At 39.0% G+C, this 144,179-nt stretch overlaps 1 protein-coding gene and 1 non-coding gene across 2 annotated transcripts; both read left to right on the plus strand.

The window, feature by feature from the left end:
- The first annotated feature begins 15,613 nt into the window (after positions 1–15,613).
- On the plus strand, positions 15,614–103,870 carry MOXD1 (monooxygenase DBH like 1). Its single transcript, XM_044248732.1, has 12 exons — positions 15,614–15,880; positions 37,684–37,830; positions 39,459–39,626; positions 39,751–39,834; positions 82,768–82,947; positions 83,233–83,335; positions 84,993–85,159; positions 86,242–86,433; positions 87,608–87,667; positions 92,755–92,897; positions 101,987–102,155; positions 102,605–103,870. Exons 1-12 carry the CDS (start codon positions 15,614–15,616, stop codon positions 102,803–102,805), a joined length of 1,881 nt encoding a protein of 626 aa, XP_044104667.1. The 3' UTR covers positions 102,806–103,870.
- LOC122897930 lies at positions 71,600–71,702 on the plus strand. The gene has a single exon (XR_006382731.1). It is a non-coding gene; the product is annotated as a U6 spliceosomal RNA (small nuclear RNA).
- Positions 103,871–144,179: the final 40,309 nt, after the last annotated feature.

The raw sequence follows: 144,179 nt of genomic DNA on the forward strand, positions 1-144,179 counted from the left end.
CAGTTTTATTAGGGGGTCCTAATAATATCTTTAGGCTGAGTAGATTCTCCAATGAATAACCTTCCGCCTAGAGGGTGTAAGTCAGCACTGAGGGTTCTAGAAGTAGCAGAGAAAGAAAGACTGAAATCTGACATTCCGTGCTTCACTTATTCTCTCTTTCCTTCCAGAACTCCTGCCCTCAGTGATTCCTAATCCCCTCACCCCCTTCTGCATTTAGAGCTACTCTGTTACACTTTCTAGAGAGTAAATCTTCAGTGTGGAGCTGGAGGAGAAGAGGGGTCAAGAGGCACAGTTGAGTGGAAGAGAGGGGAAATGCTTGCCTCAAGATTCCTAAATTTCCAAACATCCTGTCTTCCCCACCCATCAGCTCTACTTGCAGGGGTATCTGGAATCTGCAGGGCTGGGCTGTTTTGGAGATTCTGGGATTTAAGTCACCTTTATCAGGACTTTCTCTATTGCCAAGTTAGGCTTTAGTTTTCTCAGATTTGCTAAGTCATTTACCATTGATCCAGGTGCTTTTTGGCTTTCAGAATTTGCTGCTCTTTTCCCCCTTTACATTTTTTTTCTCTTTGTGGATGTAGGGTTTTGAAAACTCGTGGTAGTGGGCTTCAGGATGAAGGGAGTACAGACAAATAAAGTGTTCAGTTGACCATCTTTATTTGAAAATGTGTTCAATTTTTCTTTTCTTTTTAAAAGATATTTATTTATTTATTTATTTGTCAGAGAGAGAGAGCACAAGCACAGGCAGAGGTGGCAACAGGCAGAGGGAGAAACAGACTGTCAGCTGAGCAAGGAACCCATCCCTGGGATTGATCCCAGGACTTCGGGATCACGCCCTGAGCCCAAAGCAGACACTTAACTGAATAAGCCACCCAGGCGTCCCATGTTCTACTATTCTTTATGCCATTCTGTGTGCCAGAAAGTTTTTTTTTTTTTTTTCAGAAAGTTTTTGTAATTTAAACTAATTCATTGGAAAGAGTTCACACTCAGAAAAAGGGACATTCAGGGCAAGACCTGTGGTGGGTCATAAGTAAGGGGATTTATGTATCTCAACATGACATGCTATCGTCAGAGCCCGCATTCTCTGCCACACAGAGAAATTACATTTCTCCTGATCTCAAAGAAAATCCCTCTCCTTTTCCTGATAAAAGTATAAATAATAAGTAAAAAACACTTTTGGACTTTTTTTCTTGCCACACACTTTACTCCATTTTTTGGGGGGGGGTGTCAATATTGAATAGTGATTTAGTAAATTAGGAATTAAGAAGCAATGACAAATAATCCAAACATTCACATTTTAAATTTCCAGAATTAATGATTAGTTCAAAATGATTTTCTAGGTCCATAGACTTGTGTTTTAATTTTCTTATAAATGAATAGCTATTTCAGTACTCTCTCAGGAACTAGATCTTTCCATTAGGTCAGAGGGCAACATCATGCAGCTCGGAGGAAAACGAGTATTTTGCAAGTGATGTCAAAAGCCTTGGAGAGAGTCTGCAAGTCTGAGAGGGGCTTTATTCATACAAGGGTCTCAAGCAGTCACTACTCAAGAGACAAAAGAGGGAAGGTCCGTCTCTGATTTCAGCGTGCGCCTCCATCCCTATAACAGCCCATAACTCCCCCTGCAGCCTCCTCTTCCAGGTTGGTGAAAATTCACACTTTGGGTCCAAGCTGCTGGTTTGGTTAGTCCTCTGGCAACTTATGTGAAGCCCAGTTCATCCAGGGAGGTTGGGTGGGGCGCCTCCACCTTCTCATCCTTTCCCTTTGATGTTCTTTTTTTCCTGGAAGTCTTCACCTCTGTATTTACTGTTAACGGCATGCTGGAGTAGACCTCTTCTCTTGTAACTGTGTTACTGGAGTCAGCTGAGGTCAACTGAACTCTTTGCGTGCTTTTAATTATAGGGGTTTTAAATGTTTTTTCCAGCTTTCCTGTATTTTGCTTTCTGTCACTTCTGCCGTACTTTTCTCCCTCTCCATGCTCCTTCTCCACTCATGTCTAATTCAGAAGGAAGCCTCCCTTTCATTAACGACCAATAGGATGGAAACAACAGATAACTTCTGGAGTTCTTATTTACAAGTGTGGGCTAACTGGACAAAAGGAATCCATTTTAATTTCTTGAAATGGAATATATTTGCCATGTAAGAGCAGGTGCACCATCAGATGTAAACAAAAAAACCTGGGTGGCTAGATTATTATTCCATGGTTTTGTTCTAGAGAAATTATTTCTAGGAGTCAATAACAGTTTTTTCTTTAGGCCTATTTATTTATTCTATTTAACATGTACTTACACAGTACTTCCTAGTGTCAGTCTTCAAGGACTTTGTAAGTATGAGCTCAGTCCTATGAGATAACTAGTAATATCTACATTTCATAAGTGATAAAAAATGAGGCACAGAGAAGTTCACTAACTTCCCTAAGGTTGCACAGCTGGCAAGTGGCAGGGCTGAGATTCAAATCCAGTGGTCTCCTACTCCAAAGTCCATGCTCTTTATTTTCTAAAAAAATGAATCCATACCTTATCGATAGGTATACTCTGCTTGTAGAAAGAGAAGGAAGAGAGACACAGAGAAAGAGAGAGAAAAAAAAAACAAGGAAGGAGGGAAGGGAGAGAAAGAGGAAGAAGGACTGGGTGAGAAAGAGAATCATAAATGACAATGATGAGTCACCATCGTCCCTACCATCACAAGCTGGGTTTCTTCAATTCAATACCATACATTTAGAGAATGTACCACTTGAAAATGCTTCCAGTATATTCCTATTTATGCTGCAAAGCAAACTGTACCTGTATTTGCGAGCGGTGAAATAATGCCTTCAAATGTGAATCTGCTTTAAACCGAACATTTGAATTTGCTGAGTAGACCAAGATTGTGGGGGAGTATTTTCCAGGATATGCAGAAGTTTCCCAATAACTGGCTGAGGAAAAAAACCAAAAAACAAAAAACGTGTCTCTGAAGAAAGGATTCCATTTCTGCCGGGTTCCTAAAAACTATAATCTGTTTCCAAGTGTAGCCTGGATAGCTGAGTTTTAACTTTTGCAAACATGTGTTAAATAGATACAGGAAGATGTTGTATATGCAGGTGTGTTTTCTAGGCACAGAGAGCTATCCCATAATATGTACATATTCTTAAACGTGTGGTTATGAAATGCGTTGTGAAATTAGAGACACATTTTAACTGTGTGTGTGTGTGTGTGTGTGTGTGTGTTGGAGGCAGGGGGTCTGGACGGTGAGGTCCGGATGCAGAAGAAATCAGACTGCGGAAGTGAAGCTGGAACCCTGGGATCCAAAGAATAATTGTGTGTGAAGCGATCTGAGTAAATAGAAGGCAGGAAGAGATGACAATATTTACGTAACAAAGCTAATCATTCAAAATGTCAGATGCAAACATTCACTTGGTTGACTGAATTTATTTCCTAATAAATTAATTTGATAATTTAGACAGCTTTGCTTCGTAACAAAATGCATTAGCATTTCAGACCCCTGTGAAATTTATACTCCAGTCTTGCTCAAAACGGCACACCCCCTTTTGTTTCCTTAGATTTTGGATGTGTTATTTCTTTACAGTGGTTTAATCTTTGTGTCTTGGCTCCAGTAAGAACTGATGCACTTCTCTCTTATATAAATACTCTTCCCCCAAATTTTTGCTTTGTTTTAGTTAGTCTCCATGTTCCGGTAATTCTTACCACATGGAGCAAAACATTTCAACACTTTATTTATTTAGGAAAATGGAGGCCATTATTTTGTTCTTTCTTTTGATAGAGCTCAAAATAAGAAAGTGAGCATACTTCAAAAATGGTTTTATATTAAAGAAAAATGCGTTCCGTAACCATGTCAAAAGGGGAGAAAAAAAAAAAACCCGTCAGGTTTTGACTACCTAGAATTTGGTTCATCTTCTAATGCTTCTGAGTTCATTAAATCACTAGAATGAAAGCTCCATGAGGGGACAGATTTTTTGGTTTTTGAGATATTGTCAGTATCTAGATTTACAGGCACAGATGTTCTCAAAAATATTTCTGAATAAATAAACAAAATAATACCCTGGGATGCAGTCTAAATTTAAAAGTTCACAAATTTCAAATAAAAAATATTTCAAGGGATTAATCCTGATGAATTGAGGAAGTGTTCTTTTTTTATAGAGCTGTGTAAACATGATGGTTTCTTAGAAAGGTTTGGCTTCACAATACATGTGAATTTTCTTTTTATGTTTGCTTATTTAGAAGTTCCCATAAAAATCAGCAGATCTAGTAATTTTTAAGCATTGGTAAAAATACAAAAGCTTTTAAATCCTGGTAGCTATTTACAGAAAGCTGAATAAACGAGCTTCTTCATTATAGAATGTATACTGTGAACATTTCTTTCTAGCAATTTGAGTCATATTTTTTACTTTTTAAACAGTTCTTTCTGAGGCACCTGGGTGGCTCAGTCATTAAGTCTGCATTCAGGATCCTGGGATCAAGCCCCGCATAGGGCTCCCTGCTCAGTGGGAAGTCTGCTTCTCCCTCTCCCACTCCCCCTGCTTATGTTCCCTCTCTTGCTGTGTCCCTCTCTGTCAAATAAATAAGCAAAATCTTAAAAATAACACAGAAACCCAAAACTGTTCTTTCTATAAAAATTACAATTTGCTTAGACATTCTGATTTTAAAGATGTGGTACTCCCCAATATAATACTGTCCTGTACATGGAGATCATCCTACTAACCAAACTGCCTCAAAGACAGCTCATAAATCTGACCTCGTATCTCATATATACTTTCAATTTTTATTTTAATCCTTAAGTTTCTTTTAGATAAGCTCTACTCCTACTATCTTCCCTTTGCACCAACTCGTTTTCCCCTCCTATCAATATGGTAGTTAGCTGGGCAGAGCTGTCTTGAATAATCTAGTTAAGTTTCTGCTTTCTGTTAGAACATCCCAAGCATCTACTCCCTGGGTTTAGAAGGAGAGCTTTCTTTTTTTCTTTCTTTAAAGATTTATTCATTTGAATGAGAGAGAGCATGTGCACACATACATGAGTGAGGGGGAGGGGCAGAGGGAGAAGGATAAGCCCAGTCCCTACTGAGCAGGGAATCTGATGCAGGGCTGGATCCAGGGACTGCCCTCTCCCCACTCATGACCTGAGCCTAAGGCAGATGCTTAACTGACTGAGTCACTGAGGACCCAGGGCCCGTAGGAGGACAGCTTTCTATTTTTATTGAGAAAAACCACAAACAAGCCAAATCAGGGCAAAGGCCATAATTGATGGAGAGTGACCTTGAAATGGGATATGGAAGATGGACACTGAGGCCATGTGACTAATGTTGACAGGACTCTGGTATTCCTCTTGACCCTGTCCCTTCCTTCTCCCTTTTCTGACTCATTCAGTGGGATTCAATCTGCTGCCTTTTCCTAGTTCTTTTTCTACTCTTCATCACCAAAAAACCATATGGAATTCATACCCCCTTAGATAAACACTTTCCAGGTTATTTCTCCATATCAAAGGGGTCATTTGCTTCACTAGGTAATTCAGAACTGATGACAAGTGTGTTTTAAGAAGTTACTGTCATCGGGTTTATTAGTTTGCCTAACTTTGCCACTCTCGAATAATGTGCTTTTTATTACGTGGTGTTCGCTTTTGTTCCCAGTGAATCAGAGAATTCAAATTAATGTTCTTTACTTGGTATTCCTTATTATTTCCTTGGGAAATGAATTGACCCAGGAATTTCTGTAAGACCGAATTAAGGCATCACTTTCAAAGAGAGAGGAAGAGTGGAGCAGGGAATGGTCTGTTGTGGCCGATCCTGTGGTTTCTTCTGTGTAGCAGGCAGGTCAGAGTGATTCCCTAGGTCAGGTCAATTCCCTTTCCTGGAATACTTAGACCTCTTAAATATTTTTTACATAGACAAACCTACTCTCCAAGGGAAGACTTTTTTAGAAATATTTTCACCTCAAAACATTGGTTATGATAGCGAAAAAAGCTTTTCAGCAATATGAGAGATACAGATATAATATTTTGATTTCTCTGGCTTATATCCCAAATCATTATATTTTTGACTTCCTTAGATTTTTTTTTCTGACTTTACAGACCTGCAATATAAGTAACAATAATAAAATCTTGTCAGTTTTTTTAAAAGACAAGTTTTTAAAATATGTCATACATGTTAACTGGTTAATGCTTTTAGTCAAGGTCATAATTATTTAAAATGCCTTCACTGTACTGTCACTAGAAGTCACAATATAAATCCACAATTTGAAAAAAAAAAGCATGATAAGGGCAATTTTCTCTATAACTTTTTTGCTGCTGTGAATTCTAAGCACTAGCTACATACTTGAGAAGGAGAGCTAGGTTATTTATTTATTTTTTTCCTAAGTTGTTCCTTTAAAGACATTAACTCTCATTTTATGTTGTGTCAAGTTTGAGTTTCAACACCTCTAGTTGTCCTTTTCCTAACATCTGAGAAAGGAGAAAAATGGATTGATCATTTCCATTCCCTCTAGCAAAAATAATTGAATTACTTTAAAGTGTGTGTGTGTATAGGGAGGAGACAGAGAAATAAAATATAAAAAAATGACTCACTTCCTTCAACTTCAACCTACTTCTCCCCTTCACATATTGTTCCTCACCATTAAATTTTCATATGTTCCATTGCCATATGATCAATCTCAGCATATAGCCATTCTGCTGGGAACTCAGTAACCACATAAAGTTTTAGAGATTTGTGTTAAGGAAAGATCCAAACATCTGTAGCAAATTGGTTTTCTGTTTTATTTTATTTTATTTTATTTTACTTTAATTCAATAAAAATATTACCAATAGAGTGGGTTTGATAAGAGACATAGAAAATTTTAGAATGCATGACAGTTTATGGTAGTTAAAAAAATAAATAAATAAAAGGAATTTTGTCCTTCACAATTGAGAGAAGATCCTGTTGTCTTTGCTGCTTATAAATCGAAAAGCAATTTTCTTCCTCAATTTCTTCCAAATAGACAACACTACTGACTTCATAAAAGTTACTCTGAAACTTAAATGAGACAGTTCATGTAACATATTTGCAGTACTCAATAAATGTATTATTATTATTGTGATGATCATTATCCTTATTATGGTTTTACTCCCAAGAGTTACAACACCTGGCTCTGTCCATAACCTCCTCTTAATAGTTGCTCTTTATTCTTTAAATGTCTCTAGCTCATGGCTGTAATTTGTTTTTACCAAATATTAATTTCCCTAAACATGATGGAAGGAGAAAAAGTAAAGAAGAAGAAGGCATTGTGAATACAGTGATATTCTCCCCAAAGATAGGGCTCTTTAGAAATTAACTTTCTGGTCATGCTCCTGTTTCTCATTATTACTGATAGTTTTACTCTTAAAGCTAAATTTTTGATGGCCTGGGGTTTTGACAGACAGTTTTGGTAAGCTCTGCTATAGGTGAGGTGACAGTAATTATCTGGTCAATTACAACATTAAAAACTATAGCTTTTTAAAAAATTAAGTGAGGTAAAAGATGACTTTTTTTTTTTTTAAAAGATTTTATTTATTTATTTGGCAGGCAGAGATCACAAGTAGGCAAAGAGGCAGGCAGAGAGAGAGGGGGGAAACAGGCTCCCTGCCGAGCAGAGAGCCCGGTGCAGGGCTTGATCCCAGGACCCTGAGATCATGACCTGAGCTGAAGGTAGAGGCTTAACCCACTGAGCCACCCAGGTGCCCTGGTAAAAGATGACTTTTAAGACCAAATTGCATTTATGTGAGGCTAAGTTATCTTTAGTTTCAAAGATAATTCATCTTTAATTTCTTTAACTTCTAATATGGACCTTTAAATGCAGAAATTTCCAAAAGATTAGGATTAGAATTTCAAGGGACTGGGTGGCTCAATCGGTTAAGTGCCTGCGTTCGGCTCAGGTCATGATCCCAGGGTCCTGAAATCGAGTCCCTTATTGGGTTCCTTGCTCAGCAAGGAGCCTTCTTCTCCCTCTGCCTGTCACTTCTCCTGCTAGAGCTTGCTCACTTGCTCTCTCTGACAAATAAGTAAATAAAATGTTTTTTAAAAAGACTAGAGCTTCAACTTACAAATGACAGTAAATAAAAGCTTGCAGCATAGGAAACAAATACCTTTTTCTTCCTTTTTTTTTTTTACATACATACATATATATACATACATACATATACATATACATATGTGTATTTTTTCTTTTTTTTTGCTAAGAAAACGGTCTGGTTCATAATAAATACTTAGTGTCAGTTACACTGCTGTAATGATTTTTATTAATCCTTTTGAGTTGCAGTCTCTCTGAGAGCAGGTACACAGTCCCTTCTTGTTATGCGGCTGATAAGGAATCCTCCTCCTAGCTTCTCACAGGCCCTCTTCTTTCCGCCCCTCACCCCAGGTATAATCTCTTCAATGAGTTTAGTTTTCAAAAGCTGAGAAGAGCTGTAGACTTGAAGCTTTTGGTTCTTGGTCTTTGAGGGCCAGGCTAAAATCTGGGTAAAAAGAATTACAATATTTCCAGGGGTGGGGTGGTTGGAGGTAGAACACGGAAAGGGCAGAAGGGGATTTCAATGACTTGGCCTGCCTCAAGCGCCATGAAGAAAAGGTACAGGGCGCCATGAGAAGCTATCACACATTTTCCTCCCAACAACTCCAGAAGAAGGTATTGATGCAGGTGACAGACCCAGGCGGACCTAAACTAGGCTTTTGCGGGTGGGGTAGGATAGATTGAGACACAGAGACTCTTTAGAATAACAAATTAACTGTAAAGTATGAATTTGAATGTGACAAAAACAGCTCCTTCAAGCAAACACACAAGTCTGTTCACCTTCACCTTCTCTCAGTCCCTACACATGGTCATATTTTGACATGATTGTTATCATGACATACGGACTACTTTGCATGGGGCTTTTTCTTACTCAACATATTTTGATGGGCCTTGCCCTATGTTTCCATCCTTATAATTAGCATTTTCAACTATTGCAAGAGATTCCTTATAAAGTGGGCCGTGATTGGCTTAGCTTGTCTTCTGTGGTTGGACTTTGGTGCTTTCCAGCTCTTCAGGATTTTAACTAAAGCCTCACAGCTGCCTTCTCCAAAGAACTCTTGACCTCTGCTGGTTCTAGAAGATAAATTCTCAGGGGCCAGAAGTTTTGTGTTGAGAGGCAATGTAGTAGGGAGGCCATGGGGCTGTGGGTCACACAGAACTGGGCTGAGATTCCAGCTCTGTTTTCCTGTGGGGCTTGGTTCTCAATTCAGTGTTTTCAACCTCTAGCTCCAGTCAGCCCCTTGAGGTTAGGCCTTTGTACTTGCTGTTGCTTCTGGAACACCTTTCCTATGGTCTTCCTGAGCATCTCCCAGGCAACATTCAGACCTCAGCTCAGAAATCATCTCCTTAGAGGTGCCCTCCGGTGCTGCCCAACACTCCTGTTCCCACACTTTGGCCCATTATCCTTTTTAAATTTCCTTTCTCGGTTCCTGTCACTCTCTGGAAGGGTGTTGGCCCGTTTCACATGGCCTGTTCACTGCCTCTGACAGAGCTGGGGGTGCAGGAGGACCTGGATGCATCCTGTCCATTCCCACTGCAGCCTCGATTCTCCCAGGGACACTGGTACCCCGATGCCTCCTTGCTGGGGTCGCACACCTGCCCCAGTCCCGCTGCTGCATTCTTCTTTATCTAAGTATTGCTTAGAAAGCAATTGCTTAGAAAGCTTCAGAACCTTATCTAACACTCATCCCACACTGGGTCTTATATTTGCCAGTTTCCACATGGAAAAATAATTGCTAATTAGTCCACTACTTTACTTAATGGAACCTCTTTTTGTTAGTTATTATGCCTAGTAATGACTGTCATGACTTAATGAACTTTATGGATAATTACATTTTTGTATTTATATATCTGGTCTTTATGGTTTTTTTTTCTCCCCCATTAGAGTACAGATTGCTTTAAATTTTTCCGAAACCGCATGTGGGATTTTGGGATCAAGTGGTACTGAATCATCTCATATCCAGTGTGCAGCCAGCTTCGCATTCAGTTTTGAACAGATACTGGTTGCTCATTTCATCTGATCGCCCAGGCTTTCCTTTTAATCGATGGCCATGGAAGTATAAGCGCACAAAATCACAAGTACTTACTTAATCTACTGCATAACCAGGAGGATAATATCTGGAGGGGCCTAAACTTTGGGAGAATAGCACCGTGTTCACATTGACTTCTTTCTCTTTCTTCTTTCTCCAAATAGGTTTATGGAGGTTAGAACTTGGTAAAATCAATACTAAGGTTGAGCATGAGACATTGAAAAGAATTAACTGTTAAGAGAAGGATGGGGAAAGAACCCAACATTGTTATTCATTGTGTGGGAAACCTAACCATCCTGTTTGTATCTACTAAAACACTGTAGCTCTGAACAGTTTGCTTCTCTCTAGAAACTTACCTTCTCCAGCTGCAGGAAGAGAATACTGACCAGGTTCCTTCCAAAACTGGCATTCCTAGGATTAACTCAGCACATGTTATCACCCCTCATTTCTCCTCCCACAATCACTGACAGCTAATGTTGCTTCATCTCCACAGAAGGGCACTTTCCTAAAATGTGAGGACATGGTTATTTTCAATAAGCTCTAGATCATTCTAATGGATGGCAAAATTCCAGGCCTATTGGTCTCATCAATACACAAACAACTTTTAAAGTATGGCTTTACAGTCTTATAGGCTAAATACTAGTATCAATCAGTTTCTTCTCTACCATGTTATTGCTAGACATCATGGTTCCCCATAAAGGGACATTTTAACAGACGGTCATGAGTGATAAAAAAGAATATTACTTTTTTTTTCTTCCACAGACTGTTCTTAGTTGAAACAATCTTATTTCAGAACATAGTTTACAGATAATGCCAAAGTGTAGGTTTTGCAACAGAGAAATGGTTTGCCTGCTGTTATTTTTATTTTCATATGTAGGAACCTAAGAATGATTTCCAATGCCAACTGGCCCTCCATTGCAAAGTAACCTCAAGAAGTCAGTTAAGCCCACCTCAGCGTCCTGATGATAAAAGTAAATGTACTATAGCCTCATCTTCTCTATTCACCCACAGTCATCATTACTTTCTCCCATTATTACAATAAGGAATAGATTGTTTGGCTAATAGTGGGTCAAACATCTTGCTTATATGAAAAATATCAGCTCTGCTGGAAGGAAGTGTCCCAGTGATGACCTGGTGGTTTTAAAAATTATTATTTGGGGGGGTGGGGGGGCACCTGTGCCGCTTAGTCAGTTAAACATCCAGCTCACGTCAGGGACGGAATGTGGAGTCCAGCTCCCCCGTGGGCCTGGACCCTGCTTGAGATTCTCTCCATCTCCCTCTGCCCCCTGCCCCACTCGCTTGCACACTCTCTCAAATAAATAAATGAATCTTAGACAAAAAAAATTATTATTTATTGAAGGTGATGTAATAAATATTTTATACTAATATTTATTAAGCTCCGACTGCATGCTGGTCCATACTCTAGACAGTGCATTTATAACCAGGATAGAGGGAGATAGAGAGGAAGGAAGGAAAAAAGGAAGGAAGGAAGGAAGGAATAAAAAAGGAAGGAAGGAAAGAAGAAAGGAAGAAGGAAGGGAGGGAGAAAAGAGAGGGGAAGGGAGGATGAGGGTAGGGAAGAGAAGGGAAGGGAAGGGAGGAAGGAAGGACAAAACCCAAGTTCTATTTCTGGCTTTTCTGCCACTGACTCAATATTAACTTGAACCAGTGACCAATTTTGGTCTGCTAACTAAGCCTATCCACAGAACAGTGAGAAAATGCTTCAGCTTCCTTATTTGAATGCTGGACAACTGCTGAGATCACTTACATAAATATTTTTCTTTGAGCTCCCTAGAAGACAGGAACTTTATAAATATTTAGTATTATTGTTGCACCTTAGGTCCAAGTAGACAGGAAAATTATGATAGTCCTCTATTTGTGTAAGAAACAACCTATTTCAGACAATTCCAGTTCATGCCAAGCAACTTTGCATTGGTTTGTTAGGGTCCCTTGGGCTTTCCTTTTTCCTTTCTCCTCCCCCCATTGCAGCTGATGAATGTGGAAATATAAATAAACCCTCAGAGCAGAGGGTAGGAAGGTGAGGAAGCTCAGCGTGGGGGTAGTCACACTGGCCAGCTCCAGTGGTGTGTCGGAATGGGTGAGGATTCAAAATAAACATTACATTTAAAATTCCTGATTGAAAAGTGTGAGAAAATGATTCATTTTAAGAATGAGTAATTTGGTTGAATGTTCTGTCCTTGAGTAAGACCTTGATGAATCTTCAGTTTTGCCTGTTCTGTTTCTTTTTTGGATACATGTGGTTAGAAGAACCCAGAACAATTGGATTGTAACTGGCATGTTTAGAGTCTGTTTGTTTCAAGTGGAGTCTTCCAAAATTAATTCACCTGTTTCTTTGCAAATTCTTGTCCCACAGGATATTTCTCCAAGATTTTAATGGGACTCAGTTCTGGAACGATGTTCTCAGAATGCATACAAGGGTTATTTTTGGATGGTGGAATTTCAGGTGATCTTTTTAGTTTACTTTCTTATTCAAACTTCCCTGCACTTCCCGACTTTTTTTTTTTCTTTGAATAAGGAGCAAGTATCATTTTTACAAAAACAATAGTTTGAAAAATAATAAAATTGAAACCCCGTGCTACTGATTTCATTCTCCTCTCTGCCATATAGCCCAAGTTTCTTTCTTTCTTTTTTTTTTTTTTAAAGATTTTATTTATTTATTTGACAGAGATCACAAGTAGGCTGAGAGGCAGGCAGAGAGAGAGGAGGAAGCAGGCTCCCTGCTGAGTAGACAGCCCGATGTGGGGCTCGATCCCAGGACCTTGGGATCATGACCGGAGCCGAAGGCAGAGGCTTTAACCCACTGAGCCACCCCGGTGCCTCTAGCCCAAGTTTCTAATGTACCTACACTTTCTTCTTGCATTCCTTACAAATTTAAGACAAGCAGTTATACAGTAATTGCACAGAAAGTGAGCCCTCTGTGCAAATGAGTAGGCAGTTGGTATTGGTCTAGGGAACTCAGGCACTTATGAACCACACTTACATAAAATTTTCTCTTTTGTCTTTATTTACGGGAATAATTCAAACCAAAGTAGAGTGGGTCTCTTGCCAATGAATTATGCTGATAATGTTCTGTTTGTTGACCTGATGTCAAGATGATTTTATTAGTTTTACTATTTCTTGAGCACTCAGGGTGTTTTAGATACAATGTCAGTTACAGACAAACAAAAGACATTAACTTCACATTCAATGGTTTTACTTAATGAAATAATAAAAACCATTTAAGACTTTCTCTTTTGTGTGTCCATGTGTGGTCTCCTTTTCTATTTCTACTCCAATACTAATGCAGGGCAGAACCTTCAACATATCTGGGGGCCAAACTTTCTCCCCACTGTTCAACTTCGTAAAGAAGATGCTTCCAGGAGGATCTGCAAATGCACCTATACACTTTTTCTATAAGTATTTATTAAGCACTTATAGCATGCTTGTCCATACTTTAGGCAATGCATTTACGATTGGGAACCAGAGTGGTCCCTGATCTAGAGAGGCTAATGGAGGAAAACAAGCATATCAACAGACACTGAAGTGTTAGCACTGCAATCATGAGGTCTGGATAGGACATTTAATGAACTCCGCTATGGAAGGGCCAATGTCATCTTGGCAGAAATATAGGAGAAAGGTTCAGAAAATACTTCGGCGGGGAGAAAAGGCAAATGTGGCAGAGTGAGCAGTCTGAAAAGGCACAGTCATGTGAAACAGCAGGGCTCTCTTTTGAAAATTCTAGAGGCAGTTTTCATGTGTCTAGAGGGCATGGGGTGAGTGAGTTGAGAGTGATGGAAGGTGAAGCTAAAACATTAAATGGGGGGCAGTTTCTAGATATGAATTTAGGACTCATAGAACCAATCTCAGGAAGCAGATAGAGCTATGTGTTCCAGGCTCTTTCATGCTGGGAATAAAGTAGGGTCACAAAGCAGGAACTTGATCTTTGATTGCTCTGGAATAACGGAGCAGGATTTTAATCCTGCCCAATGTGGTGAGTGTGCCTCACATGGTTCCCAGACCCAGTCCTCTTGGCCTCCATGTCCACCATTTTGTTCCTCTCTTTCCACATTCCTCTTCTCTTCAGGGCTGGAGCCAGAAGCAATAGCCACAGCCATGGGGCTTGTAGAAACTCAGCTCTTTCTTACCTTGTCCCACAGTTTCAACAGCCCTCTTCTCTGATGCCAGCCTCTTGTCATCGGCTAAACCTATAGACTTCCATCCCTTCTCTCTTTGGAATGGGTCCCTTCTCAGGCCACTCCTGGAGCTCCCTGGTCAGCGGATCCACTTGCAGTTCACTTTCCAGACATGGTGACGTATGCCTGAATCTCTGGGAGAAAAAAGTTTTGATGCAGGCTAGTAAGTTTGGGAAAGTTCTGGGAAAAGAAATGGAAAGAGAAAATAGGAGAAAGGAGAAGCAGGCTGAACTAAGACTTAGAAAAAACAGGGTGTATAAGTGGCTTGTACAGAGCTTCCAAATCCAAAGTAAGTGGTACATATTTGTAGTATTATTCCTAACCTCTTATCTTTGAAACTAATATCCTCTCTTATTTTTCTATTTCGCATTGTTTGTATGTTTGTAAGCCGCTCTAGAACTTTTTAGAAACATGGCAGAATACAAATACATGAGCACATAAATAGAGAAGGTATTTACAGTCGCCACATTGAATAATGAGCGTTCTGAAAACAGGAGTGATGTGGTAAAAAAAAACCCAAAAACCAAAAAACACTTCTTGCTAAAACACTTTTTGCTAAACGTGACTGTGGTCAGAACTTGACATAGCGGGAAAAGAGGATTTCAAATTATAATCTAACTTCCAAAGCATGCTTTAATCCTGACCTACAATGGTGAAGGAGTTTGGCCATATTTGTTCCCTCAAAACCAATCTAAACCAAACCCAGCAGGAAGGAAAGCACCAGGGCGCTGACTTTCTGCCATCACTAGCGAGACTTTGCCAGCCTCGGGACTCCCACAACGTGGGAGAAATGACTCGGAGGAGATGATGGTGTCCCTCCGTGGGCTAGGGAGCCCTGACCGGGACTTTCTCTCACTGTCCCTCCTCCCAAACCCAGGATTTATCCCTTTTGATAACTCAACTCCTCCCCTTCTCGGCTAGGCTAAACTTGTCTTCTCTCCTCAATTCCGCCTTCCCCCAGGGATTCACTCCCAGGCCAGCGCCCCGGCCAGCGCCCCGTCCCGCGCCCCAACCAGCGCCCACGTTCTCCCAGGACTAGCGTGCTCACTCCTTTCCCCTCGGCCCCAGCCCCTTTTCTCGGCTTCTGCCTCTTCCAGCGGGGACGCCCCCTCTTGCTTCCCCACGGAGCCCAGACCTCGGGGACCAAGACCGGGACGCCGGGCCGCAGGTGGCTGGGCGGGAAGCCCGACCGGCCGAGGGTCGCCCGCGGCGGGCAGGGGAGCGGGAGCGGGGCGGGGGGGGGGGGCTCTCCGCAGGCGGGCGCGCGGCGGGCCGAGGGGGCGGGCCCAGGCCTCCCGCGCGCCGCCGCCGCCCCTCCAGCCGCCTCTTCGCTCCGCCAGTCGGCGCGACCCAGGTGCCGGCGGGCAGGAGGCGCCTGAGGATGTGCGGCTGGCCGCTGCTCCTGCTTTGGGGGCTGCTCCCCGGCGCAGCGGCGGCGGGGGGCTTGGGCCGGGCCCTCCCGCACCGCACCCTTCTCGACTCCGAGGGCAAGTACTGGCTGAGCTGGGGCCCCCGGGGCGGCCGGCTCGCCTTCCGCCTCGAGGTGCGCACCGCCGGCTACGTGGGCTTCGGCTTCTCGCCCACCGGGGCCATGGCCGGGGCGGACATCGTCGTGGGCGGCGTGGCCCACGGGCGGCCCTACCTGCAGGTAAGCGCGTCCCCTCCGGGAGCCAGCCCCGCCGAGCCTCGTCCCGTCTCCTCCCGCCCTCGGGGCAGGCGCGAGTGCAGGCGCCCCCGGGGCCGCCCGGTGCCCTCCGCGGCGGAGGCTGGAAGCCTCCCGCAGCCCTACAGCCCGAACCCCGCACGCGCTCCTCTTGGAGGTCGGCTCCCGCGCCCCCCGAGCCAAAGGCGTCCGCGGCTGGACTCCCCGCCTCCGCCGCCCGGCCCCGAGTTTGTCCCGGGGGAAGCTGAGCACGGGTGACTCCGGGCAGCTTTCCGTCTCGGAACACTTTCCTTTCTCCAGCGCCGCACTGACTAGAGCACCCACATACACACCTGCCACGCATCCCGGTCCATCCGTCCTGGAAAGGGAGAACGACACTTTGGGGACCCAAGGAGAGGGCTATTAGGGTTGGAGGGAACTGGGGGCTTTAGCACTTTGCTATCTTGCTGTCTAGAACCAGGATCCCAGAACTTAACAAATCCCAGCCATTCTGGAGCCCCCAGGCATGGAGCTGAGGTCCCCTGCCTCATCTGAGAGATGAATGAAAGGTCCCCAAGAACCGTTTAGGAACTTTGCTATTCTGGGAGCCCGTTAGGATGCCCATTCAGAGACCTGCAAAACTTACAGTTCCCCAGGCAAAATCCTCTATGAAGTGGGGAAACTTTTCACTTCTTTTAATGGCCAACCAAGTTAATTTGACAGCTGCCGATTTGCTTTGAAAGAGTCGGAGTAGGCACGTTGCCTGTTCATATATATCTTTATGAATGGGGGAGTGGGGGAGGATGGTGAGAAAACCAGAATGATTAGGTGTTAGGTTTTCTGGACATCTTTGTTAATTTGATCTTCACAACTTTTGGGCGCTTTTCCATGGTTACATAATATCATGGTGAATATACTCTGTTACTTATAAATGTTCATCCCGAAATACTGCCCTTTGCTAAAAAGTCTTTTCTTCAAAATGAAAACTCCTTACTGTTCTGGCTTTGGGTTAAGGTTTTGATGATATTAAAATCAGTGCACTAGTTGGATACCAAAGCACCTTTCTCAGTAATTTTATTTCCGACTTCTAAGTTTGATTTCCACAACTTTCTGACTGAGATGCCATCAGATTTTAACCCTAATTCTGGGTTAATAAAAACTTCAAAACCATCCTGTTGTCTGATTTTTTTTATATAAATTAACCCTTTCTCCCAAAATAAATTTACTACACCCCCAATAAATGAACTTTTAGGAGGACTATGGTTTGTTGAAGTCATTGATGTATAAATTTCCTCCAGCAACATTTCAGACATCAAATTTGTAAACCAAGAATTTGATCGCAGGACAACAGGCCTCACTAGCTGAATAACTAATTCTCTTCTGATAATGAAGAAGAAAATATCTTCTTTAAATACCTAATTGAGCCAAGTCCTTTTGTTTGTTTGTTCAGGGTGGGAAAAGTATGTCCCTTAACTATCTTTGCACGTTTTGTTGAGAAGGACTTGGAAAATCTTTCTATAGTAATATCATAAAACAGGGTATACTTTAAAAGATAACTTGATATTGTCCCCCCCACCCCCGAAAAAGAGCAGCATTTCTAGAAAATCCATCCAATTTGATATCTAATGAAAGACCAAAAGTAGAGTCTTGTTTCAACATGCCGTAATTGGCCCACGGCAAAAACAGACTTTGTTAGCCACAGAGTGTTCTCACACTGCTGGTGATTCTTCATAAAGACTGCATAAAAATTAACTAAATGCTCTTTGGATTAACTTGGAGCCATATGAATTTTCTCAAAATAATCAGTGAATACCTATCACTATGAGATTAACCTTAGAAATGGTCTCTTTCCCAATATATTTCATGAGCGTGAAATAAGATTTTCCCCTCCATTTTTATTCCCAAGGAAATAAAATCATTATTTTCATCTATGTATGATAATTGTTCTCTTAGTGGACTGACAAGCTTACTGTTCCCTTTCCTTCATCCTACTCATTCTAGGATGTATAAAATACACTCAGTTATTTTATATGGAAATAACTCATCAGTTATATGGAAAGTAAACTGATCAAAAACCTCTTTAATAGGGCGCCTGGGTGGCTCAGTGTGTTAAGCTGCTGCCTTCGGCTCAGGTCATGATCGCAGGGTCCTGGGATCGAGTCCCGCATCGGGCTCTCTGCTCAGCGGGGAGCCTGCTTCCCTTCCTCTCTCTCTGCCTGCCTCTCTGCCTACTTGTGATCTCTCTCTGTCAAATAAATAAATAAAATCTTTAAAAAAAAAAAAAAGACAAACCTCTTTAATAAAATGAAAGACACCAAACACTAAAAATAAAAAATATATCAGTTCCTTCTGGGTCATCCAGGGTAGGTGATTTTCTAAAACTTGAAATTGAATCTTTCTTCTAGAAACTATTAATTTGAGAGTCTTCATACAGTGGTATGTTAAGGAGCAACTACACCAAAAAGGTAAACAGGGTCCTTAAACAGTATATGTAATTCAATTAGTGGACTTCAGATTTCATGTCATTTTACTCCCAGTGAGAACAAACTTTGCAAGACAAAGCATTAGCTTCTGGGGCATCCAAGCATGTGCAGCAGCTGCTAATGGTTGGAGATGGCATCAGGCCACTGATAATACCCTACATTGACATCTGGGTCACCTCCCCTTGCAGCTTTCTTTTTTTCTATATATTTTATATCCTCCTTTCTTATTTAATTTTTAAAAACTTGACCTTCAGATATTTTTTTCTCTCATGATTCTGACTTCTATTTTTCTAGTTATCTTAAACTTTCTTTTCAGTTGGATATTAACTCCTAGATGACTGTGTAAGAATAAATTCCAGCCAACCGGTAAAGAATTGTTGGTTAAAATAGATGCCAGAATCCCAAATGCTTATAGAAGTTAGACAGCAAGTATAAAAGAGTGGTGGGCTTGATGCAATGCAACAGACAGTAGAGAGGATTGAGGGGAAAAGAGTTTTTGTGACTGAGTTACTGTTTTGTGGGAATGCAAATCAGGTATTGGCAGATCTTTTGTTTTTGCTTTTGGTTTTTTTGAGAGAAGATGGAAATTTAGATGTGTGTAAATAAAATCTGATTATGAAATACTGGCCACAATCCAAGTTTGTACAAAGCACCATGTAGAGCACATACATACACAAAATTTTCGTGGAGATAAGAGCCCATGGATAACTTAGTGTGGGGCCAAGAGGGAAAAAACCAAGGTTAGTAACGAATCGACCCAAATTATGAAAAGCCATGAAAGGCAGAGAGGCAGATCCCATTTCTCTTCAGGCATGGCTTATTCTGTGGCAAGAAATGTCCAGTGCCAGAAGAGGCCTTGTCCATTTTTTTTTTTTTTTTGGTAATCTGTTGTATAACACAACACCCCAAAACATGTTTGCTTAATACAGTGACAGTTTGCTCTCAGCTCTGCAATTCAAGGAGGGGCTACTTGATGTCAACTCCAAGGTGAGCGATTAGAATCATCGGAAGTCTCCCTTAATCACTTGCCTGACTGGCGGCTGCTGTTGTCTCTTGGCTGGGAAACTTAGCTGGTCCTGTGGTGGGAGTGTGGCCACTCCATATTGCCACTCAGCTTCCCCACAGCTCAGTGGCCCGGTCCCCGTGGTGAATACCCTGAAAGGCCCAGGTAGAAACTAGATAGCAGCCTTTTATAACTTAGCCTTTGATTGATCTTCGTTGTAGTCGTATCTCACTGGATTCAAGAGGGAACATGAGGTGGCACCTCAGGAACATGTCATAAGGACGTCTCAGGGGAATAAGATATATGAGTGTGGCCGTCTTTGCAAAATACTTGCTTCCACACCCATCCCCACTGACTTGTCACAGTCTCCTTCCCACCACCACCTTTGAGCACCTGTCTACATGCATCTATTCTCTCTTGACACTACTGAGATTGGGAGACAATATTTACTTATTCACCTTCTTTCCTTTTACTCACACCACTCAGAAGGAGTTAGTGAACAGTTATCCCACACTATTCCACACTCCCCTGCCAATAAAGACTACAGAAGTCTACAGCTCCCATGTTTTTCAGTGGTTGTCGATCCCTAATTCAGAGTCGGAGCCAGTGAGAATACCTCCAGAGGGCAGTGTGACATTTGCTAGTAGGTTGTGCGTGAAAAATCAAGTTCTGGTTTCCTTGCCTCAAGGCAATAGGCCTGGCCACCCTTAAAACTCTACCCAGAGATGAGGCTTTATGGAAATTTGCCCCTGCCCATTTTTTAATCCACTGACCCAAATGGGTATATAACCAGGTCTGATCAAAGGGGAAAGAAAAGAGAAACATGGTTGGGAAGTGAAGGTCTCAGCATCATCTATCAGATACCCTGTTGTGGAGGGTCTCACACTTGGGGTAATGTGACCCTTGGGATGCTGCTGAGGTCATTTCTGCACTGGCTTTCACAGGATTGCCTGGGGTGGGGGTGGGAAGCAGCCTTTCCTCTCGCCTTGGCTTTTGAAAACCTCACTATTTTGTCTCAATGAATTAACTCTCACTTCCCTGATGGATTCCTGTCCTTTCCTTGTACTTTGCCCCTTTTTGACACAGTGCAATCCCACCCCACCCCAGCCACTTAGCAACTGTGAGTCCCCATTTGAGGAAAGTAATCCGGGTTGATGAATGCCTAGTTTGTGTGAGTTAGAGAAGAGGGCAGCATTGTTGGATGTGCCCGTTGAATTTGCACAAAAATTGATTCACTCTTCCTTTGGGGGTAGAAATCGCCAGTGAATGGAGGCTGAAACATATGTCATCATTTGTTACAGCCTTGCTCCCGGGCTGCCTCTATGAAACATTTCTGTGGAGGAGAAGCAAGTCTTCAGCAGCAGGGTAATTGCTGCTGGGCTGTTCGCTGAGGAAGTGCTCGGAAATTGTGCTGTGATTTGAAATCACAGAAAACAGTGAGCATTCTTTGTGGTTAACGATGTGCTGCTTTTAAGCGCGTCCCAGCCAATGGCAACAAAGAAATGTTTGGAAAGCAAATTGAAAAGCTGTAAGGGAAAGATGAAGAGAGCGTACAACCCTGACACAGCTCAGCTGGGGCTTTGTTAAGAGATATTTATAAGTCTTCAGATTATGCTCCCCCACCCCGATTTCCAGATGACGAAGGGACCTCTCCAAGCGTCGTGCTTTGTGCATTAGTAATAAGGACACATGAGCCAGTGTAATGCTCCACACACGATACTCTACAGCTATGTGGTTCTCCCTGGCAGAGCAGATGATTTCATAATGCCAGCCTGAGGAAACAGGGCAGACCTAAGAGCCATGGGAATAATGCACCTGAACTGCCCAACAAGTTCAGAGCTTCAAACTACCAATGGCGTATTTCTGGGTTCTTGTAAGGGAAGGCAGAGTCCACTTCAAAGAAAATGAATGGTGGCTTACTGATTCACTTTTTTTATAATAGAGCCCTATTACAATAAAGTTGCTGGCAAAAGGAATGAATTCATTATACATCAACATGTTTCTGAAAAATGGTCCGTATGAAAGAAAAAGACAAAACTTTGAGTATGGATGCCTTATGATGCTGTTTACTATAACATTTTAAAAAATAACCAGTACAGAACTTTTAAATAGCCAGCTGGTTCCCCAGGAAACTTCTTCCCAATCTATGTCTTTTAAACTTGTTACAATCTAGAGTAGACCCCCCCAAAAAACAAACAAAACCCCCAAAAAACCCTGCTCATAAGGATAGCATATAGTACATAGCAGAGAATTCCTCAAAAATAACTACAAATGCATACTTTTTGTTAACTGTAAAGTTGAAATTATATATCTAGTGCTATACAAATAATGTATAGACCACATTTAATTTGCTATCCAGGCCTTTCCTCTTCATCTTGTGTAACCAAAAATTATGAGAAGACTTTAAACAGTTACTGCTTTTACAGGTTAGTGTTGCTGCTCTGTGTATTTACTTACTGCTCTTAGGAGCTCAGGGTTCAGGGATGCCCGGGCTGGCTCAGTCTGCAGAGCATGTGACTCTTGATCTCAGGGTCAGGTGTTTGAGCCCCACATTGGGTATAGAGATTGCTAAAAAATAAACAAACTTAAAAAAAAAAAAAGAGCTCAGAGTTCAGTTGATTCCCCTCAGGGCTCCTAAGTTTCCCCACACCTCCAATTTTACAGGTGAGAACCTGAGTCTTCTACACCTATTCAGTGGTGTGGTGGCCATACAGATCAGCAGCCGGGATTCATTTCCTCTGAGTCCTGGTTTTTTATTCTTTCTTCTCCTGCAAGTAAGCAGTAGTTTACATAAAAACATTCCAATTTTCTTCCTTAATAGTGAAAGAACATGTATAATAAATAGGTTTTAAAAGTGATCAGTAAAATAAAATCATAGTATTTCTCTTACTACTTCTGTTCCCCCATAAATGTCATAGACATACATTTCTATGGTATGATTTTTCATTCACTGAGTTCTTAGTAAATGCCATACACTATGACAAGTCCTTAAAGTATGTACTCTCGTATAATGCTCACAATAGTCCTCTGAGGTCAACGTCTTATTCCTCCCATTTTGTGGATGTCCAAACTTGAGGCTGCAGGTTACAAAGCAGGACAATAATTTGTGACTCTCACATGACTGAATAAAACACTTACCTATGGGCAGTGAATGTAGGAATGGTCATTCAGTCATTTAACCAATATTGATTGAACTTTTATTGTTCAAGTTTCAAATCCTAGGGACACAGCATTGAGTGAGATGAAGCCAGTGGTATCATGGAGCTCAGATTTTGGTGGGGGATAAACAAATAAATACATAAACAAGAAAAATACCAGGAAGTGCTGAGAATTAAAATAGCATGATGTGATAAGGGGAAACCACGTGGCTATTTCAGATTAGGGTGCTTATGATCAAGACCCGGAGGAACACAAATGTCCCAAGTCTTAAAGGTTGTCTTTGGAGATTAATCACAGTGTTTACAACTCAAAACATTATATACTGTGAAGAAGGTTATCTGGCATGTGCATCAAAGTAGTTAGTAGACCTTGAATATAGGAAACTGCTTACCTGGAAGAAATATAATTAATGTTTTAACCAATGTGTCTGAACCACATGAGCTCTCTTTTCTGTTTCTGTGGTATTTCTACACAGATGTTTAGTAAGCTCCACTAGAGTCTTTCACGCTTTGATCTAGAGACTTGGTGATTTTATAGAAGTTTCTTTTTTAATTCTAGGTGTCAATGTTTTTCTCTTATACTCTGTTCTTTCTCATTTGCAACAATATTAGAAAATTAAAGAACTTGGAGAAGCTAGATCAACAAAACACATGTGCCTGCAGAAGAGTTCCATCTTTCAGGCAATTTTTAAACGAAAACTCGGAAATCTCAGTTTGTTAGGTAAAACTAAATTGCTACCCTTTTCTCCTGTGCAAAGTTCATGCCCTGAAATTTGTTCATACAAGGGAACTCATGGTAGATGAAACAAGGTAGAAGCTAGGCCTCCTGGCACTTTGCACATCCAGATCCCTTTGGGCAGAGCCAAGATGGATTCATGCTGTGGCAGATGACGGTCTAGTGATGAACAGCGTGGCTAATAGAGAACTGAGAACTGAGAAGATACTTCCCATTCCAGAAGTTCTCTGCACATTAACATCACTTGGGGGGGGCGTCTTTAAAAAATTCCAAAGTCCAGGTAACTGCCCTCCCTCCCCCATACCAGTTAAATTTCATATAGTCTCAGGGGGTGGACATAGGCATTAATAAATTTTAGTTTCCCAGGTGATTCTGATCGGCGGACATGCTCAGGAACTACTGACCTAATGTGTTCAGGCTCTTTGATAGGAATCAGGTAGTCAACTCCTTTATGGACAACCTACAGAAAGCCTGGAAGATTCCAGGCATCTGGCATGGGGATGCAAAGGAGACTTCCATACAAAACCATTCAGAGTGTATTTGAAGTCTGATGTTGAAGCAAGGCCGGCAGTATGTCTGGATACGGGAAAATGTTTTATAAAATAGAAGAACAAACTGGATTTCCCTAAAATGGAAATGCTTCTAAGATGAATTTGACATGTTATTGATAATTCCCAAGTACTTTCTTTCAGATTTACATGCTGAAACTAGAGTAGCAATGGAAGGAATGTGGGTAGTGGTGTATTTCAACATATCTCTCCTCTCCTAGCTTTCTATCATTTCTGTACACCTTTTGTCAGTTGGTCCTAGCCGTTGTATTTCTAGGCAACAGGAATATCTGCCCACACAGATTCTAAAATTCGTAAGTTATATATGGTTACAAGGCATCAAAGGAACATTAATAAACAAAAGTTTCAGATAATTCTCAGCCCGCATTTAAGCCAAGAAAAATGTTCTACTTTAAAATCTTTTATTAGAATTAACAGTAACAAAAGGGACTCCCTGTGTATTTGGAAAAATTCTCAAGTGTCTTTCCAGTTACGTAAATAGACATCCTCTCCCTTCCTTCCTCTGTTCTCCGAGGTTACTAGTAAGCAGTGAAATGCCCTGAAGTTATCACTGCAGAAGGGAGAGGAGGAATGGTAGTGGAGTGGTAGATAATTAGTATTTTACGAGGGTATGGATGGAACATTTACAAGTTGGTGACTGTCAACATTGCCACATCTTCCCGAGGTACCAGGGACAACAATTCCATGTGCATGACAGGTTATCAAGAAGTGCTTGTAGAGTAACTGAGGAACACTTAAAAGCAGGAATTCTTAAATCCGGCACTGCTTGCTGCTTATTGGATGCTGGGTCTCTGCAAACTCCTTAGCCTCTCTAAGTGAGTTTCCTTTATGAAGAAGGGACTCCTGATATCTAAAGCATGGGGTTTTGATGAGAATTAAATGGAATAGGTGTGCAAAGCTCTTAAGCAAACTATGTGGCACATTGAAAGTACTTAAATACAAGATACTATTATAATTGGTCAAGCATTCAGTGAAATGTCAGAATTAGCGGGAGATGACATGGAGACAAATATGGCAGCTTTTCAACGTGGGGAAAAGGTTTATGTGCTCAATATAGAGATGGGGGATATTGATAGCAGTTTTTAAGAAAATTAGAGGAAAAACTATAAGCAATTGGTTTGTGAATACTTTGCTGTCATTAATGACCAGAGCCCAGCATAGTTTCAGTAAACACAGGTTACACTAACAAGACTGCATTTTCTTTTGCATTTAGTTTGCTGGACTTGTGGTTGGAGTATTAAATACATGGCACATCGGAATGATAATAAGGCAATTGGCAGGGTTTCTCATTTCTTGCATGAGATGGACTAAAAAAATTGAATTAGGCATAATCATGGATATTTAAACATTCATATCGAAAATACGTTGATAACAGACTGGTTACATTGGACTACAGATGAGGACTCAAAGATGGTAATGTAGTAAAAGAATGAAAAGAAACTAAAAGTTAAAAATTCACTGACAATACACATAGAGTTAAACACCTGGTTAAAAAATTAATTATGTATATATAAAATGTGTAAAATTGAACTTAATTAGAATTCATATGGAAAAGTTCTAAATATTAGGTCATGTTAAACTCAGAATATGTGCTGGCTAAGCACATAGATGCAATATTAGCCTATAAACTCTACTGTTTACATGAAGGGAGGTAATATTGTCAGAGTACTCTGTACTAGGCTAATCACATCAGAAGGTAACTTTTAGAATAACATTTTTAAGAGATCTAAAAGAGGATTATAAACATGATTGAAATCTCTGGAAGCTGGGATTCCCTGGGTTATGGGAAAGAACTGTCAATGTTTTGCCTGGAGAAAGTGATTAAAAAGATGTGATCAGGGCACCTGGGTGGCTCAGTGGGTTAAGCTGCTGCCTTCGGCTCAGGTCATGATCTCAGGGTCCTGGGATCGAGTCCCGCTTCGGGCTCTCTGCTCAGCAGGGAGCCTGCTTCCTCCTCTCTCTCTCTGCCGGCCTCTATGCCTACTTGTAATCTCTCTCTGTCAAATAAATAAATAAAATCTTTTTTTTTTAAAAAAAAAGATGTGATCATTTTTTTGTGTGTTTTTTTTTGTTTGTTTGTTTGTTTGTTTTGAGTAGTGGACAGTATTCCTCAAAAAATATGGATTCGATGCTCTCTGTTAGGCTCCAGAAGGAAGAAAAAAGACCCAATTAATACATTAAAGAGTAGAAGATTTTATTTAGTTCAGTATAACATACATTTCTGACAATGAGAGGTCTTGAAATTGAATGAGTTGCTTTGTGAAGTTGTAAATTCATGAGCTTTTCAATAGAGGTATTAAATACTGTGTAATCATCTCTTTAAAAATATTTCTGAGAGAGGAGCACCTGAGTGGCACAGTTGGTTGAGCGTCTGACTCTTGGTTTTGGCTCAGGTCATGAGACAGAGCCCTGCATTGAGCTCCAGGTGCAGCGGGGAATCTGCAAGAGATTCTCTCTCCCTCTTCCTCTGCCCCTCCCACATTTATGTTCTCTCTCTCAAAGAAATAAATCAGTCTTCAAAAAAATTTTTTTTGGAGAGAATTCCTCCTTTGGTAGGAGCTGAGATCAGGTGACTTTCAGGTTGTCTTCCAGCTTTAGTAAGATATTAAAAATAACTTTATTCCACATTCATGCTTTTAGATTATTCAAGAACTCAATAGAAAAGAAGATATTAGTAACTATATTGGAAACCGTCTATGTTGTTTTTAACTCTGCCTCAGAAGTTGTCCTGTCTCTGTGTGTACTGTCCCATTACAGTGGGTGTGAGAGCATTTCATCCTCCTACTGTGTGTTTCAGTATATTTGAATTATGTGTCGTGAATGTGTAATTGAAATCTGAAATTTAAAATCTGAATTTAAAAAAATGTTTTCTGACTTGTATATATGCAGAAGAATTTGGAGGGCTTCAAGAGGGAAGATGATTGTGAAGTTGGTGAGTTTCTGAAACTTGATGGTGACGTTATTTTGATTTATCTCCTCCCAGTCTGCATATTCTCTGTCTCCTGACCTTCCCACCCAGAATGATGTCTAGGTAGGCACTTCAAGTTTAACCTCATTACCCTCAACATCTTTCTTTCCCAGCCTTCCCAGTCTTAGTAAATGGCACCTCCTGGTAGCTCCAGTCAAAGCTTAGGAGTCTTTGTTTCACCTTCTCTTTCCTTCACCCCACATATGAAATACATCTTCAGGTTCTGTTGACTTTTCCTCTAAGCTAAGTAAAAAATCTGCCTCCTTCCCTTCAGTTTTACTATGACCAATCATTCACAGACCACCCGGACACTGCATGACTCCTATCTCTCTCTTTTTTTTTTTTTTCCCTTTAAGATTTGGGAGGAGAGAGAGAGAGCGTGCACACATGTGTGCACTACTGGGGGCAGGGGCAGAGGAAGAACTTCTTAAAACAGATTCCCCTGAGCTTGACCTGGGCTCAGTCTCATGACCCTGAGATCCATGACCTGAGCTGAAACCAAGGATTGGTCACTTAACTGACTGAGCCACCCAGGTGCCTCATGACTCCTGTCTTCTGACCACCACTCTTATTCCTTATTCCTTCTTGTCATCCTCTACATCCATTGTTACATCCTCAGTAACCACAGTAACACACACACACACACACACACACACTTTTTTTGTGTCAATCAGAATATGTCACTTGCTGCTTAAAGCTCAAATGACTTTTATATAAGCTTCGTATTAAATTTGAACTCCCTACACAACCTATAAGGAATCATAAGTTCAGGGACCTCCATTGATCTCTGTTGATCTCTCTTGGGTGCCATATAGTTCAGCCACCTGGCTATTATTTGCTTCCTCAAACCGGATGCCCATCCCTGTTCAGGTCTTTTCCCATTGCTGCTCTCTCTTCCCGGAATCTGCTTCCTCCATAACCTCTTGTGTTTGGCTCATAATCGTAGTTTATTTCTCAGAGTATCATTTTCTCAGTAGTGACTTTTCTGGTCATTCAGCCTGAAGGCTTTCCAGTCACTCTCTATAATCTGTTTTGTTCTCCTTTAAGTATTCATTATCTAAACATTTTGGTTATATATATATATTTTTAATTTTTATTTATTTTTTAAATTTCTTTTCAGTGTTCCAGAATTCATTGTTTATGCACCACACCCAGTGCTCCATGCAATACATGCCCTCCATAATACCTACCACCAGGCTCATCCAACCTCCCACTCCCCGCCCCTCCAAAACCCTCAGATTGTTTTTCAGAGTCCACAGTCTCTCATGGTTCATCTCCCCTCCAATTTCCCCCAACTCACTTCTCCTCTCCATCTCCCCATGTCCTCTGTGTTATTCCATATGCTCCACAAATAAGTGAAACCATATGATAATTGACTCTCTGCTTAACTTATTTCACTCAGCATAATCTCTTCCAGTTCCATCCAAGTTGATACAAAAGTTGGGTATTCATCCTTTCTGATGGAGGCATAATACTCCATAGTATATATGGACCACATCTTCTTTACCCATTTGTCCATTGAAGGGCATCTTGGTTCTTTCCACATTTTGGTGACTGTGGCCATTGCTGCTATAAACATTGGGGTACGGATGGCCCTTCTTTTCACTACATCTATATCTTTGGGGTAAATACCCCATAGTGCAACTGCAGGGTCATAGGGAAACTCTATTTTTAATTTCTTAAGGAATCTCCACACTGTTTTCCAAAGTGGCTGCACCAACTTGTATTCCCACCAACAGTGTAAGAGGGTTCTCCTTTCTCCATATCCTCTCCAACACATGTTGTTTACTCTCTTGTTAATTTTGACCATTCTAACTGGTGTAAGGTGATATCTCAATGTGGTTTTAATTTGAATCTCCCTGTTGGCTAACGATGATGAACATTTTCTCATGTGTCTGTTAGCCATTTGTATGTCTTCTTTGGAGAAGGGTCTGTTCATGTCTTCTGCCCATTTCTTGACATGATTATCTGTTTTGTGTGTGTTGAGTTTGAGTTCTTTATAGATCTTGGATATCAGCCCTTTGTCTGTACTGTCATTTGCAAATATCTTCTCCCATTCCGTGAGTTGCCTCTTTGTTTTGTTGACTGTTTCCTTTGCTGTGCAGAAGCTTTTGATCTTGATGAAGTCCCAAAAGTTCATTTTTGCTTTTGTTTCCTTTGCCTTTGGAGACATATCTTGAAAGAAGTAGCTGTGGCTGATGTCTAAACATTTTGGTTATATTATTATTAAAAATAAACTTTAAATTGTCAGCTTCCTCCTCCCTGCAACTAAACTATAAGTTTGATCAGAGTATGGACTTTGCATTCTATTCTGTATAGTTATGTGCCTTTAGCCCTACAATAGGGGCTGAGGAATACTAGTTGCTCAATGAAATTTGTGTTGGAAGAAAGGAGAAGGAAGGGAAGAAGGGAGGAAGGAAGGAAAGAAAGGAGGGAGGGAGGGAAAGAGGAGGGAAGGAAGGAAGGAAGAAAGGAAGAAAAGAAAGAAGGGAGGGAGAGAAGGAGGAAGGAAGGAACCAGTTTTCTTCTCAAAATTTACTTCTTGTGTACAGTGGTCATGGGTAGTTAAGAGAAGTCCTCTAAAATTTTAAAAAACTAAGATGGGGGATTAAGATGAAGGTAAAATAATATCTTATTTCTGTGATAAAACCTGATATTGCTTGTTTCCCCCATTGGTATTTATTGTTAACCTAAAGAGTCAAAATGTTAATTTTACATTCTCTGATAATTCTATAATTATAGCAAAGTATTAAATTACTGTATGTGAAAACTGAACTGAGATGATCGGCTGTAGGGGAAAATGCAGGATGTGTATTTTCAGAAGGTGGCACTTAAAGAACAAACAGATTGCTCAGGTGGGCCCCTTATTGGAACGCAAGCCAACAGGGTTCCTATTTTGGTATTCCAGTAGCTATTTAACAGATCCCTTATTAGACCTAAAGAGTTTCAGTTTTATCTGAAATGGTTTCTAGAAGGCAAGCTCCTTGTGTTTTGACATTCTGCCCTGATTTCTAAGATTAGTGAAGAAATATCTTATTAAAACCAGCTTACCCTGAAATCTGAAGGTTATGTTTATATAGTTTGTTTATACAGCTTATGAATTTTGGGGATCAAAGATTCTCTTTAACACAAAAATATTTATTATTACACTACCAATATTATTAAATCACTGTAACACTTATAGAAATTGATATCACAAACAGAAATGTTTGAAGTCACAAGGCTTTTGAGATTCAGAAAAAGAAGGAAAAACGACAAGCACCTGTTGAAGAAAGTGATGGCAGATGGTAACATTTTTCTCAAGGTTCCCCTGCAGCTGTGCTTACATTCAGTTTTCCAGGCTGAACTGGGTTTATTCATATCTTTTATTACACCCAGAAGAGTTTTTACTTCATCCTGCTTACCACAGTATCAGTCAAAGCTCTTTTCTGTTGCAGAGATTTTATTCAAGAGAGAGAAAAAAGACTGACAATGAGAAAGAACCAATTGAACATCTGTGTAATCATGTTTTTTAACAAGAGATCGTAGCAATCATGCCGATTTCCAAAGCCAGCTTTTGGATGTTAGTTTTAAAGTGGCAGTCAGGACAGTCAGGATTCGTGCTTAATCATGCCAGGTGATAAAAGCCAACGGAGGTGAGGGCTGACTTACTTTTCTCTTGCCTCTCGGTATTTTGAAATCTCAATGATATATTTCGTCTTTTTTTTTTTCAAAGCCTAGTGTTCAAAAGACAAAACATCCTGTGAGAACATGTTTCATTTTTATGACACAACTGCAGATTAACTTTACTGCTGAAGTCTAATTATCAACTCAGATTTTCAAGGGTAACAGGTAATATTTTATCTTTAAAAGGTAAAACAATGAAGCACCTGATTAAAATAATAATCCACAATAAAAGCAGAAAATGATACCTTCATGGCAATTCCTACTAAAGTTAATCTTTTTTTGTTTTTAAGGTTATTTATTTATTTATTTGAGAGAGAGAGAGAGAGTACAAGCAAGGGACAGAGGCAGAGGGAGAGGGAGAAGCAGACTCACTGCTGAGCAGGGAGCATGATGTGGGGCTTGATCCCAGAACCCTGGGATCATGACCTGAGCTGAAGGCAGATGCTTAAAGGACTGAGCCGCCCAGGCATCTTGAAGTTGATTTTTTTTTTTTAAAGATTTAATTTATTTATTTGACAGACAGAGATCACAAGTAGGCAGAGAGGCAGGCAGAGAGAGAGGAGGAAGCAGGCGCCCTGCTGAGCAGAGAGCCTGATGTGGGGCTTGATCCCAAGACCCTGGGATCATGACCTGAGCTGAAGGCAGCAGCTTTAACCCACTGAGCCACCCAGGCGCCCCCTATGAAGTTGATCTTAACGTAGATATTTAAGTTAATATATGATTGAAATCCAAGTAAAGGGGCGCCTCAGCATCCGGCTCCTTACTCAGCACGGAGCAAGGTTTTCCCTCTCCCTCTGTTATTACCCCTGCTTGTGTGCTCTCTCTGCCAAATAAATGAAGAAAATTAAAAAAAAAAATTCACATAAAGCCATTTAGCTAGAGTAACATAAGTTCACATTTCACTTTACAACATTAAAACTGAATAAACGTAAAGAAGAATGACTTCTGCACATTGACATAATTAAAAGATCTTCAAATTTTATTTTTAAACTTTTACAAAATCTATACAGAATCATGAATCTCTGAATACTCCTCAACGCTCTTGTCCTCATAAAACCAATTTTTAATGACACTGAATTGGAGCCCATTTTTTAAAATTTATCAGTATTTTATGTTAATTTATACTATATGCAGTATGTGTCATACAATTTGATATTTATAATGGCTGCGGCATCTGACCCTCACTGTGAGAGTGCACTGTGATCAGTATTCCCATTTTTATTGTAAAAGTGCTAGAATATTCAGCACTATAGGAAGATGGCTGAGAAATGGCCTTTACCACGGATACTCAGTAGAGATGTATCTGATTGTATTTGCCAAATGGGACCTGGAATGGGGGCAAAGAGGTGTCATCCTGTACTAACTGCAAAGGTCAAAATCAGATTGTCCAAGTGATCTGGGGGAATTTCATAAACTAAGTACTATACAGTCTGGCTTTGTGACTATACATTTCTAGATTATATTATTGGTTTTCAGGCTCTTAACTGGTTGATGTTTTAATGTCAATTTCATTCTGCAGGGTTTTTCTGTTTTTTTTTTTCCTCCAAGAAGATAATAGTACAAAATAGTGATTCCATGTAATTATCCAGTCAGATGACATGCAGCCCTTTATCAAACTGTCAGGAAACTGCTAAACTCACTGAGCAATACTTTTTTGGATTTAGCCAATCTGCATGAAGGATTTTCAAGATTGACTATTCTTTGGGTGACTTGCTTTCTTTTCATCTCTTCTTTCCTCCCTCCCTTCCTTCTTTTCTTCCTCCTGGCAAGAACAGTTGAATGATAGGGAATTTGGGACTCAGATTTTTTTTTTCTTTAACCTCTTTCTCTTTCTGGCATACTTCATTGCACTTTTAAGGTTTGCTGTATACCATTTTCTTTATTTTAAAATATTGACCCCATTAAGACTGTGTTGGGTTCATTCATGTATTTTCTTAATACAGGTTGAAGGAAGAAAGAAGGTGTTGCGAGGGAATAATTTTATTCCCCTGAGTGAAACTATTTCCATACCTCTAAGATGTTAATATAGGATGATGGCTCCTGAATTAGCATTAGAGGAAAAATTTATAATTTAGAATTTATTAATTATATAATAATTTATATAATTAATTAAAATAATGATTTAAAAATAATAATAATTTAGAATTAGCAAGAGGAAAAGAAGGATGCTCCTTTGAAAATTACACATATTTAATAAGCATCTGCAGTATGCAAGTAACTCAGGATATAAATTCACATGAGAAAACATTCTGAAACATGGTTTCTCTCTCTTAGATCTGGGTTTTTTTTGTGTTTTTTTTTGCATTTTTTTTGTTATTGTTTTTGCCTTATTTCTTTAAAATAGGTATGAAATACCCTTTAAGTGTAAAAAGATTTCAAAGAGCTGTTGCATGCATCAACTTTTTTTTTTTTTTTTCTGAATGCTGATGTCAGTTTCATAAGATTCATGTCCATTTAGGGGCTAAAAGGTCACAACAACGGTCCCAGATTTCAGGGCCAGATGTGTCTGCGTGGCAGATCATGCCAGCTCAAACTCCTGCTAGCATCTGGTTAAACACATTCCACACCGATTTTAACCATATGTAAATGTAATTGAGAACAATTGAGAAAATAATCCATCTCCCTCTTTTTGTTCCATTCACAGCACAAACAACTATATTAAAGGTACAAATTTATAGCTGGATTGATAAGATTAGCTTTCTATTTCCAGGCAATTACCGCATGGTTGAGAAGATAATTTTTATCTAGAATATATTGCAGACTCCATGAGAATGCAAAAGAGGAGTAAGGATTCTAAGAGGGAATGATCACTTCCAGTTGGAATGATCAAAGAAAACTTCATAGAGGAGCTAGAGTCATGAGTCTTGAAGAGAAGGAAGTGTTTCAATGGAGTTAAGTTTCAGTGAGTGGATTTAGTGGGGAGGATTTCTCAGTGGAATAAAGAGAGTAGGGGGATAGAGAAGAGTGTGAATAAAAGCTAGGAGATAGAAAAAGGCAGAATTTGAGGGGAATAATAAATAGATAATAGAGACCATGAGGCAGGGTTAATGGTGACACTCTGAAAAACCAGTTTAGGCTGAACTGTAGAAAAACTTGAATCTAAATTATAGAACTTTGTACTATAGACCATTGAATAAAATACAGTGACACACTGAGAGTGATTTTGACATAAATAATATAGGTGATACTCTGAAGTGAGGTAGAAGAAGTTGTAATAGAGTAGAAGTAAAAGATGGGATATTTTTTCCAAGAAGGAACTGATAGGATTGTGGAAGTGTGAGTAACAGAGGAGGAAGTTAAAGAAGACTGCCATTTTGAATTTGGATAGTAGGAGAATGGCAGGATACTGAAAGAAATTCAGGAAAACAAGTCTTAGAGACAAAGGGTGGATACAATTTTGGTTATATTGCACTCTGAAATGATACTAAGACTTCCAAGTGGAGTTATCCAGTAGACTTTTAGATATGTGATACTGAAGGAAGGCAGTGATTGGAAATGCCTAGAGTAGATGAGATTCCCAAAGAATGAAATATGAAGACAGGAGATAATGTCAGGGACAGAATTTGATGTTTATGCTTAGAGAATGGGAATAGTAGAGATAAACTGTCAGAAGTAGTCAGTAGTGGGGCTGTCCAGAAGTGAGAAATGTGGACATTCTTGCCTTTTCCTCAAGACTTATTTGTCCCCAAACCTAGGGGAAGAATTTAGACTTTCATCATTAACTATGATGTTTTCTGTAGGATTTTTTAATGGATGCTTTTTATAAGGTTAAGAACGTGCCCTTCTGCTGTTTGCTGAGAGATTTTACCTTGAATGAATGTTTTAAATGGTTTTTCTGTATGTATTAAGATGATTCTATGATTTCCTTTTTTAGACTTCAATGTAATGAATTACATTGATTGATTTTATAATGTTGAACCAGCTCTGCATGATAATGGTATAGTATCCTTTTTAAAAAAAAAATCACTAAATTCTATTTGTATTTTTGTAATGTCTTTGATTTTGGTATCAGGGTAAGGCAAGCATCAAGCAATGATTTGGGCAGTGCTCTGTGGTCTTCATCTTCTGGAAGACTTTGTGAAGGGTTGATATTACCTCTTCCTTAAATATTTGGTAAAGTTCCAAGTGAAAGAAACTTGGCTTAGAATTTTCTTTGTAGGAAGGTTTTTACCCTTGAGTACACTCTAGGGCTGTTCAGAGTATCTGTTTTCCTTAATGAATTTTGCTGGTTTATGTCTTTCAAACTTTTCCTGTTTCACATCCAAATTATCCAAGTTTCTTATGTCTAGGAGTACATAGTATTATTAACTTTTTAATGCCTATAGAATCTAATGTAATATTTCCCTTTCATTTCATTTGCATCTCTTTGGTTTCTACTTGTCTCCTCTGTACTTTATTTTATATATCTCTCTACTGCTTTTCTTTTAGATTAGTATTTTTTTTATGATTCCAAAAAGTGAATATTATTTGGGATAGAAAGAAGGCAAGATATGAGCTGTCCTGTATCATAACTGAAATTCTCTTAAAGTGAGATGCATGATCATAAGCTGAGGGTGGGGAAATACTGGCATCTGAAAGAGAGAGGGTTTTAATATTTATCTCAGGAGGCCTCCTGAGAATACAATAAGAGATTCACATGTGCATTTCTAAGCATTAGGAAGGGCCTAGCTCAAGAAAACATGTAACTGATAATACTATCTTGATAGCTAAGCTATGGTAGCTTAGACATGTATCAAAATAGGCCTTAAGAACTGGAGAATGTGGAGAAAATAAAATGGAATTACAGGGGTGCTTCACATTTCAGTTATAATAAAATCCATTCATGTTTCCCTCAATAAGTTTGAAGATAACCAGCATCTTTCAGACAATCACATGTTGCCAGAAGCCTAGATCTTTCACTTAACCGTCACCTGTCTTTTCACAATATTGACCCCTCAGCAGTTGATGTAGCATAGATGTGCTTGCAGTGGATCTTCAGGGAGACCTGAGTGAAGTTTCTCCCATTTTCTCACAGCTAAGTTATCTGAAATGTCAGAAAAAGGTTGAATAGCTGAAGGAATTGTTATTGGTGAGTGAGAATAGAAGGAATGGAAAGTTGGCGAGCCAGCTGGATATTCTGTGGGATTAATGGGTTTGGAAACATATTTGCAAGACTGGGATAATTATTCTACTCTTCATTGCATTTTGTTTCATGTTCTTTTTGTTTGCAAAAACTGTGACTGCTTGAGTCGTGACATGAAATGTGAACTCAGTATCAAGGCTCCGTTTATCCAAACCCCTCTCTGTCTCTGGACATTGGCATTTCACCCACATATTGGAAATCTGTGTGATCAAAAGTGGAAAGATCACAATATGACAGGAATACTTCATTTGAATTGTTTTCACAGTTACAACCGGTTCTCAGAATAAATATTTTGACAGCCCCCAACTTTAGCAGCAGCAAAGTAACGTTTCATGTAAAAACAAACAATCAAAAAAACCTTAATGTAGATATTTTCCGTAGTCTTCCCAGCAGCGGCCACTACAGCGTGTAACAGTGGAGAAGGATACAGACTTGAGTCAGACAGTCTGGCTTTGAATACTGGCTTTTCAGTGTCCCAACTGTGTGATCCTGAGCAAGATGCTTGACCTTCTTACGGTTTCGCGTCTTTGTCTGTGAAAGAGGAAACTGGTTTTATCTCATAGACCTGATGTGAAGGTGGAAATGAGTTAATGCGTGTGCACGTAATAATACACGCTTAAACTGAGCCTTGTGTGTGGGTTGTGCTCAGTGAGTTGTAGTTGCCGCGAGGGTGAAAAAGGGTTAGTTAGGCTCTGTGCATCACTGATAATGGGTTTGAGAAAATTTCGGGATGTCAAATTTACACATACTCGATAGTTACCTCAAAAAGGTACTAGGAATAAAAATGCCAGATATCATCCATTTGAGTGTGACATTTACCATTTAAGGTTTTTTTCCTGGTGTACTTTATTTATTTATTTATCTAAACGTAGTGACCATTTCTTCAAATGCAATTTTAATGTTAGGAAAAAAATAATTGTAATTATGTTTCAGCATGCATTTTTGAAATCAGCCTTTTATGGCTCGTTAAAAATAAAATATTCTCATGCACAGAAAGGCCAGGACAATTAAGGCCAACTTGGTGTCTTCTAGAAGTGATGAGAATTAGCACCATGAGTTTTATAATACAGTAATATATTAGTAAGGGCCAAGTGGTAAGATAGTAAGCAAATGGTAAAATACGGTTAGTAAATGGTATATGGTCTAGGGAAATATTTTAGATAAAAACCAAACTGCATTGGAAAAGGGGAAAGGAAATTAGCATTAAATGGGCAGTAATCCATTGTAGGCAATTTCCCCTCATTTCTTTATCTTTCAAAATACGTAAATAGGTATGTAATATCCCCCGTTTCACTAATGTTAGAACAAAAGCTCACAGAGTTTGACTTCAACAATTCTCCGAGGCTATTTAGGGTAGAGCCAGGGGTCAGGTTCTTGCCATTTGATTTCAAAGCCCACGACCTCTCTGTTGCATTTGTCTGCCTCCCAAAAGTTACCACTGATTAAGTTTAGTACAAAAATCATCGCTAATCCATATAAACAAAATTTCCCCAGTTTTTCAATATCTTGTAATTCGATGAGTTTAATTTCTTTCCATTCTTTTCCACTGCATTTCATTTTAATGAGCATTGGGTATTACAGCACATACTGAAATGACCTATATCCTCAGCTGGGGCCTCTTTGCTTTTAGGAGCGGTGATGGGAAGCCCCAACTGGGATAACAGTGGAAAAGGGCTTTCCTTGGGTTGGTTCTACATGGGTTGGTTCTATCTTTGTCCCAATCTAGTCAGTTCACTTTGGAGCAAGCTGTTTCACAGTGTGGAAGTTCCTCTTTTCATTTGTATAATGATGGAAAAGTACTAGGTGATCTTTGATGTCTGTTTACTCCATCTCTTTCAATGCTCTATGATACCATAAATCCATATCACATTTTCCCAGAGTGCTTGAGGTCCAAATACGACTCAGTTTCATAGGGAACTGATTTCCTAGTTGGGATACTCCAGCTCCTTGAAAATTCCCAGGACTTTAGAAATGACTGTAGATATAGGACTTTGTAATAAGCAAGCCCCAAATCACTTTTTAAGGTCCTATAAATATTCCTAATCTAAATTCTTTTCACTCTGAATCTGGGATGTCCTAATTTTCTTTTCCATATTTTCCACAGGATTATTTTACAAATGCAAATAGAGAGTTGAAAAAAGATGCTCAACAAGATTACCACCTGGAATATGCCATGGAAAATAGCACCCACACAGTAATTGAATTTACCAGAGAGCCGCATACATGTGACATCAATGACAAGAGTATAACGGTACGGAGCCTATGTGAGAATGCATGCATGAAGATACTGTGCATTTATGGTTGTGAAACACTGCAGAACAAAAGGAAAAATATTTAAAAATAACCTTTGCAAACAAAGTCACACAATCTGTTTTAAAGTACCTTTGAAATCTTTTTAGAAACCACAGAAAATTTAAGACTATACATTTGAAGAAAGGCAATTTTTGTTTTGAATCTCACACTTTGAAGGGCCATTTAAAGTGAGTGTGATTTTATCTGTAAGAGTTCTAGCTTTTTCTATATCAAGTTGGAGAATCCACAATAGAAAAAGGTTGGAAAAAAATATATTACACAAGAGGGGATGATGATACTGAATATCAGGGTATAATTCACCTGATTTGTGACTGGTTCATTTTTGTAAATTTCTAAAGTCGAGATGAATAGCAGATTGATTAAAATTGCTACCAACATGTTATACAAGATTTTTTATTGTCAGACTTCATGCAAACATTAATATCTTTATGCATATGCAAATTGAATATTTAGACAGTATATAATTCATGTGGTACTTAGGAAGTTTCTTGAATTTCTTGGATCGATTTCATTCTGTATAGATCAATCAAATTATCTTTTTTATTTGATAAAGCTTCAAAAATGGGAATGTAAAAATCTGAAACAGTTTTGATTAACATTTAGCATAAAGAGTCAAAGAGGAAGAAAAAGAACACATGCAAAGACAGACATGGATCACTTTTTATGTAATATACAGTACAATTATACTTTAATTGGAAAAATAATTATAGTCATTTGACATATTAAGAAAGAATATAGCTTTTAAAATAAATAGCTTTTGCTTTATTATTTATTTTCAAAGTTCTTATTACAAAGATCTGGCAAAGACACCTTTATCTGTGGGAGGACTGAACATTTCTTCACACCTCAGCAAGCCCTCCCCCTCCCTACCCCAGCTCCCCTTGGGCAATCTCTTGTTTGCTAAATGGAAACCAATTTCACCTGACAGTACTTTCCCTCATTGGGACACCCTAGTCCCTTGGAAATTCCCAGATTCATAAATGACTAAAGCTAGATTCTAGGATAATAAACCCCAAATCAGAAATTCTTCCTGTGTTTGCGCTTTCTGTCAATTCATACACATGACCGGGCTAGTGCCTAGGAAAAATACATTATGAATGTAAAGGTACTGATCTGGAAAGTCGTTTTAATTTTCATTCTGTTTATTTTCCCTAAAATGTTGCATGGCATAAAAACAGGTTTTAATTTTATAGAATCTTGCATATGAACAGGAGTATTTGCATGGTAACTACGAGTTGCTAGTTTGCAGACCTAGTGTGAAGATTATTTACTGTTGTCATGTGTGTGAAAGGATAACCACGGAGTTCGTCGTTCTTTGCTCTCTCAGAAGACATAATCTTGCGTGCTGAGAGAGTCTGTTTCTTCCAAAAAGAAAGTTGTCTATTTGGAAACTTAATGACTTAATCAAATTGACAATTAATCCTAGAGACCATACTGAGGACTCCAAATGTCATTACTTTCTTTTCTTCACGTCTCTATCTGGCTTCCAATAGAGTTCTTGACACTCAGCTTAGTGGTTAGGGCAGGGCTCTCAGGAGACGTAATGATGCCCTGTGTGATCCCTAGGAGAGCACTGTGAGAGTGATCTGGGCGTACCACCATGAAGATGTGGGAGAAGCCGGCCCCAAGTACCATGACTCTAATCGTGGCACCAAGAGTCTACGGCTGTTGAATCCTGAGAAAACCAACGTGTTATCTACAGCCTTAGGATACTTTGACCTGGTGAATCAGGACGTAAGTTTTTTCAGGTTTTATGGCTGGAAGGGTGGGTTTATTGAAATCGTGTAAGAGTTTTTAACTTACAGTGCTGTGTTTAATAGCGTGACTTTGTGTTCCCTTCCCCTTTTTATTAAGACAGGTCCCCATCCCAAACAAAGGTACAACCTATTGGTGCCAAATGTTTAAGATTCCTGTGTTCCAAGAAAAGCATCATGTGATAAAGGTATGTGACTCAATCACAGGCTAAATTTAATATGCATGAATGGAGGAGAAATTGTTGTCAAAATGAAAATGACTAAAAAAATTGAAATGATTTTCAAGTATGTGAAAGTTATTTTAAGAACAAAGAACTGACTTATCTGACTCACACCCTGTCTTGGGAGTCACTGAATTTAGAGAGAAATCTTGGATTGTAGCCGGGATTTTGGTTTTTGTCTCCTAATTTTACATTTTAAGGTAAAAGTTGGGGGATGCGTTTGAACACTGCTAGTTATTTCTCTTTTCTTTTTTAAAAAAGATTTTATTTATTTATTTATTTTAGAGAGAGAGCGCATTGACATGGGCACATAGGGTAGGGCTGGGAGGAGTAGAGGGGGAGGGAAAGGATTAAGGGGGAAGAATCTCAAGCAGAACTCCATGCTCGGTGCGGAGCCTGACAGGGGTGGGGGGGCTCAGTCTCTCAACCCAGAGATCATGACCTGGGTCAAAATGAAGAGTCGGGCACTTAACCGACTGAGCCACCCAAGCACCCCAACACTGGTTATTTCTTAGGCAACATTGTACAGTTGGAATTGCTGGAGTTTCCATTTAAATAATACATTTGAGGAAGATTACATTCCCCACCAATATTGTTTGAAAATGTCTGCTTCATTGTAAATATTGGATATTGTCAAAAAAATGTTTTTTATAGTGATTTTTTTTTGAAAACAGGAAAATGAGTGGATTCCCACAACATTAAAAAATTCAGAATTGGGTAAGAAAGAAGCCCACTTTGCCTGTGGCCTATAATTTCCTCCCACCTCTACCAGAAATAGTCTCCCAAAATTTTGCATGTAGTTAGTGAATGAACAAGTATTTTTGAGGGATTACACGTCCTTGGCTCTGTGCTAGAAAGTGTTTGGTATTCCACAGAGGCTGAAAATATAACCCATGCATTCGAAGAACTGGGAGAAGTGTCCTAGACACAGGAAAGAAGAACAAAGAATTCAGTTGTGCATACAAATGCTCTACACATTCAGAAAGCCGACGTCATCCGTTTTTCGCCAGCCCCCAGACCATGTAACAAAGCAGTGAGGATGTGAGAAAGGAGAAAACCTATAGATTCTAGAATCCAGAAGGAAGTATATGGGCTCGACTCACAGGTTGTTTCTTGAACTAATTTTGTGCTCTCAGGAAAGTAGTCCTGGGGTAATGCCCTGGCTTCTTCGTCTGTAAAGGGTGGTCCATTGTAACACTGCCCTGCTAACCTCAAAACATTTTGGCAGAAATGGAAACACTGAGTGCATTCTATAAAGTGTCTTAAATTTGTTAATTACTAATATATTTGTCCAGATGCACAGAGCTGCCTTTTGTTTGTACATATGATTCATAACTACTTAGAGAGACAAGAGGGGCAGGTTGAGGGAATGTTTATTGAATTACTAAGTAGTCCTAAATATTTGTGGAGTATTTTTGCAATTAGAAGACTTCAAATGAGACACTTATTTCTGTGCAATGTTATTTTCTGTTTCCTCCATGTGCCTTAATACTGTGCCTAAGGCCAGTATTATGCCAGTGAAAAGCCTTTCTCAAGAAAGGGAATGGTATATTTATATATACTTTGTGTCATATTGTACTGTGTGTCATTTGCAGTAAATTTAATGGGAACTCAGCCTAAGGGACAAATGTAAAAAACTATAGGGTCAGAAATGAAAGCAAATGTTTCATAAAATGGGTCCCTGATTCATTTTTCAGCAAATGTTAATTGATAGGATATGAAGCCCTTAACTACTTACATCAACGCATTTTTTTAAAAGATTTTATTTATTTATTTGACAGAAAAAGAGAGCACAAGCAGGAGGGAGAGCAGGGAGCCCGATGTGGGGCTTGATTCCAGGACTCTGGGATCATGACCTGACCTGAAGGCAGGCACTTACCCACTGAGCCACCCAGGTGCCCCCATCAATGCATTTTTATTTTCAGTTGTTATTTTTTTAAAAAGATTTTATTTATTTATTTGGCAGAGAGAGAAATCACAAGTAGGCAAAGAGGCAGGCAGGGGGTGGGGTGGGAAGCAGGCTCCCTGCTGAGCAGAGAGCCCGATATAGGGCTCGATCCCAGGACCCTGAGATCATGACCTGAGCTGAAGGCAGAGGCTTAACCTGCTGAACCACCCAGGCGCCCCTCTTAGTTGTTATTAATGTTAATAATTAAGTTGAATGAAAAATGAATTTGCTCTTAAGGGGAGTCAGTATATCTTCCAACTCTCTAAGTAGGACACTTACTCGGTTTCCCATCAAAGAGATGATAACCATCTCATGGTTATCATAGTAATGCTCAGATATGTGGGCATGTATTAAGTATCTGGAGTTCTATAAGATGATGAAAGTTCTTTATTCCTAGCAAGAGGGGATTTGAGGGAGAGAGGAGTCGTTATACAAAATTTGGGTGCTGCAGGGGCAGAGGGTTGGTGGCTGGAACTTAAAATTCTATTATTACTTAAGAATACCATTTATAGAATAGGTTCCCGAGCTTGTTAAACCCTGAAACACTTTAAACGTTGTTAAGTATTATGAAACATTTTACTTAGAAATGAACTTAAGTAAGGTCTACAAAAAGAGAAGGGGTGCCTGGCTGGCTCAGTCGGAGGAGAATGTGACTTCTGACCTCTAGGTTGTGAGTTCGAGCTCCATGTTGGGTGAACAGATTACTTAAAAATAAAGTCTTGGGGGGGACGCCTGGGTGGCTCAGTTGGTTAAGCAGCTGCCTTCAGCTCAGGTCATGATCCAAGTTCCTGGGATCGAGTCCCACATCGGGCTCCTTGCTCAGCAAGGAGCCTGCTTCTCCCTCTGCCTCTGCCTGCCATTCTGTCTGCTTGTGCTTGCTCTCTCCCCCTCTCTCTCTCTGATAAATAAATAAAATCTTAAAAAAAAAAAAATACAGTCTTGGGGCACCTGGGTGGCTCAGTGGGTTAAGGCCTCTGCCTTCAGCTCGGGTCACGATCCCAAGGTCCTGGGATGGAGCCAGCCCCACATCCGGCTCTCTGCTCCGCAGGGAGCCTGCTTCCTCCCCCTCTCTTTCTGCCTGCCTCTCTACCTACTTGTGATTTCTCTCTCTCTGTCAAATAAATAAAATCTTAAAATAAATAAATAAATAAAGTCTTAAAAAGGAAAAAAACCCAAAAAGAGAAAAGAAAGCTCTAGTTAGAAAATAAATCCAAAATATTTAAATTGTAAAAATAGGGACACCTGGGTGGTTCACTTGGTCAAGTGACTGATTTTGGCTCAGATCCTGATCTCAGGTTCCTGGAATGAGCCCTGCCTCAGGGTCCCAGCTCAGGGGGCAGGGCAGTTGGTTTGAGGCTTCTTTCTCTCCCTCTGCCCCTCCCCCAACTGGCTCTCTCTCTCCTTTTCTCTCTCTCTCTCTCTCTCTCTCTCGCTCAAATAAATAAACAAATCTTGAAAAATAAAGATGATAAAAATAATTCAGGTTCTACATGTTTGGAGACAGTCTTAAAAAAGTTTTAATTTGTGGCGTATGCCAGTTTACAATAAAATTTTAATACATTTCTGCAGCAGAATTCATAGATTTAATACTTACCTTGAGAAATTACCTAACTTCCATTGTCTTTCCCTTAGCAGAGATGATTTCTAGTAATTTAAGAAAATTGTATCTTCTTTTCACAGACTCAAAGACTCCTATGTTTTGAAAAGCCATGAGCTAGGTGCTTGTCCTTATTCCTTATTTTATGTCCCACAAATCACTGGATCAAAAAGTCTCAGTTCTCTGATACAAAAAACAAAATGTACTTTCTCAGAAAAAAAAATGCCTTTTATATTGTGTTATATTATGTGTCATTTGCAGTGAGTTTTAAGAACATATTGATAATAGTAATACTGCAAGAAATCAACTTTGTTGTCTGGACTCTCATTTCAAACAAAGAAAAGTGTATAATTGCAGTTTGATTGTTAATACTACTGCCCAATATACATTTTGTAGTTGTAATAACTATAAAATTAAGCTGATAAATAAAATATATCAGTGGCTTTTTGTGAATATATTTAATGTAAATGACTAAAATAAAAAATATTGATTACATTTTAATTCAAGTTTTAATCATGTAATGATAACAATCATTTGCTACCAAAAATATGAAATAAGGTAAATATTTTCTAAAATTATAAACTAACAAAGGTAAATAATTTCTAAAAGTATAAACAAAAAAGGTCAATAATTCCATCTGCAGGAGAAATGGGATTGTGATAAAAATTGTTGGTGGCTTTAATTCACTTGTGATTCCAATTTATTGATTTGTATTTTGATTTTTGTGGAAAATATTTAAATTGGGATTTGAAAATATTTGTATTATCACATGACAGCATCTCACACTAGAAGATAGATATGGAGATTATAAAAAAAACCTCTTAACAATTTATACTAAAATCATACCTCTCATGTGAGACCACTTCTGTGACTCTCATGGGACCCACTGTCCAGCCCATATCTCCCTATCTGAATATGACCCTATTTAAGCTTTGCCAAATAAGTAACTTCACCTTAAATTTAAAGTTTAGGGAGAAAGTGATTTTTTTCTACTCTTTTTAGCCAATAGTGATTTCATTATCACATGATAGTAACAACTGGAGATGATCTGCTAGAAGCTGGGGTTATCAGTTGGTTTAGCACACTGTTTTGTGTGTGTGTTTGTGTGTGTAGCCTTTATTGCCAGAGAATTCTCCATAGATGAACTGAACTCTGAACTCCTCCATTTAAACTTGATCTATCTTATTTGATTTAATAAATAATTTTTGATGGCCTATCATGTTACAGAGGAGGAAAAGAACAGCCAGCTGACTCCTCATCCTGTAGCCATCTCACCTTAAAGGCGCACCTTTCTCATAGGGCAGCAGTAAGCCCTTTGGTCTCGTAGGTGAGTTCTGTGCTCTGATGGGCCAGATGCAGACGCCTTCGTGCCATTATTAGACATTTATCCATGGGAAAGTTATTTGTCACCAACATTTTATGATTTAAATTCTAATGGTAACTTCCTATGGGATTATTTGGACTGAAGGTTATGTAGTAATTAAAAAACTTTTATTACCACTTGGCACTGTATCTGACACATAGAAAACTCTTAACAAACTCAGCTATTATTATCAGGCTTTCTTTTTTTTTTTTCCCCCCCAGTGTTGCTGTCTGAATTACATTTCACTGAAAACTGCTATTTAGTGAGGAGATCCAAAAAAGGAAAGAGCGTCATGCTAAAAGATTGACTATGGCTGAGTGTTAAGGGAGAATTACCTTTACTTTTTGTGTGACCACTGGCAAATTATTTACTTCCTTGTGCCTCAGTTTTTTCACCTGAAAAATGGGTGTAATAGTTCTCACCTAATAGGGTTGTTATGACTTTTAAGTGAATGAAAGGAATTTAACATATGTATTTAGAACAATGCCTGGCATACAGTGTTTGTTAAATAAGTAAATAAAATTAAGCAGATCACTAGCAATACTCAGTCGCTAATTTGTCAATCATCTTGGTTTCTGGGTTGCTGAGGGATCCCAAACCAGTCAATCCTTTCTAAACAGTCAGAATTCCAAATGAAATCCAGATTGTCCCTCGTTTCACTTAGGGAGGCCACCTTGAAAACTTTCCGTTGTAGAGAAATGTGAAGTTGAGATAAACAAAACACTCTCATCATTCTTTTCATCAATAGACGCAGTAAGAGAAATGCTCTGCTGTATACTTGCTACTGAACAGAACGCTTTTCTTGACATGATATTAGATGCTGCTGTTCTTTTCCATTGGTGCCATTCATAAATCTGAATGATTTAATTTGGGGGAATGTTTCCTAGGACAAGAAAATCTAAGAATAATTGACTCTGAATGACCATGAAATGTTCTTGAAGCCAGAGTACTGTATAGCCATGAAATAGTCATTCAAAAATTGACTTTCCTGGGGCGCCTGGGTGGCTCAGTGGGTTAAGCCGCTGCCTTCGGCTCAGGTCATGATCTCGGGGTCCTGGGATCGAGTCCCGCATCGGGCTCTCTGCTTGGCAGGGAGCCTGCTTCCCTCTCTCTCTCTCTCTGCCTGCCTCTCCATCTACTTGTGATTTCTCTCTGTCAAATAAATAAATAAAATCTTTAAAAAAGAAAAAAAAAAAATTGACTTTCCTGTCCTAGACACATGGCATGAGTATATGGGTTTATGTACCATGTTAAATAAACATAGCCGGTCAGGGTCAGTTTCCCTATTATGTTTATTTCTCTTCCTCCTCCTCTCCTTCCACTTCCCCATCCTCCTCCCCCTCCTCGACCTCCTCTTCCTCTTTCTCCCTCCTCTTCCTCTCCTCCTCCTTTTTTTCTAAATTAAAGGACACCATCACATAGAAAGCTTCAGCATTAACATATTCAGAAATGTCAAATGTGATAGAGGATTTCTATTTCTGAAAATGTGTAAGACTTCTAGGTTAAATTTAGTAAATTGTAAGAATTTTCAGTGTCAAACTACAGGACTTGACGACTATTAGAATGATCTCTTGTCAGTTTATCTTCTTCCTTTTTTCCCCTGAAATGATATTTCAAAATATATTTTCATTGATGTTTTTCTTCTCTGATGGAAATAACATTTTGGTTTGTCTTCAGGATGAATTTCCACAGACCCTATGCTTTAGTTCTCATTCTTTTTTCATGTGTTCACCTTTCAGTTTCTCGTCATTAGGTGGGAGACTAGCAGATGTTTGCTGTTGACTGTTGACTGAATGGTTGTAGTTTCACCCATTTACATCCAACTCTTTTAAACTTTTTTTTAGCTTATCACTGTTTCCCTTTGTCTTTTTACCAACTTAACCATATCTTCTAAAGGCAAGTCTTTGGATATTTAGCTAGATCTATTTAGTATGTTGAAAGAAATTAACTTTCAAAGTATGCCTTCTGTGAAAATACTTTCTATTCCTTTTAAGTACTTGGCAACACTATATTTGATTATTAAATTCTTAATACTGATGATTATCCCAGCGCCTGTGCATTTTGTCACCCATTGACAAAATGGAAAACTTTTTATCTTCTAGAGAAATTATACTGTAAAATCATAAGAATCTTCTTCTTTAGGAATTTGTCATCAAAATTTATAAATACCAAAATAATTTTATATATATGTATATTTCAGTGTATTTGTAGATTCATATATCTCTTATGCACTAGAAGAGATGAAAATACTTGGCCATTTACTGTGGCTGAAATTATAACTCTGTACAGAAAAAAAGTGGGTAGAACTCCGCTCCTAACAATAAAGAGTTGACTCAAATTAGCACATTTGAAAGATTGCTGTCTTAGATTGTTCAGTGTTGCAAAGTTCCTTTCCAGATCTTCTTGAGTTACATCTACTTGACAGAAACATTGGAGATTGTCTAGCTACTTGGGTGTTCTTAATAGCCACTTGAGAATACAAGGTAATTGAATTCACTTTGAAAGCATGTCTTTTCATGGAAGTGATTTATTGCTAACTCTGTCACTAATTAGCTTTCCGACCTTAGAGAAAGTACTTAACCTCTCCCTGGTCCTCAAATTCCTTGTCTGTAAGATAAAGGGATTGGATCCAATGATTTCAAATGGCTCATTTTACTTCTAACTATCTATGACTTGCTAAACCTGAAAGTGAACTACGTGCTGGGGTTCAGATGCTGTGGTCTGAATTGCAGATTCTCCTGCTTCTCACCATCCCTAGGCTTGTTGGGTGAGAATGCTTAGGACCCTACTGCTTCCCTTGAAGTTTAAAGGCCTCTTTCTTTAGTCCCTTGGGCCTGGGTTCTCCTAGCATGTATTTTGAGACTTAGATTCTCATCTGTAAATGGAGATAATAGTTCTTGTCTCAAGTGATAACTACCATTCTCAAATGAAATAATATTCATGGAGTTCTTTTATTTTGGGCCTATGTTAGATAGCTCATAAATACTAACTACATTTCCAATTTACATTGGATTTCAGAGACCTCTAAATCTTGGAAATAACCTAAGTGAAATAAATCTAAGTAAATAAATAAATCTAAATCTTGGACATAATGCCAGTTTTAAATAAGGGTAGAAATTAAGAATGCCACTGTGAGCAAAGCTTATAGATTGGTGCAGTGCATAGTAGAGGCTCTGAAGATAGGGACAAGTTGTATTCTAACTCTGTGTTTCATTAGCTTGATGACCTTGGACAAACTTAACTTTCAGAATTTACATCTCTACTTGTAAAGTAGGAAAAATAATTTCCAGTGAAGATGAAATAAATACAAGTGAAAACACCTGTTGCATAAAAGGCTCATAATTGCTCATTTTCTTCTCTTGATGGGGATTATAGAGACGGACGACTCAAACTTCATCTAGTACTTTCTCATACTTATCAGGGCTGCACTGAAATCATGATAGGAAGTCAGTTTCTGTTTTATTTTGAAGAAAAGATTCCCTGGGAATTAGATTTCATAGTTTTGCTCCCATTATTCTAACCCAAATGAAATTTAAGCTCATTTCCTCCTGTTCCTGTCTAAGTAAGGATAAAATCCAGCTGGTGACTATCCTCTGGGAAATATTCTTTCACATTCTTAGGTCACCCATTACCCTCCCATTTTGCGGCCTTAAATAGTCCCATTTTCACAGATAGAAAAAGATATTTTTTCTTCTTTGTTGTTCTTCTACCACCCAACTCTACTCCCAATCTAGTACATTTTTAAAAAGTAGTCTAAAAGGTTGGACAAAAATATTGAAAAGCATTAGCACATTTATTGATAATTATTGGCTATAAAATTTAAAATAAGTTAACAAACAGCACTTTTACCGAAAGCACTAAATCTGTACTAAGATATTTATGTAGGATTCTAGGTGTTGATGGCAAAATAGGTGTAAGAAGAAGCATGGTAATATGTAGATAGGAGTGACTTTTATTTAAATGCAGGGAGGTATTTTTTTTTTTTTACTTAAATGTAAAAATAATTTTACTTAAAAGTAAAAAAAAATTTTTTTTACTTTTATTTAAAGGCAAAAAAATTTTTTTTTACTTTTACTTAAAGGCAGGGAGGTATTATTTAAAGTATTACTTTAAATACATTTTCTTGTTAGATTTTCACAGCCTCCTACAAGGCAAGTTGAATTAGCACCACTTTCCAGATGAGCACGCTGAGGCATAGCTGCCTAAGTAACTTGCTTAACACTATCATACAAATTCTGTGAGGCAGAGTCAAGACCAAGCACAGATCTTCCTAGCAAAATTACTGGACCTTTCTCTCTACAATTCTACTAATCCAAGCCTTCTAGCTGATATACGCTGCAATGAAAAGTAATTTGGGTGAGAGGTATCTAATAGCTTGTATCCAGTCACAGGTCCTTTAACTCAGTTTCTCAGAGCCAAGGCCTCTTTTGAATCTGATAAGATCAGGGCAGAGACCGAAGGATTCTTGAGCAAATGCCATCAGAACCTTCCCAGAGATACCAGTTCAAAGGTCCTGGGATCCGACGTAGACCTAGTTGGGTGACGTTTGAGCAGACAGAACTTTTCACGCTTGAGGTTTGGAAAGACTCATTAACAGGAAATGACACATAAACTATCATTTGTGATTTAAGAAGTCACTTAAATGAGACTAGAGTTGAAATGATTAGGTGAAAGATTATCCATATGGCTATAAAAAGACACAAAATATTAAATATCAGAGATGATGGTAGGGAGAAAAGAATTGGAAAAAAATTTCAGTGAAAAGAGAGTAGTCTGCTAATCTTAGGGGACACATCTTGTAGCACAAGAATCATGGGGAACAAGACCATAATCTTCTGTTTTAAGCTGAGTTACAGTCCTCTTTGGAGAGAAGTGAAAGTAATGGTGATGATCTATTTTATTCCCCTTCACTCTGAAAAGGGACTTATGGGAAGAAACAATGCTTTAATTTGGAAGTTAAATTTATAGCAAAACGCCCAGAGAAAAGTTTCCTAAAATCAGGAAGAGCTATGTTGTTGGAGAAAGAACTAGAAGTACTGGCATCTCAGCATGGCCTAAGAGCCAGGCTGAAAGCCGGGTTCTACTTCTGAACTAACCATTGGTCAGTGGAAAGTTATTATGTAGGCATCACCGTGAGTCTCAAGAGATTAATTCACGTTAATAACACAATTCAAAGACTATCAACCTGTGTAACTGAGAGGTTGTTCTAAGCCATCTTTAGCCCTTAAAATTCTAGGACCTTAGTTAAATATCAGAATTAACAAAACTGGAAACTTATAAAATAAGTTTCTAAACTTGATATCTGTATAACATTTATAAAACTGTAATCAAAGGTTGTCCTAAAAAGTTGTAAAAGAATTTTTGTGTGTGTTCCCACAGGGTATAATATGCCAAATTTAATTTGTTTCTGTTTTCAATGTAAAAAATGACACACTTACCAAAACAGAATGTCATCCATTGTTTCCTTTTTGATCCAACAATGATTTTTTTTTCTAGTTTTTATGAATGGTTCCTTTAGGAATGGGCAGGAAGATGTTCCATATTTGGTGGACTCTCACTTTAAATAAATATCTACTATTTGATTTTATAAAACTCATAAATCAGAGGTCAGTTTTAGATCATCCTAATCAAGTTATAAAAGACTACAGAGCTGTGTTCTTCAAAATATCAAGCCTCTTTTGGTGTGTTTAAAGTGAGTGTGTTTCTACACATGAAAGTTTGATTATTATTTTATAAAGAAAAATATTACTCTCACATTGCAAAACCGTTGTGGTTGAATCTTGCTTCATTGAGTCACTGTGTTTTTCTTGATTCATAATCTCGGATGAATCATCTGAATAGAAGCTTTAGGAATGGAGCCCAGGCCCTTATGTTGGTGGGTGGTTATTGCTGTCTTTATGTTCTATTTTATAACACCTTGTAAATGTCCTTCATGTTAAGTAGCATCAATACACATTTTTATGGGAATACACTGTTTTATTCAACAAATGTCCTAAAAACTGAGCACACACAGCACACATCCCCTCTCGAAATACACTGCTAGTTGTCTGCACATGAAAAAGATTTAAGCAGTTAATGGTTTTGAGATAGGTAATTCCTTGATGCATTGCATATTTCTCTGTGGATGCAGAGACGAAAAAACACCAGCTGTTTCCTGGAACCACAGCTGACTTCCATTATAAAATTTCAACATGAACTAATTCAGATATAAGGGATGCTTTCTTCTACGAAGGGAAAAGATTTATGACCTAGTGAAATATATACATCGAAGTTAACTCTATACATTGATGTTTATAAGGTAATGGCCCCACTTTAGGAACTGTGTATTGAAGGTGAACTTGCTGACTCTAAATGCATTCCATTACCGATCAAGAGAGATCTTTTTCCTCCCTGAAATCTCACTGAGTTGTATGTGGAACTTTAAATATTAAGTAAAGACATGATGAAGTAAATAACAATTAGTGATCATGTAACTACTAGTCCATAGCCTTTCAGCTTTTAGTTTGGCCTGAGCAAGTCCTGCGAGATAGGCGAGGCCCTTGGTGGTATGTTCCAGAAATCAGTGTACATGATACACTATAAAAGTCTTAATCAGAGGGATATATCCCTTTGCACTACCCTCCCAATGGCGAAGAAGAATGATGTGTGTCTAATGAGTGCCTGCTTTGGACAGCCCTCAGTACCGTGACTTCTAGCAGATACAAGGCAATATAAGACATAGTCTTTCACCTCAGCCCAGATGGGGAGAGAGAGGCACACCTGAAGAACAGGGAAACCCTAAACCTGGCAAGCGAACATTGCTGTCAAAGTACATAGTAGAGGCGAAAGTAAGGAATGCTGGTCTGGTCACCACCTCCTGCTGTATGGAAAGAATAATTGGGGAAAGTACAACCGAATAGATCTTAGGGAGGTCGGGACGTGCAGTGAGGATGGCTGGGACACAAGCTCTCGGTTCACGTGCTCAAGCACCAAAATAAAATCAGGTGATGAGACGACACTTACTGAGAGCACTGTCCACTTCATGGACCATCCATCATCAGAAGAAAACCCAGGAAGCAGGTAGTATTATTGTCTTCATTTTACAGAGGAGGAAACCAGAGCCCAGAGACGTTAAGTAACTTGCCTCTTATTCTTAAGTTTCCTGTATGTATACCTCCCTCCCCACCTTGCTCCCCCTGGAAGATGGTATATTTTTAAAATAAACATGTATGAGCACTTTCGCTAGTTTAGCCTCAAAACATGAATTCTAGGTTTGCCGAGAGCAGCACTCATTGACTAAAAGAGTAAGACTCTTGCTTCTGAGTTTTAGTTCCTAAGTATTACACAATTGTCTGTGCGGAAGCTCCATCTGGTCCCACATGTGGCAAGGACTACTCGATGCTCCAGCCGACATCTGCTCATGTTAGAGCCAGTTCACAGCTGCTGGCTAAAGTTTAAATCCATCGTATAGTTATGTCAGATTAGAATGCAGACACTTGGCCGTTACTTGTTGTCAGGGTAACTGCATTTTCTGATCAGAGAATGCCTTAATCATACCAAAGCCCTTAGTGTGAAATGCTGAAAGGGGCTGCAGACTGTGGCCTTTAGTACCTAAATGGGGTCACTGATTTTTATCTTGAATGATACCATTGTTAGCTTTATCCCCAGACATGAACTTATCCGTTTTGCTTAAAGTTAGAACTCTGGCGAGTGGTGTCATAGTCTCCAAAATAGAAGCCGAAGCTACCTCTTAATTGCATGATAGGCATATAATCATTTAGTTCTTTAAAAAAAAGCTGCAGACAGTTCTCTCAGAAGAGAGTGATAGCCTTTCAATTCTTGTGGAAATGAGGGACTCTTCCTTAGAGCTGTAGTCCCTGGAGAGTGATTTGACCCTTGCATTTGCTGGAAGTCTGTTCCCTTGTCAATGTCAATTACATGTTCTGATAGTTGAAATGTATGCAATGTATGTGAGTTTCTACATAGAAGTTTGTATCATTCAGTTTTTCATTATGTTAGACCATGAGCCTAATAAAGGTCTCCAGAGATAATTTACAGATAGCCCAAGATTTGAAAAAAAATATTGCTTAAAAGCTCCCCGAAAGACATTTTCCGGAGTAATTTATTTCTTCTTCAGCTTGAGTTAATAGTCACATGAAATTCACATGTGATATGATATGCCCTGAAAACAGATCGCAGCCATTAAACTGTATCCCTTACCATTTGAAAACATTTATTTTGCAAAAAATGAAGTCTAGTGAAAAAAGTTGCTTTTCTCATCTGGTTAGTTAACTGAAACCAGGATTCAAGTTTAGGTCATCATTATTGTATTAAAACTTTCCACTTTCTAAAATCATCTTTATAAATGAAATTGGGATATTTTTGCCATAGTAGCTATTTTAACTTGGTGACTTAAAGGCAAATGCACTCCTTTCGGATGGAAACTGAATACTGGTGTTTCATCACTATCAGTAGCATGGTCTATTATTTGAATATGCCCCGGGGCTTTTCTCTTACCTTTTGTGATCTTGGTAACACCATATTCCCATATTTAGAATGGAAATAACAATTCCTATCTTCTCAAAATTACTCTGAAAGTGCTTTAAAAATATTGAATTTTAGGGGCTCAGTTAGGCAGCTGACCGGTCATTTCAGCTCAGGGTCGTGAGATGGAGCCCCACATCAGGCTCCACGATCAGCAGGGAGGCTGCTTAAGATTCTCTCTCCCTCTCTGTCTGCCCCTCCTGCTCATGCACATGCTGTCTCTCTAAAATAAATAAATAGAAATTTTAGAAGAGAAATGATTTGTTGTTTACCCATCGGATAACAGACATTGTGCTTTACTTCTTTCTTATGCCATTTTGCTGATTATGAAATTGAGGATCAGAAAAAGTAGATGTCCTGCCTAATGTCACAGAGTTATTCTAAGACATCACTTAGGGGCACATCCAGGTGGCTCAGTTGGTTAAGCGCCTGCTTTTGGCTCAGGTCATGATCCCAGGGTCCTGGGATCGAAGCCCGCTTTAGGCTCCCTGCTCCGTGGGGAATCTGCTTCTCCCTCTGTCCTCTGCCACCACACTTCTTGTGCTCTATCACTCCCTCTGTCAAATAAAAAAATCTTTTTTAAAAAAGATATCATTCATTTAGTCTAGTGATGGGAGCTTGCACAATGGATTTAATTTATATGAGTCTAAATTTGGAGGTTCCTGTCTTCCTGGTCACTTAGAGCTGGTTTCAAATCTTGCTCATTTACCACTTATATGATCTTGAGTAATTTAAGTAGAACACTGAATCTCAATTTCTTCACCGGCGAAATGTTCACACCTATTCACAAGATTGCTTGGAAAATTATCGGAAGATTTTTATAAAGTACCCGAAACATGGTGGGTGTGAAATACTGTCCTTCTACTGTCACTTTTTGTTTACTTGGACACTACATATTCTGTTTGCTTGGGCAACATTTTATGTAGTTGTTGGAGAAAATGAAGTCAAGCAAGAAAAGTCTGCTTTTCTCATCCAGCTAATTAATTGAAACTGGAATTCAAATTTAGGTCATAAATTCCAAATTGCTACATTTCTTTTTCAACATATGAAATATAAAACAATTTTAAAGTAAAAAAATATACTGAAGATTTGTATCCTTTTCTGTAGTCATCTTTTAATAATCTATAATGAAATAATTTTTAGAGCTTTGGAAAAGCTAAATTACTTAGATGTAATTATCCAGTAATTTAGAGCAGTTGTGAAACTCATTTTGATTTCATTGACTTTTTTGAGGCATTAAAAAGGGAAAGCCTTGAAATACATTTGTTTATATCCAACTGGATTTCATATGGTATGTTAGTTTTTTATAACTTGGCTTTCTCTATTTCTACTATCTTTGCTTTTTATTTCTCTATTCACTTTAAAGATAAATCTTAATTCTTTTAAGAATGAGCCTGCCAGATACATTTTATTTGTTATGTAAGGCAAGCTCTTATTGCAAGAAGTTATAAGATTTACAACTGAATTAAATTTGCAAGGTTAGAGAACTAAGTTTTTTTTTTTTAAATGATAAACAGGAAATGTCAGTACTGAGTAATATTTTCCACTCATATAGGAAAAAAGAATTTTTTCCAACAGATTGTTGGTTCAGTCACAGTATTTCAAAGTATATTTATTCCAAGTTGCCAGAAGCTATTTTAGGCAATGATCTATTTGTTTTTCAGTTTGAATTAATCATCTTATAAAATTCATGTGTGATATGAAATGCTCTTTTAATGATCCTGAAAAGAGATCACAAAAGTTAAATTTTTATCCTTCATTTTTTGAAGGTTTAGGAAGTTTGTACTGTACACTGTTTTTTTAAGATAACACTTGGGTGCACCTGGGTGGCTCAGTTGGTTAAGCATCTGCCTTTGGCTCAGGTCAGGATCCCAAGGTCCTGGGATCAAGTCCCACATAGGGCTCCCTGCTCAATGGGGGAACATGCTTCTCCCTCTGCCTGCTTCTCTCCCTGCTTGTGCTCTCTCTCTCTCTGACAAATAAATAAATAAATAAATAAATATATATATATATTTTTTTTTTAAAGAGAGAACCTTAGGTTTTTTTCTCCTTTTTAAATCAATTTTGTATGAAGTCTGTGTCTACTTGCATTGGGGTGACATAAGGTTTGAAAACTGCATTTAATTAAGTGACTTGATGTTCCTTTTTTTAAATTTAAATGCTGGGAATTAATCAAAAAGTATTATCTAATGTGTATTTGTTTGATTTTTAATGTAACATATATTGTTACGACAAGAAAAAAAAATGAAGTGTATAATAGTGGTGATGTCCTCCTTTATCCAAATTCCAGTTTGGAGGTAACCATTTATTTGTGTCCTTCTTTAACTTCATGTTCAAGAAAACACAAAATTACACAGGATCTTATTGAGTTAATCACCCTTCCTTTTTTAAAGAAAGGAGGATTACTGTACATAGTGCTTTGAAATTTGCTCTTTCAAGTTATTACCCATATCATTGCAAGTCAAATATAATAATGCATTTATTTTAATATTTGCATAATGAAATCCCCTAATACACATAAACCACAGTTTTTGTGGCCATTGACAGTTGGATTCACATTTAAGGTGAACTTAATTTTTTTGCTGTTGTAAACAAAGTTTTAATAAATATTCTTTTATGTATGTCCTTAGTGGTTTCATTTCTGTAAGAGAGGTTCCTAAATACATTGAGTTAAGCTTATAGGCATTCCCAATTTTAACATATTTGTCAGATTGCTTTCTAAAATTCACACACTGGCAATGTGTGCATATTTCCTCATTACGTCTTAAGACTGAGTACTGCAGTCTTTTAGAAAAATTTATTGGCTCCTGGTAGGTGAAAACTGATATTAATGATTGTTTCAACATGTTTTCTCATACTACCAGTGAGACTGATGCTCTTTTTATTTATATTTCCTCTTCAGTGAATTGGTTGGTCAATCAATTCATTTAAAAAAATCCTTTTATTGAATTACATACATTAAAAATTCACAAACACTAGTATACAACTCATTGGATTTTCATAAGGTGAACTAACTCATGGAATCAGAATTCAGATCAAGAAATGGAACACCAATGTTCCACCGAAAGTGGCCCCAAGATCTCTTCCAGGTACTACCTCTCTCGGGACATAACCACTCTTCTGACTTTGATCATTTTCTCCTGTTTTGAACTTTATGAGCTATAGACTTTTTTGTGCCTGCCTTCTTTTGCTCAATGTGATATGTGAGTCATCCATGCTTTTTTGGGTAGAAAATAATGGGCTCGTGTTCATTTCTTTGGTAGAGTTTCATTATCTGAATATCCCAGAATTTTTTATTCATTTTGTATCAGCTAGTTCTGTGCACCAAACCATCCCAAAATTCAAGGAGTTTAAGTAAATACACATTTATTGTAGTTTATAGATGAACCAAGGGGTTCTTCTGTTTATTGCTTTGCTTTCTCCTAAGTCTGTAAGCAGCTTGTCTTGTGTGGGCAGTCTTTCTCCTAGGGTGGGGAGTCAACTCTTTGCAGGCTGGTCTAGGATGCCTCAGATGGGAAGTGGGGTCTTCTTAATAGTACGTGCCATAATCTCCAGAAGTCTAGGTTGAGCTTGTTCTGACGGTGGGGGCAAGATTCTAAGTGAGAAAGTAGAAACTCTAAGGCCATTTAGTCCTGGCTGTGGAGCTGGCACACCGTTACTTTTCCCTAAGAAACAGTTTTAACCTAGCTACAAGACAGGTTTTTGTAATAGTTCCTTCTTTTTATTGCTGGATAACATTCCTTTGTACGGATATTACACAATTGGTGTATCCATATTCACTTGATGGGTATTTGTGTTGTTTTCATTTGGGGACGATGACAAATAAAGCTTCTATGTTATCGTTTCTTTGGACATATATCTAAGAGTGGAAGGTCTGGGTCATATGGTATGCAATATATTTGGTATTTTTAAGAGCCATCAGATTGTTTCTCTATGTGTTACACTATTTTATTTTATATTATATATATATTTATATATGTCATATATAAATTTACAGTTGTAAATTACAGTTGTAATTTGTAAATTGTAAAATACAGTGATATTTTATATTCACAGCAACAAGGTCTGACTGTTTCAGGTACAGCACTTCCTCACCATCACTTGGAATCATCACTTTTAAATCTTAGCCTTTCTAATAGTTGTATCTCGTTGTGGTTTAAATCTGCATTTCCCTAATAACCAAGGGTGCCGAACATCTTTTTCTTTTTTCTTTTTTTTTTTTATTTTTTATTTATTTACTTGACAGACAGAGATCACAAGTAGGCAGAGAGGCAGGCAGAGAGAGAGGGGGAAGCAGGCTCCCTGCTGAGCAGAGAGCCCCATGCCGGGCTCAATCCCAGGACCCTGAGACCATGACTCGAGCTGAAGCCAGAGCCTTCAACCCACTGAGCCACCCAGGTGCCCCACAAATGATTTTTATATATGAATCTTGTGTCCCTTAAAAATGTTAAACTCACCTATTAGTTCTAGCTGAATTGTTAGAATTCAGTTGGATTTTCTGCATGGATCATCATGCTGGTTCAGAATAAAGAGAGTTTCATTTCTTCCTTTCTGATTTGATGCCTTTTCTTCTCTCTTTTAAAAATTCATCTGGGGATGCATGGGTGGCTCAGTCAGTTAAGTGTCTGCTTTCTGCTCAGGTCATGATCCTGGAGTCCTGGGATTGAGCCTCGCTTTGGGCTCCCCTCTCAGGTGGGGGAGTCTGTTTCTCTGTCTGCCCCTGCTCCCCTCCCTTGTGCTCCCTCTCTCTTTCTCACTCTCAAATAAGTAAAATCTTTAAAAATAATAAATAGATAAATAACAATTTTATCTGCACTGAACTGTATAAACATCCACTGGAATGATGAATAGAAATGGTGAGAGTGGATTCCTTGCTTGTTCCTTCCCTTAGGGTGAAAGTACTGAGTCTTTTACCATTTGTTGCACTGTTAGTTATAGGCTTTCCTGTCACTCCCCTCTTACCGTGACTCCAGTTGTTAGTATATCAGGCTGCTTCTAGTTGTCCTACATCTCACTTAAAATTCATTTTCTTAGTCTGTTTTTATTTTGGATAGTTTTATTACTCTATCTTCAAATTTGGCTGTCTTTTCTTTATTATCTACTCTGCTCTTAATACTATACACTGTATTTCTCGCCTTAATTGTTGTAGTTATAATCTCTGAAAGTTAGATTTGAATATTTTAAAAATATCTTCTCCAGCCTGTCTACTATACTTAACATATTCTTTGACCTATCTTCTGGAACATATGAATAATAGTTATAATACATGTCTTAATGTCCCTGTCTACTATTTTTATCATTTGCACGAGTTTTGGTTAGTTTGTTTGAATTTTGTCATAGGGGTTTTATTTTTCTGACTCTTTATATGACTAGTAATGTTTGCTTGGATGTGAGACATTTTGATTTACCTTACTGGATGATGGATATATCTGTATCTAGAAATATTTTTGAGCTTTGTTCTGGGATATAGTTAAGTTACTTGAAATCAGGACTTTTGGATCGTGTGTTTCAGCTTCGTTAGATACTCATTTTACCCACTGCAAGGCAAACCCTTCTGAGTACTTTACCTAATACTGTGTGAATGAGAAGATTTTCCTCTCAAGATTTTCTCTATTGGGGAAAGGCTCTATTCTCTGCATTGTGATATTTCTGTCATTGTTTCATCTAGTATCATTGTTTCATCTAATACTTTAGAGTTATTTTCACCTGGTCTTGGGTAGGATTTTTTAGGGTCATTTTTACCTATGTAAGAGAATCAGTGCTCAGTAATGTACTTGAGGTAGACCTAATGTAGATGTCCTGAGTTATCTCTCTATGCACCTCTCTCCTCTCCCATTTTATATTCTGTGAACTGTAACCTTCTTGGCCTCCTTGGACTCCCAATTTGATCTCCTCAACTCTTGGCAGAATGCCAAGTTCTTCCCGAGTTTCAATTTTCTATGCAATAGCCTTGAAACTCTCCAGACAGTCGTCTGAGGAAATTATAGGATGGATTTCATTTCCAGAGATCACTCTCCTCTGCCTGATGGCCACTGCCTTGATACAATGCTCAACATCATTCCGTGGTAAGAAATTTCAAATTAAAACCATACTGGGATGCCACCTACGTGAATTGCCATATAAAAATTAAAGAGTTGGCAAGATGGGGAGTAACTGGAACTCTAATATACTGCAGATGGGAATAAAAAGTGGTGCAACCACTTTGAAAAATCATCTGGCAGTTTCTCAAATCATTAAACATACATTATCATATATTCTGGCTATTCTGCTATTAGCTAAAGGCTAAGAGTAATGAAAGCATATGGTCATACAAAGACTCATAAAAGAGTGTTCATAGCAACTTTCCTTATACATAAATACAATGGTCTACTACTCTGCAATTAAAGAGAATGAACCATTGCTACATAAAACCAATATAGATTCATCTGAAAATAATTACACTGAGTGAAAGAAGCCAGAAAAAAGTGAGTACATATAATAAGATTCTATTTTTTATAATATTCTAAAAAAAAATACAAGTCTTCTATAGTGATATGAAGCCATTGAACAGTTTCCTGAAATAAGAATGAAGAAAGGAGGGAAGACAATGAGGGATTGCCAAGGAGCACAAGGAAACTTTTGGGGATGATGTGTATATGCATTATCTCAATTTTTTATGAATATGTCCATGTGTCAAAATTTAACAAATTTTATACTTTAAATGTATGCACCTTAGTGTATGTCAAATTATACCTTAATAAAAGTGAAAAAAAAATGTTGTCTTGGAGAAGTTTGAGGTCAAAATGATATTTTCACGTTCAGTATTTGTTCCTTAAATTGTTTTGTTTTTGTTTTTGTTTTGTTTTTAAAGATTTTATTTATTTATTTGACAGACAGAGATCACAAGTAGGCAGAGAGGCAGGCAGTGAGACATGAGGAAGCAGACTCCCTGCTAAGCAGAGAGCCCGATGCGGGGCTCAATCCCAGGACCCTGGGATCATGACCCAAGCTGAGGCAGAGGCTTTAACCCACTGAGCCACCCAGGCACCCCTGTTTTTTTTTTTATTTTTATTTTTTTATTTTTTTTAAAGATTTTATTTATTTATTTGACAGAGAGAAATCACAAGTAGATGGAGAGGCAGGCAGAGAGAGAGAGGGAAGCAGGCTCCCTGCTGAGCAGAGAGCCCGATGCGGGACTCGATCCCAGGACCCTGAGATCACGACCTGAGCCGAAGGCAGCGGCTTAACCCACTGAGCCACCCAGGCGCCCCTGTTTTTTGTTTTTTAATGTGCTATTTAACTCATCCATAGAGTTTTAAATTTCAATTATTTGTTTATGTATAGAGATTCTATTTTGTCCTTTTTTAAATATGCTGATTCAATCTTTTTCTTGCTCATCTTTCTATCTTTTATTTTTAAAAACATTTGAATTTACTAAATAACATTTTAAAAATGAAATATATATAGTTATTTTCTATTTTATGCTTAATAATTCTAATGACTCCAGTCCTTGGGAATCTAAATATGCTGTGGATACTTTGTTTCCCCAAGTGTTTGTTAAGTTTGCCAAGTTAATGTAATCCATGGAAATCACAAGGTACAGGATGAAAGGATGCTCCTGCCAGGAAGTATCATATTTGTATTTGCTTTTGCCAGTGCCAGGGGATGGCAACCCATGAGGGATCCTTTATTTTCTTGGTTTGGAATTTCCCTAAACATACAGAACTATAAATTTGAATCCTGCTGTCCCATGAGGGTGGACCTCCATTTATTCATCTCCAAGGAAGAATATTGTTATTATTTTCTTCTACCCATGTCTTAGTCAACTCAGGATACCATAACAAAATGCCATAGATAGGTAAACAATAGAAATTTATTTCTCACAGTCATGGAGGCCAAGATCAAGGTACTGGCAGGTACGTTTCGTTCTGAGGCCTCTTCTCATGGCTTCATCAGCATGTAGACAGTTGCCATTTCACTGTGTGCCCATATGACCTCTTCTTTGCGTAAGCATGGGGTGAGGAGATGGAGGGCAACATGCTCTTTGGTGTGTCTTATTGGGGCATTAATCCCATCATAAGGTCCCTACCCTCATGACCTCACCCAACCTTAATTACCTCCCAAAGACCCCATCTTCAAGTACCATCTCATTACAAGTTAAGGTTTCAACATATAAATTTGAAGCTGGGGTTGGGAAGGAAGGGGGGCGTGGGGGGTAGCATACAAAAAAATATTCAGTCCATAATAATCAGGAACTGTAGCAGAGACAGACAAGTGTTTTCATTGGCTGCCTTTGTTAGTAGTTAGATTTTTTTCTAGTCCACCATTTTACTGCATTAGTATGAGCTTAGAGAGTTTAGTTTCTATTTTTAAGTGAAGGATACATGGGGAAGAGGTATATGTCAAGTTATGTCAAGTTCAGTCCTACATCATTTGATTATCCTGTCCTGTGACCATTATTCTTGGAGATTCCAGGATCATAGTATGACATATGGTCCCACAGTATCCTTGGATTCTGTTTTTATCACTCTGATTTTGACTTTATATTCTTTTTCTTTTACCTTTGGAAAATCTTTCTTAATTTCTTACTAAGCTGATCAATACATTTCAAGACACATTTTTTTTTTGAAGTTTTGGGAATCCAGATGTCTTCCATCTGAGAGGTGTTCTGAACATTTAGTTCTTTTAGTAGAAGCTCGAGTTCCAATGGATACATTTCAGTTTTGCCAGATTCAGGATGAGAAGGCTGGAATGCCATGACCAAAGACACAGAGAACGGGTATTCCTGGTAATGTTTGGGGAACTCATGATAAGACCACAGAGAGCATGAATTGTAAGCCAAAAAGGGAGTTTCTCTTGAGGCAAAAAGGGACTATTGGGTTTCGACTGGACAAATGGCATGATTTGTCATGAGATTTTAGAATATAGAAGATTAGAGCCAGGAATATAGCCTGGACATGTTGGGACAAAGTCTGTGAGAGGGAAAAGCAGCCTCAATTAGGTATGTGGCCTTGGAAATAAGGAAAGAATGCTCTCGAGGGTTGCTGTGGACCCTCCCAACTTGCTTGATGTTTGGGGTTAGGAGTTTTAAACAAATCTGAAAGAAGTGATAGTTCATGGGGGGGAGTGAAGATGCTGAGTTCTCTTTTGGAACTATTATTATAACTCAATTTATCAGATCCTTTTTGGGTTTCTTCTTTCAACTGCCAAGAGAAGAGGTTGGCCACATTTCTGAAACTTGCAAAATTCTCTTTGAATATCTATGCTGGTTGTAAATTATGACATTTAAATTGAGTGTGGCTTTTATCTTACTGAGAAAAATGTGGAATAAATCACCCATGCTTTTTATGTAATCTTCATAAATAGATCCATTTTAATGTGATTTCTATAACTGCAAAGCTGCAAATATTTAAACTCTGATAAAAATATTAATTGCAAAAGTTATTTTAAGTTTTATTTAAAGGGGTTGGCTAGCCTTTTTAAGAAAAAATGCACATCAGACCTGTTAAGACTAACAACTTGTGTGTGTACTTGGTAGCCACCTTGACGGTCACTTTGGTAATTCAGATCACCATGAGTATCTAATGGGAACAGAGATATGTGCTAGGTCAAGTGGGGGCAAAGATAACTAGTAAAGTAGAAATGACAAGATGTTAACTAATTCTGGGTGGTTTTTATACAAAGAGTGTATTATTTTCTCTCTATGTAAACTTTCTAAAGTAAGCAAGCAAACGTATAACCTCAAACAGTGGCTTTGCTTTCCAGAAACCTACATCTTAAGGAGACTTATTTATTTAAATAGCTGGAAGGCAGCAGGAGACTTAAGAGTGTTGAAAAGCTGACTTCAGTATGAACCTGTTTACTAAGCCAAGCAAAATCTTCATGGGGGGTTATCCGCCTAGAGAGGAGGTTCAACCACAGAAGACCAGTGGTGAAGTCAAGTCCTAGCCTGAGCACACTTCAGTTTGTTGTCTTCTCTTCGTGGAATTGCCCTAAAAATTAGAACTTCTTTTAATGGTGGCCTCATGTTTAAACACAGAAAACTAGAGAGGAACCGTAATTACAAAAGCCATCCACTTGTATTCATTTCTTCGCTTACCTTTCTTGAAGTACAAAAGACTCTATTTTGTATTTGTGTTGTAGTGATGGTTAATCATATTGTGTGAGGTCAAGTATAGATAGCCGCCTTTTTCATTTTTTTTTTTTATCTTCTCTTTTCATAACCAGAGGGCAAAACTTGATTTAAAAGATCAAATGGCTTTTTCGGGTGCCAGGGTAGCTCAGTCGGTTAAGTGCCTGACTCTTGATTTCGGCTCAGGTCGTGATCTCAGGGTTGTGGGATTGAGCCCCTGACCTTGCACTCCATGCTCAGTGGGGAGTCTGCTTCAGGGTTCTGTCTCTATCCCTCTTCCTCTGCACCCCTACCCTCCTCTCCGCTCAAGCGTGCTCTGTCTAAAATAAATAAATTTTAAACAAAAAATCAAATGGCTCTTTGAAACATACTGTAACATGAAAGTACAAAATTATTTTGAGCTTATTTTAATTCCTTTTCTAATCCTAACTCCTGTCTCACACTCCCACCACAGCCTGTTCAGAGCAGAAAGGGGGCAAGCACAGTTACCCAGAGAATGGGACTGAATGGTCAGCCCTGAGTGCCGCTCAATCCTGCTACTCAGCAGCTGGGCCAGTCTGTTCAGTTTACTTAACTCTACCTCAACTTCCTCATCTGTCAAACGAAAACAGTAACACCTGTCTCCAGATTGCGTGAAGACAACGTGAAATGAAATGTATTATGTGTCATGGGCCTGGTACAGGTAAAAATTCGTTAAGTGGTAGCTGGTACTGATGCCATAGAACCCACGTGTTCTCTATGGGACTTGTTTTTTTTTTTTGTCTGACCAGAGAATGGAAGCCCCTCCCTGCTGTGCCATGCTCATCCTTGAATTTTCAGCCCTGGGCACAGTTCCTAAGAGTGGTGCATAGTGAGTGTTTGTTGGATTCTTGATTTGAATCTAGACTCAAGTCCGTGATGGTGAGTGGTAAACAATGCTCAGAAAATCTATCTTATCCCCCAGACAAATGAACCTGGACTACGTGTGGCACTGTGGATTATGTATCTAATTTAAGGGCTGAACTGAGCAGTTCTGTTGTGTTACTTGTAAACACTTCATGGAGAGGGTCAAAATCCAAGAAAATAAGGATTTAAACACCTGCAATTATTATTAGTTCTAAAGCAGCGGTGTTTTATATCTTAGAGAAAAAGCACTTAACATCAGTTTCTCCTTTCATTATAAGATAAAACAGAATATACTTTACATTTGATTTTAACTTAAATTTAAAGAGCAGTGAATTCTAGACCTCTGGATAAAAGCCAACATGGAACTCTGCATGAGGCAATGTTGTTAATTTGTTTTGCCTACAGTTAGATCTAATCTTTAAACTGTGCCTGAAGGAATAAAAAATGTCATTCAATGACTATTTCCCTACTCTTAGGAGAAAAAAAAAAGATGGCTCATTTATTAAATTTCTTCAGGAAATATAATCCTTAAATTATGATAAATGTTAAGATAATATACTGTATTTAAAACTGCCAAAATTATCATGATAAATTACATATAAACACAAGTACTAGATCTTTCAGGATGTGAAAAGAAGTTTTTAAAAGTTAGTTTTAAAATATACACCATTAGATTGGTTATTTTTATATGTAAGCCGTATTGGAGTAATGAAAAACGAAGTTGTTTTTCTTCGAATTTGAGGTTGTGGAATTTTATCATGAGGATCATCTGTTAGTAATTGAATTCTGTCCTTTCATGGATGGAATTATTAGGCCTTTAAACTGTAAAATAAAATTTAAAAATGCACAACAACAACAACAACAAAAAGCAGACTAGCAACTGTTACTTCAAAGGAGACCAAAAAGGAAAACAACCAGCGAGACAGAAAACATTTGCTGCAGAACCAAGGAAGGTCTTTGCTGGGACCCTCCCAGCAGGAGCTGTGCCTGCTTAGGGGTGAGTCACATACACTGACATCTGCCACTGGGCTGTGAAGTCTTGACAATGGGTGTGGGGTAGAAAACTTCGTTAGTTTTTCTAAGAACCTAAAAACTCAGAAGATGTAACTGGGTTTTCAGAAGATCAGCATGTCGTTCTCTAAATAACAAATTTTAATTTAAAACATTATGAGAGGAAATAGATTTTTTTTGCACTGTGTGGGGAAAGAAACAATTTTGAAGGTTTTTAGAGACTTTGTACTTATACAATTAAGCATAATCATATAATATATAATTAAGCATGGCATATATATAATACATATGGAATATCATAGATAGATTATGCATGGGAAGTATGAAAACTAATATGAAAGCTAACATTTGATGAATGCTTTGTCTATACCATGCACTGTGAAGGTTTTCCAAGGCCTCATGTAATTGTCATGATCACCTTATGAGGTAGAGAATAGAGTCTCACATATTAACTAACCTCTCAGGGACATTTAGCTAGTAAATGATGAAACCAGAACTTAAATAACATGTTATAAAATTAATATTTGTTCACTGTAAATATGCAAATACAGAAGGACATGGAGTGAAAAGCAATAAGCTCTAAGTTCTCCCATTCACGGTCTTCTTCCTATAAATCAAATTAATATTTTCTTGTATCTTTCTGAAATTCTCTATATGTATGTAATCATATCCCTTTAGGTCTTCTGTGTATATTTTCATCCCTCTCTCTTTATATGTGTATGTAGTTTTTCCTGCTTTTATTTTTAGACCTCAATGGAATTACCTTATATTTTTGACACTTGCTTTTTTTTTTCTTTCATACAAATGATTTAATTTAAGTGTCATTTTAATGCAATGACGTGACAGTGCTCAGCAGCTATTAGTTCTCACTCAACACAGCACTTTTCCTGGGTAACTACTATCAGCCTTTTTTTTTTTTTTTTAATGGACAAAGAAATCAAAACAAGGAAAGGTTAAGTAACTCCTTCACTGCCTACATTCTTTCTCCATGCCAGACAGCCTTCTGAAAAGATGAGAAGAGTCCTGTAAATCCAGGAGTTCTTGTGAATTTTCATTACTACTTACACTTGCTTTTTATATTTAATTGTATGTCCTGGAAAAGTTCCACCACAGTATGTATAGAACTGTCTTACTCTTTTATGACTGTGTGGTAGTCCATTGTCTAAATTTCATATAATTGAGTAGAGAACAACATTAAATTATTTTCAACTTTATGCCATTTACAAACTGTCTGTATTCATCTGCGTGGGTGGCCATAGCAAAGTCCATAGACTAGAAACCTTAAACTGCAGAAGTTTGTGTCTCACAGTTCTGGAAGCTGAGAAGTCTAAGAACAAGGTGTTAGCAAGGTAGGTTTTACTCTGACATCTTGTCTCTTGACTCAGTAATCATGGCTGCCTTCTCACTATGTAAAGTATATAGCCCTTTACTTGACACAAATGTTGCAATGATTTTTATCATTGTTTTGGTAGTTTAATGTTTATTTACCTTTGCTCAGCTGAGTGCTGCTTCTAATTCTTTCCTCTATTAACTTTTTTTTTTAAAGATTTTTATTTATTTATTTGACAGACAGAGATCACAAGTAGGCAGAGAGGCAGGCAGAGGTGGTGGAGGAAGCAGGCTCCCCGCTGAGCAGAGAGCCCCATGCCATACTCGATCCCAGGGCCCTTAGAGGACTCGATCCCAAGACCTGAAGGCAGCACCTTAACCCACTGAGCCACCCAGGAGCCCCCTCTGTTAACCTTTAATTCTCTTCTCCAGGATAAGAGTTGGGTCACACAAAATAAAGTTGTAGTGTCTATGTATTTTATTGCATAAGTCTGCCTCCCTTATGCTGGGATTTCAAATTATGTTCCTATGAGAAGCCCCCCCTTCCTGCATTCTTATACTCCATAAAACGTGTTGATCCACATGTGTCTTTCTGCTCTACATCAGATTGGCAGAATTCCATATATACTCAAACCTTTGATATACATATTGCTGCATTGAAAGGCATGTGTTGACTAATAAAACTGTGGGGGAAAGTTCTCTGAGCCATATTCTGTAGTATGAAACAGTAAAATCACATCTACTTTACGTGAATTTTCAATCCCACAAATTGTCAGGGTTTGAAATGCAGATTCACCTGAAAAACAATTCAATTTACCATTTAAAAAAAGCTCCTACTCATAAAGATGTAAGCAATAGCATACTAAAAAATGGCCAGCAAGATTTAGTCTTGAGTTTTATTTTAATTACAACAAATAATAAAGGCTTTGAAGAAGTCTCCTCCACATAATGAATTGTCAGCAAGTGGCAAAACAGTGACTCTCTGCTCCAATGAGGGAGAAAAGCTCTCATGTATGCAATAATTGCACCCAATTAAAAAAAGATACCTGTGCTAAGTTGTACAGAACTGAGTGTAGTTTTCAACTGCTTGATACAAATTATGATATCCCAGACACATTTTCTCCTTTTTACCTTTGAACTAAAGAAAGTTGATTTGTATTTTCATTTTGTAAGTAAAAAAACTGAGTTTCTGAAGGTAAGTAGACTGTCTCAGGTCACAGAGCTCATAAGTATCAGATGTTGAATTCCAAACTAAGTCTTTGTATTATTATTATTATTTTTTAAATTTATTTTTTATTTTCAGCATAACAGTATTCATTATTTTTGCACCACACCAGTGCTCCATGCAATCCGTGCCCTCTCCAATACCCACCACCTGGTACCCCGAACTCCCACCCCCCGCCTCTTCAAAACCCTCAGATTGTTTTTCAGAGCCCCCCGCCTCTTCAAAACCCTCAGACTGTTTTTCAGAGTCCATAGTCTCTCATGGTTCACCTCCCCTTCCAATTTCCCCCAACTCCCTTCTCCTATCTCCCCATGTCCTCTATGCTATTTGTTATGCTCCATAAATAAGTGAAACCATATGATAATTGACTCTCTCTGCTTGACTTATTTCACTCAGCATAATCTCTTCCAGTCCCGTCCATGTTGCTACAAAAGTTGGGTATTCGTCCTTTCTGATGGAGGCATTAATACTCCATAGTGTATATGGACCACATCTTCCTTATCCATTTGTCCTTTGAAGGGCATCTTGGTTCTTTCCACAGTTTGGCCACTGTGGCCATTGCTGCTATAAACATTGGGGTAGAGATGGCCCTTCTTTTCACTACATCTGTATCTTTGGGGTAAATACCCAGTAGTGCAATTGCAGGGTCATAGGGAAGCTCTATTTTTAATTTCTTGAGGAATCTCCACACTGTTCTCCAAAGAGGCTGTACCAACTTGCATTCCCACCAACAGTGGAAGAGGGTTCCCCTTTCTCCACATCCCCTCCAACACATGTTGTTTCCTGTCTTGCTAATTTTGGCCATTCTAACTGGTGTAAGGTGATATCTCAATGTAGTTTTAATTTGAATCTCCCTGATGTTATTATTAGTGTTATTATTAGTTGTTATTAGTTATTTGTTATTATTATTAGTTATTAGCATTAGTTATTAGTAATTAGTTATTATTATTAGTTATTATTAGCTAGTGTTATTATTATTTTTTTAAAGATTTTATTTTATTTAGGAGAGAGAGAGAGAGAGTGAGAGAGAGCATGAGAGGGGAGAAGGTCAGATGGGGAAGCGGACTCCCCATGGAGCCCGATGCGGGACTTGATCCTGGGACTCTGGGTTCATGACCTGAGCCGGAGGCAGTTGCTTAACCAACTGAGCTACCCAGGTGCCCCTAAGTCTTTGTATTATGCTAATGCATAGCCCTACCTCCTGAAAGAAGCTTAGAAAAACAAGGCAAATGTGTGCCAAAATAATCATAGAAGGCATCCAGGGGAAACAAAACCTGGCATTTCTTTCTTTCTTTTTTTTTTTAATTTATTTGTATGTTAGAGAGAGAGAGCGTCAGCACAAAAAGGGGGAGGGGTGGAGGGAGTAGCAGACTCCCTGCTCAACAGGGATCCCAGTGTGGGGCTCCATCCCAGGACCTTGGGATTAGGACCTAAGCTGAAAACAGAAGATTAACCAACTGAGCCACCCAGTTGCCCCCACATCTGGACTTTCAGCAGTGGCTTGGAGGACATATTGGATGGAATAAACACTGAACAAAACCATGGAGGGTAGAAGGACATGGTATGGAGTAGGAAGGGATTCCTGTGGCTAGGCATGCATGCATATGGGACTGTGTAGTCCACATGCAGCAAAAGCCACATAATATCCTGAATGTCAGAAATACAAGTGTGGACTTCATCAGCTGCAGGCTGGGTGGCGTAGAGCCACTGACCGTTCATTATCTGTTAGATTAACAAGATGAAAAGTGACTTGGGAAAATTATTGGGAGAGGGAGCGTCGTCCAGAAAGCAACCTCCTAAGCATCTAGGAGGACAAGCAAGTGGCTATTGGTGTATTTCAGGTGGGATGTATGGAGGTGTGGACTAGGGTAGACACTGTGCCTAGACAGTAATTTGAAAAACATTTTGAAGATGAGAAAGATAAATTAGGATGAGTCATACTGCTTTGTCGTTGTTCTAAATATTCAGTGTTCTCATGAAAAAAATGTGGTTTTTCAAACACAGTATAGAACCCAACTACTAATTATTCTGGGAACTTCTTTTTGTGTTTTTCAGAAGTCTGAATTAACAAAGCTTCTGACTTCATCCAGATTTGGGTAGTGTAAAGAGGGGAAAGACAAAAGGTGGATGAAGAAAACAATTGTCCTTGGTAATAACTATCAGCGTCGAACTCATTTTTGTTTCAACTGAATGTTGCTTGGGTTTATTTCAAGCAAATCCCATAGTCCAGAGATTTATGATGTTTCAAGAGCTACAGCTTCATTTTGAGCTTTGCCCTTAACATTGTGTGGTCCTCATCCTTAGGCTCTTTTCCCTTATGATAGAAAAATTGCAGCCCAACTTTTGAAATAGAACTTTTTCTTTCACATTTTGGGAGGAGAGCTCCTCAGTCACCCACCACGTAAAAGTCCCTGTGATGTGACCAATTTAAGTTCATTTCAAGGATGGGATCACATAGATAGGTTTAGGCCACTCATGGGAAGTGGGAATCATTCTTAGCCAAAAGGTGGGAAGTGGGAATCATTCTTAGCCAAAAAGTGTGGCTAAAAAATTCAGGACGCTGACAGAAAAGTCTTCTGGGGGAATTGATGCTGGAAAGCAACCAAAAGTTATAATTCTCTGCCCTTAACTTCTGTGGAATATAACTTCTTTTCTCTTTCTAGAATATAAACTGTGTGACAGATTCATATTTGATGCATCTTTGTTTACTTCTTGGCATGTGAGAGTCATTGTTAATTAGTTAATTAGTTGAGTGAATGAATGAATGAATGAATGAAGGACATCTCTGAGAGAAAAGATTTTCAGAGCAAAATGGTAAGGAAAACTTATATTCAAAACTGTGCATAAATACATATAAGAAATGTCAAAGAGGGAGATCACATTTCAGAAAAAGACCTCTATAGAGAAAATACTGTCTTATACATACAAATCTGAAAATCAAATCCTAAATAAATTGATATGGTATATATAAATATATATTTCATATGATTACATATTTTGCAATAAAACATGTGACTGGGGCAATATTTTTTTTTTTTGGCCTGAATATTTGTAACATAAAAGTCTTAAAATTAGATTTCAAAATACTGGCATTTGTGAATGGATTACTTCTCTAGATTTGTTTGTTATCTCTTTGGGCCCAATGTTAAAAATGTATCTAGAACCCAGAAGCCAACATACAATAAAAATACATCATTCTCTGAGCACCTACCAGGTTTCTCTAGCTTCAGAAATGCCACTATTTGTCTATCCACAGACTAGAGCGTTAGAGACTGGTCGGAAGAAAGCTCGTGCGCTGTGACTTGCTCGCAGTCATGTCACACAGCTGTTTGGTGGCACAGCCAAGAAGGGATCTCAGCCTCCTGACCTCTAGGTCTTCCACTACTCCTTGCTGTCCATTTGGGTATTAATTTAACATTTCTTAGAGGACCTAGGTGACCTCTAGTTTATTGAATATCTCAGTTAACTGAATGCTATTATTAGTTAATAAAGGGCTAAAAGCTACCTTAGAGTTCATGGATAATCTATTAAAAATTCAAAGAATAGTAGACAAAAGAATGCCATTGCAAAACTTCCTCAAAAGCAATTTTCTGCTTTGTGTTTATATGCTTGAGGTGTTTGGCAAAATACCTGATTGCTTCACATTCAGAAATCAATGACTATAAATCATGATATTTTAAATTTCTCAAGGACACTTTGCATATTCACCAATTCACCAATTAAAACAGTTTCAATAGGGCTTGCTTCAGTAGCACATATACTAAAATTGGAATGATACAGAGCAGACAAGCACAGCCCCCCTGCAAGGATGACATGCAAATCCGTGAGGCATTCCACATCTTTCAACAATTTACTTTGGGCATAGAGGATTAATAAGAATGTAATTCATAAATCTATGGCCCCATTCTGGTATTTTGTCGTGACATTTAAAGAAATACAGAAATATTAACATCCTGGCCAGTCACAGCTCACATGGTCCTATACTGAATACCTCTTCTGGAAGAATACACTTTGCCACCAATGTCAAGAATCGATAAAACTCCGTGTTAATACAAATTGGCAAAGCTGCCAATATCAAATTTTGGTACAGTATATTTTCTTGAGAATTAATAGTTGCTGTGACTAGACAAAAACAAAATAAAACAAAAACATGCTTTAATGCTTTCAAATAACATTATAATAAACTAAAACTGAATTTCTACGTAAGAATGCTGAATAGAGGAAGACAGAGTCTCCCGGTAGAAAGTTGCTCCCCAGCCTGCCTTGTGTCTAGTCATTGCCTGGCTCTCGCTTCCTTCAGTTGATCCCTCCCCCTTCGCCCTGGGGCTTCATCCCCAGCATCTGCAGGTTCGTGGGGCTGTTGAGTCCTCGACCACAACCTCAGAGGCAACATGAGTTGGGGAATTTTTTTTTTTTTTTTGCCTTATCATTCCTCTTATAGTTCATGCCTTAACAATAAGTCTGGACAGCCCTGCTGGAATCTTGCAACCAGATCCAATCTGAAAAAACAGTTCTCACTGAGATTTCTCCTTTTGAATAAATTGGTAATTGAAAATACTTTGGTATTATTGCATCAAGAGCCCTTGAGACATTACAGTTGATTTCCAAACATACATTGTAGGAGTAAACTTATGGAGTAGAAACATGTAAAAACACACAGAAAAAAAACCATATAGTCCACTGTTCTGATAAATGTAATCATTAGCTTTCAGGGTGAACTGCACTTTGAATAAGTTAAGAAAATGGTAAGGTTCTGAATTTATGGTTTCACGGGCATTATGTATTTTTTAATTTTTTAAAAAAAGATTTTATTTTATTTATTTGACAGAGAGAGCGAGAGAGATCACAAATAGGCAGAAAGGCAGACAGAGAGAGAGAGGAGGAAGCAGGTTCCCCGCTGAGCAGAGAGCCCGATGCAGGGCTCGATCCCAGGACCCTGAGATCATGACCCGAGCTGAAGGCAGAGGCTTAACCCACTGAGCCACCCAGGTGCCCCTCATTGGCATTATATTTTAAACAAATGCGAAAGAAAAATGAGCAATGACAGTGATACTGCACAAGTGATTTGATTCTAATACCATTTGGGAATATCTTAATGGCACAAATGAATAAAAACCAAGTTAGTCATTTGGTTTAGAAATCATATAGACTGATGCTGCCTAATTCTATTCTCTAATGGGGGTCCAGGGCTAAAAGCATGACACATCTTGAAATCACGTTGAAGGACAATTCCCTGGTAGGGCACTTCACTTATTCACAGTCATTATTCGGCCTGATTAAATTGGAAACTCATTTTCTACAGGAGCAAGAATAGTAGGGTCTCTTTGGAGAACAGTGTGGAGATTCCTCAAGAAATTAAAAATAAAACTTCCCTATGACCCTGCAATTGCACTACTGGGTATTTACCCCCAAGATAAAGATGTAGTGAAAAGAAGGGCCATCTGTACCCCAATGTTTTTAGCAGCAATGGCCATGGTCGCCAAACTGTGGAAAGAACCAAGATGCCATTCAACGGACGAATGGATAAGGAAGATGTGGTCCATATACACTATGGAGTATTATGCCTCCATCAGAAAGGACGAATACCCAACTTTTGTAGCAACATGGACGGGACTGGAAGAGATTGTGCTGAGTGAAATAAGTCAAGCAGAGAGAGCCAATTATCATATGGTTTCACTTATTTATGGAGCATAACAAATAGCATGGAGGACATGGGGAGATAGAGAGGAGAAGGGAGTTGGGGGAAATTGGAAGGGGAGGTGAACCATGAGAGACTATGGACTCTGAAAAACAATCTGAGGGTTTTGAAGGGGTGGGGGATGGGAGTTCGGGGTACCAGGTGGTTGGTATTGGAGAGGGCACGGATTGCATGGAGCACTGGGTGTGGTGAAAAAATAATGAATACTGTTATGCTGAAAATAAATAAAAAATAAATTAAAAAATAAAATAAATAAAAAAATAGTAGGCTCTATACCACTAATTAACTTAATATGATGTCATTGTCTACATTTCTATTTTTGCAGAATGGCACAATGACATCCATGTAGCATTTCACACCTATTTTCAGCATAGAAAACGTGGGTCAATTCTGATACGTACTTGTTACTGGTGAAGCAGCCGATGTCACTGAACTGTTGAGGGTTGTGGTCGTGGTCCTCATCAATGGCTTTGGGGTATGTTTTATGAAATAGGTGATGAAAGTCCTTTCAATTGAGACCCCCAGTGTTGCCATCTTAGGTGTATGGCTGTTAAGACAGTGACTGTCCCAGTTTTGAGACTGTTGAAAACGGAGTAGTTGACTGCTTTACCGTGCTGGTGGCAGACTCATTTGTATAGCCAGAGTCACAGAGTGACAGTCCCTGAGAGAATATGAAAAACATTAAAACCAGGGCTGTGACTCAGGGAGTTAATATCCGCCTTCTCTGGGATTTTCCTGGTCACATGTAAACAATTCTTTAAAAAAAAATCCTTAAAAATAAGTCAGCTTTAATACTAACTACCTATGTGGAATATATCAGGAATCAGTAAGCAAGAGAGACACTTGTGTGTTTTATAGGGGTGATTATATTTCCCATCTTGCTTTCAAGGGCCTCGATTGAAGGAACTTTGTTATTAATGTGCCCAGCTCTGATTAAAAATTATAAATAAAATGAAAGGGTAAAATGAAAACAAAATAGTTTCATCTGCCAAAAAGTTCTAAGAGAAAAAAGGACAATTTGAGATACTACATGTATAAATGCACACACAGAATTGATGAATTGATGATACATGTTTACTTGTGTTTGATTCTTAATCAAGAAAGACTCTTGGTTGCAAATGAAAGAAACACAACTTGAACTAGTTTTGGAAATAGGAAGGAATCGACATGAAATAAGAGGAAATATTGAACAAGTAAGCCAGAGAACAGCAGAGATGAAGCTGGGCTCAGAAAAAACTTAAGTATTCAAAACCTGCTGAGACCATCTTGTCTTAGAATTTTCCTTTGCACCAACTTTATTGGATCTCACTATACACTGACTTCTTTCACAATGTCCAACTTCTGGCAAGTGATAAGTTCTTTTTCATAGTTTTAAAGTCCCAAGAAAAGATTGATGGGTTGGGCACCCATTCCTGAATTGGTCAATTACGGTTGAAAGGGCATGGACACACATGAAGATGGTAGTTTCCAAGGAAATCAGGATTGCAGTAGGGGGTACATTATTTCCCAGAAGTCTCCTCTTCCTCGGTTCTTCCTTTCATTCCTTCTCTTCATCTCTGTTCCACTTAACTGTCGCTTCCTGAGCTTTAACTGCCAAGTCCATTCAAGCTGTGACCCTTTGACACCATGTCAGCAGTCAAGTTGTGCTTTGAACTCTGACTGTTCTCAGAGTGGATTACCTGTGAGACAATGATACCATTTTCTTGCTCAATTTTGTTGTCTCTTATAAGTTGAATATTTTATTATGCTAAAAGAGATCTCCCCATTAGGGATGAGGACAGGGAGGGCAAGATAGGTAGATACTATCTGCTATCCTACCATAGTCCCAGGAGCATATCAGCATGATTTTATAATCCTCTGTCTACACTGCTAGTCCTGGCTAAAATGTTTTCATAGGCTGCATAGCATTATGAGCCAGATGCCCTTTGGATAACCTCTGTCAGAGATGGTTTACTGGCTTTTCCATGGACATCAACCTGTGCCTGGGGTGGGTATGTAAAACACAGTGCCAGGAACAAGAATGGGCAGGAAGAAAAGTGATGGAGATTTACCAAATTTCCAGCTCATTACACATTCCATCCATTACCTCTCTCCTTTTGTTTTAATTTTTAATTTGTTGAATTGCAAGTTGTTTTTGGAAAGCTATGTTCTACTCATGTTTCAACAAGCAATATCTTAAATGGGTAGACTTGGAAGAATAAGCATAAGAAAGTTGCTCATAAGAGCTCTAATAACCTCCTGTTTTTCTCACACTGACTCAGTATCCTTGGACAAGTCAAGAAGAGAACTCCCCCTCCCTCCCTGCCCTGCTCTTTTTTTATCCTCCAAAAGTAAAAACTAAAGTAAGATACATATATACTTAGCTATTAGATAATAAAACTTATTTAACTCTCTCAAGGGCACTTGCATATTCATCAAGTAAAATAGACTAAATAACTACATGGAATTATTTAATGTCAATCATGTTAGGGGAAACAATGTGCATTTGTAATAAGTTTGTGTCTCAAACCAATGCAGGGACAATCATGACCTAGGTGTAAGTGTACAAAGCTGTGAATTGTTAGCTTATGATAAAAAAAAAATTGAGAGTGAAGGATGTATTAGTTTCCTAGGGATGCTATGGTTAAGTGACCACAAGCCAGGTAGCTTGAAAAAGCAGAAATTCCTTCTCTCACAGATCAAGAGGCCAGAAGTACAAAATCAAGGCATTGCCAAGGCCATCCATGCTCTGTCTGAAGGCTCTAGGGGAGAATCGTTCCTTGGTTGTTCCAGCTTCTGATGGTCTCTGGTTTTCTCTGACTTGTAGCAGCTTGAGTCCAATCTCTGTGTCTGTCTTCACTTGGTTGTCTTCTCTGTGTGTATGTCTGAGTCTGAATCTGCTCCTTTCTCTTCTATAATGATACAGGCCATTGGAGTTAGATCCCATCCTGAACCAGTGTAACTTCATCTTAACTAATAACATTTGCAAAGACCCTCTTTCCAAATAAGGGCACATTTTGAGGTACCAGATGGACATGTTTTTGGACACTGTTCAACTCAATACAGGGGAATAAAGCAAAAATATGTTTCTTTATTATTATTGTTGAGGTAATTGGTATTTGAAGTTTGCAAAAGCATGTGGATTCTTAAGTTTGTCAATGTTCAGTGGCTTTTTGGAGAAGTCTTTTTGGAACAGAATCTGTTTGCCAGTACGTGTTGGTGAAAGACCATCAGGCAGGTACAGTTTTGTCAAGGACCCCAAAACTTTAATGACAGAAAGATATCATACATTTCCACTCTGAGTTTCTTACCTCCTATTCTGATATAGTGCCTAGGTTCTAAGTTCTAAGGAATTTTGATACACTTAGAAGCTCTTTGTCTTATCCTCATCTCATTTTATTCTATAGAACAAGGTCACACCAAGTAAGATTCTTCAGATCATGTCGTTATTTTATGTAATTAAAGTTTTTTTCCCAATCATATTGTCTCCAACTCTGCCCTCATGTAACTAGAGTGAATAGAAATTCTTTCTTCTCGTACCAAAAATAATCAAGTCATTTACTGAGAGCTGATTAGAAGATATACATAGATTTTAAAAGTTTTGCAATGGGAGCGAAGTGCTTTTCGTTTTCTGAAACTTGTCCCCTGCCCTGAACAGGTTATCCTCATCCATAGCCAAGGAACAGAACACAGAACAAAATAAACGAAGATTGATATGCATGGAAGTAGAAATGTGAATCATGACTTTTTTTTTTAAAGATTTTATTTATTTGACAGAGAGAGAGATCACAAATAGGCAGAGAGGCTGGCAGAGAGAGAGGGGGGATGCCGGCTCCCCGCTGAGCAGAGAGCCCGATGCGGGGTTCAATCCCAGGACCCTGGGATCATGACCTGAGCTGAAGGCAGAGGCTTCAACCCACTGAGCCACCCAGGCGCCCCGTAAATCATGACTTTTGAGCTCCTTTATGAAAAGTTGTGAAATATCTTCAGATATCTTAAGTATCCCAAGTAGAGACTCAAAGGGGGAAGGTTACAGGATTGATCCACAGTTGTGTCCGTGTCACTTGTAAGGGGCTGGTGCACAAGGAGTTTCAGGGAGCCTCCTGGGAAGAAGTGGTAGGTTAGAGACTGGAGAGGTGTGAAAGAACCAACAGCCAGAAAGAGGGACAGAAAGAGAATTTTCGAGGGAGGACAGTCCTGGGTGGTTATAAGTGCAGGGAGGAACAGGGGGATTCGGTTGCTGAGGTGGGATGCGGGGATGCAGGATAGGTCACTGGCATTGAGACAATCAAGAAATTAGGAGGCGATAAACTTGATGACTCCATCTTGCTGATGGAAAGGCTTCATTTCCATTCAATAGTTATTAAGCAGTCTCTGTGTGGCAGGGATTATGCTAGACATATTGACCCGGATAAAGAGGGTAAGAGAAGATGACAGGGTCATGAAAACAGTGTAATATTTGGGGCTTCTCAGTTCTCAGGTTCAGTTTTACAGTGTTAATTTCCACATAGTTCTTGGCTATTCTTAGTATCTCTCTCTTTTCTTGTTTTCTCTTTTACTGCTAAGTCCTCTCAAGAGCACCTCAGAGTTTCAGTTACTTGAACTAACTGGAGACAGTTTTACTCTTAAAAGTCCTTCAGGTTGGGTGCCTGGTTGGCTCAGTTGGTTAAGTGACTGCCTTCAGCTCAGGTCATGATCTTGGAGTCCCAGGATTGAGTTCCGCATCAGGCTCCCTGCTCGGCGGGGAGTCTGCTTCTCCCTCCGAGCCTCCCCCTTCTCATGCTCTCTCTTTCTCTCAAATAAATAAATACAATCTTTAAAAAAAAAAAATGTCCTTCAGGTTGAAGGCTTCCCTCTCATCCCTATTCCATCTGTGATTTTTTCTAGACTATTCTTTTGCTCTGCATGGGGGCTAAAGATAACCCACAGGTGCCAGGCCATCCTTGCTGGGCCTCTAATGCATGTGAAGATGGGTGTAGGGAATTCCCTTCTGTTCTGGTCCGTAAGTCACCCCTGCGTACAAGAACACAGGAATCAGGAACTCTGTCATCAGGTGTTGGTGTCACTATGTCCCACTTCCGTAGGCATTTTTTATTCCTTTTAATTTTTTTTCTTCTGCAATCATATAGCCAGCCTAAAACAAAAATAAAATTAAATGTTTGTCCCAGTCTCAGAAATACCCATTTATCCACATCTGTATACCTTATGTTGCCCTGAACTTCTTTGACAATTTTTGTAAGTTTAATATTTTTTTTAATAGAAACAACTTCTGGCATTTCCATTGAGATTGTTGTGATACTGTGACATCTCTGAAGTAACCGAAGTAAGTCTCCCTGTTTAAGTGCTGTCCCTTGGAAGCAATGATTCCCTACAGCCTTTTGGCTCAGAAATATTTTTTTTTAAGATTTTATTTATTTATTTGACAGAGAGAGATCACAAGCAGGCAGAGAGGCAGGCAGAGAGAGAGAGAGAGAGGAGGAAGCAGGCTCCCTGCTGAGCAGACAGCCCGATGCGGGACTCGATCCCAGGACCCTGAGATCATGACCTGAGCCGAAGGCAGAGGCTTAACCCACTGAGCCACCCAGGCGCCCTCAGAAATATTTTTAATGTAAAAATTAAACGATTATTTCAAACAATGCAATGATGCAGAAGCAGTAGTCCTTCTTGCATGGACAATTCCCAAATACACAAGAAAGAGTAGTGTTTCATGCTTGCATTCCACCTGCCTGAAGGCTGTATCATGGAGCAGCGCTCTCTCCATCCGCACAGGGCGCGCCCCGGTCTGGGGCCCCAGCCTTGTTTGGGCTAAGGAAGGATGACACTGCAGGTTTGTGGAGCTGGTTGAGGAAGCAGCAGATAATGAGCAGCTATCTTTTCTGGGATTGGGAGCAGGGCCCTGGCATCACTGTGCTCTGGAGGTGTGGCAGGAAGCTTTGTGGGCAATTCTGCTCCGTGCGGGGCACCTAGAGAGAGCCAGCCCGACTCTGGTCAAGACTCTCATTACCTGGAGCTTGTCCTCTGCACTGAACAAGCTATGACTGTCCACGGGAAATATCCTCGGGGTCTCAATGAATTATTCCACACGGTCATCTTAAAATTCCTTCTCCAAAAATTCTTCTGTTCTTCAGTGGTTTGATAACCTGCTTTGTTTCTCTGATATTAGTGGCATCTTTGTTCAGTTTAGACATGCTCACTTCTCCTCACTTCTCTTTGTTTGAACTTCATCTCACATCGTTTCTGTTTTACCAAGAGCTTTGCTTTTTCCAAGCCTTCATACTTTCTCTCCTATGAATAGTGCTCAGATCTGAATGCAGATAGTTTCCCTGTTGTCTTATGAATGCATTTTTTTCTTGGGAAAAACTTTCAGGCTGTCCCCTCGGTTTGTAATCTGGAGGTCAAATTACAATTTAATTCTCTTTGAAGACCTCAGGTTTTGAAGAGAGACCTTGCTATTTGCTCTCCTTAGGAAACAACATAACCAAAGGCTACCACCTGTCTCATCTCCCTAAGGGCCAAGGGACACTTGAACTGGGGTGGCAAGGAGGGCAGGAGACTGCCCCCCCCCAAGACGTAAGGCTCCCAGTCTTCCCCCTCCCTCTCACTGGGAGCAGCTTCCAGAGCCTGACGCATCTCCAGCAAAGATGTGTTGCAGCTAGGAGAGTACTGACTTTGGGGTCAGACCAGCCTTGTCGCCAAACCCCATCTACTCTTTCCTGCCTTGGTACTTTGGACTTGTTGCCTAATCCTCTGAGTCTTGGTTTTCTCATCTGTAAAATAGAGTCAGTAACAGTAACCTAATAGATTGCTGTCAGTATTACATGAAATGACAAATCCAGTGACTGGCAGATAGTAAAGTAGGTGTTAAATAAAATACAGATGTTATTATTATTCCTAGAATGCACTAGTAGCTTAGAAGCTTGCTGTTGTTTTTGACACTCGCTGTATTAGAAAAATAAATAAATAAAGTTCTTGTTTCTAAAAGTTTCTTTTAAAAAATTGACATGAAGCTCCTTAAAAGCTTAATAAATTCTACACGCACACTCTTAACACACTCTCTCTCTCTCTCTCTCTCTCTCTCTCGCTGTGCCGCGATGAAGTCCATTTGTTTCTGTAGCTGCCTCAGCAATATCAACCTTCCTTTGTCCTCCTGGCTCCCTCCTGGGACCGACCTTGTGGAGCTGAGCACAACCTACAGGTTCTGTCTGAACCCATAAGGCACTTCGAGAAAATGTCTCCCGTGCCTCTTTTCCTGTGGACTTGTTCGCAGCGCCCCATCTCCCTTGGAGCTCGAGGTGCCCACTGAAGTCTCACGAGAAAGCTCAAACCAGATGTGGGGGCTGAAATCTAATCGCAGTCCTAGGCTACCCTTTTGCGTCCTGTATTATGCAACCATGCTTGAACAATAACTGTCATTTTCAAACAAAATAGAAAATAGTTTCTGCCTCCAGGGTGCGCGGTCTTTTAGAGGCGAGACAAGTGCAAACAAAGCCATGTGCAGTGTCATTTCTGTGAATGTGATGTTAAAGGTGCGTGTGTGGGGGTTAGCCGCAGTGTGACTCACAATGCAACACAGAGGCAAGCTGGGCTGAAAAAGTGGGACCTCCAGCTGCCTACTCAGATCTCTGCCCACTACATACCGTTTCCCTGTGTGGGCGCTTTGATTTTCTGATTTAAAAAAAAAAAGAAAGGAAGGAAGGAAAAAATAAAAAACCATGGAGAAAATCAAATGGAAAGCCTTAGGAGAGACAATAGCTAAAAACACTATCTTTATATGCATGTCTAAAGCAGGGCACAAGCAAAGGTTTCAAAATGCATGGCCTGCATTTGAGTAGTTAGGGTAAAGGCGAAGGTGTGGAGCTCTAAGGCAGGTAAAGCCTTGGAAATTCAGGGACACTCGAGGGCTTCTTTAGCAGATGTATGGAGTGTTCAAGGAACCCTGAACCCGGGAGCCCTGTACTTAGTACAACTAAGTAACTTAGCCACAGGTAAGTTACTGCAGGCAACTTCCTGCAGGCACGGCACTTGGGGACCTGCAGAGGTGCTTAGCTCTTTCTGAGTTCCTGGACGGAGGAAGGTGGGCAGGTGGTATGAAGAGAACTCACAGGAGGGACTGCGGAAGGAACCTGCTCTCATGCACTGGGATGTCAGTATTGACATCCAACTCGACCGCTCATTCTCTGTTCACTGGTTTCTACTTCCTCTCCTAATTTGAGTGATGTCACAGAAGCACATTACTACGATGTTGTTTTCTCTCCCAGATACTCATAGTAAGAATTTTATTTTAATCACTAAAATAAAACTATCCATTACTGAGTCCTACGTTGTGTCTAGCACTATGCTTAGCACCAGATAGAAATATAGATGATAGGTCGATAGGTTGATAATGGAAAGATGATGTAGAGAACTAGCTAGTTAGCTAGATGGTAGACGAATGACACATCATCTGTCACCATCAGTAAAGATCGATAAAGGTAATAATCTGAGGTGGAAGAGAGACTGAGAAAGTTTATGTCTATTTACAATCTTGATTTTTTAAAAATGTGGTTAGCCACAGTGAGACTCATTGTGACTCAGAAAGAAGGAAGGAAGGAAGGAAGGAAAGAAAAAGAAAGAAAGAAAGGAAAGGAAAAGGAAAGAAGAGAAAAAAAAGAGGGAAGGGGCCCAAGGACAAAGTAGCCTGGAAGAAAGCATGTTTTGAAACAGCTGCCACACAGAATGATAAGGAAAACAAAAGTGAGTTCAAAATCCAAAACAGATCAGTAAATCCTATGATTCTTGGAGGAAAGCGTTATCTCATCTCTTTTTTTCCCCCTAAGGTTTGCTTACTTATGTATTTGAGAGAGATAGAGCCTGTGAGTCAGGGGAGGGTCAGAGGGAAAAAACCTCCAGCGACTCCCCAGTGAGCCGGAGCCCAGCATGAGGTGAGGCTCTACCTCAGGACCCTGAGATCGTGACCTGAGCTGAAACCAAAGGCTGGACAGCTCAGCCCACTGAACACCACCCAGGTGCCCCATGGGTTATCTCACCTTCGCCATTGCCGTGGTCACCATCATTATCCTTGTTATCTTCTCCAGAACAAATTAGTTTTGAGCCACATCATAACCTTGGCATAGTTGAGAGCAGGATTCCCTTGAAAAACCGATCATCGTTTCTGCTAGTTTCCTGCCTCTTGCTGGGGATTTACGGGGGTTTGACTCATGGCCCCCTTCCTCTCGTCTGTGCTTTGTTCAGGTGGAGCCGCTGATACAGAGAGGCCACGAGAGTCTGGTCCACCACATCCTGCTCTATCAGTGCAGCAGCAGCTTTAACGACAGTGTCCTGGACTATGGCCACGAATGCTACCACCCTAACATGCCCGATGCCTTCCTCACCTGCGAGACCGTTATTTTTGCCTGGGCCATTGGTGGAGAGGTGGGACCAATGATTACTGAGACGGGACACTATTCGGGGCTCATGTTTTTTCCCCTTTCGGTTCTGATACTTATAAGTAAAGCTCTGTACATTATCTCTGATAGGAGGATGGCTTATTTTTCCTTCCATTGGAAGCGATTCTCTCCTTAAGCCATTTTGTTATATCCACTCTAGATCATGGAGTTCCAGAATGTTGAAATATCTTTGAGAATGGTTGGTTTTTGAGTGGAATAGAACATTTAGGGACTTTTATAGGGCATGTCTTATGGAATTTTCCTTACTTAGGGTTTTTCCTATCCACCTCATGTTGGATTATCCCTTGGCACTCCGTTAGATCCTCGTTATGTGCTCCTGGAGGTCCATTATGACAATCCGACTTATAAGGAGGGTGAGTTTATTCTTCATATCTTTTATCTATGATTTTTAAAAGTTCTGTAATTCCCATCTTAACAGGGTTGAAATATACTGCCACCCAATATTTGAAGGAATTAACCTATATGTTTGTCATCCAAATTAGGATGCTTTTTAGAGCAAATGAGGATACTATTAAAAATTACACTGGGACAACAGGGATCAATGAGCCATGAACTGGGCAAAATGGATACGTGTGGTCACTGATCTTAAAAAAAAGTGCATCTTACTTTCCAAGAAGTAGGATAGTAGATTTTTCTCTTTGTGATATAAATTAGTTCCCAAAACATAGTGCTTATGAAACATTTTCTGACTGTACATATGAAAGGCTACCAATCATCACACTAGAAAATATTAATATTTTGTTATGTGGTAGGAAAACCATAAATATGCTCATGAAATATTTATGCAATGATATTATTTAATATGATATTTAAGTGAAGATGGCTTATACTTACATTTGATTTCTGAATCTAGTTTTCTAAACTTATTTATTTAATATTCCAAAACCAAAAAGTCTAAAGATTCAATATGAAGTTCTCAACAGGAGTAACTCAAAGTTATTATTTTACACTGATTTGTGCAATTATTCAGCAAATACTGAGCACCAACTATGTCTTTGCTCCGTGCTTAAATGTGAGTGAAAAACACACCAAACCAGGTGGAAATTATAGTGTAGTAAGAAAGAGAGACAATAAAAATAATCACAGCAATTAATATAAAATTATGTATATGCCAATGGTTCCGAAGGGTCAATTTGGTAATGACAGGTAAGTAAGTCAGCCCTGCAGAAAGGAGGCAGTTAGTTTTCAAAGTCAGTGGAACAAATTTATGAAGGGTTTGGGTCTCATGCTCTCCCTCCTTATGATAACTGTCTCAGGAAGGAATGTGTCTTACTCATCTTTCATCCTCACATGCCTATTGTTGTACTTTCTAGTCACAGAATAGATTCTTAATATTTTTTGTTGACTGAATGACTACTTTGTTAAGTGATTAAAAGAATGGTGGCAAACTATAAAGAAAATTAATCATCAGTAGTTTATTCTGTCAGCAGGTATTCTCTAGACCAAAGGGCTTTTACGTCTACGAAAATGTTACTGAACTTTACCTGAAAACAATATAAAATAAAGTTTTGTTGAGTTAGTCTATATTCTAATGAATGACTAGAATTTTCCTTCTGTCTGTCTTTATGTTAGATCATTGTGGAATATTACCAGCTAGACAACACAAACATTTCTCCCATGGTATACCGTGTAAGTCAAAAATGGTTGCAGACAATATGACAACTTGTGTTTTCATTCCTTTTTTTTTTTTTTTTAAGATTTTAGTTATTTATTTGACAGAGAGAGACAGAGCAAAAGCAGATGGAGCAGTAGACAGAGGGAGAAGCAGGCTCCCCATTGAGCTGGGAGCCTGATGTGGAGCTCGATCCCTGGACCCTGGGATCATGACCTGAGCCAAGGCGCTCCTTAACTGTTGTTTGTGAACCTGAATGTTGTCTTCCATTAATCTTTACTTGTAATTCTTTCTCTTGTGAGGTTTTAAGGAAAATTCACAAATCCATTCAACTGAATGTAGAGAACTTCCTTTTTTGAGAACTCAAACTCGCTTTTAATTATATGCTCTTATTCCAGGCTTAATAGATAATTCTGGACTGAGGTTATTTCATACAGCAGACATAAGGAAGTACGATGCTGGGGTGATCGAGGCTGGCCTCTGGGTAAGCCTCTTCCACACCATCCCTCCAGGGATGCCTGAATTTCGATCCGAGGGTCACTGCACTCTGGAATGCCTACAAGAGGTATGTGGAGGATGAAGTTTGTGAGCCGCTATTCATTGGTTCATCAGTGTTCTCAGAAAACTATGTTTGGGGAATCCCATGCTTATTGTTATTAATCTTATTCTTGTTGTCATGCTCTAAAGCCATTACTTATCATTGTAGCAAGATCTTTGATTGCTTTTTTAAATCTTGAAGGGTGTAGGAGTAGAATTCTGGACAAAAATACCTTCCAGGATGGTTTCCTTCCTGATGTACTTTTTTTTTTAAAATATTTGGCACTTTATCTCTTACAATTTCTACCTTGGTTCATGTGGTCACTTTTTCATTTCTGAATTTCACCTTTTATCCAGATTTGTTTTTTCCATTATTCATTTTCAGTTTTTTTTTTTTTTTTCTCTTTGCTTCACAGTTTCCTTCCTACTTAAACCAAAGAGCAGGAGTACTTAATATAAAAATGCATACTGGGTCAGGAAAACCATGTAAAAGTATTTAATAATGGCTACTTCTGTTTACAGTTCTTTTTTCTTAAATGAACATGTTTTAGCTTAGATCATATTCTTTACAAATTATAAGCTATTGTATTATAGACAGATGGCAGACTGATGAAGTGAAAGGATTATGCCCTTTGAGTTATTTACACCATGATTCAAATTGCCACGACATCGTGTACTAGCCATGGGACCAAGGGCAATTCATATAATTCCACTCTTCCACCTGGTTTTCTTATCTTGGAAAGTGGGAATCATTTTTCCTTTTAAGAGTTTCTATTTACAGGTTACTAACACGCTGGAAACTTTTTGTCAAGATGATTTTGATTGACTCTTTACCTCTGAAAAGAAAGATAACGTTTAGGGGTGATCTGATAGGTCCTCAGTAAGCATTAGTTCCCTTTCCTTTTTGACCGCAAATGTTACTTCACAAAGATAACACTGTTAGGAGTAAGTAATGAAAAATCCAAATTCAAAATGTTTGGCTGCTCAAGCATTCACTCAAATTGCTTTAGACTTTCTTCTCAGTTGTCCCTCCAAGTCTCTTATGGTGAACTGTCTGAACATGTGCTTGTTTGGGCTAATTGTGTCTTCCTCTGCGTGCCCCACCTGTAGGCTCTGGAAGCCGAGAAGCCAAGCGGAATCCATGTGTTTGCTGTTCTTCTCCATGCTCACCTGGCTGGCAGGGGCATCAGGCTCCGTCATTTTCGCAAAGGGGAGGAAATGAGATTACTGGCTTATGATGATGATTTTGACTTCAATTTCCAGGAGTTTCAGTATCTAAGGGAAGAACAAACAATCTTACCAGTATGAATGTTTTGTTCTTTTTCAATGTATCTTAGAGAAGTCAAGGCATCTCTCTATCGCAATTTAGCAGGGTTTCTACCAGTAAAGTGAGTTGCTCATCGTACTCACATTCTTGAAGCCACCCACTGTGGGTGTTGCACAACTCAGATGGAATGTGTTTGATCTGATTTCCAAAATCAAAACTCACTTTTCTTACCATTCCCAGGGGCAACTCAAGTTGTTGATTTAAAAAGAGAAGAAAAACTCGGGTTCTGAGTACCACAGTACTCTTTTCTTACCTGACTTTCCAGTAAACATTTGGGTTGCAATTCTGGAAATGCAAAAATAAGAGGGTTTTTTTGTTTTTGTTTTTGTTTTTTTTAAATACCGTAGGAGAGTTTGGGGAAGTTTGATTTTGGGTAAAAATAGAGATAAGGTAATTCTTTCATTTGACACAGGTTTCAGACAGAGCTAATTATCCAGCTTGCAACAATCGTTGGGGTTATGGAAGGGCAGTGTGGGAGGACGGTGTGTTGAGATACTGATCGTGGGCCTTTGGAGTAGTGGGCCAGGGAGATCCAATTTAGGGGCCAGCACCCAGCACAAGCTGCCACTGGTCCATGAATAGCTTGTCCATCTTTCTGAGTGGTGAGCCATAAAAAAATTATTTTCTGTGTATGCAGAATTGTTCAAAAGGTTAGAAAACATTGGAACAATAACTATTACTTTGCTTCACAAGTCTGTTGTGAGGAAATAAAGATGTGACTAAAGACCTTTAAAGAAAAGAATATAAATGAAGAGGGAATCACAATAACTAGTATCTATGACTAACATTTATGAAGTGTTTCATTTGCCCTAAGAACTAAATGCATGTTATGTCGTTTAATCTCTTTACAGCTGTGCAAAATAACAGCTATTTTACAAAATTATTGTTTAAATAAATAAATTATACCCAGATAATTCTTTTTCTTACCTGAGGTCATACAGCTAGAACATGGTGGAGGCTGGCCTAAAAGAATCTTGTTGGTTTGCTTGTTTATTATACTAGCAGTCTTAGAATTCAGTAGATCAAGGTTCCCCTGGATCAAATTTCTTAATGAACCGACTCACATAGCCAATAAAACTATTGGCCTACAAATAGATAAATAAAACAGCCTAAAACCCAAATCTGAAAGCTTTTATTTTTATGTTTTAGGGAGATAATCTAATTACCGAGTGTCGTTACAACACAAAAGATAGAGCCCGGATGACTTGGGTAAGGAAACTTTTTTTTTTTTTAAATAAAGTTTTACTTATTTATTTGACAGACAGAGATCACAAGCAGGCAGAGAGGCAGAGAGAGAGGGGGAAGCAGGCTCCCTGCCAAGCAGAGAGCCCGATGCAGGGCTCGATCCCAGGACCCCGGGATCATGACCCTAGCCGAAGGCAGAGGCCTTAACCCACGGAGCCACCCAGGTGCCCCAGGAAATTCTTATTGTTACTAAAATCCATTTGCGGAGAAGGAGGAATAAACTTTGATTTTAGAAGAGAAAAAGCAAAAAGCATTCCCATTTGGAGGCAAAATTCCTGAATGTCTTGAGCATGAAACATTGTAAGAGTGAAATGAGAGTTATTTTAGCATTTTATCAGATTAATGATTCTATGGCAATATTTGCACTATAGTTTATTGACCCTTTCATGAAAAGCTATCCTAGTCTTTTAGTTTTTCCTCAGCAAATTGTATTAAAGACCTGTGGTCGCAAATGACCATCTGCTTGAGTCCCGACTTAGATGAATCAAGACTTCAAAAGGAAGAATGAATTGTATGACTTTAGGGCTTCTGACCCAAAAACAAATTTGGTCCCAACAGATTTACTGAGGAATCCTGACGAACACTCAAGAAGTAGACCATTCATGCTTTACGTAGTCTCTCCCAGGAAATACCTCCTACCAACTCATTTTATGAAGTTAGCATAATCTTAATATTAAAACTTGATAATGATAGTATTCAAGAGGTCAACAACATGCACCTGATGGAAATACCTTTGAGGGATTATTGGCAAACCAAATTCTGTATTATATAAAAATGTAATGTTAGGAGGAATTTGGGTTTAGCTAAGGAATGTAAATTGGTTTAAGATAGAAAATATCTTAATAATACTATTCTACATTAGGAGATTGAAGGAAAAAGACATATGATCATGTCAATAGGGGTAGGAAAAAGCCTTCATAAGATTTAAGACAGTCATAAAAAAAGAACATTTTACAAACCAGGAATAGGAGAGAATTTCCTTAACCAGATGAAGCTTAGCTATGAAAAATCTGTAGCAAATATCAAACTACTTGAATATTAGAAGTGTTGGTTTAATATCAGGAGGAAGACAAATATGTTTATTATCATCATTTCCATTCAACATTGTACTAGGAAAGGAAAAAAATAAGTCCTATGGATCAGAGAAGAAGAAGCAAAGAAGCAAAAACACATTATTCAAAGATATTATAATTTTCTACATTAAAACCCTCTCAAAACTGATATCTAAAATTAATTATAGATATATTTTTTTTCTTAATTTATTTGTTTGACAGATATCACAAGCAGGCAGAGAGAGGGAGAAGCAGGCTCCCTGCTGAGCAGAGAGCCTGATGCGGGGCTTGATCCCAGTACCCTGGGATCATGATCTGAGCCGAAGTCAGAGGGTTAACCCACTGAGCCACCCAGGTGCCCCCAAATTAACTATATTTTAGTATATAAGAAACTATCTTAAGGAAATGCATTTTAAAACTCTAATTTCTATAGAAATAAAATCTAACATTAGATTTGTTTGATCTCCATGGGAAAAAAAATTATAAATCCGTATTTACAAAACTTTGTAGTAAACCTAAAGAAATGAAGAGATACTGTGTTCATGAATAGAAGGTCTCCATAAGATAAAGATAATCCTTCTCTTCAAATTGGCCTATTAATTTGATATATTTTCAGTAAAAAAAATTCAGAGAGATGTTATGATTTGAGATTCCCATATCCTAACTAAGAAATCCTTGCCTAGCCATAGCTGTGAAGATTTTCTCTAATTTTTTTTCATATTTCTAAAAATTTTCCAGTTTTAGCTTTAATATGGAGCAAGTAGATTCTGAAATCTACATAGAAGAGCAAAGGGTTAGTAACAGGCAAGACACTACTAGAAAATAAAAGATGGAGACAGTCTACTGGATGTGAAGGCTTATTTTAAAGCTATGATGATCAGTAGTGTCTTTGGGTCCAGAGTTAGATTAGTGGTACGTAATAGGAATCCTGGAGACTGGTCTACAAACCGCTTATACGGAAACTTGGTTTAGAATAGACACAATATCCATTTAGGTGGGAAAGAATGGACTTTCCACTAAAGAATACTAGCACAACTGGGTATACAATACACAAACAAACCAATTCCAGGTATTTAAATTAAATATTTAAATGTGAAAAACAAAATCTTAAAACTATTGGGAGAAAAATAGATGAATATATTTTTATGCTGTTGGGAGTAGTTAAAAAACTTAAAACATAAAAAGCACGAACTTTAAAAGACTGATGAGTTTAACTACTTGAAATCTTTTGGTTACCAAGACCCACTATTAAATAAGTGAAAAGACAAGTTTTAAACTGAAAAAAAATGTATTACATAGATTAATAAAACATTAGTATCCAGCATATAAAGAAGATTTCATAAATCAGTAATGTAAGACAAATAGATCATAGAAAAAAAAAAGTAGATAGAAACCATTTCACAGAAATAAAGGCCCAAATAGATAATAAACATAGGAAAGGATGCTCAATCTCATTTGAAATCAGAATCGTGCACATATAAACCAGAATGAGATATTTTATACCCATCAGGTTGGCAATAGATAAAATTGCAATTCCAATGTTCTAAAACTGGAGTCCTTGCACATAGCTAAATGTAAATTTATAAAACCACCATGGGGAAAAGCATGACATCATCCGGCAAAGCTCTAGATTCACAGATGCTCTACCCAGTTCCATTCCTCTGTGGATTTCACCTTAAGGTTCTTTTTGCAGGAAGTGTTCCTGGAGAGAAATATATAAAATAATTGTGGTAGCGTGTGACAACACAGGAACACAAAGCTGGAAACAGCCCAACTGTTCATCAAAAAAACGACAAATAAATACAATATAATATGTCCATAGAATATATTTACACTATATATTTGTGAAAATTAATGAGTGAAAGCCATGCATATTAACATGAATGTATCAGAAGAATAAAAAGGACAAGTTAAGCAGACCCCAGGGGGTACCTAAAGTTGTAGAACGTACAAAATGTAAGTGGATGTAGGGATGCCTATGTATGTCAGTAAATGGAAAGTAAAGGGTTTGAAAGACAATAGAATGATTAATCAAGTGGTGAGATAATCCTCATCTTCAGTTAAAATGGGGAAGAGGAGAATTAAAAATGAATACAGAGGGTGCAGTCAGTCCACAGGTGTTGGCTTTGTTTTGTGCCTTATATGTGATTTTTTTTGCATTATTTTACTACAGACATCATACGTTATTATTTTAGTGGATATTGTGGTGGCCTCTTCAAAGCCAGCACAGCTAAACTGAAAGTATCTGATGATAACTCACAACCGTGTCATTCACTGGGCATTGCCTTTGGTATCAAGAAATGGCCCATCTGAAGTCATGCTCCCCAGAGTGGGGCAGCCAGCAGTAGTGACTGGTTCATGGGAGGATGCAAATGCCGGGCTCCCTTCCTACAATTTAGTACCACTCTGAATAGTCATCCCAGCTGAAGGATAAATTAAATATGATTTTTAATGAAGCATCACTTGTAACCTCATTTGTAGATTAGCTTCTCCCTTTGCCTAATCCTGTAAAACATGTGTTTTGCAATTTGTAAAATCATTGCATTTTAGCTACTGCATTAATTTAGAACTAGGAACAATACTGCCAAGTTTTCCACCTTCACTTTTTGAAGAGCAGATGATTTGCTGGATGCAGAATTCTTGGTTAATTGACTTTTCCCTGCAGCCCATGAATCTGTAATCCCAATATCTCTTTTATACTTCCATCACTTATGATGAAATGTCAGCTGCCATTCATATCATTGGTCCCCTACATGTGATGTGTCATTTTTTTCTTGTTGTTTTCAAGATTTTCTCTTTGTCTTTGTCTTTCAGCTATATGACTATGATGTGTCTAGGAATGGCTCTCTTCAAATTTATCTTTGGTATTTGTTGAGCTTCTTGGGTCTGTAAATGTTTTTCACTAAATTTGCAAAGATTTCAGCCATTATTTTTTCAAGTATTTTTTTCCTACCCTTTTCTCTCTTCCTTCTCCTTCTGGAAATCTAAATACATACCTGTTGGAATGTTTAATATCGTATTTTGAAGTATTTTCTGGAATATTTTCACTTTTTTTAGTGTTTTGTTTTGTTTTTCTTTTCATCCTCTGTTCTTTGGATTGGAAAATTTCTATTGTTCTATCTTTAAGGTCACTGATTCTTCTGCCATCTCAAATCTGTTGTTAAACTCATCCTGAGAATTTTTTATTCAATGATGGTAATGTCTAACCTTAGAATTTCTATTTTCTTTGTTCTTATGTTTTGCTTTCTCTGGTGTCATTCTCTATTTGTTTACTCATTTTTTATGTCTTTGCCTTCAATTACTTGAGCATCTTTAACTTTTTAAACATATTTTTATCTGTTTTTAAATTTTTGCTAAATGCAGCATCTGTAGCTTCTCACAATCAGTTTCTGCTGGTAACTTTATTATTTTCAGAGTACAGATCATAGTTTCCTATTTCTTTTTATGTTTAATGACTTTTGGTTGAAAATTCAACCCTGTAACATGTAATAGTTCTAGATTGTGTTCTCCTGAGGAGCTTTAATCTTTTCACTTTTAATATCTTATTTATCACCTTGATTCGAAATTTGAAATCTATCTTCTCTGTGGTATGTGTCTTCTTATGTTTATACATGACGACAAGATTATAGAAAATTCAGTGCAGCCAAGGAAAGATTCCATTGACCTGACTGATTGGTATCATTTTAACCAAACATCCCCATAATCCTTTCAAACGTTCACTGTGGCGAATAGTTTTCATCAAATGAACAAAACTTGAAAGAGATTATTAGGTTGTTTAGAAAAGGAAACTTTTAAAGAGATGGACATCATTTTATTAATTTTTCATTGTGCCTCTACCTCTTTAAAAATCAGATTGTCACTCAGATTATTATTGCTCAGTTTCAGACTTATTACATTTCAATATTGGAGGGGAATTGTATGACATTGGCGGCTTGTGTGCTCTAAGTGTCAGAGTTGGTGGAACATACACTTCTCTAAATAAAATATCTCCATTTTCAGGGAGGATTAAGCACCAGGAATGAAATGTGTCTCTCATACCTTCTTTATTACCCAAGAATTAATCTTACTCGGTGTGCAAGTATTCCAGACATTATGGAACAACTTCAGTTCATTGGTGTTAAGGAGATCTATAGGCCAGTCACGTAAGTACCAAATGGATTTCATAGTGGGGTAGTATACCTCAGAGAAGGACGGGATTCATTTTCATATTGGATTTATCACCACGTTATGGAATTCTTTTAAGTCTTATTCTCTTTGCTTATTTTTAGCTGGGGTGAGAGGTTAGCTTCCTGCTTGGTATGTCCAGGGTCCCTGAGACTCCCACCAGGTTCAGTGATTTTTCTAAGAGGACCTAAAGGAGTCGGGCTATTATTGTACTCATGGCTAATATTTATTACAGAGAAAGAATACAAAACAAAATTAACAAAAGGAAAAGGCACATGGACTAAGTCTAGAGAAAACACTAGAGTATGAAGGCCCCGATTTTAGATGTGATACCGAGGTTTTCATTTCAGTTTGTTTTTTTCTTTTCTTGTTTAGATACCAATCTTTTAAATTCTTGCATTTTAGTAAGAAAGCTACCTTTTTATGGATGTTAGCAGTTTATTGACCTAATATTTGTAAATGGTCTGTTTGGGCAGGTAAAATTATGTAATGCAGTGTTTCGAAAGGGAACTTTTTTTCTTTTTATTTCCTTTTTCTTTTAACTGTATAATGTCCCTCAAGTTATGGCAGTGTACCTTGTGCCACTGACTTTCCAAAGTGTACCAATTTTTTTTTTTTTACTGTGCTTCAAATAAATAGAAAAAATAGTTATTAAAAAAAAAAAGGGTGCCTGGGTGGCTCTATGTATAATTTTAATTAATTTGTTTTCACACAATTCCAAGTGGTAGAGTAGGACTTGCAATCCCAATTTTGTAGAAGAGGAAATGGAAACCAAGGGATTCAAAGACTATTTCATGTCAGAGGGTGTGTAATCAATGTGGGAGATAATGTTTGTTGTTTCTCTGATAGAGATGGAGATAGATAACTGCCTTTTTATCCAAAATAAATAATTACATATGCAAAGAAATAAAATGGTAATAACTATCAAAACAGTATATAAAATGTCATTCTAAAAACACTAGGATCTAGTCTTGTTTTTATTTTTATTTTTTTTCAAAGATTTCATTTATTTATTTGAGAGAGAGCACAAGCAGGGGGCAGGGGCCGAGGGAGAGGGAGATTCAGACTCCCCGCTGAGCACCACTCCCCCACCCCTGGGGCCACCCCCCAACTCGGGGCTCAATCCCAGGACCCCAAGATCATAACCTGAGCTGAAAGCAGATGCTTAACCCACTGCGCCACAGGTGTCCCTGTAGGCTTATTTTAAAAATATCAATATTGTTCCTATTAAGACTTAGTAGATTTTTGCCCCTTTAGAATTTTTTTTTAATATATTGACTAGAAACTTTTCCCTTTAAAGGGTTAATCTGAGAGTACTTTAAATGGACATTCAAAGCTCTTTGTTAAATAAGCTGATGATTCAAAATGCATTCTAGGGGCCAATTATTTTCTTTTGTGTTCAACCTGTGTAAGTCCTCTGAAAATGCTCCAGTCCCAAGTTCTAAGGAGCTCTGCTAGAGTCAGCACCTTTGGTCTCACCCAGGAAATACTGAAGTTGGGTTTTAAGAATTGCTTCCCAGAGCTAGACCAGTTTTGAGACATCATTGCCCACATAAAACCACTTAACTACATGGTTGAAATTTATTTATTCTTCAAAAGTACGAGTGAAAAGGAGCCTCTGTTGTAAAGTTCATGTTTAGGATTTATTTATTTTGGGGGGGGGTGATGAAGATTATTTATTTATTTATTTATTTGACAGACAGAGATCACAAGTCAGCAGAGAGCCAGGCAGAGAGAGAGGAGGAAGCAAGCTCCCTGCTGAGCAAAGAGCCCCATGTGGGGCTTGATCCCAGGACCCTGAGATCACGACCCAAGCCAAAGGCAGAGGCTTTAACTCACTGAGCCACCCAAGTGCCCTCATGTTTAGGCTTTAAATCAGACTTTCAAGTGAGTTCATCACACTGGCATAGATGCTATTAAAAGCCAGACCAACAAGGGACTGGCTAAAAGACCAGAAAGAGAAATGGCTTGGGTGACTTTTTTTTTTTTTTTTTCCTTCTGTTTTACTGAAAAGAATATTGTGAATTTGGTTTCAGGAGACCATATTCAAGGGAGTATCCTATAATGTATAACCCCTACTACCCTATTCCATGCCTTTCATGTAATGACCAGTTAGGTGCACTGTCTTGTTTTAAACGTCCTTTAACAATCCTAGGATTAGAGGAAGAGCTGGTAGAAAAGTAGAGATAGCTACATCCTGTCTCAGATCTGTCTGTTGAAGGGGTTGTGATTTCCCTCTGCCTCCTACAGATCTGGCAGGGCTTAAGGAAAAGCGGAAAGACTCCTAAAAGATCAGATAACAGACTAGATCACATGTTTAGATAAGTTCTGTATTCTCTGCCGCACCACACAATGACCCTTTCTCCATACCTCCAATGAGGCTTACGTGATGGAAAGCTTGATGTCATTTGTTCGATTCCTAGAAAAGAATCAAGGGACCTGTGTGTAATTTTTCTTTGTAAGAAAAATTCCTTCATGTTTATAGTGTGTAAAAATCTTTCACTCTTGTTATAAGGGCTTTAAGGAAGGCAGGAAGAAAAAAAAAAGTTTGAAAAAGAAGGCACAAGCAATCACCTCAAATTCTGTTAGAAATAAACAGTGCTGGGGGGTCTGGGTGGCTCAGTGGGTTAAGCCTCTGCCTTCGGCTCAGGTCATGATCTCAGGGTCCTGGGATCGAGCCCCACATTGGGCTCTCTGCTGAACAGGGAGCCTGCTTCCCTCTCTCTCTCTGCCTGCTGTTTTGCCTACTTGTGATCTCTGTCTGTCAAATAAATAAATAAAATGTTTTTTTAAAAAAAGAAATAAACAGTGCTAACATTAATTGAATGTTATTACAGAGATCTTTCTGTGGTGGTGTTGCTATAAAGATGAGTAAATGCTGTTATAAAGACTATAATTGTACTGTTTCAAATAACACATTAAATCATAATTTTGTTTAATTCATATAAAAACATGGGACTCCTGGGTGGCTCAGTCGGTTAAGCATCTGCCTTTGGCTTAGGTCAGGATCAGGATCCCGCGGTCCTGGGATCAAGCTCCGCATCGGGCTCCCTGCTCAGGGGAGACCCTGCTTCTCCCTCTCCCTCTGCTGCGCCCCCTGTTTGTGCTGACTGGCTTTCTCTGTCAAATAAATAAATACATGAATCTTTAAAAAATGTATATAAAAATATGAAGCTAAAAATGAACAGTTGTTGAATTTCAGATAAACATGGTTGCTTCTATTGTTTTTAACCATAAGAAGTAGTATTTTATAAAAAGGTCTCAATGTTGAGAATAGAGATTGTAGAAGGCATTAAAATATTGCACACATTTGTTTCACTACAGGTTTTGACTTCAAATCATGAAGGATGAGGACATTCATACTTTCACATTTCTCCCCCACATCCCTTTTCCATACCTCCAAACATTTATCACTTAGATTATAATTTTTGTATTTTCGTGTTTTTAAATTTTCCCCTTTATTTCTCAAACCAAATTCCCACAATATTTAATGCACCTTTTAGACTTTAATAGATTCAGCGGTAATCCTTAATCTTATAGGATTTCTACATTTCTGAGCTCTTTCATTTTATTCATCAGAATGTTATTTCCAAGTTGTTTCATCAAGAGGGGTTTCCAAGGGGCACCTGGGTGGCTCAGTTGTTAAGCATCTGCCTTCAGCACAGGTCATGATCCCAGAGTCCTGGGATGGCCCCGCACGGGGCTCTCTGCTCAGCAGGAAGCCTGCTTCTCCCTCTCCCACTCCCTCTGCTTGTGTTCCCTCTCTCTGTGTGTCTCTGTTAAATAATTAATAAAAATCTTTAAAAAAAGAAAAAGAAGGATTTCCAACTATTTTATGCCTTGTGTTTGTTTTTTGTTCGTTTGGTTTTTGTTTGTTGTTTTTATATTTGTGAATTTCTGCATTTATATCTGGACAGCATTTAGCTGGATATAACATTCTGGGGCCCTACCACTTTTTTCCTTTTGGGAGCTCTCTTTGGATGAATGGTAGTATTCTTCATCTACCTGTAGAATTTATAAGTTAAACTGAACATATTTTAGTGTTCAATGTCTGCATTAAATTTTCCTGAAACACAGGGTGCTCTTTCATTACATATATATTTTTTTTCAATTCAGAAAAAAATTTTTCTTATATTATATCTACAAAGTATTTTCTAATCTATTTGGAATTTTTCACAAGTGTTTTCTCATAATTTTTTGGGAGGGTTCTTCTGCTTCTTGCTTTTTTCTAATTTATTTGGTGCTAAATTTGTTTTAGCCTAAATTTATTTCCATTGGTCTGCTATTTCCCTTTTCATCTCATTCTGTTGTTTAAAATTTTTGTATGTGAGCTCTTGTTTAATTAAATGCATGCTCTTATTAAATAAACTTAGTACATGAAACACTTGTGGAATTCTCTCTGGTATAACTGGTTTATATTTTCTTCTAGAGTCAGCCTTTTCTGTCTCTTTTCATGAAACATGATATAATTTCTTCTTTCTCTATGTTTGCAGGCTTGTGATGTCATTTCTTGCTTATGCTGAGCTAATTCTGTCTAAAACGGCTCTTTGATCTGATAAAATATGGGTGAATTTTTGTCTACCTTCTGAGCAAATCTGACAGTAGCCCTCTGTCTTTGCACACCACAGTATGAGGTTTGGCTGACAGATTTTATGTACATACTTTACCATATTTTGGGGTAAAGGGTGTGGGGATAGGACATATAGAGGTGGGACTATATAGTCTGGGATTACAGAGGATGGGTTATTCCTTTCTCAGATATTCTTAAGAAAATCTACTGAAGAAGTTCTCTTTCTTTTAAGATTTTTTTTTAAAGGATTTATTTATTTTAGAGAGAGAGAGTGGGCAGGGGGAGTGGCACTGGGAGAGGGAGAGAGAGTCTTAAGCAGACTCTGTACTGAATACAGAGCCTGATGCAGGGCTTGATTTCATGACCCTGAGATTGTGACTTGAACTGAAACCAAGAGTCAGACCTCAACCTAGGGTGGCACCCAGGTGCCCCTTTAAAGATTTTATTTTTAAGTACTTTCTACCTGGGGCTCAACCTTTAAGTACTCAACCTGGGGCTCAGACTCAACCCAAAGATGAAGAATCACATGTTCCACCAACCGAACCAACCAGATATTCCCTGCCTCCCCCTTCCCCCTGAGGAGGTTTTCTAATTGGTTGGGACCAAGTCCCTTTCCAGGGGGTAATGTCCGAGGCTTTACATCATATGGTTAAACCTGTTGTGACCCAGAAGTTTCTCTTCCATCAGTGAGACAACTTTGCTGGGGGCTTCCCAACATTCCTCTAGTCTTGGAGTGTCGAAAGGATTAGGAGTTATACCTTGTCAGGTCAGATTTCCTGGCTTGCTTCTTCAACAATTAGATTATAAAGTGTATGACATGATACTGTCTTTTTTTTTTTTTCCCATTGACTGGTTGGTATGTTTTTATTTCTGTTTTACTCTTTGTTTGTTTGTTTGTTTGTTTAAGTCAAATATTTAAGGTAGAACTTACCTATGACAAAATGCACTCACTCTCAGATGCGTATACCTACTTACCCCCACCACGGACAAGATACAGAACATTTTCATCACCCCCACAAGTTCCCTTCTGCTATCTGGAGACAATCCCACCTCCCACACAAAGCCCCGGGAAGCTGCCAATCCACTTTCTAGCACTACGTTAGTCTGATCTTTTCTAGGTTTTATAAAAATGGGATCCTACAGTATGTACTCTTTCGTGCCTGGCTTCTTTGATTCAGAATGTTTTTGAGATTCATCTCTGCTGGTGTATCAGCCATCCACTCCTTTTTATTGTTGAGTCGTATTCCCTTATGTTCATCTCTTCCTCTATTAATCACTAGTTGAAAGACATTTGGATTGTGTCCAGTCTCTGGCGATCACGAAGGAACAGTGTTGTATTCGTTTCTGTACAGACATGTTTTCCGTTTTCTGGGCTAGCATGGACTGCTGGAATCACAGGATTTGTTTACCTCATACGACTCTCAGAGTACTTTCCAAAATGATGCTTCTTTTTTCATTCTTACCAGTAATGTATAAGAGCTCCTAAGATTTTACTTAAGTGTATGGAGTGGTATCTTATTGTGGTTTTATTTTCCATTTCTCTTATGACTAACAATGTTGATTCTCTTTTCACATGCTTATTGGTCATTTATATATGTTCCTTTTCAGTTGCTCAAATTTTTGTCCATTGTTGGGTTACTCATCTTCTTATTATTGTGTTGTAAGAGTTCTTTATATTTTTAAAGAGTTCTTTATACTTCAGATATAAGCTGTTTGTCAGATATATTTTTACGACTAATTTCTCCTAGTCTGTGAAGACTTTCATTTCCATTTTTAACAGTATTTTTTTGAAACCCGTTTTATCATTTTCTATTTATTTTTAACTTTGGACATCTTGTATAGGAAGTCTTTGCCTACCCAAGGTTTTGAAGATTTTTTTCCTGTCCCCCCCAACCCAAGGTTTACAGTACCAAGGTTTACAGTTCCCATTGAATTACCCCGAAATGTTTGTTGAAAGTAATTGGATCATATACTATTTCTGGACTCTGAATTTTGTCTTGCTGATGTTCATGCTTAGCCTTACTCTAATGTCACACTCTGTTATCATAGTTTTATAGTAAATCTTGAAATAAGACCATGTAAATGCCAAAACTTTGCCATTTGTTTCTTTTCCCAAAATTATTTCAGGTAGTCTAAGTTCATTTTACTTACCTATATATTCTTAAATGAACTTGTCAATTAGATTGAATTTACAAAGGGAAATTGCTCACCAATATTAAATCATGATGTTAATGAGTTTTTTTTTTCAGAATTCAAAATCTTTAATAACAACATGAGTTTGTTTTTATCAACTATGGTGATAGGTAAATAATACCTTCTTATTTATATTTGCATCTAGGTAGACATTTACACACTGTTCAGATGTAAAGAAATGAAACTGTTTTAATTTCTAAACCATTCCCAATATTCCTAACCAACTCTGAGTCCCCATGAGAGCAGGACTTGCTACTTCAAGGTTACTTGTTTCTGGTTTAAAGCTTAGTGTTTAAAGGAAAAATACACAGGGTAAATATTTACCTCTTTAGGACTTCTCTTTCCGTCTCTCCATTCCCTTTTCTCCAGGAGTAATCCGGAAATGTGGTACAGGATAGGCTGGAAGGGGTAGGAGGTTTGTTGGTGTGATGTCATTACAGATAGAGGTCTGGACAAAGTCAGCAGGAATGCAGAGGAGACAATAAGTATGAGTCCAGCTTCCATCTAAGAGAGAATCACCAGCCCCTGTCATTAGCCCTAGTCAGGCTGTTTCTGAACATGTGAATTTTTTCTACATCCTTTTCCATACACTTACAGTAAATTTACAAGTGTGTTTATATTACTTCTGTTATTTATGCTGTGAAATCTCAAAAAGAAAAGTACTAGTTTACTGATTTATTCAAGCAGCAAAACTTTTTAAAAGATTTCATCCATGTACAAATACACTATTCACTCTCTCCAGCAAGGCTGTGGAAAACGCACTGAGGTGAAGTTCCCTTAGCGCTTTAGTACGGATTCTAGTGCCACTTTGTGGTGTTTCTGGGCGTTACAGGTTGGTGATTTCCTTCAGGGGTTTCTCATTGGTTATGAAACTGATTTTCTTTTTCTTTTTTTAAAGATTTATTTATTTGACAGAGAGAGATCACAAGTAGGCAGAGAGAGAGAGAGGGGACGAATCAGGATCCCTGCTGAGCAGAGAGTCGGATGCTGGGCTTAATCCCAGGACCCTGAGATCATGACCTGAACCGAAAGCAGAGGCTTAACCCACTGAGCCACCCAGGCGCCCCCTGCTTTTCTTTTTTTAAAGATGTACACCTTATCTCTTTGAAAAGCAAATTTTATTTTTAATATTTGATTTTAAGACTTTTAAGAAAACCTCCCTGTAGCTTTCCACGATTTAAAAAGACACTGTAGGAGCACCTGGGTGGTTCAGTCTGTTAAGCCATGGATTCTTGGTTTCAGCTCAGGTCATGATCTTAGGGTGTTGGGATTGAGCCCTGCATTTGGCTCCCTACTCAGTTAAGAGTCTGCTTGTCCCTCTCCCCCTTCTTCTCTCCCTGCAACCCCCACTTGCTCACGTGCTCGCTCACTCTCAAATACATAAATATTTTTAAAAAAGAAATTTTGAAGATGAAATACGGTAAGTGTAAATTCCTCAAGGTGAGGTCAATCAATCGGTAATTCTTGGACCATCTTCTTGGGTTGTCACGGGTATCAAATACCTGCTGGTGACCCATGACAATCTCTGAGAAGATTCATGGACTAGTTCATGTAAATCTTTGAGGTTGGCCAACACTACCTAACAGTTTTCCTTTTTTCAGGAATCAATAACATAAAACTTACATTCATGAAAAATATCACTGGAGGAGTAGCTTTTCAAGCAGATTGTGTTATTCTTCTGTGATTTCTTCTTTCTTTCTTGGCCATTAATGTGTTTTTTGTTTTGTCTTGCTTTGTTTTAAACAGCAAGTGGAAGCAAGAGTTTATCTTCAGCAGAGTTTTTTTTTTTTTTCTCAGTAAAATTTGAAAAATGCTGGTTCAGTTTCATATTTTTTTAAATTTATTATCACTTAGGCAAGTCAAAACAGGGCAGCCCATAGGGGTCAGGCTTTTCAACTCTATGGAACTGAAATTTCCATGTCTTACAGTAACATCTCTTTATTACACCATTAGCGTTAAATTCTGTGGAACGGAACACGTACCAGGCATATTGTTGTTAAGGAGAGCCAAAACAAATAAGCAAAGGATTGTGAGACTGGGGGAAGCTTTCTGGGTCAAAATTATTTGTCTAGAGTAGTACCCATCTGCTACTAAAATAAGGAATTCCATTTTTTCCAAAGACTCCTTACTCGGTCCCTGTATATCTTCTGGAATTGCTGATGAGTCAATCAATCCTTTGTATTAGGTTTTCTGTGTGTGTAAAATGGACAAGTATGAGGTCTATCTTAGAATGTTGAAAAGTAAGGGAGACATGTTTAATGCTTTTGTTCTGAATATGACTGATTGTGGTTATTTTAAATTCAGGACCTGGCCTTTCATTATCAAAAGCCCCAAGCAGTATAAAAACCTTTCTTTCATGGATGCAATGAATAAGTTTAAATGGGCTAAAAAGGAAGGTCTTTCCTTCAACAAGCTTGTCCTTAGCTTGCCAGTGAACGTGAGATGCTCCAAGACAGACAATGCAGAGTGGTCGGTAAGCCCTACTTTGTTTTCATCTTTGAAGAAACTAGACGTCACATTTTACCTAATCCCCAACAGGTTAAATCTAAGGATCAGACAAATATCCATAAATCCAGTGTTTCAGTTGTCTTTTGATATGTCTGATAATTTATAAGTTCAGTCGCTGCTTGGGTTGCTGAGAAATCCTGATTTTACCCTCTACAAAGAGGGAGATTGACTGATCAACTAAGGTCGGAATGAAGCAGGAATAGGATGGAATGAGAGCTTCAAAAAGCAAGAGAGCTGAGTTTGTATCTCTCCTTCCCAAAGGCACATGTGGCTCTCTGCCCCACCCCCCTCCGCATCCCTAAGGCTCCGAGTCCCCTGATGGTTGACTCCTTGGGCAACCCGCTTCCACCCATTGCTTTCACCCTGAGCAAGACCTCTTCCGTCACTGCCATTGTCTACTGTTTGGTTTTTCAGATTCAAGGGATGACAGCGCTACCTCCCCACGTGGAAAGACCGTATAAAGCAGAGCCTTTGGTGTGTGGAGCCTCTTCTTCCTCTTCCGTGCACAGAAATCGCTCTTTTGAGCTTCTCGTGGGCTTCATGGCACTCAGTAGCTTGCTGCACAGCACACGCTTATGGTCATCATTCTGTGCCTGGGGACGATGTTTCCTGTGATCCGAGCGTGTGGGTTAAAGACACTGTGGGCACGAAGAGAGAGCATGAGGCATGTGGAGAACTTCGGTCACACACTCCCTTCCTCTCTGCATCCATCCTTCCCCGTCTACCTGAGAGATGTTGACTGGGTTCTCTCCTTTTGCTCAGATGTGTCTGGTCACATGTATCTGCTGCCAATAAAGCAAAACTAGACTGACTTAACACAACCTTTTTAACAATTTGGACAAAGTCAGGTGGAAGAGTTCTTTATTTCCTTCCATGTTTCATTTTATTTAAAGACTCATTATCATTATTTTACTTTTTCTTTGGTGATATGGCTTCCAGATTCCTTTCTTAAAATGCTTTCATCTTAAAAATGTGAAAGAAAGTACGTTCTGTTCCACGTTTCATCCTCTTTATTGTTCTTTGGGTGTGACTTCCCCAGTGTAACAATGGTCCATTCTTTCCCTCAGTGTTAATCCAGCTCTGCCCTTTCTGTGAAAACCCGATGGACCCCTGACCTCAGTGCGTTTCACGGATACCCATTCTAGCCTCTTGGTTTATCTGGGTCGACTAGTACTCCCGAACTACCCCAAACCCATCTTAAAATAATTTCTTTTTCCTTCCCCACCCAGCATTGGCCAGGTGAGTTTTTTTCTTGAGCTCTGTTACCCTCTAAAAAGAAAGAAGCTACGGGAAACACAGAAATGGTATATAATGGTTGTAGGCTGAGGAGAAAACATAGCTGGCTGCAGACCCTGTGCTGTGAGGGGTCCTTCATGAGGTTCCAGGTCAAAGGCCCAGTAATTCGAGCCAGGCTAGGAGGGTGTGGGGTCCCTGTAGGACCTCACTGACCACATTGGGTGTCACGCGTGAGGCATCCTGGCTCAATTTGAGTCATAGTTGCTATGGTAGATTTATTTTTATATTAACTAATAAACTAACTTTCCTTAGTAAAGTCATCACCAATGGAAAATCGTGTTTAGGTTCCCTTTGTGTAGTTCAGCCAAATCTCATTGTATGTCCTTTCCTCATTTCTTAAGCTAAGTCTGTTTGGATCATATTAATAAACTAAATAAAATTAAATGTTTGTGTGGTATCTTGTACACTCCTTGAGGGAAGCAAGAGATTCCATACTGATGTATCCAGTCAAATGGATTAAGAATGTTGCGTTTTTGTATTCCATTTGGAAGCCCTTTCTCTCTTGCAAACAGTGTCTTCAATACAAACTATATCGTCTTTTAAATATATACTGTATTTGGGAGGGTTTCCTTCATGGGCTCTCAGAATTTATCCACCTAATGAAATGTGTGTAATATTTATGAGGCGTATTTCATGGTTAACTTTACTTGTTTTTATTTCATAACTGGTATATCAAATTCTATGATTTTCCATCTAAATATTTGTATAAGAAACACGATAATCCCAAACACTTCCCAGTTGAGACTTCATGTTTATTTTTACTTCAGACTGTCTGAATTTGAGATGTCAACTAAACCAATTTCCTTTGGAAATTATGGAATAATATATTTGTTTTCATTGTTCATTGTGAGAAAGGTGAATATACAGGCTAGAAAGGGATACAAGGATTTTAGAAGTTTGCATTGGTGGATTCAGGGAATCTCCTTTTTCAGTTGATGTAACTAAGAATAAAGCTGACATTCTTCTTCTCTTAGGAATTCTTATGAATGTATAATTGTGAGGCATTGACTCTATATTTGAAATTAGGATAGGTTATCTGTTGAAAATCCAGTAGGATTCTGATTATATTCTGAGTTTTCTCTTACAGTGAGTAGACCCTCCTGAAGAGCCCAGGCTTTCTACTCTGCCCTTGGTCATGTTGCATGACCTGTTTCCTAGGCTAGCAGGATTGCCTGAGACCAAAGGCAGGACAGAGTCTCCATGTCTGATGGTCCCTGCTGTAATCCTTAATGCAGGAAGTGCAGCAAACACGTAGGTGATGACACCAATAATCATCAAAGCTGGATGAGGTTCAGGGGTATCTTGCGTGATCACTCTCTCTGAAGGAGTCTCTGGCAGGATCAAGAGAGTCCTAGTGGTGTTAAGAGAGATGCAGTCCGCAGATGGAAACTTATTAAGACCTTTGAACTTCATCTTAATGGCTATGGAGGCCAACAACGAGTGGCAAACAGAAGAACATAAGGAAGCATGGTAATTGCATTGTACCTAATTGTACTGTACAATTTGTTCATCCAAACTTATTGTTGGATACAGAAGCCATCTCCTGTTTTCTAGTATGATAAACATTGTTGTGATTATAAGTATTTCCTTACAATAAATTACTCTAAGTATAATTGCAGAATTAATAATTATCTTTTTCAAGAATTTTGAGTTAATAATTATAAATTGAATTTTGATGAATAGTGCCAGCTGTCTTCAACTTTTTGTTTAAATTATTTTCAGATGGTTCCCAATTCTATGTATCTACCTATCCATCCATGTAACAATATCTATCATCTATGTGTATATCCATCCATCCATCCATCTAACTATATCTATCATCTATGTGTATATCCATCCATCCATCCATCTAACTATATCTATCATCTATGTGTATATCCATCCATCCATCCATCTAACTATATCTATCATCTATGTGTATATCCATCCATCCATCCATCTAACTATATCTATCATCTATGTGTATATCCATCCATCCATCCATCTAACTATATCTATCTATCTATCATCCATCATCTATCTACAGAGAGAGAATGATAATTTAAATATGGCACTTTGAGGGCTTAGGGTGAAAGGTTTCTAAAAATTTATTCTTTTTAGGTTTGTAATTATTTCAGAATAAAAAGCTACAATTATGAATGAAATAATGCAGGATCCACCTATGATACAATGACCAAGCGGTCTTTCTCCCCTAGGCAGTACCCACCATTTTGGAGAGGCATAAAGAGAACTTGGGTTGTGATTATTCTTCAGACGCCTCTGGGAGATTATTTCTCAGTTTGTCAGTTCTGACTAGAGATGGGCATATGCCCTGTTTGGAGGTCCAGAATGAAGAAAGCGCTTGAAGAACCCAGCGAGTGAAGAAGGATCCCTGTAACAAAAGAACACGAGGACTTAGAGTTTGGAATCATTCAAACATATTATATATTACTTGTGTTCTTCCCTCAATTATAAACCTAATGCGTAGTCATGCCTATTCACTGAAGGGAATCTGGAAAATATGGTAACTTTGAAAACGTAAGTAACAAAACACATTAATCCTATTACCGAGAGAAGACTAATTTTAACCTTTTGGTGATAGGCTTCTAGTCTATACATCTGAAAGGATATTTGTGTGGATCCCTACATTGATGTTAGCTAGCACTAGGTTCTACAACAAATACCAAATATGAGTGGTTTAACACAAAAACGTTTACCTCATGTTTATTAATAGTTCAATGTGTGTGATTCATTTGGTAACCGACTTTCCTTCTTAAGGTGATTCAGGTCCCCAAGATCCTGTGATTCCATCATCCCTAGGTCATGGCCCCATGCACTCACCTTGCTGAGGAAGAGAGACCTGACCTAGAAGTGACATATATCATTTCTGGATTCACTCTGTCAATTAAAATTAGCTACAAGGCCCTATTGGTGCAACACTTACTGGGGTAGCTGCCTCCCAGTGACAACACTGTAGAAGAACCGTCTCTGCGGCCATAGAGACATTTTAGCCAACTTGACTTTTCACCTAGTTCAGTGATTCCAACAGTTCCGAGTTAGAAACAGTTAGAACAACATAGGGGTGCTGACTATACATTTTTTCAAATAGAGCACTAATCAGAGCAACTACTATTTATTTCACAAATTTTATTGAAAGCCTCTTTGGAGCCAGGCTCTGCACTGGAGTGTTGGTCTTAGAACTGCGAGCAAAAAACAGATACTATCTGTGCCATGATGGAGATTTAGACTTGTGAGGAAGCTCATCTCCTATCACCAACATTTTGCTTTACAATGTGGAAGGAGGCGTGCCTGGATGGCTCAGTTGGTTAAAATCTCTGCCTTGACCCAGGTTATGATCCCAGAGAGTCCTGAATCGAGTCCCACACTGGGATTCCTGCTCGGTGAGGAGTCTGCTTCTCCCTCTGCCTGCCGCTCCTCCTGCCTGTCTTTCTCTCTCTCTCTCTCTATGTGTGACAAATAAATAAATAAAATCTTTTAAAGAGTTAAATAAAACATGGAAGGATTCAGAATAAATGTCAGTCCTTCGAATTGAATAAATTAAGCTTTATGAAAAGCTTATTCATTCACTTTTTCCATAAATTTGTACCATGAATCCAGTTTGTATCCTAGTTTGATCATCTTAGCCCTACAGAATCTTGATTGACAGTTATATCCAAATCCAGCATGGTCAAACTGATACGTCACGAGCAGAAAACAGATAATCGAATAGACTGATCGCAGCAACCCGTGCTTCCCCGGTCAGAGCTGTGTTCCATGGAAAATACGAAGAATCATGGAAAAGTTTTGCAAAGTTAAACAGGCTTACTACAGAACTTCTGAGTCTTTAAATATATATATATGCATCTGAAAGTCCAAAAGAAGTTTATGCTCTATGAAACATTTCCCAATGTACCGTGCAGTGATAGAACAACATTTCCCAAGAAATGAGCTTTGGGGCCTACAACTTTCCTGGCAAAGGATAACCAGGTTTCTGTAACAAGTTTTATGGAAGATTCCAAACTGTTCATGGGCAACTGTAAAACACAGCCCGACAGACATAGGCCTTCCACTTACGTTCACTAGTCTCTTCCTTACTTCCTGTTCTGTTTCACCAACAAACATATGCTACTTTTTAAAAAAATCAGTCTAGAGGTAGTATAATAGAATTTTAAAAAGGAATTTAAAAGGGAATATTAAGAAAGAATATACTAAAATGAATTAAATGACATGAATTAGGTATTTGAGAAATGTTGACCAATAAGGCTGTATGTCTTTGGAAAGTTTAAGACCTCTGGACAGAGACTAATGGTGTGGAATTGACATAATACAAAAAAAAAAAAAATGGGGGAAGTATGGGGAATAATCTACAAATGTAGGATGCAAGCCTGAACTGAACCACTTTCCTCCTTAATATTTTTAAGTAGCCCTATTAAATATTCATGAGCAAAATAATGCCATACATTTATCTAATGCTTTGGAATTTGTAAAGTGTTTTCACATATTTAGTGCTTAAAACTGCTCTTATAAGTGAATGCTTATATTCAGAAAAACTAAGGAGACAGAATTTTATTCCCAATAATTGTGGAAGACCTATTGTAATCACTTTACGAACTACATGTGTATGAACTAGATCCAAATTACTTGGACTTATAAGCGTCTGTTTTCCCACTGACAAAGTGAGGATAATAATTTCTAGCCTTATGAAGTGCCTTGTGGACTAAAAGTGGCAATAAAGAGATAGAACCCAGCACACTGCACTGTCAATAGTACTTCTTTCCCTCTCTTTGAAGATCTCACACTGGGGTATACACTCTCTGATGATAAATACAGAATTTTCTCTCTTACCTTTCAGGCATAATCAACTAAAATTAGACTAACCGAACCATTTCTGCTGAGCAAATGATACACAATCAAATGAATATTAGATCTGGGTGAATTTGACAATCAGTCCCTCAAAAAAATCTCTCTAATGACTGACTACCTAATAGGTCTTCTGTTTCTGAAGAGGAGAAAATCACCCTATTTTGCTTTTTTGTCTCTCCTCTCAGAAGTAATGACTTATCACTGAAATGAATGCTAGTTCAGAGTTAACATGAGCCCATCCCTTTCTTGTCTTTTGTATGATGAGTATGTGTGTAACTTCAAATTCTGCTCTATTTTTTATTGCTTCATGAACTTTTATCTTCCATATTTGATTACAGTAACTTCACCTTACCTTGAGAAATTGTTCCATAAGTTGTCTTCTCTTATTATCATGTCTGGAAAAACAGGCTTTTCTAAATAATCCTACTAAGCAAAATGATATTATGTTAAGCAAAAATAAGAGATACGGGACATGAAAGAGAGTGAGGTGGGAGAGGGATCTGTATTGAGAGGGAAGTATTGCTCCCTATTAGCCACTAGAGGGCGTGCTGCGTATCTGGCTGGAAATCTCGTGGGCCTCTCAGAACTGCCCTAACCTTCCACACTAACGCTATCTACTTCCTTCCCTATTAGTTTATTGGTGCTAATTCCAAATTCAATTACCTCAAGTTTAAACTTTCTTTCTCACGGTCTAGCTCCGAGGTCAGTCTTAGGTCTCTTAGCCTTTTATAGAGATGACTCTAAGCTTCCTTTCTAAAATTTCCAATTTGGGGGTGCCTGGGTGCCTCCGTCTGTGGAGCCTCAGACTTGGTGTCAGCTTGGGTCATGCTGTCCAGATCATGAGCCTGGGCGCCCCGCCCAGTACAGTCTTTCTGATTTTCTCTCCCTCTCCCTCCTCCTCTGCTCCTCCCCTTGTTCACACTTTCTCTCTGTGTCTCTAAAATAAATGAACAAATAAAATCTTTAAAAATAAAATAAAATTCCCAATTTGATGCTTCATTATAGCATGCATTTCATAGTTCACCTTCCATTTTAAATTGTTTAGATCTTTAACTTTCTATTCTCTTATTTCTCACTTTTTGGGTTTGTTTTCTTGTTTAATTTCCCCTTTTAATTCTGATCTCACCATCTTAATTATGGCTTTCCAGTCTCTTTATTATTTAGTCCATTAGTTCTTTATGCCTAAAAAATATCCTTCTTTACTCTCCTAACAGCGTGAACCTCATCAGCAGAATCGTGAGCAGTGGGTGAGAAGGCACTTGGAGAATAAGAAAGAGTGGCGGAATCCCACCCCCCCCCAACACTTTTTATCTTTATCACTGGTTTCCGCTAAAGGATTTCCCAGGATAGTTGAAATTTTCCAGCGGTTCAAGTCCTTTGTTAATCTTGCTAGAGTCATAGATCCCATCACTCAGATGACACAGTGGTTTTGCAAGATTGGTGTTGCCTTCCACAGACCATTTGGTCCTGATACGAAGGACTCTGTTCTTTAAAATTTCATAGTCCCAAATTACAAAACCACAGGGTCTGGAGTTAATTTGGACAGTTTCATCTTCTAGCCAGGAACCATATACCGGCATTGGACTTGGAGAACGGGGCAAATACAGTTACTGAGGCGACTCCTGTCACTTTTGTGACTGCTAATTAGAGAAATTTTCTCTTTTGTTCTTTTAAGATCTTCTATTTTTATGGTTAACAGAGATTTCCTGCAGTCTGTCCCTTACTTAATTGAGATGTAGTTGTCCATATGGGCTTGCAGGAAGCCTCTATGCATCCTTTAAATGGTTTTTAGCTTTTCATCAGTCATTCATTCACCCTTGAGTCAGACACTTCGCTACAGACTTGAAATACACTGGTAAACAAGGAAGCTGGAGCTCAAATACAGGGAGAAAACCAGAGGTTGTAGGTATGATTTTTTTTTTTTTAAGATTTTATTTATTTATTTGACAGAGAGAGATCACAAGTAGGCAGAGAGAGAGAGGAGGAAGCAGGCTCCCCGCTGAGCAGAGAGCCCGATGCGGAACTCGATTCCAGGACCCTGAGATCAAGACCTGATCCGAAGGCAGCGGCTTAACCCACTGAGCCACCCAGGCGCCCCTGTAGGTATGATTTTTAACAGTCTCTTTTTTCAGGGCACCTGGATGGCTCAGTTAGTTAAGCTTCTGCCTTCGGCTCAGGTCATGATCCCCGGGGCCTGGGATGGAGCCCCACATCGGGCTACATGCTCAGTGGGAAGCCTGCTTCTCCCTCACCCTCTGCTGCTCCCCCTGCTTGTGCTCTGTCTCTCTGTCAAATAAGTAAATAAAAAATAAAAACAAATAAAAGTCTCTTAGTTTTGAGTCCTCTTTGCATAGTTAATTCAGCATCGATTCTGATGGCCATAGGACACGGTTTCTTTGCATGTCTAGTACACTTCGTGCCGTCGTCTTTGACATGCACAGTGTCTATAGCTATTGTATTTTACTCTCAAGGTTAGTGGTATTTTTAGAACTTTTCACTTACTTTTGGTTGTTATCTATAGATGAATTCATTTAACTCAATAGTTCAAAAGACCTTTCTTTAAGTAGGATATGCCTGTATCTCCAAGAAGAATATTAATTTTTATGTGATTTGGCTCCATTCAACTCTATCTAATTTATAAATTATAGTCTTGAACACTTTCCCTACCAGGATGAAAGGGGAACTGAGAGGCAGAATGAGTGAGCAGAGAGTCTGCAGAGAAGGAGAGCTTTGACTGTGGTCAATACTGCCTATCTACGGAAGAACATGTTTACTTGGAATTTGTTACACATGCCTGGTGTCCAGTTCACAGTAGCTTTGAGCACCTATTTTGGCATGAAGAATTAACTTGAAGTCTTTGCCTTACTTCATTATGATGAATAGAGGATTGATTTAAAGCGGACCCAAGTACTGGGGCACCTAGGTGGCTCAGTCAGTTAAGCATCTGACTCTTGGTTTCAGCTCAGGACGTGATCTCGGTCATGAGACAGAACCCTGCTCTGGGCGTTGTGTTGAGTGTGGAACCTGATTGAGAGTCTCTCTCCCTCTTTCTCTGCCCCTCCCCCCGCTTGCCCGTGTGTTCTCTCATTCTTTCTCAAATACAATAAATAAAATCTCAAATAAGAAAAAAAGCTGACCCAAGTACAATGAAAAAGCTGTAATAAAATATCAAACGTTTAAAAATCCTCTTAAGAGAGTTATTCAAAAAATCCCTGTCCTATGGACTATCTAATGTGATTTAACTGAAAAGTTTCCATCACCTCCCTTTGTAACCCCTACTGAGTTTAGCTCAGTAAATTGCCTGTAGTCATTTCACTGTAAATATTAGTTGAATAATTCTGAAATATGTAGTTTTGGAGTACCTCCAACTACTTAAAAAAATTTTTAAGTAGGTTGCCAAATCCCAGGAAGCTAAATATATTTATTATTTAAAATTCTAGGAGCACCTCGGTGGCTCAGTGGGTTAAAGCCTCTGTCTTCGGCTCAGGTCATCATCCCAGGGTCCTGGAATCGAGCCCCGCCTCAGGTTCTCTGCTCAGTGGGGAGCCTGCTTCCCCCTCTCCCTATGCCTGCCTCTCTGCTTGCTTCTTATCTCTCTCTCTCTGTGAAATAAATAAAGAAAATCTTTTTAAAAAATGAATAAAAATAAAAAACAAAATAAAATTCTAAAAAAAATTTTTGAATTCAGAGTGTTTTGTACCCAATGTGATACAAAGCATGTGATGTCAGACAAAATAAATCAAGTGTTTTCATGTAAAGTTATTTCATGGGAGAACTTATTCTGGTAGAAAAACACAGCAAACAGAACTAGTATAAGGCTATGTCTTGCAGGCTGAGGCTTACTTTGTAAGTAGGCAAAGTGGAGAACCATCCGTGTGATCCAGCTTCAGGAATTCAAAGGCTTATGGGATGGATGGAAAACCGCCCCCTTGCTGGCTGCTGCCTAAAATCCCCCAAATAGAATATTATTATTTGGTAATGGGGTCGATAATACAGTAAATCTTAATATGCCTTCTGAAGAGAGAAGGAAGTTGGTGGGATGTGGTGAGAGTAAAGGGTTTGGAGCTGAGCTAGGTGGTGTATTCCGGTGGAAGAATGAGTAGGCGTTTCCATAAGAGGTAACAGGCACTAGAAAGAAACCTAAAACAACCTACTCTCCGATTTTCTTAGTGGGCACCAGGTAGGTGCAGAAGCCACACCCCAAATTTGTCAAAATAATTTGCCTTCAATGCATTCTCTCCTGTCACCCACAGACACAAAAAATAGCATCAGTATAAAACAGGAAGTAAAACAAGAGGCTTCACAAGAGGAAAAATCTGTGCAAAGTTGACTCCCCACTGTATGCAGAAGAGGGGAAAGAGATGCTCCTTCTCCCCTCCTGGCGGTAGGTGTCACTTTACCCAAGAACGGAGGGGTGACCCGTCATTGACGCCCCCATTTGTTTTTAAGGGTTGTGCCTACCCTTTTGTGAGCAGAGGTTCAGGCCGAGGCAGAAATATTCTCATGCCTGCAGAATCCCACAATTTGGTCTTGCGGATAACACAGTAGCCTGGACTTTGAGCCAACACTGTGGCCCACAGAGTCTTCATTTTTCTCCCATGTTCTCTCCCCACCCTTCCTTCTAGCTTTTCCCTTCTGCCTGCAGATTTGCCCTTTCTTTCTTCTTTCCCTCATCCTCTCAGTTAGAATGCTTATGTTTAGTGAGCATACACTTGGTCAGGCCATAAGCAGGACAAATCTCCAAACTTTCTAGAACTGACAGCCTGATGGGAGAGAAACACCATGAACAGCAATCAGACAATTGCCACTATGCGTATGTTAGAGTGGCTAAAATAAAACCCTGAAAAAATGCCAATGAGGGGAGGAAGCAAAAATATACCAATTTTCACACATTGCTGGTAGGAATGTAAAATGGTACAGGTGTTATTGTTATGATAAAAAGTTTGCAGTTTCTTCTAAAATGAAACATTTATTTAACATATAACTCAGCCTTCCTGCCCCTGGGTATTTATATTAGAGACAGGAAGCCCTGTCTTCACACAAAAACTTCCACAAATGTTCATAGCAGCTTTATTTATATTAGTAAAAACTGGAAATACCCCCAATGTTCTTAAACGTTTGAATGCAGAAACAGACTGTGGTGCATGTAGCCGCTGAAAAACCACTCTGCAGTGAAAAGGATTGAATTCTCCATATGAGAATTTGCATGGTTTCTGGCATCCTCACACAGAAGGAACACAACCATCTTGAAAGGTTACACAATGCCCTCCACTTTTGGAATGTTATCCGAATGACAAGATTATAGTGGTGGAAGAGAGACCAGAGTTTGCTAGGAAGCAGGATTGTGAGGAGGATTTGACTTTTGAGGGGTATAAAATGAGGTTTCTCTGCAGTGATGGGCTAGTTCTGTTTCCTGATTGTGACAGTTACACAAATACATATGTGTGATAAGCTTTCCTAGTCTAGTTAGCCTTCTCCTCCAAAAAAAGGTGCCTGAAAATCCTGGTGAAATGCCAACATTGTCTGTAGTTTAGTTAATTGTATTGGACCAATATGAGTTTGCTGCTGCAGACAATGCTCCTCAGTTACCTCAGATGTTCTTATTAGGAAAAGCTGGATGACTGGTCTACTGGCAATCTGTACTATAGCCTACTTTCAGCTTCTTGTGAGCCTTAAGCTATTCGAAAATTTAAAAGTATTAATGAAAAATTTTTAAATAACAAAAACAGTTCACTATGTACTAGTTAGAAAACTCACCCATGGGGGATCTGTCCTCAGTGAGGGAGTGCAGGGTGTCAGGAGAATGTTTAATTTCAGGAACAGGAGTTGGGAAACATCATCTGGAATGTTCGCTCTGCTCCAGCATGGGGCCAGCTGCTGTCACAGTGGGGACAGGCGCTGCAGAGCCCCTTGGTTCCATCGGAGTTATTGGTGTTGTCTCCAGTGACTCGGTGACTCAACTCAATTGACGCTGTGAGGGCCCCTGCTGTGCTGGAGAATGTCCCCTGAGTTCTGCCTCACGGCGAGGGCTGAAGAGACTTCTAATGAAAATTTTTCCCCAAAAAACCAGACTTTCTCAGCTTCTGTGGAATAGCCTTTCACAGTCAAAGACCATTTGCCAACTTAATTCTGTCAGTGTGCCCTGTGGCAAAATAACAGTGTTTCCCATGAGGGTCTCTGGATATCAACAACACATACAGTGCTGCCGAGGTCTGCTCTCCCATCAAATACTTCTGCCTTCAGTAGACGTGCTAAAATGTCACCACACCCTAACAAAAGGAAGTTTCATCTTTCCTCCAGTTACCACATCTATGAAACATTACATGGATGATACTGAAGGGAAAATTGCATAACAGTGTGCTTGACAGAAGATACCAAAACAGTTGTAGGTATTGGTTTCTGGGTTTTTTTAAACCTTGTCTTTTTTTTTTTTTTTTTTTTTTTTAATGAGTAGTTGAAGGTTACAGCAAAATAGAGAGGAAGTATAGAGATTTCTCACTTATTCCATGGCCTGTCCCCTAGATATTGTTTCTCACATAAATAAATTTAGGCAGGAGACTAACACTACTTATAGCCAAGAAATTTTCACATATTTAGTTAGTATTAATTAGCTTTAGCATGATGTTTATTTTTCCATCTTTTTAATTTTAATGGACTTGCATCTTTATATTCAAAGTGAGTTTCTTTGGGGCAGTGTGTAGTTGGGTCTTGCTATTTTATGAGATCTGATCATTTCTGTGTTTCAATTATTTCTTTTGAAGAGCAGGGAGGGGCAGGGAGAGAATCCTAAGCAGCTTCCACCCCCAGCATGGAGGGGTAGTATGGGACAGGGGTAGGGGGATAGGAAGGCTCCATCCCTCAACTGTGAGATCATGATCTGAGCCCAAACCAAGAATCAGGTGCTTAACTGATGGAGCCACCCAGGCGCCCCTAGTCATTTCTGATTTAATTGCAGTCTTTAAACCATTTACATTTAATATGATTACTGACATGGTTGGGTTCAAATCTATTCTCTTACTACCTCCTTTTGTTCCATCTCTTTTTTGTTCACCTTTTCTCTTTTTCTGCCATCTTTTAAATTAATTATTATTTGTGACTCCATTTTCTTTCCTTGCTGGCTGCCTATAACTCTTAGTTATGTCATTTTAGTGGTTGTGGAGGGTTTGGAGTGTACATATTTAACTTTTCCTGTCCTGCCATCAAGTGCTTTCTCATTACTTTGCATATAGTGTAAGAACTTCTCAACAGTGTATTCTCATTTCTCCTCTTCAGAATTTCTTACTATTGTTGTTGTATACTTTACATCTCCATATATTATAAACCCCATAATATGTCCTATTATTTTTCCGTCAAATAGTGTATGAACCTTAAAGAAGTTTCAGTAACGAGAAGAATTTCAGCCATGCAATCAGCTTTCCAGTGATGGCCTTTCCTTTGCGCAGATCTAGCTTTCCATCTGGTATCCTCTGCCTTCCGCTTGTCAGACTTCAGGAACATTTCCTGTACCACAGGGCTGCTGTAATAAATTCGCTCAGCCTTTGTATTTTGCAAAAGTCTTTATTTCACCTTTTTGAAAGACATTTTTGCTGGGAATTCTAGGCTGTTTGTTTTCTTTTCATGGCTTTAGCCTTGTGGCCATTTTGCATTATTTCTGACGAGAATGTACAATCATTGTTTTTATTCTTTTGTGCATAGTAGATTTTTTTCTTGACTGCTTTCTGTTGATCACTGTAAGTTTGAGAAATCTGATTACAATATATTTTGGTATAATTTTCTTCATGTTTCTTGTGCCTGGGGTTTGTTGAGATTTGTGGATCTGGGATTTATAGTTTTCATCCCATTCGAAGAAATGTTGACTATTATTTCTCCAAATATGTTTTCTGTCTCCCATCCTCCTTCTTTGGGGACTCCAATGATTTGTATATTAGATATATTAGATTTGACATTGTCTCACAGCGATTGGTGCTTTTCTTTTTTTTCCCCCAAAGTAGTCTGTTGTTTTTTTTTAATTTTTATTTTTTTTTCCTCACTGTGCTTCATTTTGGAAATTTTTATGGCTATATCTTTCCAGGAGTGTCTTTCCAGGATTGTACACTGCTATTACCAACAAGCATATTCTTCATCAAAGATATTGTAGCTTTCCTCTCCAGAAATTTGAAGTGCATCTTTTATATCTCCCATTACTTTATTTAACATGGTCAATCTTTCCTCTAGTTTCTTGAATATATGGAATACAGTTAAAAACTATCATAACACCCTTGGCTACTGATCCCATCACCTTCATATGTGTAGATCAGTTCCAACCAATGGACTTTCTCCCCCCAACTATCAACAGTACCTTCCTGCTTCTTTACAGGAACTTTTTTTTGTTTTGTTTTGTTTTGCAGTAACTTTTTACTAAATGGTAGAAATTTTGAAGTGTACTGTAATGGTTGTGGGATATTTTTGTATCATTATAAATAGTCTTGAATTTTGTTCTGTATTACTTAAGTTACCTGGAAACAGTTTAATCTCCAGATCTTTTAAGCTTTGTTGGTGGAAACATTTAGTTCAGTGTTAATCTTTTGCTCACTTACTGAAGCAATATTTGTCTTAGCATTTTAACCAATGTCCTAATTAATTATGAGTTTTTAACTCTGGCTGGTGGAAAGAGACACTAACATTACTGTCAATGTTGGGTAACCTCCAGGCACTATCCCCTCCAATCAGCTCAGGTGTTTTTCCCCCTGGCTTCAGCACGAGCTGACTCATAGTCAACTGAATACTTAATGGAGACTGCTGCAGATTCCTGGGGTTTTCTCTCTGTGCATCTCTTTTCTCTCTCATATCCTTCCTGTGAATACTAGCATCCTTGGCTTTCTTGTAAGCCCAGTTCTGTCTCCTCAACTCAGGGACACTACTGGATTCCTTTGATTCAGATAGACAGCAGCCTAGATGAATGTTGATGTAATTAATAATCTTATAAGTCAATAAATCTCTTGATGATCTGAAATGTCTTGGTTTCTGCCTGAATTTTCATTTTTCCTACAAAGGAGAAGAAAAGCTTTTCTATCTAGTCAGTCAGGTTCCTTGGGCATGGGATAGGAATGGGAAGCTTCCATCCATTTCATGGGGCCCAAGTTAAAAGGGAATGCTAAGACCAGGAAAGAGTGTGGCACTAAGAGGATCAGAAAGCCAAAGTCCAAGTCAGAGTGGTCCAAGACACTGGAAGCCAGACAGCCAAACAGAGGGGCCAGCTGTAGGTGCTTATTCCTCCAGGGGTCTTTCTTGACTCTTCCCATCCCTCATGTCTGGATTAACAGCTCCTTGTCTATTACCCAATAGCATCATGTACTCCCATTTTCAGAGGATTTATTATTATACACTCCCTGCATATTTTTCTATCCTCTGGCCTGTGAGTTCTACAAAGACAAGAATTATAACTGTCTTGTTTATGTTTCTCACTTTCTCCTAACTTATTACTGTGTAGACAGAAAGTCATCAATAAACTTTTGTTGAATAATGCATTCTTTACAAATTATCAGTTGAAAGTTCAGGTTGCTTCTAAGACCAATCTCATCTAACTTCTTGTTGCATGTAATGCAAGGATCACTACCCCCTTCTTTCTTCATACTTTCTCTCCTTGTTCTTTCCCAGATTTTCATCTTTTCCTAAACCCTACTCATTCCTGGATTTAAAGTGGCAAATTCAATAACTGTGGTGGTTAAACAGGTAATATAAATAAGCATCATGCTTGTCAATTATAAGAAAATTTGGAATGAAGAGGTCTCAGCCAAATTAAAGAACACAAGCCTCAACTAAAAAGTTTTAATTTTTTAAATTAAATCAAATTTTTAAAATGTTGGGTAAATCTTACAAAATGTATTTCTGTGATTCAGTAATTTCCAGGCTTAAATGCTGATGCTTATCAGGGTTCAGTCCTTCTTGGGTTTCACTAGTATTGTTTCATGATAATTCCTGGCCTCAAGCATGTTGGACTAGTTACAACAACATGGAGATAGAGATACATATAAAATATTTAAAATTATTTATATATACTATATATTGTTATATATTATGTAATATATATTATATATGATATGTATTATATAAGAATATATGTGGTGTATACATATTTATTTCAAAGTTGTTGTATCCCTAATAGAACTCATCTTGCTTCATTAATTCCATGTTCTCATCTATTTCCTTTCTGTGAACTGGCCCCACAGTCTTCTCATCACGTAAACTGGAATTTGAACTCATCATAGATGTCACCCACTTCTACAGTCCTCATAGTCACCTGTCCCTATTTCTTATAGACCCTTGAATACTTTCTCTATCCTCAAGTGTTAGGAGTTCAATTCAAATTCTTATTATCTTTCATCATAGTTATCTTGTCAGTGATTCCAAAACCTGGATGTGTGTCAGAATCATACTGGACATTTCATAAACATAAAGCTTCCCATTCTCAGTCTCCACATCATAGCTCCTGAAGCGTAATCTCAGGGGATAGGCTTGGATCACTCACAATTAGCTAATTACAGCAATGCACTAGCTTCTCAAAAATACACATCAAGGGGCACCTGGGTGGCTCAGTTGGTTAAGTGTTCCACTCTTGATTTTGGTTCAGGTCATGATCTCAGGATTGTGAGATCGAGCCCCAAATTGGGCACTGTGCTGGGTGTGGAGCCTGCTTAAGATTCCTTCTCTCCCTCTGCCCCTTCCCCCTTTCTCTCTCTTTCTCTCTAAAAAACAAAAACAAAAAACCCTCATCAATATTCTTATTGTTGGGTCCCCCCAAAATTGGGTACCCCAATAATGGGTCCGTGATTAAAGGAGCGAGACTGATACAAAGCAAAAGTCAAGCAAAGCTTTATTTCGCGCCAAAAATCAAGACTCAAACCGACCGTCAAACAGAACGGTTGGGGCCGCCCCTTACAGAGGGGACGACCCCTCCCTGCTTTCCAGACTAACTTTTATAGAGCAAAGCCCATGTGGTTGGGCCTGGCCACCACAGGTGGCCAATGAAATTGTAACACACAGAGAAAGCTGCACAGTCATGCTAGGTGACCAATTGAAGTACAATTTACCCTAGAAGACATTTGAACCAGCCTATCATCTTGTTCAGAATTGGCACCCAACAGGTGCCCAAAGGGCGGGGCCCATACTCCTTGGTAGCTAGGAGACAGTATGTGCCACACACTGATTGAATACCTCCACAGGGCCTGACCCACCCTTGTACTTGGACTTTGTTACCTGGGACTGGTTTTCGGGACTTGTTTTTAAGTAAGTTCCCCTGGGGGGCGGGGAGCAAAGTCAATTTAAATTTTACAACAAAATGGCCGTTCAACTGGGGTGGGGCCACTCTGGCTGAATAGGCCCTTACACTTATCATTACCCCACGGCAGCCTATACCTCCAGTAAACATATTCACACTCAGACTGTCCTCCTCCTTCCTCTTCCTAGAGAGGACAATACATCACCCTCATGCTACACAGAGAAACCACAGTTCAAGATGCTGCAAGACGGCCCAGAAATGCTTCAAGCTTCAGAACTTTAACAGTGGACCATGCAAGTCAAAATGCAAAATAAGGGCAAACTTTGTGACTTGGAAAACTATCCAGAAATTCAGAGCCAAAAACCTAATTTGCACACCAAGAAATGAAATCATTTTCCTCAAAAAATAATCTTCCTCACGGTTGTCATGGGAGAATTATTGCTGATTGTTTAAAAGGATTTCTGTCCATTTCACTGATAGGCTTTTAAGATAGTACTGGAAACGAAAGATAGGTGAATTACAGCCTTGCCTATATTAAATGAACCTCTGCTCAGGGACTGGTGAAAATCCCTCAGACATAGTAAATAGCTCTCCATTTCATTGTTCTGACATTTGTTTGTCTTTAACAGAAACACGTTCTCAAAAAATAACACATTTTCACAAGTAGATGAAAAAAACTAAAAAGCTAAAGTAAAAGTTTCTTAATAAAATGTCTATTTATAAGAAATACTCTTTTTGGGGGCACCTGGGTGGCTCAGTGGGTTAAGCCACTGTCTTCGGCTCAGGTCATGATCTCAGGGTCTTGGGATCGAGCCCCACATTGGGCTCTCTGCTCAGTGGGGAACCCCCCCCCCAAGCACCCCCCACCCCCTGCCTGCCTCTCTGCCTACTTGTGATCTCCCTCTTTGTCAAATAAGTAAGTACAATCTTAAAAAAATTTAAAAAGAAAGAAAGAAATACTCTTTTTTTCAACATGACAGTGCTGATTGTCAACCCAAAGTTTTAAGAAAAAATTGTCGCTGGGTCCCTGCAGGCAGCACAGCTATGGGTGGGAAAGAGTGCCATCTTGTGGCACAAATGAAAAATAATTTGTTGTGCAGGCCAGCCAGTCCTCATTACATATTTGTTTTCTTGCCTTTGGAACTATTGGATTCATAATAGCATCTGCTTTATCACCATTCAAATACAATAGACACATGCAGACGTTCTTTCTACTGAAGCCGGAACCTCCGGGCATAAGCCAGGACAGAGTGTTGTTTTGATTTTAGCTTCTTTTGGAGTCAATGGGGAGCACAGTGCCCTCTTGTGGTAGATTTGTCACCTTTGCAAAGAGTGTGGTAAATTCTCTGGAAGGAATCCAAAAAACAATCCAAGAAGGACTTGAATATCCTCGAAAGGGTAGGTGGGCATTTGAGGATCTGCCTAGAAATCTTGAAAGCAATCCTAACAATTTAGTATTTTATATTATCATTACATATGAAGGATAAGAAAGTTCATCTTAAAACAGCCTTTTAAAGACAATTGTAAAAAAGTACAGAACTCCTTGTGAACCCAGTGCTTCCCAGTCTCCTGTCTTGCACACATTAGTGGAATCTATCAAAAACAATGACACACCCAAATGTTTCTAGCCACTTCAAACTGAAAGGAACAAACAATAAAACCGCCCCAAACTGATTGCCAATGTCCATTTGTGAGAAGTGTAGCTAAATTTAGATTTAGCTCAAGAACCTGAATGTTTAGCAGGTGTCTGGCATAAGAAAAATTCATTGAATCATTTTTAATGAATAGAAAGCTTCTCATGACATTACCTGTGTGTGGGAATTCAACTATGTTTCTTCTCATGAAATAGAAGAACCAGTTTAAGTAATGAAAGCTGTGTCAATTAATTTTTATGTTTTAAAATAGAAATCTTAATATTTTATGATATTTAATATCTCTATTTGAAGGGAAATCATTATATTAAAAGTACACTTTGTGCCTGCTAATATCAGGGGCTGTCTGCTAGGTGAATAGAGAGAAAAAATAAAGTTCTTACTTTCAAGGACTGTGCTGGGTAATAAGCAAGCAACCACCCATGGGCTGTTTTTGTTTTTGTTTTTGTTTTTAAGATTTTATTTATTTATTTGAGAGAGAGAGCACAAGCAGGGGGAATGCCAGGCAGAGGGAGAGGGACAAGCAGACTCCCCGCTGAGCCCTGGGATTGGGATCAGGGGCCTCTGTCCCCTGTTTTATTTTATTTTAGATGAATCAGTTTGTTCACAGAGTAGGTTTGCTTAAAAATAAAATATAGTGTCTCTCAAAAGGAGGTATAATTTTCTGGCTTATTTATTTATTTATTTATCTATTTTCTCAGTTTTCTAAAATAAAGAGAGTGTTAATAAACTTTTAGCATCAAACGTTCACATATATGGCCATTCTATGAGGTCTGTATTTGTCAACGTTCTTCAGAGGAACAGAGCCAATAGGAGACACATGACAAATAGATGATAGATAGATAAGAAGAAATGTATTGTAGGAACCGGCCATCACTGTTCTGGAGTCAGAGACATCTGCCTGAAAGCTGGAGAAGCAGGCCAGCCGGAGTGGTAATTCAGTCTGAGTCCAAAGGTCTGAAATGGAGGCTGAGGGTGGAAATCCCTAACTGAATCTGGAAGCCTAAGAACCAGAGTGTCCAGGGTCAAAGGCAGAAGATGAATCTCTCAGCTCAAGCAGAGAGAACAAAGTCCCTTCTCTACCTTTTCGTTCTCCTTAAGATCTCAGTAGGTCTGGCGAAGCTTACTGCCTGAGTTAGGATGATCTGCGGGACTCAGTTCACTGATTCAAATGCTAACCTCTTTTCAGACACTCCGTGAAATGATGTTTTACCAACTCTCTGGTCATCGCTTAGCCCAGTCCTGTTGACACATACAAGTAACCATCACAAGGCCCATTCTTGCCTTCCGAAAAGTTATGGAGGATAGAAATTTGACCCACAAGACTTTCAGATGTAAGAGGTTTCCTTTTTCATACAATTAACAGAATCTTCAGAACAAAGTAAGCGTCATTGACTTGTGCCCTAGGGGCTGTGGTTAACCATTGGCAGCTTGCTGGAAGCGATTCAGGACAGAAGAAGAGCCAATGAATTCTGGCAAGATAGGATTCTGCAGGACCAAATACCTATAGGAATTTGCTTCCTCAACTTGGGGACTTCGCGATTGAATTCAAGGCACAGGAAGAATAAAGCATGCCAAGAGTTATGTTTGCTTTTTTTCCACAAAGGGGTGGTGGCTCTTCATTTTGGAACACAAAACTAGAAAAGGTGTTTCTTTAAGGTCTTGATTTGAAGGGTTCCAGAAAGAAGCTAGCTTGAAACTTTGTCCTACACTAGTCCGATTAATACTTGACATTCCACTATTTCCTTTCACACAGTGGACCATAGACAATCTTCTACATATTTGGTATATTCTGGGTACTTAGAAAAAGGTAGACTGATGGGAGACAATTTATAACATACTTTTCAGTCTGGTAAAAAAAAAAAAAGAAAAAAAGTCTTGGAGCTCGTGGGTGGCTCAGTTGGTTAAGCATCTGCCTTTGGTTCAGATCATGATTCCAGAGTCCTGGGATTGAGCCCTGTGTTGGACTCCCTGCTCAGGGGTAGTTTGCTTCTCCCTCTTCCTCTTGCCTGTTCCTGCTCTCTCTCTCTCTCTCTGTGCATGCACACTCCCTCTCAAATAAATAAAATTAAAAAAAAATAGTCTCAATATAGGAAACCATGGGGCTCAGGGGAAAATGGGCTACAATCAATACTATAGGGTTACAAACTGGGGAAGGAAAAGCTTTATACTGAGCACTTTCCCTGGGTCACCCTCTTCACATGCATTTTCTCATTTAACCTTCCAAAGTCCATGAGGAATCTCCAGATATAAACATGTATTGTGCTGAAGATCATACACTAATTAGGCAGAGAATCTGAGATAGTAATAGCCAGGATAATAACAATACAATTATAATAACCAACAGATATCATTTCTTGAGGCTCAAGTATGTGTCATTTATTATACTGGAAAACAATCCTGCAAAGCAGTCCCAATCCTTCTTATTTTGTAGATGAGAAAACTGAACTTTAGGGAGATGAAATAATTCCCTTTGTTCCCCCCAAAAGAATAATAAATGCCCAGTGAGGATTTAGACTCCATTCCATCTGAAGTCTTCGGCTCAGACTCTTGGCCCTCTGTTGGGTGCTCTTGAGTCTGGACTCTGAAGCCCTGCTTTGTCACTACCATGCCCTCTTGCAATGTTTGCTCTCCCAGCAGGAACCGCACATGCCAAGGAGAGCTCAGTGAGCAGTTCTTTGGGTTAAGACACACCACCTCTGGCAGCTTCTTGTTAAACACCGCACAGGTCTAAAGGGTTCCATTCTTTAGATCGTGTGTTCTCCTGGTCACCAAAAAGGAGACCCAGGGTAAAAAAAATGTTGGGAAACAGTTGGTGCAGTCACATTAGAAAGGTTTTGTTTTTTGTGTTTTTTTGTTTTGTTTTTGTTTTTTAAGTGCAAGAATTCTCAGCATCATTAAATAGTTGTAAGAATGGTGGTTGTAGAAGTCCTCGTTAACATGTGGTATGCCCGGCCTTTTGCTGTTTAATCTATGGCATGTGATTTAGTGCTCAAAAAGTAATAGAGGGAAGAGACTATTATTGGTCCCATTTTATGGGTGAGAAAAATGGAAACGGAGTCATTAGTTTGTCTAGGCTCCTACGTGGAAGAACTGCCTCCGGAAATTACAAACCTCCACATGACCTTGGGTAAGTTTCAGTTCACCCCATTTCCCCATTTGACTGGGAAGCTTTCTGGTAGGGCAGATCCTGAGTCGCGTTTCTTCTCAAGGTGCGTTGGTGTCACTGAGATGATAAAAGCAAATACTGAGAAGCTCCGTGCACCTGCCAGCCCAGTCCTAAAGGCTTCGAGTAGAATATTTAATTAGTCCCTGAGCGTTAGGTCTCCCTCCTTTTCGGGATGAAGAAAGCAAGCCTGAGCGCAGGTCAGAGACTTGCATAATGTCAAGGAACAAGTGAGAAACGGCGCTCCCCAGACGGTGCACCCAGCCCCAGCGTCCAGGCCTCTCCAGGTCTCTTCCAGACCCCATGGAGAGGCCTCTCCAGCCCCCAGTGCAGCCACAGTTCTGTGCTCTGGCCCCACGTCTTGCATTTGGGAGGTAGAACCTAGATCTCAAGGGTTTCAGAGAGACAGTAGGGTCGTGGAGAGAAGGGACCCCAGGGCGCAGGTACATTGGTCAGCTGGAGGCAGGGCTGCAGGGCGGTGTGGGATGCAGGAGAGAGGCGAAGACCAGCCAGGTGAAGACCCCCCCCCCCAACCCCTCCCGGGGCCAGGTCTGAGCTAGCCTGGGAAGTTGGCTCAGGCCAAGGCCAAGCTAGAGGGCGTGGGGTCAGGTGAGCAGATTCAAAGTCAAATGCTTGTGCTAGACTTGGAGTCAGCCTGGGGTAGGTAGAGGAATGCCTCATCACAGTCCTGGCCACCTCTGTGAGGGGACAAAGTGACATTCACGGAGAGGGCTGGATGGCCACTCTCCTGTGAAGCAGACTTCCTACCTGAAGCTCTCGGCAGTGCTGTGCATGGGTGGTGCCCCTGAGTTACTAGAGAATCCCCCCCATACTCCCCCACACGGCTTGTTGGAAACCCCAGTGCCTTTGCCCCAAAGAGGCGACATAGTCGGAAGGCCTAATAGATGGAGGACAGGAGGATGGAGAGGTTTCATTTCTGCACTAGGTTTCCTCAGACCTGGGCCAAGGAAGCCCCATGGGGCCTGTGGAAGAAAAAGCCACACACAAAAGTCTTTCTGAATGTAGTTCATGCATGGAATTAGTATAGTAGAATGCTCTGGTCCCTGAAATTCTCACTATTTGATCATTACTAACGAGTTACAAATATAAGACACAACAATTATAAATCCTCCAGAATGCCAAAGAGAACTTGTTCCAGAGACAGCAAGAAAAAAACATGGGCCGAAGGAGGAAAAGTGAGTTATGCTGACTGTGTGATATCTCCTCAGCCAGGACTTGAGGAACTTCTGGCTAATTTTAGCACATTTCCCAGTAGGAAACACTGAATGTCAGGGGCACCTCTCCAGTCCGCACTGGAATGTGGCTCCAGAGATGAGGGGAGCCCGGCTCTTATTTATTCTGGCTGGCTAGTCCAGAAAAGGAACAGAATGTGCTCCTTCTACAACAGTAGAGCTCTCCTGTGGTGGCCCTAGCTGCTCCAGGATCAGGGCTTGTCCAGTACTATTGGTATTCTGGAAAGTTCTCTGACTCATAAAATGGGAGAGGTCCCTTATTCTAATTCAGAACTGTAGAAAAGCAGTAGCTAATTACGACCTGACCATTTCTCAGATTGGCCTTGACAAACTCCCAGAGTGATGATGACAGATCAAAGTTCACAAATGTAAGACATAGAGGGACTTCAGAGAACAGACCTGACTTCCTTTAGTACCATCACCAGTCCGAGAGATAGGTTTCCTTGGCGGTGTGGATCTCCATGTTTGGCAAGGTTGAGTCTAATCCATACTCTGCAGGAGAAAGTAGCTTCCTTAATTAATGATGTCTAATATGGGTGTTGGAACGAGCCACGTGAAGTCAGCTGTGTTGTACAACAAACCTAGTTTTACAGCAACCTGTTGAAAAGAAGCCTTACCCACTGCTTACATAGACTTTAAGGTATTAGGAATGGACTCCAAGAGGTCATAGGGCCTCGAAGACACATTCACAGCAAATTTCTAAGAAGAAATAGGAACAGGAGAGGACAAAGATGAAGCGGTATTGAAATTTATTGCCATAAAGTATATGAATAGAAAAAGGAAATGCTGAGGAAGTGTTTTAGATGATAATTTAGTGAACATTTTATTCAAAGCATTTATATCTTCAGATTTTATTCAAAGCTGGAAATACAATATTACATGTGTTCTAGTTTTCAGATTTGTTCAAAATGAAAAAAATATTTTTTCAGTAGTATTTCATCTATAATATTAGATTCACTTCTGAACATTATATAAACTTCTTCAGTGAGCTAGTTGTTTCTCATCAGCTGGTGACAAAATGTTATAAATAAAGTTGGATTATTCTAATATAGCATTGCTATAGAGTGTGCCTAACTTTACTTCTGACTACCTCCTCTGCTTCTACTAGAAACATACCTTCTAGGGAAAAGAAAGCTATATTCAAAGTTCAAATAAAGTATGATTTTTGAGGTTTTTCTTTAAGATTTTTTGGGGGAGTCTTAAAAGGAGGTATACTGTATACTTAAAAACAAAGCAACTGCCTTTCCTCACTTCCTCCTTCCATTCCAAAAACAAAGAGAAACAAAGAAATAAACAAAATACGTTTCGTGTGTGTGTGTGTGTGTGTGTGTGTGTGTTCATTAGAAGAATAATAGAAACTGTTGATTTCTTTGAATTATTCAGTAACAATGTGTAAGCTTGTGAGCAGATACTTTGAGAAATGCCAAAGGACAAATATTATTCTAGAAGCTGTATTTTCTGCTTTAAAGTTCAGGGCAGGCCTTGCATTTGTTGTTTGACACCCCATACTACCTGGTGTTCTAAAAAGAACCACCAGTGGTGGGCAACTTCAGATAGCCGAACCTTGGGCTTGCAAAGGGAATGAAAATATCTGAGCAAGGAAGGGCGACTGGGGGGCCTCTATGAGCTGTGTTTATCCACACTGAGCTCATAAATAAGACCTTGGCAATTCCTTCTGACTTTGGCCAGGTGCCAGGTGTCTTTGATTAAAGGGAAAACTTGGGGACACAGGAAGAAGAAAGGCCAATATTTGCTCTTGGTATCTGGCTGTTAGAATAATTTACGCAGATCACACTGGGTGAGTAGGGAGAGGCCAGGAGGCTGAGCAGCGGCACAGGAGGGCAATTGTCTCAAAACATGGAGGGAGTTTCACATCCTGTGTTAAGCTTAAGACTGGTGTTATTTTTTGCACTAAAGCTATGGAAAATACTGAAAGGTTTGGGCAGGCGATCTGAAAACAAAAATTGTGCTCCTTGTAATTTTGTGCCTGCCGCTTTGCCAGCCAGCATATGTAGAAGGGAAACAGCCAGCCTCTTGCTCCAATGCCCATTTTCAGTGATTGATGCTTAAAGGTCACTGGTTGGCTTGCCAGCACATTTTTGTGCGAGGAATCCAGCTTTCTGTTTTGACGTTAGTCAGATATACATGTGGCACCTGAGGAACAAGGAGGAGACGGGGAAGAATCAGATTTTCTTTTGGCTCAATCACTGTCAGCTTGGAAACTCCTGTAGGTCCGAGTGCCTTATTTGGCCTAGACACCTCCAACCCAGCAAAACATTCTTTTGTGATATTTTTATATCACACTTTTAATATTTTACTCTTTGTCTTTTTTTTTCTTTCCACTCACTCTTTTCAATTTGTCCTTTCATCCTTTCTAAAACTTTTTTTAGACCCTGACTATATCTATCAGGTACTGTACATGTGGAGAGATACAAAACATGAGGGGCCCACAGTCTGTTGAAGATTTAAGCTATACAAACATATCAACACTATAAGCGACTCATGTACAAAGTGCCATGAGTCCCGGACAATGGCCCGGAAACTTTAGATGTCCATACTATTTGCTCCTATAATACAACTAACTTTGGTTTCCCTCTATATCCCTATCTTTGTGATCAATAAATGGTTGTTGAAGCTTTTTATTTTTAACTTTGCTTTCTTTCTAAACAGCTGATTTGTTTTGGAAGGCTGCCTTGAGTGATTTATTTCAATCAAGATTTATTGAATGGTTATTAGGGGCCAGCCCAGAATGGTGCTAGGATTTGGGGGTTATGGAGAGCAACAGAAAAGGCCCCTAGCTCATGGCCTAATGGATGAGACATTTTTTTCAAAGCAAGACTATAAAAATCCAGGTAGGCAAGTTCTAGTCATCATGTGTGAAGTACTATAAGAACATAGAACAAGAAGAGATTATTTCCTGATTGACTTCCTAGGGTAGGGGTGGGTCAGGGGAAGTCACAAAGAGGGGCTGACATTTGAACCAATTCTTAAAAATGACTGAGCTCACCAGACTGGAGGCACTGTATTTATTTCTGATTTTTACCAAAGTTGAGATGCATAGTGAGTGGATCATTTTATAGAGATGGAAGGCAAATAACGCAAAATTGATTATGGTGTATCCTTGTTCTTAAGTCTTTCTGCTGCCTTCCCTACTTCAATGGTCAGGCTACTCAGCCTGCCACTTTCTCAAGGCCTCCTCTATGTCACTGTCTCTGTTCTTCCATTTTTCTGACCCATCAGCTTTTGATGTCTTTCAAGTTAACCTGCCACCATTTACTTATCCCCGAAACTACGTTTAGCTCCAAGGGACTTGTTAATACACACCACTCAACAAAGAACCATCTATCCTGGGTCTCATCAGAGCAAAGGTTTGATATTGCAGCATTTCAACCTCTTCAATAGCTTCTGTAAGTGGAAAGGAACAGAAAAGAGATTTATTTTTGCACTTGTATTCCAATAGCTACGCAACTCTCTGGAAAGTGGAAATCACCACAATTTTCATTTTAATACTTTTCATCCCTGGGACTTATTCTTGATTCCTGACCTTGTGTTTTTCTAGGAATTCTGTCAGTAACACTTGTTCTGATGTATTTGTAACTCCTTACAACATATATCGCATTATATCTACATTCTACCATCTACCACCATATCATGATATCACATCCCTACAATAAACACATAGATGCAATTCCTGCATATCCTGCTTCATTGGCACATGCTGGTCAGACCTGGTTCTACTGCCAAGCTCCTGATTTTCTTTAGAAGACCTGAAAAAGGCAGTGACATCTTTTGGGCTAGTGGGTTGTAGACTGTGAAGACCAGTCTTGACTGTAAGAATCAGTGACAATAAGGGACCAACCACGAAAGAAGGTAAGCTACTTACTAGCAGGGACGTAAGTGTTTGATGGTCCTGCATTCCATGTTTCATAGTTTCCATTGGTCAGGTCACACGTGTACAACAACACACTCTGCATTTGCTTTTGTTCTTTAGAGAGACTGAGCTAAAGGAACCCAGTTGTTTTTAAGTGCTCAGAAGAAGTGGGCCAAGGATATTTTTAGAGAGTCTGCATTTTCTAACCTTTCCTAAATTTTCTCTTTGATGATGGAGAAATTATTACTTTCTGAGAAAAAAAAGTATGTTCTTGGAACAACTGCACAAAGCTAAAAATAGTGGGAATTGAACATAAGAATGTCTTGGAGGAAAGAAAGCCAAATTGTAGATTTGGGTCACTATGTTTCACTTAAAACGTCTCTCAAGTAGGGGAAGAAAAGAAAATTCTAACAGGTTATATTAATTGGTGTTATTTGAAAAGCAGCTGTCTTTCATGGTGTAAGATTTACCTCCCTTAAAATAACTCATTTTGTTTCATTTATTTTTCTGAGAACACTATCAATTCAATTGGCTTAGGATACTAAATGTTTTGGGTTGGATAACAAAATTTAGTTTTGTAATCATAAAATAAAAATCAGGATACTCTACCACAAAGTCTGGATTAACTTTCTTCATAATTTGTAAGCGGACCAAGTTTCCTTTCTGTTCATAAATGTCATTGTCTTCATAAAGCACTTAAAACTTGAAATGAGTAAGGGGCACTTGTGAACACAAAATGGGTTAATGTCCCATCTAAGTCCAGTGCTATGGCCGTTTGGAATGTACTATGTGGATACTAAAAAGAAAATAACAATAACTTTATGTTTCTCCTGGAAAACAACTGTGCAGCAATATATTCTAATCATGAACCCAGAGAGATCTATTTTTTTAAAGACGTATTTATTTATTTGAGAAAGAGAGAGTGTGTGAGTGGAGGGAAGGGCAGAGGGAGAGAATCCTTAAGCAGACTCCCCACTGAGCATGGTGCCCAATGTAGGGCTCACTTCCAGGACCCTGAGATCATGACCTGAGCCAAAATCAAGAGTTGTATGCTTAACTGACTGAGCCAATCAGGCATCCCCTTTCCCTGGGGAGCTCTTTTTAAAAAAATATTTTATCTAAACTTATATCCTTTAATTTTGACAGTAAATATGACATTATGACAACACCATAGATCCAAATGTCCAAAATTTATCTTCAGGCTGGTCTAGAGGATGCCATTTATCTTTGTACAGTAGCAACTGCCTAGAATCAGCAGTTCTCCTAACTTTCTTTGTGGATAGGTTCTGAGCTCAAAAATGCATCCCTCTACCCAATGGAAAGAATAGGTTCTGAGGGTTTAAGGAAATACAGAATGTTTGTCATCCCAGAAGTTCAAAATCAATTGCACATTGCTTTGTTGATGGATCTTCTATATGTGTCACTGATAGAGGCATCATTCAGTAAGTTATCATTCTTGCTCTCAATTTTTCCTCTCTCAACACCTGCCCACTAATTTAGGCCATCTTATTTTTTGGAAATATGAAACATTTGAATTTTGGATAAGACTTCGAAGTTGATGCTAAATATAATATCAGGTAAGACTGTTACACTGGTAAGGAGTCATGCAAGAAACTGTTGGTGTCTCAGAGACTGCTAATGTACTTAAAAACTGGGCTTTGGGTAGAGTAAAAGCCCACTTATAAAGCATCCACCGGGAGAGCTCAGGGGGTTGTGGACATTTAAAGTACAGCTTCATGCACCAAATAAATAGTTTCAGGTAAGCTCTAAATGATTTGGATATAAATATTGTCAAAGACCTGATTTATTTTCTTGAGCAATCTCGGCATGAATGATGGAAACATTTCCTTTAACATATTGTGAATGTCATTGCTCCTAGAACATACCTTATTTCTTAAGTATTAAAATATACCCTTTCTTGTGACCACAAATCAGATGTAGGGACTATTATCTAAGGAGATGAAAAATATCTGAGTCTCATGATATCCCTGTGAGATAAGCAGAGTACATTCACTATTATCCAATTTTAACTTAAAGTTCAATGTTATCATTAATTCATTGAATATACATTAATGGGGGCCTAACAGGTATCAAGGGAACTCCAGATTCTGGAGACATATAGACACAATCTTTATTTTGAAAAAAGCTAAAAATCTGTGCAGTCTAGATTATAAACTGATAATCCAGAGTTAGATGTAGCCAGAAGAAATGTTTGTTTTGATCTGCACAGATTTTTAAAAAATATATATTGATATAATTGAAATAGAGATAGTTTTTTCTCCAAATCTGCATTTTTAGACTTTTATTAAAAACCTAGCATTGGGCTACTGCCTAGGTGGGACATAAAGTCTTTAGGCCCTAAAATGTCTTGGTAAATACACCAGTTTACTTTCTCAAATAGTATGTGGTAGCAATGCAAAGGTGTGAATGTGAGAGCCCGTAACACTTGATAATACAATGGATGTAATAAACTATGGGGAGTATGGTAAGCAAAATTCCAATATGGGCCATGGTCTTCAGCCCCTGATATTATTCCTGTGATTATGTTATGTTATATGACATAAGGGAGATTTTCCAGATGGTTCTAACCTAAACACAAAAGCCCTTTAAAAGCAAAGGGTATTCTCTGGACAGGAGCAAAAGAGGAAGTCAGAAGGATTTAAAGCATGAGAAGTCTTCCACTCACCCATGAGAAGGACTGGCCATTGGTGGTTGAAGATGGAGACGTTGGAGCGGAGGGCTAATTCTAGAAACTAGAAGTGACTTCTAGCTCTTAGCCAATAAGAAGATGGTGAACTTTTGTCCTGCAACTGTGAGAAACTGAATTCAGCCAAGAAGTTGAAAGAGTTTGAATGGAGAGTCTTCCCTCAGAACCTCTAAAAGGAGCCAGCCCTGTTACTACTTTGATTGTAGCCTTGTGAGACACAGTTGAGCTCACTAGGACTTTTATACTACAGCACACTGAGATCTTAGATGTGTGTTGTTAAAAGCTGCTAAATTTATGGTAATTTGTTACAACAGTAATAGAAAAACCAATCCAAGTGGGGAAATAACTAGAGTCAACCAGAAACCAGAGTAACCAGAAACATGCAAGCTTCCTTAAGTAAGATAGTGAGCATAAGAGATGGAATCAGATGGAAAAAAAAATATGGTTAAATTTAGCTTTAGAACCAGGTCCTTGAGTGGGCCAAGCAGTTTTATTCATTCATTCTTTTTTTTTTTTTTCATTCAGAAGCATTCGTGTGCATATACTGTACATAACTGGGCTTGGTTTTGAAGACACTGATAAAATTTGCCTACATCTAATTTCTGACACATAAGAAGAGCTTGGTATTATGTTGGATTGAGTTGAATTGTATTAAACAGCTTTGAGAAGCCCGAGTTTGAAACCTTAAAGTTCTTAAGCTATGTAATAAAAATAGACACATAGATCAATGGAACAGAAGAGAAAAACCCAGAAATAATACCACAGTTATATGGTCAGTTCATCTTTGACAAAGGAAGAAGGACTGTATAATGGGAGAAAGATGGTCTCCTCCACAAATGGTGCTGGGAAAACTGGACAGCTACACGCAAAAGAATGAAACTGGACCATTGTCTTTCACCGCACAGATACAAGCTCAAATGGATTAAAGACCTAAATGTGAGACCTGAAACCATAAGAATACTAGAAGAAAGCACAGGCAGTAATTTCTCTGACATCAGTCATAGCAACATTTTTCAATAGGTACATCTCCTGAGGCAAGGGAAATAAAAGCAAAAATAAACTACGGGGTTTACATCAAAATGAAATCTGCACAGTGAAGGAAACACTCACCAAAATCAAGTCAACCTACTGAATAGGAGAAGACATTTGCAAATGACTTATCCATTAAAGGGTTAGTATTCAAAATATATAAAGAACTTATAAAACTCAACCCAAGGGGCACCTGGGTGGCTCAGTGGGTTAAGTCTCTGTCTTCGGCTCAGGTCATGGAAACATTAACTTCCCTGTCATGTCCTATATTCTAGTCTCTATCATAATATTCCATTTTATCTACTCCATAAATTACCAAAAGCTGAATAGATCACATTTATTCTTTTTTTATTAATTATTTTTATTAACATATAATGTATTATTTGCCCCAGGGATACAGGTCTGTGAATCATCAGGCTTACACATTTCACAGCATTCACCATATCACATACCCTCTCCAGTGTCCATAACCCAGCTACCCTACCCTACACCCCTCTCCCCAGCAACCCTCAGTTTGTTTTGTGAGATTCAGAGTCTCTTATGGTTTGTCTCCCTCCCGATCCCATCTTGTTTCATTTTTTCCTTCCCTACTCCTCAACCCCCACCCCTTGCCTCTCAGATTCCTCATATAAGAAAGATAGGATAATTTCTTTCTCTGGTTGACTTATTTCGCTCAGCATAATACCCTCTAGTTCCATCCATGTCATTGCAAATGGTAAGATTTCATTATTTTTTAAAGATTTTATTTATTTATTTGAGAGGCAGAGATCACAAGTAGGCAGAGAAAGAGAGGTGGAAGCAGGCTCCAGAGTGGCTGCACCAGTATGCATTCCCACCAACAGTGTAGAAGGGCTCCCCTTTCTCCACATCCTCCCCAACATCTGTCATTTCCTGACTTGTTAATTTTAGCCATTCTGACTGGTGGAGCACATTTATTCTATTGCAGCCTTTTTTTTTTTTTTTTTTTTTTTTTTTTTGGTCTATGCTCTCCAATCCCAGTATAATATGAACTCCTTAAAGGGTTCTTTTTTTCTTACATCTATATTGCTGATGCCTAATACCCTGCAGGCATCAGCAATTATTTGTGCACAGATTAACTTGTTTTTGAAATGTGTTAAGTAATTTTGCCATAAATAAAAAAGGTACAAAAATAGTAATAGATACAAACACTAAGATACAATTCTTTAATCTCTTTGCTTTGGTGTAGCAAAAAGCAGTAGACAGAATGTATATAACCAAGCCATTAATTCATCCACCCATCCACCCATCCGTCAATCTGTCCATCCTTCTATCCATCAACCCATTCACCCGTCGATCCACCTATCCACCCATCCATCCATTTATTCATCCATCCAAGAAAAATGTATTGAAAAAGTTCTATGCAGACACTGTTCTCTCTCTTTCATTTATTAATTGAATGACCTTAAACAAGTCAATCTGCCTGACCATTTTTTGTTTTCTACCAAATAATGACAATGATCCCCACATCCTTTGCCCAGAAAGTGAAATATTTCATTTGACTATGCTTTAAAAGCTATAAGGCACTCTACAATCGTAACATATTATCATCATGACTAACATATCACCACTAGGAATGAACACATTTATATCAATAAGGGCCAGAAAAGTAAGAGTATTCATTGACTTGCATTCTTAGCTCCCTACAATTCTCATATGTGCTCAGGCCAATGAAGGCAAAAGAGAAAATTCTATGCAGCTTTTGCATGGGGCTTTAAAGAACAAGTCACATACTATGTGATGAACAATAATGCACTTATTTACTCCTTTAAAAAATCAATGCATTTTGCAAACATTTATTATACTAAAACTATATGCAAAGCACAATGATAGGCACCCCATGTGAAATATGCCATTTAAAAAGGCAATATAAGCATAAGTCTGTGTTATTCTAAATCTTTAAAAAAAAATCCACTGGTCAGGTGATTTCAGATATTTTAATATTCCCAATCATTTAAACAAGGTCTGGATTATTGTCTTGTTCCCACTTCTAGTCCAGGATATTGACATCACATAATGCTGATTATAGGTAACATTTCTAGAACCTCAATCTGCACAAGAAATGAATAGTACTCTACTTGCATTATACAATGTAATATTTGCAACAAATCTAAAAGAGAGATATTCTCTGTTACACCTTGGCAACAATGTCTCTGAGGTCACATTCTTAGTCCCTGTTTTGTATTCCTTCAGTTTGCTGTCTGAGTGCTTAGACACCCCATTTTATATAAAGTTGGGTAGCTTCGCAATGTAACGTGTCAGTGGTAATTGCTCTCCTGATTGAGCCCTCGTCCCAACTTGCATGTGTAGAGCCCCAAAACGTACAGGAACTGGAATCCTGTAGGCACAGGTAATTTTCCATGTTGTCTTTCCCGTATACCGCATTTTGGCAGCATAAAAAAATAATAAATCCATTATACGTGGAAAATATTATAATATCGCTGAAAAGCTGGGAAATATTTCAAAGCTTGTCAGGTCAAAGCCTGCAGGAAAATTTTCCTTGACATCACACAACTACAGATGTCCCAACACGTCTGCCTCTGTTCGCTGAGCAAGAGTGAGGTGGAACAGGGCCCACCTGTTCTGGGGAGGCATGCTGGTTTCCGACGACACTGGTCTTCCTTGTCACTTACTCCTCAAGTGCAAAGGCAACCATCATTTAAAACATAGTAAGAGTGCCCCAGTTCTACTGAGAGAACCGTTAAAGGAGGGAAATTCTCCTGATGTTTTCCTATTTACATCAACAGAACGTTCATTGAAGTTCATGACTGAGAGAGATTAAAACAGTAAGAGTTACACGGAAGCTTGGCTTTTCTGGAAATAAGATCTGCCAGGAGTGATATTACCATCAGGCTGCTTATTCTAAGTCTGCTCCAGAGGTTCCTTGTGCAAACTGGAGGGTCTGCAGTTATCCCCAAACCCAAACCTGAGATAGTCTCAGGACTCACCTAATTCATGTTCAGTCTAACAATGTTCTGAAATCTGCTAATATTAATCCCAAAGTAGCCCTTGTTTCTTTATTCACAGAGTGAATGTGTGTAGAAATGTGGACAAGGTAGTTTGCTGTACCTACCGTTAAGATCAAACCTTCCTCTTCTTCTATATAGAACTCTATTACCTACAGCCTAGAACAATGCAACCAGTTAAGTCTGGATTTGAAGCAGAGCAGTACTGTGACTGTCCTGCTCAAGTCTCACTGGTAGTATTTCAACATGGCCTGAGTCTCTTCCTCCCTTGTAAGAAGGTCCAAAGAGACAGAGATCAGAGATACCTGGTTCTTATCCCATACTAATACCAAAAAGCCAAGTGTGACCTTATGCTCCTCATTTCCTCAGCTAATGAATCAGACTTTGCAAGTTTCTTTCTAAATCTATAAGTTTCTCTCTGCTATTTTCTTTGACGATGACATTTCTTTTCATCCATGGACACCTCCAAGACTTTAACTATTTGTTGGTTTCCCTTCTCTTTGAACAATCCAAACGCTATAGTGAGTCTTCTTCAAACTCAACCGTTCTTTTATATGGAGATTTTATTCTTCAACTAGGAAACACCATACATATGAAGTTATGGAATCTTTGAGAACAAAGGAGGGTCTGGGAGATATCAATAATTTGTAGTTTTTACTGGAAGAGAAGGGAATAATAGCAGACCTCTTACTGCTGTACCCTATTTGAGGAGGCTTTGCCTTAGGAAAGCAGATGGCAACCAGTTTCCTTGTGCTTCTTGGTGATGTGTAGGAATGAAGTTTTGAAGCCCCAAGTGGAGAGCAGCAAGCCCTGAATATGAATCTCCACGTCCTTCCTGACATTAAAGTTTTATCTTACTGTTATTTCATGTAAACATTGCTTCATTGGCTCAATGGTAGTTCTGCCTTTTTTAAAAACAGAAATATTATACCGGTTGATCGTTAATCAGTTAAAAATTTTTACAAAAGTAAAATAATTTTCACAAAAGTAAAAATGCACAAAACAAATGGTGATAAAGCACCCTTAACTACAACTCTGCTACTAAAATACAAAATAACACATGACAATATTTAGTGGTATGAAACAAATTTTTAGTTATCTTAAGTGGTTAAAAAAATAAACTTGTTTAATTAGAAAAAGAAGACCTCCATGGAAGCTTTGAGAATACTTCTGAGCAAAAGAAACAAAAAACTGTCTTTTAAAAGATTTTTAGGTGTTGCCACAAGGTGGTGTGAAGAGTCCAACCTGGCTTGGGTGTTCGGTAGTAAGGAGAGGCTAAGGGAGGTTAGAAAGGCTGGGGAAGGGGGGTCCCCCTCGAGGAGGTCAAGCCGGGAAGAAGAACAGCCGGGATGGAAGTGGAGTGGGGGGTGTTTGTACAAGGAGATACTTGGGACAGACCCGCAGCACTTTTTTCAGAGACCACTTCCTCTGGGTGCGACACTTCTCCTCATCTCTCCTCCCGCTTAACTGAGGTGAATTCCTCTTTTTCCACTTAAACTGCCGTCAAAGGTGAATTTTGTCTTTGGAAGTAATGACACGATACACGTTCCCTACAGTGTGCACTTTCCCTCCTTTAGCCATAACACATATTTGAGTCCATGAATATTTTCATAGAGCAGTGCTGTAATCCATAACCGATGATCCAGACAGACTGGTTATCGTTGGTAAGTGTGTTACATTCAATCCACACTCCTCCCTTCCGACCTTGAGAGAATTGGAAGAGTATGAAGCAGAGTGGTTATATCAAAGAGATATTCCACAGGCTTCAGCTTGATGTAGTTGGAAGAGCACTTCTAAGTGTGTCAACATTTTCCATCTGGGCTGTCAACACCAGTTGCCAGAGTGGAGCAATGCTGAAGGAAGTCAACCTGGAAAATCCCCTGCAGGGTATTGATTTTCCTCTTCCCAGAGAAAGGTCTGGGCATGAGAGGAAAGCCCTGCTGTGATTACTGAGAGTCACATTTTTGGGGGTGGTTGGTATTTCTACTGATTTACTGAGCTGAAAAAGCACTTTGAGAACTTTGTTTATCTGGTAAACATTACTCATTCCTGGAACTAGTTTTCCTCTGTGAAAGTATCATTAATTAGAGATGTTCCTCAGAAGTTATATATACATATTTTTTTTCTTTTGAATGAAAAAGCTGCTCAATACATAAATATATATCTGCTTTCAATTCAAAATTAGTTTTCAAAAATATTTTATTTATTTATTTAGAGGGAGAGCAAGAGGGACAGGGAGGAGTGGGGGAGAGGGGAAAGAAGAAGGGCAAGCAGACTCCTCACTGAGCACAGAGCCCAACGTGGGGCTCAATCCTACAACCCTGAAATCATGACCTGAACCAAAACCAAGAGTTGGCTACTTAACCAACAGAGCCACGCAGGTGCCCCTTAAAATTAGTTTTTGATTGAGTGCTGGTGAGCAATACTATAGTTCTTGCCTTCCACAGAGATTTTCTTTTTCCATAACTGCAGTTGGAAGTACAGTAAGACAAGCATGTAAAGAAAAGTCGGTCAAAGTTCCCCTGATCTTTTAAAGTGAGAGTCAATTGCATTCAGAAAAGATCTTTTCCAGGAAGTGGAATGACTGATAGACCCTGGATATTGACCATGTGTGGCAGCTCCATTTAACACTTGGGATCCACAGTTCTAGGCTTGCAATGGCAATGTTAATAAAATAACATTCCCTGAGTGCTTAGTATGTGCAAGGCATGGAGCTACAGACTACAGATTTCATCTTCACAATAGCCCTGATTTAGATACTACTATTTCTTCTCTTTTATAGATATGACAACACTGACACAGAAAGGTTAAGCAACTTGCTCAACATCATACCGCTGCTAAGTGTGGGAGAAAGGACTTACAAAGAGTCGGGCCAGGTTACAGAGCCCAGGTTACATGATACAAGCTCTGGAATGTTGCAGGTGAAAATAATTTAACAAATATAAAATAGATGAACTCATCACTTCAGCACCTGGTCTATCAAGGAACTCATCTGTTTGGCAATCTTATATATTTCAAACAGAATTGCAAACCGAGCATTAACGACAACAACAACAAAAACCAGCGCTGCTGTGAGCAGCTAAAAAGTATACACCAGATCCAGCGATCAAGGCACCGATACAGTGTTCTTGGGTGGGGCACAGCTGGCCCTCATGTCTACTGCATTTACTGTCACTGCACATGTGTCAGAGTTGTGACTGGGTCACACAATGTATCTGTTGTTACTACACACATAAATGGAGGCCAAATCCCAGGCAATTCAGATCTGCAATCATCGACATATATATTCAAAGAAGGGAATGAGTACACAGGAAAGGATGGGAAAAAGCTAAAAGGAAAACAAAAACAAAAACAAAACAAAACCTCACATTTTATCAATTTATAGAAGGTCATTTACGACAACGGTCCAAATCTTTATCAATTCCAATAAACCTCAGAGCCATCCCAGCCTGGCAACAGAGCTCATTAAGAAATGTTCGTGCTGGTGATACTGAGTGATGATGAAAATCTCAAATGACTTTTGATGATTAGTTCAAGAAGAAAAGTATCTGAAATACTGTTTGGAAGGATTTCTGTGGAAATTATGAAAAGGACATATCATACTTCAGAGAACCTGAAGCAACACTCATCTATCCATAGCAACATTCCCAAGGGGTCCTTGTGATTGAGGGAGACGAACTGACTTTTTCACTCTTGTAAGAGAGCAGGACCTCCTGAGCAGCATGGCCTGTGAGCAGGAGCCTGCCGAGCACTTGGAGCCTTCCTGCAGGGTCCGGAAGCATCCATGAGAGAAGAGAGTGAGCCCAGCGTCCAAGAGCCAGTCAGAGTCAGAGCTGATGGGAAGTGGTGTTGTTTTCTACAGAACTTCAAAATAGCCTCCTTCCTTCCTTCCTTCCTCCCTCCCTCTCTCCCTTCCTTCCTCCTTTCTCTCTCCTTCTAGCCCCTCCCTCTCTCTCTCTCTTTCTCTTCCTCCCTTTCTGCCTTCCTTCTTTTCTTCCTCCTCTCTCTCTCTCCCTCCCTCTTTCTCTTTTCTTCTTGTCTTTCTCTCTTTTTGTCCTTCCTTCCTACATTCCCTCCTTCCTTCCTCCCTCCCTCTCTCCCTTTCTCTCTCTTCCTTCCTTCCTTCCTTCCTTTCTTTCCATAATGTATGCTTAAAAATGAATATGATTCACATAATATCATGCAAAGATTCATAAATTACAACTTGGTAAAGGACTCAGGGTCCAGATCTGTCTTACCAACACCCAATAAAGTTTTAATTAAAATGCTAACTGTTTTAATAATGGACTAGAGTTCCCTGCCCTGAGAAGCAAAAAATATATAAGCAAAATTTCCTTCATTAATTTAAACATAGCCCTCCTACTATAGAACCAATGATTTAATAATGTATTCCTGCTTAAAAAGCAACAAAATGTGAAAAACATTTCCTTAGAATTCTGCTTTATTTCACATACTTACTCTGAGCCCTCAGGTTTCAGAAGATGAGGACCTCTTTACAAATAACATCAACTGCACCAAAGTGTCAGTCAAAATCTGTTTCTTGTGCTGTTTTTTCCATCATAATTATCCAGCTTGAGGGGAAAAAAAAAAAAAAAAAACACCGTTTAAATGATGTCACTCTGAGAGCCTATGTGGTAAAACAAGGATTAGAAGGAAACTTCTTCTTTATATATTTGTTTTTAGGTGACAACCAGAAAACATTGTCATTAGGCCAAATATTAAGCCTAGAATAATACACAGCAGGCTTTTCTTCTCTAGAGAAGAGAAACATATCAACAAGCCCTAAGGACCTGCTGGAGAGCCTGTCATATCTCCATCTCTGTACCACGCACAGGGAATTCACTATGGAGGAAAACAAAACAAAAAAGCATCGGTTCTGAAGGACTCAGAGTCTAATAGCGAGACAGACATATATAGAGCTGCCTAACAAACAACACAGGAAATGATACAAGGATCCTAGCGCCAGGCAGGCAGGCAGGTGCAGGGAGGCGGAGTAAGTGGCTCTCTGGGCAGGGACAGGGGAAGGAGGGAAAGAAGGGGGCAATGGAAGGGGAGAGCGGTATAAAAGTTAAGATTTCCAATTCTGGAATCTGCCAACAGACCTGGCTTGCAAACCGAGATTACCGCTTAAGAGTTAGTGAACCTTAGGCAAGTTGTTTATCTTCTCTGGGCTTTTTATGTAAAATGGGAATAATAACAGAACCTTCCTCCTTGGATTGCTTTGAGGATTAAATGAGGTCATACAGGGAAAATGTGAGCTCGGTGTTAGCATATGATTGCCCTTCATAAATGTTAGTCCAAAACAAAGAGAAAGGGAGGGCTATTCCTGTAGAGGAAGACAAGAGTTTGGTTGAGGGATCTCTAGCTGGATGAGAACGCAGACATTTCTGACACCAGAAACCTGAGTTAGAAAAGTACGGAGGGCCAGATTATTCAGAGAAAAGCGGAGGCACACAGCAAGGGGAACATACTGCCCAGGGGCTGCGGGGCGAAATGCAATGCAGATGATTGGTGCTAAGAGTGAGCGTCAAGTTGGGCGCGTTACCACCCCCTCCCCCCAATTCAATATCAAGTAAAAGAGAGTAACTTATGTGTTTGATTATGTGCCTGAGTGTTGCACTGGCTGGGCATTAAAAAGATGCTTCTGTAAAATAGGAATTGACTTTATTTATTTATTTTCTCTATGTAGCTGTACATCTCAGCTTACTGCTGAGCCCGTATGTTCTTTGACGTAGCACCAGCCCTGGACATGAATGATCCTCCCTTTTCCACTTTCTTCACTTGGGTTCCAGGATGCTCTAGGTTCTCGACGTTCTTCTTGCCGATGGTAATCTGTGTCTGATTCCCTTTCTAGTCAACAAGCTGGTGGCAAAGCATTACTGGCAGCTGTCCTTTAAGAAGAACCTACCCTCCAGATCGCCCTAGAATCTGGAGACTTTCTCCTCTTCCCTGCAGAGCTCCCTAACCACTGCCCTCACACAGCTTTCTCTCATCCTGGTGGCTACTCTTCCACCCCTTCTACCAACCAGTAATTGGTTCTCTCGCCTCTTGCCCCTGTGCTCTGGACCACCATCTCTCCTCGTTCCACTTTACCTGCCGTCTCCATGATGCCGAACCAAGCCATGTAAAAGGGAATTTATTAAAAGCAAAAGGATTCGAGGATGAAAATACCCCACGGGGTGCAGATTCAGAACCACTGCCCACAAGGTAAGCTTCTCCCACGTAACCGTTGGGTCTAGGAAACTAGCAGTGGGTTGTGGCCCACTGTGGCCCAAGGGCGGCCGCTTTGCCTGGTCTTTCTCTCCCTTAGTGAAGTCACTTCTCGGGATATCAGAAGATTTCTAAATTGCTGTTTATGAAGCCACCCCGTCTGTGGTATTCTGAGACAGCAGAGGACTTCCATTTTCCACGCCTCTCCCTGGGCTCTGCTTCTGCATCTCTCCTCTCTGACTCTGACCCGAGGGCTACTGCTTTTAAGGATTCTTGTGATTATACTGGGTCCACTAGGATAAGCTCCCCTTCTCAAGATCCTTAGATGAATCGCATCCTCAAAGTCCTCTTTTGCCATAAAAGGTAACATATTCACAAGTTCTGGGGATTGGGACTTGGATATCCTTGTGGGGAGGTGGGAAGGGGAGGCATTATTCTACCTGCCACAGTATCTTGGTGGTGAAACACTCAAGTTTAATACTTTAAGGTCAGTCCATACTATCTCAAAGACAGAATGAGGAAGCTTCAGATTTCCACAGCTAACCTTTCATTGAACAGCAGCTATCTACCAAACTCCATTTGTTGGGAATGTAAAACAATAGTGACAACAAAATAATAGTAGTAATCAAACCACAGCTACCAATATGTAAAGTACTTTTATGTGCCAAGCAGTTGAGATAAATTATCTCTAAATTTCACAAAAATCTTGAAAGTTTTTATCTTCATTTTATAGTTGTAGAAACCAAGGCTCAAAATTGGGTGAAACAGCAAAAACTGGAATCTGAACATTGTCTTCTCACTCAAAGATGTATATATATTTTTAAAGATTTTATTTATTTATTTATTTATTTGAAAGCCAGAGAGAGAGACTGAGCACCAGCAGGGGAAGCAGCAGAGGGAGAAGCAGACGCCCCACTAAGCAGGTAGCCTGATGTGGGGCCCTATCCCAGGACCCTGGGATCATGACTTGAGCTGAAGGCAGAATCTTAACCAACGGAGCCCCCCAGGCATCGCAAAATGTCTATCTTTTGAACTTAAATACATCACCTCACTTTCCCCCTCAGAATAGCTGAGGGCTTTTCCTATGTTGGTGGCGATAAAGAACTACTATGCCTTCACTATTTATTGATAGCTGGATTCAATAGGTCTGATTCCTGCCCTCAAAGGAGTTTTAGTGTAGTCTAGCCTGGATGTGAACTTTATTATATCAATGTAATTCCCTTGTCTTCTTCCCTTTCTTTAATTTACTAGAGGACCAAAATACAAATATTTAAATACAAAGATTTAAGCATTAAATCTTTTAAGTAAGATTTAAAAACATTAAAATTTTTCCTAAGGGAAAGGAGAATATGGTTTCTAATTGCTAGTAAACTAGGCTCTGAGTATACTGCAGCATAAAGTCTATTGTTTCAATAAGTTTTGAGGACAAAGAGAGTGGTTCAGATAAGAATAAGATAAGAAGGAATTTCCTTTTGTACTATGAAGAGCTGTCCTTCCACAGAGGAGATGGGGATAGTTCAACAAGATCCGTCTGTGCTGTAACATTAGAATCCCATTGAGACGGGATTTCATCCTGCCCAAAAACTCTATAGGGGAATTAGCTTGATTTATAGATAGTAAAGAAATGCACTATATCTTGAGCCTAGGATTTATAGAATTTATAACTGATGATATATTTAAAGAGAATTAACTGATATTTATCAAGGGTCTGTTAGGTGCTCA

This window comes from Neovison vison, chromosome 1, assembly GCF_020171115.1.
Source record: "Neovison vison isolate M4711 chromosome 1, ASM_NN_V1, whole genome shotgun sequence".
In the NCBI taxonomy this organism is placed as follows: Eukaryota; Metazoa; Chordata; class Mammalia; order Carnivora; family Mustelidae; genus Neogale; species Neogale vison.

Excerpts from the sequence above, each read along its gene's own strand:
- MOXD1 (XM_044248732.1), top strand. The coding sequence starts at position 15,614 with ATGTGCGGCTGGCCGCTGCTCCTGCTTTGGGGGCTGCTCCCCGGCGCA. Across the intron at positions 37,831-39,458 it reads TCAATGACAAGAGTATAACG|GAGAGCACTGTGAGAGTGAT; the intron begins GTACGGAGCCTA and ends TGTGATCCCTAG. Across the intron at positions 39,627-39,750 it reads TTGACCTGGTGAATCAGGAC|GTCCCCATCCCAAACAAAGG; the intron begins GTAAGTTTTTTC and ends TTATTAAGACAG.